The 134,068-nt window shown below is 40.6% G+C and overlaps 6 protein-coding genes across 11 annotated transcripts; 2 read left to right on the top strand and 4 right to left on the bottom strand.

The window, feature by feature from the left end:
• Positions 1–25,568: 25,568 nt before the first annotated feature.
• On the bottom strand, positions 25,569–33,177 carry otomp (otolith matrix protein). Its single transcript, XM_026152387.2, has 9 exons — positions 32,671–33,177; positions 32,045–32,181; positions 31,711–31,813; positions 31,350–31,535; positions 30,280–30,454; positions 29,615–29,682; positions 27,892–28,076; positions 27,393–27,564; positions 25,569–27,218 (listed from the first exon to the last, which is right to left on the bottom strand). The coding sequence occupies exons 1-9, from the start codon at positions 32,759–32,761 to the stop codon at positions 27,208–27,210; spliced, it is 1,128 nt and encodes a 375-aa protein (XP_026008172.2). The 5' UTR covers positions 32,762–33,177; the 3' UTR covers positions 25,569–27,207.
• A 3,344-nt stretch (positions 33,178–36,521) lies between these two features.
• Positions 36,522–46,336, top strand: acvr1l (activin A receptor, type 1 like). Of its 2 annotated transcripts, none has more exons than XM_026151977.2 (10): positions 36,522–36,690; positions 37,358–37,441; positions 38,118–38,372; positions 38,483–38,694; positions 40,721–40,820; positions 41,610–41,756; positions 42,301–42,576; positions 42,798–42,995; positions 43,226–43,356; positions 44,463–46,336. In XM_026151977.2, exons 2-10 carry the CDS (start codon positions 37,369–37,371, stop codon positions 44,592–44,594), a joined length of 1,524 nt encoding a protein of 507 aa, XP_026007762.1. In that variant the 5' UTR covers positions 36,522–36,690; positions 37,358–37,368; the 3' UTR covers positions 44,595–46,336. The 2 variants fall into 2 exon arrangements, with proteins under 2 accessions (XP_026007762.1, XP_026007763.1); XM_026151978.2 differs by having other exon boundaries at positions 36,555–36,694.
• d2hgdh (D-2-hydroxyglutarate dehydrogenase) lies at positions 45,332–49,637 on the bottom strand. 2 transcript variants are annotated; one of them, XM_026151976.2, is made up of 10 exons: positions 49,497–49,637; positions 48,656–49,022; positions 48,511–48,568; positions 48,293–48,432; positions 47,968–48,161; positions 47,724–47,892; positions 47,451–47,594; positions 47,166–47,308; positions 46,850–47,015; positions 45,332–46,761 (listed from the first exon to the last, which is right to left on the bottom strand). In XM_026151976.2, the coding sequence occupies exons 2-10, from the start codon at positions 48,993–48,995 to the stop codon at positions 46,496–46,498; spliced, it is 1,620 nt and encodes a 539-aa protein (XP_026007761.2). In that variant the 5' UTR covers positions 48,996–49,022; positions 49,497–49,637; the 3' UTR covers positions 45,332–46,495. The 2 variants fall into 2 exon arrangements, with proteins under 2 accessions (XP_026007761.2, XP_080150336.1); XM_080294210.1 differs by lacking the exon at positions 49,497–49,637 and adding an exon at positions 49,373–49,390.
• A 524-nt stretch (positions 49,638–50,161) lies between these two features.
• Positions 50,162–60,010, bottom strand: LOC113012340 (RNA polymerase II elongation factor ELL-like). Its single transcript, XM_026152468.2, has 12 exons — positions 59,739–60,010; positions 57,372–57,416; positions 57,134–57,255; positions 56,501–56,661; positions 55,361–55,653; positions 54,995–55,119; positions 53,161–53,635; positions 52,986–53,073; positions 52,832–52,898; positions 52,544–52,715; positions 51,351–51,395; positions 50,162–51,258 (listed from the first exon to the last, which is right to left on the bottom strand). Exons 1-12 carry the CDS (start codon positions 59,871–59,873, stop codon positions 51,130–51,132), a joined length of 1,857 nt encoding a protein of 618 aa, XP_026008253.2. The 5' UTR covers positions 59,874–60,010; the 3' UTR covers positions 50,162–51,129.
• A 4,965-nt stretch (positions 60,011–64,975) lies between these two features.
• Positions 64,976–68,808, top strand: LOC113012276 (ankyrin repeat domain-containing protein 34C). The gene is made up of 4 exons (XM_026152378.2): positions 64,976–65,189; positions 65,658–65,840; positions 66,115–66,331; positions 67,840–68,808. The coding sequence occupies exons 1-4, from the start codon at positions 64,977–64,979 to the stop codon at positions 68,691–68,693; spliced, it is 1,467 nt and encodes a 488-aa protein (XP_026008163.2). The 5' UTR covers position 64,976; the 3' UTR covers positions 68,694–68,808.
• A 5,516-nt stretch (positions 68,809–74,324) lies between these two features.
• Positions 74,325–110,483, bottom strand: LOC113011928 (single-stranded DNA-binding protein 3). 4 transcript variants are annotated; one of them, XM_026151796.2, is made up of 18 exons: positions 110,216–110,483; positions 102,855–102,927; positions 102,041–102,102; positions 96,716–96,800; positions 86,647–86,736; positions 82,176–82,259; positions 80,977–81,036; positions 80,788–80,854; positions 80,308–80,372; positions 79,858–79,919; positions 79,565–79,610; positions 78,959–78,994; positions 78,770–78,824; positions 78,457–78,527; positions 77,972–78,050; positions 77,853–77,881; positions 77,590–77,691; positions 74,325–75,079 (listed from the first exon to the last, which is right to left on the bottom strand). In XM_026151796.2, exons 1-18 carry the CDS (start codon positions 110,269–110,271, stop codon positions 75,050–75,052), a joined length of 1,152 nt encoding a protein of 383 aa, XP_026007581.1. In that variant the 5' UTR covers positions 110,272–110,483; the 3' UTR covers positions 74,325–75,049. The 4 variants fall into 4 exon arrangements, with proteins under 4 accessions (XP_026007581.1, XP_026007579.1, XP_026007580.1 ...); XM_026151794.2 differs by having other exon boundaries at positions 74,472–74,795; XM_026151795.2 differs by having other exon boundaries at positions 74,472–74,795; positions 78,773–78,824.
• Between the last annotated feature and the right edge of the window lie 23,585 nt (positions 110,484–134,068).

Raw genomic sequence — 134,068 nt, 5'->3', positions numbered from 1 at the left:
AGTCCTGTTTTGAAACCTTTATGTTTAGTACTGTGCTATCCTCATGTTGCTTTTTTTGTTTTGTTTTTGAGCCAGTGGTAAGTATATTTGGACAAGAGGGTAGAGGGCTAAGTTAACAGCACGAACATCATCGAGGGATACTTTCTGTCATAGTTTGGCAGATCAAAGACTCAAAAGCAAGAAGAAAAACACCACAAAAAACAGACAAGGTAAAGTGAAAACACCCCTTAAATGGTATTGGGTAAGTAGCCCAAATGGTAAATGGCCTGTATTTGTACAGCGCTTTTACTAGTCCCGCCTAGGGACTAGTAAAAGTCCCTAGGGCGCTTTACACACCCAGTCATCCACCCATTCACTCTCACACACTGGTGGAGGCAAGCTACAGTTGTAGCCACAGCTGGCCTGGGGCAGACTGACAGAAGCGAGGCTGCCATATTGCGCCAACGGCCCTTCTGGCCAACACCAGTAGGCGGTAGGTGAAGTGTCTTGCCCAAGGACACAACGACCGAGACTGTCCAAGCCGGGCTTGAACCGGCAACCTTCCGATTACAAGGCAAACTCCCAACTCTTGAGCCATGGTCGCCTGAATACAAGGTTTGTAAGGTGAAAAGGTAAAATAACTCAAACTATTTCTTAGCAGGCAGTAACAGATGAGGAAGGGTAAACAGTCTAATAGGAAGTAAAGGGCTAAAGAGATTGCACATAGGAGGGAAACTAATCATGACATGGGGGGTACAAGTGAACGCAAGAGCACAGAGACAAAAAGAAGATTCAAAAGGACACAAGTTCATCGATGTTTGCAGGCATACTCTTAAGATCCTGCCACAGCGAGTCTATTGGGTCAAGGTCTGGACTTTGGCGCGGTCACAATAAATACCAAACATGAATGAAATCACAACAGAAAAACAGAGCTAACCTCACGCCAGAACACAGAAACCTCTGAGGTTTAAATAAGCACAGGTGACAACAATTATCCTAACCCTACCCCCATTTATTGTTTGGAGAAAAGCAAAAACAGACTTTTTGGAGAAAAATGCAGAAATGATAGTTAGATAGTAAGAGTAAATATTCTCTGTTCTATAATTGCAAAGACATGGGAGAACGATTTAATAAAAACGAAAATTACATACTGATTGCCTCTAGGGTTAGGATTAGTGTGGTGGCTTAGTCAGATCTCAGAGTCAACCTTCCTCATTTTGCAATAACTTTAGACCAAAACTGTTATTTTTACTGTTTATTTCTGCTTTCAAGTTGGGGATTCAAATATCGGAGTATGTGGAGATTGACTTGTTTATGAAGCCAGGCTCAAATGGCCATTTAAGGAACTACTTTTGTCTGATCCCTTATGCACAAGGAATTGCCACAGCAGATAGTGCCACAGATTTTTACATCAAATGTCCATCCTGGTGCAATTCCCTGGGGTTTCATGTCTCCTGCCAGAATCAAACCAGGGATTTTTGCTTGTTGGGCAATATGTAAACTTCTACAGTATGGAGCCACAAATCTTTCATCCTCAGAGGTTGCTACAACTAAAATGCATAAATGGAAGGTAGCCTCATTCAGGGAAAGTCTAGAGAATAAATTGATAATGGTCGTGACAGGATGACCCAGCTTGCTGTGCTTTTGTCTAAGCTCCTTGGCAGAAAAACTGGAAGTAATAACAACTAGCTTAACTCTATACATACCGAAATCTCATAATCTCACAAAACAACAGTTTGATGGGAGTTGTTTGCTGTGGAAATTTCTTAAGCTTTGTGTCCTTGAGAAAGCCCCTTTACTCCTACAAAACCTTTTTCCAAGTTCCCATTCTTTCCTTCCTCCCTCCTCCTTGGGTTTCTCTGCTTTGCTTTGCTTTTTTTCCTGACATTATCTCTTCCTCTTCTTTCCCTTGTCTCCCTCGACCCTATCTTTACCTGTCCTCAATTTTCCCCCCATCTCCCTGCCTTCCTGTCATCTCTCCTGCTCTCTGCTCATATCTTCATAACTCTGTCTTCCCCTTCCGTCTTCTCCCGCCTCTCCTCCATCTCTTCAAAGTCATCTCAGTCTTTGCTGTCACCGCACTGAGAATTACGCATCGCTCAAAGCTGTAACATCTGACAAAATGCTGTTCACTGACATTGTCGGTAGTAACACATGGAGAGATAGGAAAAGTTCACTCAAGCAGCCATCCTATTATCCCACCAGACACACACACAATTGCTACCCACACTATGACAGTTGTAGATACATCCAATTTACCTTGTAGTGGCCTCCCGAAGGGACGGCGACAACTGAACAGTTCGTAACTCAAAATAACAAACACAAGCAAGTGCGCGATGCATCACATACACACTGGCTTCCTCTTCCTCTCTCCCTCCCGCTCCGCATTAAGTGCATTCAAGTGGCTGGTAACAGTAGCAGCATCAGGCTTTTATCGCAGTAATTTGCAGCCATACATCAGTGTGACACTGGCCGGGGCAGGACGGTGTCATCCCGCTCCCAGACTCTAAACTGCACTCTCTGCTGACACCTGCCAAGGGCAGCCAGATAATGTAGATGTATGAATTAAACAACACAACTTTGATGTTGCAGATCACAATGCATCATTCATTCACATCCACAGTGAGACACAAAAGTGAAGGATACTGTTCATCTACAGCCGTGAGGATGCGATAAGGGATGCAAGGGATAAGCGATGCACTGGTCATGGCTGGACTTCAATCAGTGAAGCTTCAGTGAAAATATACAGAGTGCTATTTATGCAGTAGCTCACATCTGCATTCAAAGGGAAATGGCCAAAGGGAGGCTGCTGGGAGAGGGAGAGAGACGGGGAGAGGTAGAGAGGGAGAAAGGGATGATGATACAGGGAGGATGAGAGGGATAAAATGTCATAGCTGGGGTTGATAGACGGGGAAGGTCCATCCACTCCATCTCTGAGTATATGGAGGGATAGAGATGAAGGGAAAGGGAGGGGATGAAAAAGGAGCAGCGAGATAGCCGTGAGGTAGAAGGGGGACTGTATTAGAGAGAATGTGAGCGAAGGGAGTAACATGAATGGAGGAGAGAAAGGGGGAAAGCCGGGGGATTAGGGAGGCAGGAGAAATGAGGGGAGGAGTATAATGTTCTGTCAGAACAGAGGAGATGTCGAGAAAAATGTGCAGGTTGTTGAAGGTGAAGAGGTACAGGTGGATTTGAATAGTAGTCTGCCTGGACAGGGAATGGGAGGAACGAAGGGAGAGAGTGAGAGAGGGAGGCTGGTAAAGGTTAAGAGGGATTTTGTTAGGTGTTTGTGTGTGTGTGTGTGCGTTTTATTCCATCCTGACTGATTTTAATGGGGATCCTAAAGTTTTACGTGAGGTTACCTAGGTAACTAAAAAAATGATGCTGGGACTGGTTGTAGGACATTGTTATTTGTGCTGGGGAAGAGACAGAAGACCATGCTGTGCAGATCCACGCAGGTCTGATGTTTGTTTGTGTGTCTGCTGCTGAATTTGAGTATTCATCGGTGTGGGAAGTGTGTACAACACCTTAGTAAACCCTTATGTTGTGAAGATATCACTAGTATTGTGTGCGTTCTTTCCTTCTTTGTTCTTTGAGAGATTTTATCGCTCAGAGCTCCGTCTCGCTGCCCTTTACGACATTACGCAGCGAATTCAGTCATGGAAGTGGAACAAGATTTGTGCAGTTACACTTTTCTGAGCTCGGATACACGAATTTACACTGTTGACCAGGCTTCATAGTGCTGAACTTTGAGGCAACTGAGAGGAACAGAGCTGAAAAAAAATTATACATGCATTGCATCACCCACAAGTACATCACCAAGCTTTCTGCACCACCTATCTAACATGGATGTGCAAATACATTTTGCTGTGCCACATTCTGGTGTGACCAGACATGTTAGGATGTTGTATTATTTAAAAAATGGTTTAATTTTCAGCATAAAGAGCATATTTCTCAAAGTGTATTGCAAATTTTATTACTTATATATGGGCTTTTTTCTTCTAGTTTGAGCCACTATTTGCATTATTCATATATAAACCGAGAAGATGAATGAATTTGTGATTGACCTAAACAAACTGTACAGCAAAAATGACCGAGGACTAAAAAAAAATGTTAATATTTATTTTATTGATTAAAACCTCCAGAAAATCTAAAAACGAAGCTCTCATCTTAAAATGACTTTCAAAACTTTGTCCTTTTCCCTTAAAAAATCATAATTTAAAAAGATTAATTTTGTATTTACATGGGTTATCTTTGTCTGCCGGTAAAAACTTGACAAATGTGCAAAAAAGAAAGAGAAAGACATCATAAAGTGGGCTCTGTAATTTGCAGCCAACACTGAAAGGAGTTCAAAATGTGCTTAAAATATGAGCAGAGAATCACAAAGCTAGACAGATTACACAAGCTAGTGTATTTGACTGTGGGCTGTAAAGTGAGGACATAAAAGTTGTCCTTAATGGCTTCTGATTTTGCAGACAACTTGTGTGCGAGAACAGTTAGTAAGTAAGCAGGAAGTGAGTGTGTAAATTACAACTGACAGTCTCTATAATTACTTCTGCCAAGGCTCAGTCTGTCTGCACCTTGCATGATTTTATTTCTTTCTTTTTCCCTACATTAGAAATTATTACATTTTGGAGATTTTATTTCTTCTTCTTCTTCTTCTTCTTTTTTTTCTTTTTTTTTTTTACCATTGATAGATCAAAAATGGACATTCCACATCATGCCTTGACAGATAGATATCATAACAAAAAAGAAATTGGGACATATTGTCATGAAAATATCTCAAACTAAACAAAAGGCAGGTGTTCCTTTAGATGCAGGAACTTAATTCATGCATAGTATGGACGGAATTTTCAGCCTCAGCAGTGATATTCATTCAATTAGCTGAGGTTGGTTTGGTATCCAAAACATCTAAACAAGACCCAGGTTGCAATAAGAGAGCATTAATCCTTCCAGTTTAAGATTAGGAAGTGCAGAGCGGTTTCAAAGAAAGAAAATATGTGTGTTTATCTATTTTTTTAATAATAATAAAAAAAATTTAAAAACTGATAAACACCAATTTTTCTCCAATGTGCCCATGTGCAATATGTGCTTTGAACATATGTTTTATTCCTCAGGTTTGTCTGTATATGTATTGTTTATGGACATGTGTTTCCCAATGTGTGTGTGCAGGAATGTGCCTCGTTTGTCGATGCACCCTTGCCAGTATGTGTGCATAGGTGCACATGTGTGTGCATGCCCATGAATCTGTCTGTCCGTGTAGCTGTGCTTGCACTATATGACAGAGTGTGAATCACCAGAAGCAGCAGAGCCATAAAGCCCAGAGCTGTTAGGCAGGATGGCTCCTGGAATGATCACAGGGTGGCTGTACTTCTATTTCCCAGGCAGCTATCACTGTGGGAGGCTGCTGTCGCTGTGTTTGCAGGGACCCGAGGGTTAGCCGGTATATAGTCACGCCTGACAGGACAGCCAATGGCCATAATGTCAGCAACAATGATTGAACACATGAAATATGTGCTCTTTGTCCATGGGATTGGACAGGGTGGAGGTTAGAGGTAGGGTCAGGGTAAGGGTTAAGGCAAAAGGAAAATTGCCTGTTTGGAAAGAAAGCCTGCCTGCTCTGCCTCCATCCTTTATTAGTCAGTGCTGAAAACTTGCTTCAGTGACAAACAAGATATTTGTCAGTTCTGATTTCTTCTCTAAAGCAGATCTCTGCTGGTTACCCCCGCAAAATGTACTGTAATATGAAGATATTAATAATGCACTATGTTCCCACTGCCAGGGCGGATCTATATAATTGCACCAGACAAAACATTCTTCTGATACTTACTAATGCAGCATAATTTTTGAATAAGTTAAAGATCAAAATATGTGACTATGATGGAAACATGCACAGGTTACTGAAGAGCTGAAGTTGGCTGTTTTTTTACTGAAACCCAGAGGACTGCTGATATTTAAAATTGTGCCCTCTGATTAATGCACAGAAGTGTATTGATAGGCATATGTACATGTATGGCCTGAAAAGGAAAGAAGAAGAAGAAAGACAAATTGCATATTGTGGGCTCTGTTTTGCCCTTCAGCTCTTTTCTGTTTATGCCTCTGCTTCTCATCCAGTCTTCAGTGCAGTTTTTCTCCATATACACAATCAGTCAACAGTGCTTGTATTTACATTGCACCAATGGCACCCACTCCTGCCATTAGAATATGGATGCAACCATTGTTTTGCATGTTTTCCCCATTTGTATTAGTTATATGACATTTTGTGACAAGTGTGGGTTTTTGTCATTTACCTTCTGCTTCAGCTGGAGAGACTAAATGGAAGCTCTGTGGAATAGTGAATGAGAAATAACAACATTATTATTGTTAAGTGTTTCATAAGTAGTTTTGCAGGCATGCTCATCTATCACAGCTCCAGGGGTGGGTGGGTGGAGGCAGCAAGCTGGGGGGATTCTGGAACCTGGTATGAGGGGGCTGCACGGTGGTTTGGTGGTTGTTAATGCTTGCATCTGACTGTTGATGACTTGAGATTACAGGCCAGGATACAGAAGCTCAATAGTGCCATCAACAGATAGAGGGAGGCATTGCCGATCGCTAAACAGCTCTGAAAATTCAACGGGGTGATAGTCAGTGAGCTCTTTTGGGGTGTAAATGGTGAAGATTTATCAGAAATATGATCAGGTCATAAAGTGAAATATGCCATCGTCTCTACGGGGTCTGGTGAAGGATATATGAGGCTCGGGGATTAAGGTGAAGATGAGGCTGGCTGGTGTCCAACCTATTCTCTGCCAAGGTTAGACTATCCTCTGGCCTTTAAAAACCTGTCAGCTATGCAGCCTCTATTGCTCTCTCTCTCTTGGTCTCACTCACACACACACACACACACACACACACACACAAACACGCGCGCGCACACACACACACACACACACACACACACACACACACACACACACACACACACACACACAGAGTTTGGCCTTATACTGCCCAGAAGCAAGGTCAAGGTTAGAGCACACTTCAAAATCACTGGCCCACTTCATCTTGCACACTTTTTTTTTCAACTTGTTTCTTAGTCCAACACACACACTCATACATATCAGACGCACAAAAAAACCCCAAACACACCACACCGCAGAGTTTTCCCCCCATAAATAAGCATGGTCCATCCATCATGGGGCCTCAGTGGATCCTGGTTGCCCTCTAGCTACTCCAGCCCAGCAGCCCCAGCAGCAGCACCACACTGGGGGACGGACACAGAAGGTTATCCCAAACCTCCACAAGGAGAGGAGTAATAATAATCATTATCCCTCTGAGTGTCAGTCTGGATTCCTTGCTGGTTGGTGTGTGCGAAACAAATGGCCCACAGTGCATTTAAAGGCTTTTTAAAAAAAAAAAAAAAAGAAATCTCCCATTTTTTCACTTCTTCATATAGATTTTCCGTCTGACCAAGACTAACTGTCTAACAGAGTGAGTGTAAAAGCTTCAGTGTGTGTTGTAAGTTTTATGTCAGTCAGTGAATGCGAGGGGATGGAGCTCATGTAATGCTGCAGGGAAACGATACAGATTCACCCCTCTGATAGTGCCACAGGGGAGATGAAGGAAACATTGGAGAGTGGAAGCTCAAAGTGTGTGTGTGTATGTGTGTAAGTGTGGTGAATGAAATACAGAGGGAGTTTGTGTGGGTTTTCCCTTTCAGTGTGTGTCTGAGTGCGTGCACATTCATCTTAATAAATGAATTGAGTTTCAAATTAGAACTCAATTAATCTATAACATTTGGTTTCAAAGCAGGTATCTGAATTAAGACGCTGCTCAAAGCAATATCTGGAAAAGTGCCAGGCAGATTACTAAATAGGAAAACAACAGGTAATAAAAAAAGGAAAAGAAAGAAAGTACACAGACATTTCAATGCCGTCTCAGTGGGAACATTATCAGAGATAATCTAATGAATGTCAGAAGACCGTAAAAACTTGCTTTTGTGCTTTAATTTAATTTTCTTGGAAGAGTGTTGCACATTTCTTCCAAACTAAAAGAAAGTCATCAGTAGAGGTTTCTCTAAGCTACACACATTCACCACCACCTAGTTGTTTATTAGTATGCATAACATCAAAGTCCTTCTAGCAAGTCTAGCCAGCGACTGGGTAGTTATTTTCATTTAATAAGACTGAGCATTTATCTAAATGAATGTGAAGAGAGCTATAGCTTTAATTTCTGTGGTCTCATACCATGCGTTCATTCATTTACAGCTCGATCTAGAGTCGAGGCATGATCAACACACCACCAGAGCACCGAACTGGTGCATTACCAATTTTCACGCTGTAAAAAAAAAAGTCTAGAAAGATGTAAACCCATCTATCCAATCACTCATGAGGATCGTGGGATGGCTTGAGCCTATCCTAGCTGAGTGAGAGCAAAAATACACTCTGGACAGGTCACCATTCTGCTGGATGGCTGGAGACTGACAAAAGCTCACATTGAAATTCACACCTTAGGTAAATCACCCCTTCATCTAACCCATGCGTGTCTTTGTACTGTGACACGAAGCTGGACTACTCAGCTAGCATAAGCGAACTCTGCACAAAAAATCCAGCTTGGATTTAAACCCAGGGCTTTCTTGTTGTGAGGCGGCAGTGCTAAACTTTCTAATGCTAAGCTTCCCATAACGTCTTTGATATTCATAGAATATCAGTTCTTTATTAGTTAAATATATAGCACTTATTAATGCCTCTTTCTGTATGACTATATTTTACCTCAACTGCTACTGCTTGGCCATTATTGACTTTTCCCTCTGTAACCTCATAATTACTGTTTTTTTGATAACAAGCCTTGAAGCTGTACATGAATCTGACACTTAATAGCTCACACAGATATAGAATCATCAGAATCATAAATACACAGAGATGTAGTTTAAAGTCTGATCCTTACACAAAAAACAACTCTGTCAACTAAAAATTATACAGCAAGTCTGATCAGTGAATTTGTATTTGGGGTTTGAAGTAACATGCAAAAAATATGTTTGAAAATCTTCTTTTATAGCACGTGTCCTTGAGTGGAAACCTTTCAAAGTAAGAGCTTTTCTGTGTCTGTGTGAGTACTCCAGCTTACTCTCACAGTCCAAAGACATGCAGTTACTGGGGTTAGGTTGAACTGCATGACTGCGAGTGGGAAAGGCTGTCTCTCTCCTGAACTGGATAATCAGAAGAAAATGTATGAATGGATGAATATTCTTTAAAAAAAAAAAAAAGAAAAGAAGAAGAAGAAGAAGCTAATACTTGTTGTGCTAACTTTAACCTTCTTATCCTGAATGGAGAAAGAACCTGTGTGTCTTCAGTGTAAAAATGTAATGCCCAAATAAGTACTTTATCATGACTAATAAACAGCCAATATGCATTCTAATAAGAAACTAGCTAATGGTGAACACATTTACCATTACATAGAGTGTTGAGTTTAAAACATGGGTCTTATTTTGCAGTTTTCAGTCCTGTCCTTTTCTTATGAAAACATTTTAGTCACTACAGTAATTTGCTGAAAGGTGGGCATGCAGCGGAGTCCAGCAGGTCGACAAAAGCACTCAAACGATCACTGAGGCTGGAAATAAAATCGCAGCTGAGTCACACTTTCAAAGCCTCGTAATTGGAGGTGAAACAGAAAGTGAGTGCACCAAAAAGTTGGCTGTATAGAAAAACGCTGGCAATTCAAATTATGTCAAACCACAAAGACATTCTGCAGCTGCAACGGAAATAATGAACACAATAAGACCACACTCAGTGACAAAATCTGGCCCTGAAACCACTCTGTTAAAGTTGGTGAATTTCTCCCACGAATAAAACTAATCATTCAATCTTTATATAAGATTGAAAAATCTTATACAGAGACATAAAAAATAACACCCAGACTCAGGGAGAGTCTGGGTGTTACACACTGAAGAGTCCCACACCCACAAATCAGACTAGAGGACAATGAGATGAATGCTCTAATTTACCCCAGATTAATTCTTCTACAAGCACAAACAGGATCATTTAAAAGATGCCAAAATCACACAAAAAGCCTCTGCAAAGTGCTTTTAATGAATTAAACATTAACATGTTACCTGTTTTGGGATTGCATGCATTAGCACCAAAACAAATGGTTCGCTCTTTGACAAAACTGGGTTGCACCTCACAGCATCACAACGACACTGCTGCGTTATAACTGACAGAAATGGTTCACCCTCATCACACCTCTTTTGTCTCCGCAGACTAATTAGGGAGTAATCGCTGTCAATTTAGGCAGGGAATTTATGCAACATGACACATTCTAACAGCGCTCAAGGGCCTTATGTATCCTCATCTTGATCAGAAACTTAATGTGGTGCCCTGCTTATTTATAGGCGGCTCTTAACCTTTAAGACTGCAGGGAATGAGTCCAGGAACATCCGCAGACCTCAGGGATTTATATCCCCTAGTAAAATAAGATTAGTCTCAACCTAACTCAAGCACTCTCCCCATCCGTTCAAAATGATGCTGTAATTTGTAAAGGTGGCAGAAAAGAATAAGGAGAAACTGTCTAGTACAACAGTTTAAATGGAAATTTATACCAATCGTCCTGCTGTGGACAAAATGCGTTTTTCATTTAATGTGGACTTGAGCCAGCGCACTGGCAGATATATGTAGATACTGAGCAAAGGATCTCCTTTTATTTCATTTCAGTCAGTTAATATAACATTCTTAAAAATACATCCAGCTACTCTTCCTCCTCTGAACACCTGTTTGTTAAATGAGTCCCTAAAGCAACTGCGAACCACTTATTAGCAAGTAGCAGCACTTAGCAGATGTTTGGAAACGCTGCTTATGCGTCTCGCTTTTGCTGACAAATTCTGTGCAGCGTGTCTGTGTGATTTTGTTTTTTCAAAACTGAAACGTATATAAAAACACTTATCACATTATCCTTAGTAATGTCTCTTCCAGTAGGCGCTAATTCTTATCTTGGGCAAACTACTTATCAAAGACAGTCTGTCATTTGTTTTTCTTATCTTATTCTGAAGTACTGGAGCTTTTAGTTTGAAATATTTTTTGCTTTTTGCAAAAAAGATCTAGTTGTCAAAGTAGCTGTGCATCTATTTCCTTGTTTATTTCAAGGTGACAGTCGTTAGTACTCCGAGTAAGACAGAAATATGTACAGGAAAAAATATTGTTTTGTTAAAATAACTCAATATTTGTAGGATACATGTTCCTCAATTGGTCTAATTTTAAGCCTATAATAAATACGAATATATAGATCCATCCATAAATAGTTCTTAAATCCTTTCCTCTGTTCCACAGAGGAAATTTTAATTCTGGCAGTTATGCAAAAGAACAGGTACAAAATGCAAATTATTTTCCTTCTCATGCATGACCAATGAGCCTGACCCAGACCCAGATGCAGAATTTAATGGCGGTAAGGGGTCTCTGAGTATTTTATTTTTTTAATTATAATTTTCTGAAATGAGCCACTTCTCAGCATTTATGTGATGCTTTTAATTCCATGATTTCTTGGGTTCAAGTTAAGAGTTTATAGATGTTTTGTTCATATTTGTGAATGAATCCTTGTGTGCCCTTGGCTCTTTTCTTTACACTTCATTTGTTTTTAACATTCTTTAGTTTTCCTCCCTTGTAGTAAGTAAGTTTCCATCCAGCCTGTGTCTACTTTAGAGTTCTCACTGGACAAAATACATAACATGATCAACTTATTATGTGTTATATGTTGATGTATTATTTTTATCATATTTTTGCAAGAATGTTTGCTTTACAGCACTTTGAGAGCACATGTTGTGATGAAAGCGTTGCTCACTTCATGTTTTTACTAAATCAGATGTGATGAACATCAGTGATCTCAGTGCATTTAGGGAGCTGGAAGAGCATGTCACCAAGGTTCTGTTTGTATAACTGCTAATTCACAGAAGTCACTGAAACACATCATACGCAGTCAACAAGTGTGTTTGCCTGTTTAAAATGTGGTTTTGGAGAATGGTCAGAATGTGGGTTGCAATTTTCTTGAGAACTGCTCACGATGCTCTACCATAAAATTCCCTTTATGCAGTGGGCACAATTGAACTTTAATTATATAGCCCTCCACAATAAAAATGACACATCCTTTTGTTGGTTTACATTGTGCTAAATGGATTTATGTGGTGTAACATGGTATGATTTAACACTGTTGCAGGCATTATTGTGGAGATGGCTTCCTCATGTATAATCTTGTAATGAAATATGATTTTATTAACTCTAAAAAGGCTAATGGAGTTTAAGGATCTACGAAAAGACAAATAAGCTGTCTGTTGAAGGTGGAAAATATTATTCTGACATGTGTTTTTGTGTCTTTTAATTTTGCAATTAGATTTAGCCCCTATTTTATTGTGAGACTCAATTCAACACTAAATTAGATTTTTTTTTCTCTTTTGGTTCCTTTAAAGAGTACCCTTGGGTTAATAAAGAGCCAAAAGTCTTTTATATCCACATTTTCATTCAGTGGCCTAAGTCGTTGGATATACGCACAGGAGGCACTAAAAAGGCACTTTATAATGGTCCAAGGACACTCAGCCTTAAAGAACCTAATGCATGCTTTGCTGCCAGTGCAAAGAGGACGGAGGGTCGAAGCACTCAAGGAGAGCAGAGCACAGTGTGAACATGGAGAGTGTATTTACAGTGGAATAGATGGCAGATGAGATGAGGTCTGATTTTAATAGAGCAGAGACCTGCTCCCACAGCCAGCTGCCTTTAGAGAAGCCTCAGAGGAGAGGTGCCAAGGAGAGGTGAGGAGCAGTGTGTGTGTGTGTGTGGATGAATATTTGGATGAATAGTCACCTGTGAGGACTATGATCAAGACCTCATTAATGAAAAGCTGATGTTAAGGGTAAAATGTTATAACTGGGTAGGACTATATCCAAGGCTGCTGTTGTGTGTGTTTGTATGTGTGTGTACGCCAACCCATAGACCCATAGACTTCCCATAGACCATATAGATAGATAGGTGCTTTATTAGTCGTATTAGCCACATCTCCTGCATGGACTCCTGGCACTCTCTCACCAATTTCTCAGCTTTCAGAATGGCTCATATGCTAATCAGAAGGTTGCTGCTTCCTCTGGTCCATATGTTGAAGTATGCTTGGGCAGATGCTGAACTTTAAAAAAACCTCTGATGCATCTGTGATGCACGGTAGTAAATAATGAATGTTTGTGTGAATGGGTTAATGTGGTTTAAAGAGCTTGCTTGGAGTGCTTGGTGACAGAGAAAAGTGAAGGTAGAACACAGAGAGATGTTAAACTGAGCGATGGAACAACCCACTTATTTGTTATTACAGAAGATTAAGAGACTGGACACCAGTTCAGCTCGGGGTTCAGTGTCAATTTACTTTACAGTGTTAACGTCAGTATAGTTGCTTCTTAGGGGAAAAAAAACAAAAAGACAAAAACCTGTCCCGAGACATACTTATCAGGTTAATTTAGCTTAACTGGTTACTCTTATATTCTAATGCCATGGGTATCAATATGTGTGTTATCCTGTCCAGGATCTAATCTGTCGTTTGCCAAATATATATAGGCTCCCCTGAAATGGATAAGCTGTTTGTGTTGTGTTCATGCTAGGGTAAATGCATTAAATTCATTGAAATTCCAAAGGTGGTTGTATGCAACATAGTGCTACCAAGGTAATAAAAGGATATTCGCTTGAAATGCTGAGAACTGTGGTTGTTTTGGGACCATAGAGGAGTAACCTGTTCCTGCAAGTGGCAAAATAATGTAATGTCTGCTTATAAATTGTATGTATATAAAAAAAAACAGTAAAACCTTGGAAACTGATAGCTAAAAAATTGTCTGTGGTAAAATTTCTGCAGTGAATCCTAAACCAGCTGATCCAAAATGAATATTAATTCATAAAGACTTGGAACAAAGAAAACAGAAAAAGGAAATTTAAACTGATTTATAGGGAGACTTGATGTTTTTCCTTGATGTTTGTCAGAAAGTTTGTGATTCACTCAAAGGATGGATAATGGCATAGGGAGTTTTATGAGTTTGATGTGAAGGACTTCGGGAATTATGGCGTTCAATGTCAAACTGAAGTCCACAAACAGGACCCTGCATATGTCGCTGGGCAGCCAAGGTGTTGAAATGTATATATATTTATACCGATAGCCAAGTAAGCAAGTGTAGGGGGTCTAGTAGTGGGGCTGCGATGTCCTGCAGGTATGTCAACACCACAAATATTAGTGAGACAGATCTGTAGTCATTTAACGTGGTGACAGAGCGTTTCTTGGAGACTGGTATCATTGTGGCATGCTTAAAACAGGAGGAGGCTTCACACACCTCCAGATATCTGTAGAAGATCAGCGTGAAGATGGGGTGCCAGGTGATCAGTGAAGAATTTGAGGTAGGAGGGTGACACACCATCTGGACCAGATGCCTTCCTGGACCTTTTTCTCCTGCAGAGTTGTCTCCTGAAAATGTTATTTTTATACCGAGCCATATTACTGATCTGTTCCCAGTTAACCTCAATAGTTGCAAAATGTTCCTCCAGCTGTTTCTTTTTAATACCACTTAGTTTTCCAGCCTTGTGATCCCAACTTTTTTGAGACAGGCCGCTACCGTCGATTAAAAATAAACTAAGCAGGGTAAATGTGTGTGTGTGAAAGAGAGACAGAGGTTAATAACAGATATGATTCGATGCAGAGATGTCTATTAACACATAGTGAGTGAGAAAGGTGACTGGAAAGGAAAAACTCAATGCATCATGGGAATCCCCCGGCAGCCTACGTCTATTGCAGCATAACTAAGGGAGGATTCAGGGTCACCTGGTCCAGCCCTAACTATATGCTTTAGCAAAAAGGAAAGTTTTAAGCCTAATCTTGAAAGTAGAGATAGTGTCTGTCTCCCAAATCCAAACTGGAAGCTGGTTCCACAGAAGAGGGGCCTGAAAACTGAATCCTCTCCCTCCCATTCTACTTTTAAACACTCTAGGAACAACAAGTAGGCCTGCAGTGCGAGAGCGAAGTGCTCTAATAGGGTGATATGGTACTACAAGGTCATTAAGATAAGATGGGGCCTGATTATTTAAGACCTTGTATGTGAGGAGCAGGGTTTTGAATTCAATATTGGATTTAACAGGAAGCCAATGAAGGGAAGCCAAAACAGGAGAAATATGCTCTCTCTTTCTAGTCCCTGTCAGCACTCTTGCTGCAGCATTTTGGATTACAAGACATAGTGTCCTGATGTTTTTGGAATTGCAGCTGTAACAAAAACTCCCACATGTCTGTATAGCTTGTGCATGCTGTGTCACTTTTGCTTAATTGTACAAAAACTAAATTGTTAAAAAAGACATCTCCCAGTTTTATGGCTTATTATGGGCTTAGCTATGAGTTGGCTAAGAGCCTTTTCTTTCTTCACTGGTTTCCTTACGGCTTGAACATGTTAATGCATTAACTAGTGACCTTAAGAGGTAATGGTGGGTTTAGTTTGCTTTGGAGACAGGCTAGCTTGTTATCCTGCTTCCGGTCGTTGTACTAATCCAGTGAGCTGGCTGCTGGTGGTAGCTTCAGTTTCATTATGACTCTCGGCAAGAAGGCAAAAAAGCATAGCTGCCAAAACCCTGAACTATTCCTGCAGGTGCTTTGCTTTCCATGCCAACCATTCACCCCAACCATCTCCCATGACTTGCTTTCACGCAAAATGTTGCCTGGAAACACAATCAACTCTGAGTTGAAAATTAGTTTCAAAATGCAATTAGGAGAAAACATTTTTGGCGTGTAAACATATTTTTTTCTGGGAGACAGGGCAGAGAAATGCACATCCCCCATTATCACCCAACATACAACTGCAGTCAACTATATGGGACAAAGCAATGACTTAATAATCACACATGTTTTTTTAATGGAAGGTATTTAAGATATTCATAAACATGTTAAGATCCCTTCTGCTTTTCTTTTATACACACACACACACACACACACACACACACACACACACACACACACACACACACACACACACACACACACACACACACACACACACACACACAAACAGTTCCTCACAGCTGTGTGATGTTGACAAAATGCATCCAGAAACCAGCCACTCCATCATGTTGTACAAACACACACACACACATACACACAGGCCTTACGCACTCATTCACGCTTACACTCTGTTCCTCCACACCTTCTCTCTCACTCCCCAACACTGGTTTGACAGCTGTGGAGCAGCTTGCCAGCGATGTCACGCAGACAGAAAGCTTTTAACACAGAGAGGTGTGTAATATTCATAAGGAGTGCTCCACTTACTCTGCGATAGATGTTGGCGAGCTTGAGCGTGAGCAACACTGATCTGGTCTTTTGGTGATGTGGTCTAATATAATATTAATGGCAGTTGTGTGAGATAGGATCTACCCTGTTGTTCATTCTGCTCCATTTCTCGCATACAACCAGTTCCCACGTTGCAACACATAAGTTCGATAGGAGCTCGTTTAGCGTAGAAACCCACCACGGGGTGCTGTAATGCTATAGGGGAGAGCAAACGCTTTTTGGGGGTGTGCTTCTTTTGGGCTCTGTTCCTGCGGAGCTACTTTCTTGTTCTCACAAACACAATTTTCTGCTGATAGATCGGCCTGGCACCAAAAATAAAGCCCACTTTAGCAGCGGTTATCTGAGGGCAAAGGTTCCCTTTTTTAAGGCATAGTCTAAAAAAGTTTGCTTTGTTGCATTCTTTTAATTGGTCCCTTTATGTTCACACTGCCCAATTACAAGTGTAACTGGGCTTGTAAACAGGAGTGACAAAGAGCAGAGCTTTATTGACCTGCTTTGCTAATCTGCCATCCTGCAGGTTTGGACATTTAGGCGATGCAGAAGGGTCAAAATAAAGTTTTAGTGAAATAAAGTTGTTATAATTGACATTTTCAGGTGTTCATACCAGTCAAGTTCACATGAAGAAACAATATGTCACTGATTTTTGTAGTTATGCTACACAAATCAAAGACTGCGCAAGTGCATTTAAATGGTGACTATCTAATGTAGTTGTAATAAATCATAACTTACTTAACTTAACTTACTTAAATCACTTAAGATATGATACATGTTGATAGATTCATACAGGTATGAATTCTTCAGGTTAATTTAATTTAATTTATTTATTTAGGACAGTGCATGTTAATGAACATACATGTAAAAATTACATGAATGTAAACATACCAGATTATAGCCAAGGACTAATTTCCATCTGTTGTCCATCTGTTGTTCTTTTATATTTCAAAGTTTTGACATAATATTTAGATGTATTTGATATTTATATGTAAAGGTGAGTTTAACTGGGATGTTTGGCCTATTACATTTTTTATTGACAGTGTGGGTTTTATGTATTTCTATTTGTGGCTTGTCTTGCCCAGATCTGCACTGCAGATGGAAATTAGCTAGAGCCAAATCAGGAGCAATGCATCTTTTTTTTCTTAGAGCCTAATGTTTGTTGTACATGGTCTCCAACAAATAAGGAAGAAAAAGAAAAGAAAAGAGTTTAGTTTAACGATTTTGCAAATTAGATTTTGCAAATTACAATCACACGCAGTAGCCTTCACAGCCACAAATCCACCTGAATGCCTGTGGGTGATTTCGAAAAACTCTAGAGGTATAGTGTAGCTGTAAGAGCACAGGAGATGTATTGCTTAGGCGTATTCTTAATTGTAAATTCAGTTGGAAACCTCACGTTAAACAACACAAGAAAAAATTCTTAGACAATTGCATTACTACACAAAGCCAAAGAACTTGTAAATCCAGATTCTCTCTACATGCTGTACTGCTCCCTCATAGCTTCATATTTGACTGATGGAGGTGGAAGGAAGGGAAAATACATACAAATACATATCACCAACTCATATATATTTCTATCACAAACGGAAGTAATATGAATAGTGTGCAGTGCAAATTATTACAGTTCCACTACCCCACCGATCATTCTGTTGAATACATTAAAAATTCATGAATTAAGAGGTTTCAACATTATGCAGATTATGTACAAAATAAAAAACCACCAGTTATCTCCAGGTGTCCAGGATTTGTTCCAGCTGAGAACAACCAATTATGAATTAAGAGGAAACCTGAGATACAAACTAATGTTAAAGAAAAAAAAACAGTTTTTCTTTGACTGGAGTGATGTATTGACATTACATGGCACTTCTATCAAAGAAACATAAATGAATAAATATATAGATGTTTGATTTCTTTGAAATTATTGTAATTATGAAATACTGTCTTCTGTTGCAGCCTCGGTTTGTGTTTAGCTAAACGTTGTATTATGAGAGATAGGCGCGTATAAGCTGTTACTTCTGCCTACACACTTGTTTCCTTGTTTTTGAAAAATACTGTTTGTTTTGCTTGGAAATTGAATGAATTAATGAAATTAACAGGAACATGACAGGATTACACTACAGGAGAGTTTGAGGTTTTCTTCGGAAGGAAAACTGTCAAAGAGTATGGAGAGTCCAAGAGCAATGGAGAGTGGGCAGGCAGGTGAGTACAGGTGAGAGGAATTGCTTTTAATAACAGGTGAGGACCAGTGGGTGTTTCAGAAGAGTGCTTGCTACCAGTGAGAGGTCGGTTCTTAAATGGGCCAATTCTGAGCAACAACGACGTATGGAGGTCAGATAGACCCCTGAACCACTGAAGACAATCATTTTCACAACAATTGTTTTTAGTCAGTTGCTATAATGACCTGTGGACTAAAATGGGAGCAAAAATGTCTATATTACTATATAATGTATAACGTACATGTTCATATAGGAGTGCTGGGATTAGTTAGTTCAGTTATGCTGTGTGTGTGGTTTCCAACATTCAAGTGGAGATACGTTTTAAGATTTATAAATATACAATGTACAATCAATTACACAATGTAAAGTAATAGTTTAATGGTGGGAAGTTTAGCTGCCAGTAGTTTTCTGCTATACAAAAGGGAAATTTCTCACAGTGTGGCGCCACTGTCTACAAAAGTAGCACAAGGTCGAGGATTTCTAATGGGTTGTATTAACAAATGTGATGATTTTGTTCTGCTCAAAGTCTAAAGGTTTTAACTTTTAAAGTGCGCACTCAGTCCTGGGCTTTGGGAATCTACTTTATAAAGGTTCCGAGATGAAGAGGAAAAATGACAAAGTAGTAGACCAGCAGAAGACACTGGAGTTCTCATATCAGTCAGAAGTGGAGCTGCACACAAGCACACGGGCACGGTTCAACAGTCAAATTTGATTATTTTTCTCACCCGAAACAAAGATGAGATGCAGGTGTAGGCTTCCTCGTGGACAGCCTACACCTGCATCTCATCTCATTGCAGTTGTTTGGTACCGCCTGAGTTTGGTGCTCAATTTTGGCACCTGAATGAATCACTTTAAAGCAACAAACACTTTACGTGCTGAATCCAAACATGTTTGTGAATGCAGGGAAAATCTGTTTTCTGCCTGCTGTTGTCTTTGTTTCACATTCACCCTCATTTTTTCCCTTCCTTCCTTCCTTGCTCCTTACATCTTCTGTCACATCCTTTTCTACCCCTTTTTCCTTCCTTTCTATTTCCTTCACTCACCCCATCTCTCTGTAATTAATGGTGCTTAAACGCAGCTCCAGCTGTCGTGGCATTGGGACTAAATCACAACAATCATGAGTTATTATCAGCAGCGTGCTGACTGATTGTGCTAATGTCTGCGCTGATCGTATTAATGCTGGGGCTGATTGGAAAACATCCATCATAATATTCCTGGCAATGAAGAGGTAATAACTGGCATTATCCTGATAATGAAAACGACTGTTAGGCTGAAGATTAAAACTTAACAGTGATAACAAGGGACTTCATATTTGGGAGAGCAGGAGGAGAAATTGCTGCTCTGCTGCTCCCTCTCTGCTCCCTCTCTCTCATGATGTCCTTGCCTCTTCTCCTTTACCTTTCATCCCGTTTACTAATCACCAAGTAAATGCTTCATTTTGTTTGCTTCACATCATTTCTTTATCTCTTCTTCTCCATATTTACCATCTTGAGCTTTCTTTGTGAATGCTCCTCCTTTTTCCTCCACATTCTTCTTATCCCAGCCTTTTAGCAGAGATGCCACACAGTTTTTCTCCCTATTTTGTCCTTAATTTATTTATTTATTTATTTTCTTTCCTCGTTAACCCTCCTAATTCCTCCTCTTCAGTCCTTCTATTTCTGTGTCCTTCTTATTTAACATCCCAACAGCTTATCCTCCCTTTTCCGGACTGTTTGTCCTTTCCCCCGTCTGCTCATTCTTCATCCTATTTGTAGAAATCCTCCCTCCTCCTTCCTCATTTTGCCTGCTTATTCTCTGACAATCCACCTGTTTTTCCCCCCTTCTTCTCTTTCCTCATCTTCTCTTGTCTGACAGCCCACCTGCTTTTCCTCCTCATCCTCCCAGACTCTCATTGTATGTGTGTGTGTCTGTGTATTTCTCTTTCTCGCTCTATATCCCCACCTCCATAGCAGTAAAGGAGCCCTGTCCATTTATGAGGGAGAGACTGATGGGGAGGTGTGGGAGGGAGTTTCAAGAGTTTTAATGAGTCGGTGCTCACACTTATGACAGGAGGGGTAAGTGATGGAAAATTAATCTGTTTTAGAGAGACAGGAAGTAAGTGTGTGTGTGCGGATGTGCATATGTGAGTTTTGGGGGGGGATTTTGCGTGTGTGTCTCTGTGTCTGAGTGCTGTTTTCCTATGAGAATTCACTGGCTCACCAAGCAGAGACATTTTTAACTTGTACAATCAATATGAGTGGGTGCGTGTATATGTAGTGTTTTGTGTGTGTTATTCTGATGAATGGCCAAGCTCTTAATGTTCTCAACCACTCTGTGGACTAACTAGACTATTTAATCACTCCTCTCTCTTTTTGCCTCTCTGCCAAAGCTCAGTGTACTGCTGAGGTAAGACAACACCTATTGTACAGTATGTTATTCATGTGCGTGTGTGTGTGTGTGTGTGGTGGGAGAGGTGGTGAGGGGCGGGAGAGAGGAGTTTGTGAGCATTAGTGCTGCATCAGTCAGTGTCCAGCCTGCTGGCTCGTACACCTGTCGGCTCGTTATGGAGAGCAGGAACAGGAACAGGCATGCGGAACATAAATCTAACACACACTCGCACGTACGGCACGCAAACACACCTTCACACATCCTTGTTATACTTGTGTTTGACTCAAACTCACTCTCTAACTTGCTTTAACTTCTCCTGTCACCGCTAATTGCCTGAGTTCCGCCATTACCTTAACTTTCACGCTTAATGGTGACACTTAAAAAACACTTTTCGTAATGCGGTTTGAGAAAGGGCTGGTCACAAATTAGTCTTTCACCTAGAATTTATAATGTAGTGAATATACTGTAGTGTGCATGCACACACACACACCTTGAAGAACAGACCTGTAAATTTACCTGTAATTGGAGGTGGGTGTTGGCTCCCGAGTCGATCAATTGGCATGTGGTTGAGCTTGAAAAGGTGTACGTGCATGCGTGCGACTATGGCAGTAATGAGCACTGAGCCATGGGATGCCCAAAGGCAAGGTTCCTTAACAGGGTCAGACTCAAGGACGTCTGGCACGGTTCCACACGCCCACCTACAGTACGCACACACATAAAACATACTGGACCAGCAGACTGCAAGCTGATCGAGCACCATTAAACAATGTGAGGAAACAACATGCTTTTTGTGCATTACACTCACCCATTGGCTTTTCTCTCGTTGTCTGTCTTCTCTCTCTCTTTTATGCTCACACACACACACGCACACACGGTGAAACACCCTCTATTCGTCCCCAAACGAACGGGAGATTCACGCTCCACTAGCAAAGACTCTCAAAGTGTAGGTTATTAATGAGAGCATGTCCTAACAACATTACAGAGCTACTGCCCCATGGACGAGAGAGGAGAGTGAAAAAGTGTGTGAGTGGAGAAGAAGAGAAAAAAGGGCAGAGAAGAGGAAGTGCCAGAAAAGAAGAATATATGAAAGAAGAGGAGGAGAAGAAGAAAAGGGGGAAAGGAAGGAGGTGAAACAATTAAAGAAAAAGGGTAAATTAGAAACAGAGGGGGGAAGTGAAAAAACATGACAGAAAAGGAAGGGTGAAGGAGAAAAGAGATGAGAGAGAAGAGACTAAGGTGGAGCAGAGGTAAGCGTGGGAAGGAAATTTGGGGGTGCAGGGAAGATTTAGAAGAAGGGGAGAGAGGAAAGATGGCAAGAAATAGAGGACACAAGACACGAAAACAAAAACTGATGAGTAGAACATCAGAGAGGAGAAAAGAGAAAGGGATTGGACACAGGGAAGAAAAAGGGCAAACAGAAAGGTAGACACAAGGACAGAAGAGAGCAAAAAAACAGAAGTGTAAATGCGAAAGAAAGGAGAAAATGAAAATGAAATGAGAAGAGGAAAGTGAGAGGAAAACTGGAAAAGAGAGGATGCTGAAACACCCTGAGGAGCGTCAGTAATGTGTATGCCCTCTGGCATTATAATGGTTTTATTGGAAAAAGCATTAATGAATACACGAACACTGCTGAGTGGACAGTGCCATCTAGTGTTTTAAATTTAAAACCCTGAGCGTGCATCTTCTGTCACGCTCTATACACCTATGCACACTACGCTGCATAAACGTCCTCCTCCCCACCACTTCACATTTAAACAATCTGCTGCTTGTGGTCATTTTTCACCCAGTTTGGGCCGTATTATGGATGCAACATGTGTGTGTGCATGTGTGTGTTCATGCTTGCCATGCTTGGCTGTTATTGGGGAAGTGATCTTGGGAGCATTGTGGAAGCAGAACGATAAGCCTGGTGTCACTGGCGTCTAATCATACTCTGTGTTCCTTATCAGCTCTGGGCTCAGGAGACGGAACAGAGGAGAGAGATAGGCGGAAGAGGAGGAGGAGGCGGGGGGTATGGTGGGAACTATGGAATGGAGACGGAGAAGTGAGGAGCAAGAGGGTTAGGTTGAGGGTGAGGTCGATAAAGAGAGGTGAGGGGAGAAAAACGTGAGCGATGAGAGCTGTGAGAAGGGAATAGAGGACATTAGAGAGGAAGAGGTGGAGATTTAAGGGTCTACTGCACTAAAAGCATATAAAGAACTAGTGCCAAGTTCTGTGTCCCGACTCACCTCACCACCCACACAGCACAAACCCACTGTGTGTAAGAGGATCTGCTAACCCATTGCAGCTTCCAACTGCATGCACACACTTGTAGCCTGTGTGTGTGTTTTAGGGTTATCAAGAGTGCTAAGGATGGGTGGTAATTGAATAATGACAGTAACGCCTCTGATGGATTACCTGTCACTCCTCTCCCCTCTCCCCCTCCATCACTGTCATCCCCTTCATCTTTGGCGCTCTCGCCTGGCAACCTCCGGTCAAACCATTCGCGCCATCACCCGTGTCAGCACAGATGAAGACACCCACAAACACGCAAGATGACACTAAACACAACTTTTGTAGGCATTATTGTATTAAAAACAATAGGAAAATCATCCAGAGGTTTCATTTACATTAAAAGTTTAAACTGCGAGTATTGTTAGCTAAGGCTAGCAAAATAACATTAGCAACTGAAGTGGTTCTTTTATAAATGGCTCCAAAGTGTTCAGGCTGATTTATAGTTGTGTTACAGCTACAGCCTGTGGCCTGACATACACCTTCACAGAAATCTTACCACTTGCAGCGACAGACCACAACTTTGCTGAGGTGTAAACACAGTAGTTTGATGAATGTACAGTAACCGAAATTAAATTTATTAAGCTTTCATTTTATCTAGCTTCTTCACAATGTTAATGCAATAGCCAGGATTTTTCCTATGTTAAATGTGCTCTTTACTCATTTTGCCTCTGCAGCATGTTCATGGATAGGAGCTTGTCAGTGTGCTGCATATCACTTATTTAGCGACTTAGAAATACGCAGTAGTGCACACACATTAAAAACTTTACAGTTTTACTACTGTTTGTGTGCACTTCTGCTATCTTGGATCATGAATTTGGGGTTTGGTGGGTCTTCTCTGACTTTCTGAGTTTGTGCTGCACATTTCCCAGTTTCAGTAATTCTCTGAAGTAGCTTGTGAGTGCTTGTTGACAAGTCTTCACGCTCCATGCAAACTACAGGTGATCACATACAATCTGCTGGCAATCAAATCAAGGAGTTTTTTGCCAGACTGTCAGGGAATACACATTTTCCACTTGTGACTCATGGTTGCCAGTGTGTCACATATTGGTCTCTAGGCCAGTATGACTGGGGCTTTAGCAACTGATTTTCTGGTGACCGCTGTCAACTTCCAGCAATCGCTTGCCAACTGGGGAATACCTCACTTGGTCATTGCCAGATGGTTATGGATTGGCCTGTAAGCACATGTATCTGGTGCCTTGTTTTCTTGATACTTTGTTATCAGGATTAATTATCACAGATTCAAAGTGTTGGACACACAAATGCCACATGGTAAGTGTTAATGTGTCTGCAAACCCTCAATCCAGTCATAATAGACAAACTACATAATACACGTCTTTGTAGTAAAGTGTTAAAAACAATGACATCTGCACACTGGAGCCAATGTTTGTGCTCGCTATGTGTTCTTTTGTGTGTGAACTTTTCGCTTCTTTTCCTGTTCAAGCATCTTTTTATACACATTCATCACTCAGCCCATGCACAACTGCTGTTGACCTTTTTGGGCTACTGCACAAAATAACATCTAAATGCTTAAGATCTCCTGCTATCTGGACCTCTGGTTATACATAAGGCTTCTTGTTAGATAGTCCAATAATCTTATTGGAGGTGTAATGGCCTTTCTAGATGTGCCTCTGTGTAGGTAGAATTCCCATAATCCCTCTCTCTTTGTAATCAAAGACACACACAAAGCCAAAGCAAGACAATAAATCCAGCAAAAGTTTCTCTTATGTTAGCAAAGCAATGCAAACACACCAGTACACAAATATAGATGCAAACAGCTATAGTATGCTTTGGTATACGTGCAAAAAAACTCCATTTCTAAATGACTAATTATCACTTTCCAACACTTGCACTGACACGCTCCCTTCTCTTATATACTCACACTCAAGTTTCAGAGGACTGAATTGAATTAGTTGTTTTTATTTGTGCATTGCAGCAAAATGGGCAGCAAGAGAGCTGAGGATTGAGAATGATTGCAGCACTCTGCTGCAATGCAGTTCAATCTACAGTATCTGCTCACTTCTAAATGATACTGCTCCATCAAAAACATGGGCTTTCTCTAAGCCGCTGGTGTTGTAAATCTGGTAGCTTTGCCAGCAGGAGCATTTAGCCTACCCTGAATGGAGCTCTGTTTGCACATGTAGACCACCTATGAAGATAGTGTGTCTCTGATTCACCTGTCCACCTGGGAGGTGCTTCTCGCTAACCGAGTGAACACCTGAGCCTTTGTGCTTTTCTGCTTCTTTTCATCCTCTTGTGTCCCTCTCCAAATGACTGAGAGGGAGCAAAGTGACTATTTTTGAGTAAATGTGTGTGCAAGAGGCAGCCAGAGAGTGGGTGATGAAGCAAAAGAGCTGATATCAAATCTAATTCATTTCCACACAGATATATAGCTGTTTCGGGATAATTAGAAGCCAGTGTGAAAAGAAGAGAGGATTATTCTCTTTATCATCATTCGTTTAATTGGTTGAAAATAAAGAAGGTTTGCAGCACTACACATTCACGAAGAGACGAGTATTTACATCAAGCCTGGACAAAAGTAGCAACAAACAGCACCAAAACCAGAGTTGAAGAAATACAACAGAAATGCACACACAAAAAAATCTGCCGCCAAATTTCTGCAAATTATCTGTTGTACCAGCTGTGGATTCTTCATGCATGACGAGGTCTAAAGACCACAGTTTGATGAGGAGAACTTCATCCGACTTATCAGTTGATTGCCAAGCTCAGTGATGCGCTATGTGGAATAACATGAGGTGGACATGAGGTGAAAAGCCCACAATTACAGTACACGATTCAGTAGGTCAAGTAAGGTCAAACTGGTTGCGTCTCTTTAATTATAGAGCCTTATAAATGCTTATAGATGCTGTTTTGTTTTTCTTTTTGTCAATTGCAGTTGCAATTTCTTTAGTAATTCCCCAGGACAGTTTTTTAATAAGATTAAATTCAAAACTGACTAATTAAACATCCTGCTGTTAGTAACTCTTACACATTATCATTATCATCATCTCACTACTGGTGGTAATGTTAAATTATAAATGACATATTATAGGAAAACCCCCCACATGTGTATAAAGACAGCAGTGTGGGAGAGGCTGCAAATCTTGAGGAATCTGGGTGACGCAAATGTTGTCACAGATGAGAAAATTATCATTTTTTTAAGACTCCCTCAAGGGTCATTGAAGGCAACTCAACTTTAAGTCCTCCCCCTTTTCTAATCATAAGGTGTTAAAATACACTGTGAGCTGACACAGCCTGGATCACCATACCGGACGTGAGAAAGCAGTGATCCAAAGGAGTAAGCTATACAAGGCATGGGAAAGCAGGAATGCTATCAACACTAACGCACATATGCACTCACACACATGCACAAACAGTATAGTATGCCAGAGCACCAATTAGGGCATTAATGGCTGTGGGAAACAAAAGTGTATACTCTCTTTCTCTCCCTCTCACACACACACACACACACACACACACACACACACACACACACACACACACACACACACACACACACACAGTAACTGAGACTTCTAAGCAAAAAGTTAATAGCACCCAGTTGTTCAGTGCCAGAGACAGACCCTGTGGGAGTGAGGTGGAAGGGTGGTACCGAAGCTTAGTCTAATGAAACAAGCCAAGAAGGCTGCAGTTTCCCAACAAATATACAGGGCAGCAAATGTTAAGAGATTTTTTTTGGTATGTGTTAATCAAACACAAAAGAAAAACCACAACAATCATTAACTTTTTTGTTCTATCCCTTTCTTTTCTACACTTTCCCCCCCAGCGCCCTTTAAAAAACATGTTCAATTTTAGTTATGTTTTAACAGCCAACTAGCCACTCTTTAACCTTGTCATAACCTGTCAGCAAGCATATTAAAAGTCATAAAAGTTTGGAGGAGGGCAAGGATATAATATTAAAGATTGGGTGGTGAAATGCAGGGGGGAAAAAACATTAATAAAGCAAAGCTAAAAGAAGAAAATATGGTGAGACGGGGGACACAGATGGCAGGGAGGGAGGATGGAGAAAGCGGGATGGGGTGGAAGATGATGTGCTGGATGTCTTCCTCCTCTTCCATCAGCAGAAGCCTGGTGGTGGGAGAGTGCAATAATGAGAACAGCTGCAGTGGATGCGCTCACAGATACACACACACACAAAGCAAAAAACACTCCTCCAGCCACTTAGCCACCCACTCTTCATCAGCAATTCCACATAAACACATTTTTACACACAGGCAAATAGGCACACGTCATCACTCTTACCCTCACACTCGAAGGCTTGCAGCACAGTGGTATAAGTGGGGCCCAGCCAAGAGGAGTAGCTACCCAGAACTCTCTGCAGGTGGTGGGTGGCATCACTGAACAGCAGATCGGATTGGCCATAGCCTGCTGAGCTGAACAGGCTGAAGCCCTCCGTGGCATTGCCAAACACATTCTGCAGGAGAGAGGAAGTGTGTGACTGCGCTTAATGCATGAGGGCATGCATGGATGTGCGTTGGCGTTCTGTGTACATAAGTGTCTTTCAGATTGTAAGTGCAGGCTGGGCGGATCAGCACAGGACGTATCAATCATCCTGGAGTCTCCCACACACTGAGTACGGAGGAAGGGTGACAGTTTAGCAGATACCTGCGTACTAAGATGTGCAGATAAATAGCACAGGCTCCAGAGATCCACACACAGCTCTGTGGAAAAATGTGCATACACACACACACACTCTCACACACACAAAAGCAAAGCACATGCAGCTTATGTCCACACCCACCTGTAAGCGTTCCAGGTACTTCCAGACACGGCACTTGTCCTCCATACGCACCACCACAGCGTTGGCAGGGACTGCGGCAATGTGGCATCGTTCATACTCCTCCAGACCGGCATCCGTTCCATCAGGACACAGCAGCTTCAGGTCCTCCACCTCCAGATCCAGGGCCCAGGACTCTTGGTTCTTACCTGGGCAAGAGAGGAGATGTATAAACAGGAGATTGGGATTATGGGAAATGCACATTTGATTTCTTTCACAGCGTTACATAAGACAACTGGAACCAATCTGTCTGTTAAATGTAAAGCTCAGCTACATTAAGACTGCAAACAGTTAGCCTGACTATTAAGGGATTAGGTATCTCTGACTATCACAGAGCAAAGTCCACATGCCAACGCCTCTAAAAGCCAGTAATGAATATGCACTTTCTTTAACATGGTTTTACTGTGGTTTAGAGAAACTAGTGTATTTCTTGGCCAGCTGTAGAGATATCCTGGGTCCTCATCATGATGATAAGATTACAGTAAGTTGTGGGTTGCCAATTTAGCTCAGTGGGTGAGCAGGCGAGCATGTGAAAGAAAGTAGCAGCCTGAGTTCGAGTCTGACCTGCAGCCCTTTGCTGCATGTCTTTCCCTCTCTGTCTGTCTACACTGTCTCTGTCCAATAAAGGCTAAAATGCCACGAAAGTAATATTTTAAAAAAGTTTACAGTAAGTATACCAAGACATAGTTGTCCATATAATTGCACGGTCTCCCTCTGAGTTAAGTCTAAGGAAAGTAACATCATATGCATTGACCTCCTTATCTAAAACCATTTGAAAGCTGTAATGTTTAGTATGTGATTATTCCTCATACTCTGAATAAGCTATTTATATTAACTAAGAACTACTTTAGTTTTTCATTTTCTTTTGTGCATTCATTAATTTGTTTATGATGACACATTTATCAAACAGTGCAATCCTGATTTATGACTAATTTACCAATATTTTATATGCTGTTTTTGTCAGATTTGATCGGTCCCCTGAGAATTTTAAAAAGGGAAACGAAACCCCGTTTAACAAAACAAACAACTGTGTGAAAAAAGGGTAAACCACCTTGAAGCCTACAGCATTCCCAGACAACAGCCCAGACCTTCTGTGTTTTCCTGACCTCTGTTAATCGTTCTGACTCTGGACATTTCTGAACCATATGATAAAACATGCTTCGTTAAGCAGCGACAGCATTTTGTGGAGCTGGCGTCAAACTGCTCCTTCTCGGCTATACCAGCAGAGCCTGTGTAGCGTGACGGCGATAATGATCGCCATTAATTTTGGATGTTGCCCAAAGCAGAGGAGCAGATGCAGCAAACAGAGAATTAGGGCACTTCACTGCTGGACAAAATGTCTGCAACTCTGTGACTATCCTGTGTGTGCGTTTGTGTGTGATATCTGTTTCTTTTTCATTCTCGCTCTTATCTTCTCTTGTTTTCAGATTGCTTACTTTTCTCTCCGCCTCACATTCCCACATATTATCATATGACATCATAATTACAGTGCAATCCAATCACTGTATTCCACTTTCTGTAAAAAGCACAAATGGGTTATGAAACACTGACATCCTATGTCTTGACAGGGAGTTGCACCCTCTGCATATTCCAAGCAATGTAATCACAAATTGAGACATTATAAAAATTATATCACACAACAACGACTATCATAGTCTCTAAAATAAACAATATTTTGCACACTGACCATCCAAATTGTCAAAGACTGTTGCGTGTTTGACAAAAGCCACATCGCCGAGGTTCTCAGCCACGCACCTGAACGAAAACACACAAACAGCAAGACACATTCAGTCTATAAACAGATTGAAATATGAATGAAATCAGCACAGTTGCCAGTGTGCTACTGTTAACACACTCTGGAGACCATAAGTAAACTCCCTCTGCCACTTACTGTGGCACTTTAAGAAATCACCCCCTGTAGTTCTTTTGTTCCCCTCTGAAGTACATTCAGTACTGTGCCAAAGACTGTTCTGCACAGACGGCAGTACTGCACAGCACAAACAGTATTATATATTTATATTTTAATACATACATGATTTTCTAAACAAATTATGCGACACAATCACAGGAACTGTTAGATTTATTATTTTCTGTTCTCTTATTTTAATCTGGTTGTGTGTTCCATCTGTTCACTATATATACACACAGTAATTTGTCACTGTATTGTTATTATCTCTACTGCATACCTTCAGATAAGGCATACACTAGAGTTCCACTATTATTTTCTTTATGGAGGCAGCACGCTGGGATGGATATAAATTGAGGGCAGACACAAAGGCAGCAGTCATAACATCTACTTCACCTCTGGGTGCTGTTGTTGTATTATTTCCCATGTTACTAATGTCAGTGTACCTCAGAGCTCCAGATTCTCCGTAATGCCGCTCTCTGTGGTTGTTGGCACAGATGTGTCTGTCGTTCTCGTCTCCTATACAGGCCTCGCAGAGGTTCTTTGGATTGTTGCCTCTGGGATCGTGCTGGGGATCCTTAATGCCTGGCACGCAGCTATAGCCGAAGAAGTTCCCCACCACTAACAATAAAAAGACACAGACACCAAAGAACACTTGAAAAGTCTTCTGCACTTTCATGCTTAAGGTTTTTGTCCTGTTTATAAACTATTGCATGGTCAGCATATGGACTGTACAAGGCTACAGAACGCTCTAAACTCAGTTAGTATGATGTAATTGAGAGGGGATATCCTTATTGTGGTCATCTTAAGCTCACACTACTGTGATCACAGAAGAAATCTCAGACAGGGTGAACTGTGAGTCATGCCCAACTACTCAATTCCAAGAGTTAAGAGAGTCCAAGAATAAAAATATAGTACTGGAAATGACCATAAAGGTTCCCTGTCAAAGTAAATAACTCAGGTCCACTTGTCTTTCTTTTTCATCTTCCCACTGTTGAATTTTATAGTTTGCTATCAATATCACAAGACTTTAAAAGTCAGATTTATCTTTTTTTTGTGCAGTTTAAATTTACCTACTGATTTAAAATTAAATAAGTATGAGCCTCTTCACTGTTTGGGACCACACGTGCAAGTTATGCTCAGCCAAAAATGTATTTTAAGATTTGGATGCTGGATTTTTATAGAAAAAAAGACCACACTAAATTCTTGATGGTTGGGAACCATGTGTCCAGAGCACCATAATAATAAACTTTAAGAGACAGCATTTTTCCTGTTTATCCTTCCTTCTGATTTTTTATTGTGTTTCCCCTTTTATCCCCTTATCCACCTCACATTTACAGAAAGAAGCACTGTTGTGTGACTGTCTCCTCTCCTTGCATCTCCAGCCTGCCTCATTTCTTCACCTCTTTGTTCCCCTTCACTGCTTTCCCGATTTCCCCTCCTTGCATTGAACATTTCATACACCTTCCACCAAAACACATCTACACTTATATCACCCCTGTCCCCTCTGACTCACCTCTCGGGAAGTTGCACTGCTCTCCTACACTGATTTGGGATGTGTTGACCAAATAGCCAATGGGAACAGTCCACCCCACTGTGGTTCGAATGCCGGGGTGACAAGAGCTGCGCTCATGCATCTCGAGCAGGGACAGGTCTGAGGAGGAGCGGCGCGCCATTGCCACCACATAGTAACTGATACCATCTACAGAAGAGACCAAAAATGAAAAATAAATAAAAGGAATCAATTTTAAAATTGGGATTAAGCAGTGGGTGCAAGAAAGTATTTTGTGTGAACAGTATCTGCATTTTGGCATAAGCTGCAGAGACTTCAGTGCCTTCCTGTGTCACCTGCTGCAGACCTTAAACATGTGACTTACCTACACCATTGTAGGACTCTCCTGCAGCAAGCTCCAGGCCATGGCAGAAACCAGCAGCATAGATGTCATCTCCAAACATGGAGGCTGCATCTGCAGTTCCATTCTGAGCAAAATATATATTCATATTTTTATATTTCCCATTTTATGTCTCACAGATACTTTTTATTTTCTTTTGTAGTCACTTTTTAGATATAACAGTTCCTATTAATGTTAAGAAATTTCAACTGCCATGCATCTGACAGAGCTGATATAAAAATTAATAAAATAAATGAAATGAAATGTACGACAGTTTTTGGTAAGAATCTACTTTCCCCATCAGTTGTTTCTTGTGTACCTTGATTTTTTCCATACAGTCCCTGGTGTTTAAGCCACGGACACACTGCAGTGTTCCTTTTACATTTCGGGCTGTAGCATTTCCGGCCAAATCCAGACACTTCTGCTCCTCAGCATCAGACAGCACACACCAGGAGACTTTTCAAACACAGTAGGGACAAGTTGCAAATTACATATGTGCAAACTTTAAACAGTTAGACCTCAAATTCCACAACTCATGCAGTTCTGCCACTAAAGCCTCCCTTTAAATATACAAACAAGCAGGATTTGATCACTGATGTGTTTAGCATTAACCTCCTAGGACCTGGTGTCCACATATGTTGACTACATATTTTGGGTTGTCTAGACCAAAGTACCAAATTTTGCTCTACAAGGGCCTGATATCCACTTACGAGAACGTTACACTGCCACTGTTCTATCGAAATTTAATGTGAATGTCCTCATATGTGAATCTCATTTTTCTCAGAAACAAAAATAAGGTAAAAAAAAAATCACGTAATTCTTTGTTTTTACATTCATCAGGTCCAAATCAGCCCAAATAGCAAAGAGAAATTAAAAATGCATGCCATGGAAGAGAATCGGGTCTTAGGAGGTTAATCTGACTATCCAACAGTATTAAATTGATACCTGTAGTTTTTTGATTGGAGAGACATCTGACATACAGAAGAGGCAGAAAAAGCAGGAACGCTGAAAGCAGTCTTCTCCCTGGATACTCCATGTCAGCTCTGGATGGAAACCTGCTTGGGACTAACTCGCTAACACAGCTGAGATGAGAAACAGGTGGAATACATTAAGAAAAGTCACTTGTGTGTCCCTTCCCTCGCTTATTATTTGGTCTTAGGAAGAGAGAGGGTGAAAGGTAAGAGAAAGAGATAGGTAGGCTGACTGTAGAAGAAACCATCACATTATTCCTCTTTCCCCGCCTCTTCAGTTGAAAGTCCTAGTAGATAATCCTTCCTCCATCTCATGACAGCAGTATAGCATTTCCCTCTCTAATTATCCACTGAGACTTATCCCTAGTGGAGAGGATAGTGGTAGAAACATGCAGGCTCGGAGCAGTTCAGGTCACCTGGCACAGAGTGTCGACCGGGGGTCTTTAATTAAAGAAAGCTGCGGATAATGTGTCTCTGTGCTGGAACTCTGTTCCTGGAGAATAGATACTGGCTGGGTCTTGCTCTGACTCACTGGAGACCTAAGCCTCAGGTAAGCAGGAACAAACAGCACTGGCCATTGTTCATGGTCAACGGACCCTGTGGAGGGAAAACGTATTGGATACTTGATACAATTCTCCTTTTCGCTCTCTGCTCTGCACACACATAATAACACATCCACACGCGTACACACAAACACACACGCACAGAAACTCACTGCCATTTTTCTTGACATCTACTGTGCCAATCAATAATTGAAGGAGTCTTCAGAGGTGAAAAGTGAAATTAATATATCATTGAGTCCATATTTTAGGTGCAGTATTATGTAATAATAGATCTGCATGAGAGCTCAGGGCACGAAGAGTCCTGTTGGTTTTCCTGAACCTTTTCAGGAAGAGGAAAGTTGGGAGATCTGATCTTCTGCACACTTCAGTGAAGGGACAGGGAGCACAGAAGGACTTTTGAAGTCTAGCACTCACATAATACTGGTGATTAAATGTGGAGCTTTGAGAAATTAGTGAGAGAAAATAGGATTTTCCCAAAAGAACCTGTTTAGATGAACTTCTGAAACATTCAGATCTTTATCTTTAATCATTTGGTTCATATCAATAACTGTGCTATTTTTCCTTTTTTCTATTAATTTATTTACCTTGCAAGCAAGCAATTTATTTGTATAGCACTTTCGGAACAACACAGCTGAACACAAAGTGCTGTACACTTGGCATGCCAAAAATGATACATGACTAAGTAAAAAAAAGAAAAAAAGAAAAAAAAAGATTTACCCAAAATAAATAAATAAAATAAATAAAAACTTAAAATAAAAAAATAAGCACAAATAGCACAAAAAAAAGTCTAAAATGATCATTAGAATTAAAAACAATAAAATGAGCACAATAGATTAAAAACAATAAAACCAATGAAATCAGGGTCATACAGTGTCATATGCCAAGGAGTAAAAATGGGTTTTAAGACGCGTTTTAAAACCACCATTGACCACCATCACTGTAAATGTTTTATTCCTTGGAGGATGAAGACAGCATGAAAACATAGGCAAAAAGACAGATCAATTCAAAATGCTCTCTAAGGCTAATGCTAGCGTAGCAATGGCTCTACTGAGTCAAGTTCAGCCAACAGAAACCTGGCAGATCAGGTGACCTTAACACCTGCTGAAGGCTCAGCCGATGCCTGTGGCAAATCTTATACAGGACATGTTATTTATGTTGCTTCTGCCTGCATAAAGCCTGATAACCTGTTTAGATGGACCTCTGCAATCTGCAAGTCGTTTTGCAACACACCTCCACACCAGCTGCTCCATTCATACTTAATTTAATGTTTGTTGTCTCTGCTGTTCCAAGAGGGAGTCTTGCTGCTCCTCGTCCCGCTTTTGCCTTTCCACATCAAAGCTGCATTGCCAAAATAATTACTAGAGATGGAATGATATTTGCCTTGCAATTGAGAACAATAGCAATTTTGAGGTCAATATCTTGCTCAGCACATTCAGGAGGAATGTGACCTGCTCTGTACTACATGCAGGAGTTGCAGGAGACAGATGTCTTAAAACTGAAATAGAAATGTGACCCACCTGGATGGATCACTACTGAATCTTAATTAAGAAGCATTTCTTCATCAGTTTTAAAGAGGTACAGAAACAAAAACCCTGACATGCATAAAAAGTGTGTCACAGCAAGAAGTTAGACCTGACCTTATTGCAGTGTATCACTCTGAATAATTAGGCAGCAAATCATTTGATAATTGGTTCATAATTAAAGAGAATCAAACTCATCTAAATGTAGTCATTGCCAACTTTTCCCCAGAAAATAACAGTGTCTTTAGTTGTAATGTGAAGTTCACCAACTTTTATCAAATAAAATAATCAGCAGTTTTTACACAAATTTCTTAACTGGGAAACAAAGATTGCATCATGTCTGAATACTGCTCCTAATGGAAGTCACTGGTTATTTTTAGTCTTGTTTCTAAATGTCTGTGTATAATAGCAGCAATAACAGCTGTAATAATAGCAAGAAAGTCTCCCCCACACAGACCAAAGTATAAGCGAACTGTATTTTTTTTTTTGAACTAAAATTAAAGGTGAGTTCATAACTTCTCCTCTGGGTTGTTGCTGTGAGTCATAGTTCGTATTTGGAAAGCCTGTGCTCTGAAACTAGTCCTCTACTAAGTCTAAATTTAGTCTACTCAAGCGAGACAAAAACAGATATTTGCCAGTGTCTTTAACTTGAATATGATGACATGATACATAAATATAGGTTTCGATGGTTTCAGATTTTTTGATTACAATCTGATATAGGAAGATTGAATAGGTGATGTACAGGGTTGGAGGGGTCAGTGATGATGCTTCCAGCCTTCCTGGTGATTCTGGTGCCATAGTGTGAAGCTATGGAAGATAGACCTCAACCAATGACCTTGAAGGCTCTACTTACTACTTTTTCAAGCAATTGTTTGCCCTGATTGATTGTGTTACTATACCAAGTCAGGATGGAGAAATTAATCCATAACAGTTCTATACAAATGAATTATACTTTCCCAACTAACCCTGTATTTCCTTGGTTGGAGGAAATAGAGCCCCAGGTGCGCTTTACTAACAATGTGAAACAGTGTTTAAGTCCCATGATGACGACTTGTATAGGCACATGTAGCCTCTCAACAACTGGCCCGTTGATAGAGAAAGAGATGTTGAAATGCCGTCTTTATAAGGCCAAAAATCAGCTGTCTGGTATCCGGATTTGATCCAGATTTGATATAGATGCATATGTGACCTTTTAAAAATGTATTTATTGAAATTCAGCTTACGTAAATAAGTGATTTAATACAATGCACACTCTTTCAGTGTAAAATTATCACTGCTGGATTTCTTTTTTATCAATGTAAGAGGATTTAAGCAGGTTTAATACTGTAGCTGGTCACCGTGGGACCAACTTTAATAGCTCAATGCATCTTTGTGTCATTTAATCTATAACAATACATATATAATATTTTAAACAATGATATGAGAATTAACAAGGGTATGTTGTGAAGTAAAAAGCGAATCTTTCACTATTAGAAACCAGCATAATGCTAAAAAAAATGCACTTAAATTCAATAAGTGCTTACACAAACGTGTAATGATTGCAGCCTAGGACCCATTGAGCAGCATTTACTGACCACAGAGGTTAACAAACAATAGTCTCTTCTCATTTAATTATCATATAATAATGGCTGACGTTATTAACACTTCAAATACACATTAATATCACTGGCGTTACACTGATTTTAAGTTGGCGGACTTCTCTGCCCCACAATGCAACTTGATGTTAATGTTTTGGTGACGTCAAGTGTAGCTGGAAGCGAAAACAGCCAGTGGGTGGGCTGGGCAGTGGTCAGTGGTCCCTTCTTTTAGTGGTTTTACATCGAAAATCACGCCGATACGATTATTTAATACTCGTGTACGAATGTGCAGGCTTAACAGCATGAGTTAGAAACTGCGCTGCGTGTGCGCCAGGTAGGTGGGTGTTGTTTTAATGCTCTGTTTTGGCTGTCCTCGTTCGGCTGTCAGTCTGCGCTTTGTGCTGTGTGGCTAGCTTAATTTAGCTTAGCTTAGCTTAGTTTACAGGGCAGCAGCACCAGGCATCCTGGCGCCTCCGGGGCGCCTGTGAGCGGCCAATGAGGTCGCCTGTTAATGGCCACAGCAAACAACTAGGTCCCCTATCTTTTTTTTCCTTTTAAAGAAGGATTTGCTGATAGCTTTGGTTGTTTCTGAATGTTAGGTCAAAACCAGAGGCTGACTTTAGTGTATGTTTGTGCATGCTAGCCTGCGGAGGAACAGTTATAGTACATCAAGTCTTACATATAAAGCAATTAGTCTATTAGTCAACCACTTAAGAACAAACCACACGATTATATTATGTTCAGGTGAAGACATTTATACATTTGGAAGTAATTCATGGTGACTGTCTTTTTAAAAAGGCTTCTGTTTAATCCATTGCACTAATGTATACTAAGTAATGGTTTCTAAGACAAACTGAACTCATTCAGCCTTTATAATTTGTTGTTTCATTTCTGTATGGAGCCTTATGAGGCTCGTCAGATAACATAAAGAGGCTAAATGTAATTATGAGTGTACTCCTCTGAACTCTCTGGCTCATCTTGCATCTTCTACCCACTCTTAGTGCACTGAAACATGGGTCGTTGCAGTGTCCATGTCCTGCTGCTGCTCTCGCTGCAGACTCTGTCGATATCAGCTGAGGGTCCAGGTATTGTACTCATGTGCTTTTTCATTTATTGTTTGTGAGACTGCTTCTCGCTGCTTTGTGCTCAAGCCTGAATATTAAATTGCTGGAGATTGTTTATTTGTAGTAGAAAAATAATACCCGGAACAGGTATGGTCTTTAATTTTATGTGTGATATACGACAAAAAAAATAAATAAATAAAATTTTTACAAGTGATGTACTCTGGATTTGGAAAAAAAAAAAGAAATTAAGATGTAAGCTGATGTGTGGGTGGAGCTAACTGTCACAGACTGATAGCAGACTCACTCTCTTAAGGCAACATTTACTTAAGTGGCAATGTTGTACTCATTTTGTAGCGAGAAAATAAGTGACGTCAGATCATTTTTATCTTATTGAATAAAACGGATATGACAAAGTTTAAATTTGATGACATCATTTGCAGTTAAAAACATTTGAGAAGTTGCAATATATATCACTGTAACACTCTGCAACCCAATAATTAAAAACCCAATAATATATTGTGGGTTTAAAGTAATGTGAAAATATTGTATCACGGGGTGTCTGGTGATGCCCACCTACCTTCTATCTCGAACACACTGAGAGTCCATTACCTATCTTTTATTATGTCTTTTGCTTTATTAGAACCTGTTACCTTTAATTCAAAGTTAATATTGTGAACTTGCATCCTGTTATTTACAGATGGACAGCTGCAGTGTGCATGTGAGGGTCCTAAATGCCTCCACCCCACCCGGTGCCAAGGTACCCAGTGCTTCTCTTCAGTCAAAGTTAGTAAGAGTGGAGTTTTTTTTGAGCGTGGCTGTTTGGACGACGCGGACCAAATCCTTCTCCAGTGCTTCACAGCTACGTCCTACCACCAGGCTATTCAATGCTGCTCCCAGGACAGGTGCAACAGCAATACCACCAGGGAATATCTGATGTCTCTGCTACCATCAGGTGCTTTATGTCTACAAGGAAATTGGACTGTCCTGTAGCTCTTTTCCTTACTATAAATGTTTTTCCCCAATTTCAAACTATACATATCTCTTTTTTACATTTACCCACAGCCCCAGAAGGTGAGCCAGTTCGATATCGTGTGGAGACATTAGCTCTCTTCGTACTTGGCCCAGTGGTCGTTCTGGCTCTGCTGTCTGTAGTATCTGTGCTGGCTTGCAGAAGGCTCCATCATGGACGTCTGCAGAGACTGCAGGAGTTTGACGCTGAGCAGGGAGCCATAGACGGTCTCATCACTTCCAATGTCGGAGACAGCACTTTAGCGGTAAGAGTAACAGAGATAACCATGAAAAGGGATTTGGCCAAAGCAAGAAGAAGGCCCATCTCACGCTTTGTGTTCTCTTCCAGCCTCTGAGTATTGGGATATTTTTCACCTTGAATTAACAGTTATTGTCAGAAGTGTACATACCCCTATGGGTATTAACTTTATGGTAATCTTGGCTTTTAATGATTCCTTGGAACTGTTCTTTCTCCAGGGTGGAATAATTGTACAACATAGACATTTAATGACTTTAAAGAACAAGAACTAGGTGCACAAGTCTGAACTTATTTTGGGAGTTTCTCTAAACTACACAGTCAAAAGTAAAAAAGTGTAGTAAAAGTGAGCCTTTCAAACCTAAAAACACTGTGACAACTGCCCAGCGTGGAGCTGTCTTGTTGCCTATAGTATTGGTACATTGCACAAAGTGGATGGAATAATGGAGGACAATGACTACCTGCCAACTGTGCCAGTTCTGCAGAAAAAGTGGTGAGATATATTGCCAGAAACATGTAAATGACTACCAAAAGGTTCTGGTCTAGATGTAACTTGGGGCTTAAATCTGGGGCTCTCCATCATTTGACCCTAGAACTGAAGAAGCTTCTCGGATGAGAGGTGAAACATCTTCAAGCAACTTAAAAAAGTCCAGACCCTTTTCTTTCCAAGCTCCTTAGGCTACTAGGGCTGCCACAAACGATTATTTTGATAGTCGACTAGTCACCGATTATTTTTGCGATTAGTCGACTAATCAGATCATCATCCATTGGACGTAAAACTACAGCTTATTGCACCAGCAGCATCTGCTCTTATATAACTATCATTAGCTTACAGCTTTAAGTGTTTAAGGTCTGTGCTAACTAAAAATAAAGACAAGATGATAGTTTATTAAATTTTAATGAAATTTGCAGATTGTTTCGGTGAAGTTTAATAAACTCCTTGCTATCTAAAATATAACAGGACACTGGAGTATATTCTGGAGCATCTCACACTTCTGATAATCAGTTGTCTGCTTGACGTTTGTTCAGCTGTGTAAAAACTATAACTTCAATCTCAGACAAACTGATTTACTCAGGAACAAATAAAATACAAAAAAAAAAGCCAAACAATAACATTTTAAGTTATCTAAGTGACTCATATATATTTAACCTGAGTAGCGAAAGACAGCGGTGGGTTTGAAAACGATTTGCGGGGAGTCCGGTGTTCTCACGGCGCTAGTGAGCCTAGCCCCCGGCTCGCTAACGAGCTAGTGGGTAACAGATGTCTCCGAAAACGTCGGAGCGCTTTTGAAAATATGTGGTGTCCTGATAAACTGAGCAGATATTTGAGGTTTACACAGCTACATTCTCGCCTGAAAATATGTTAAACGTTTATTTTGTGACCCAGAAAGAATAATAAGAGTAACATTAAAACGAACTAGCTGCCGCCATTGTTGGAAACTGCGCTGGGCCGCGCTATGAATTCTGGGACACAGCTGCTCCTTCTTCTTCTTCTTCGGGGTTTAGCGGTAGCTGACATCCTTGTACATGCAATGCTGCCATCTTCTGTTTCAGTCCGTTATTACACTCTTAAATCCTGCCACTTATTCCTGCGTCTTTTGTGATCTTACAAAGCTTCAAACGACGCGTCGACTATTAAATCAGTCGTCGACGATTTTGATAGTCGACGTAATCGTGACTAGTCGACAAATCGTGGCAGCCCTATAGGCTACGATGACCTGGATGGATGAGAACCTTCACAGATATACTTTTCACCCCATGCAGATTTTAGAAAATCCAATTAAATTGAAACTTGTGAACCCAATTGTTGAAGAAGTCATTAAAAGTCCAAAATTGCCATAAAGTTCATGATTTACATACACTGATGAGTGTATGTAAACTTCTGATCACAACTGTAGCTTTCAGCAAGCATATTAAGCATACACCTGTATATGACTCTACATGCTAGTTACATATGACATGTAAAGATTTATGTTCTTTTTAAAAAAAAAAAAATCTTTGCAAACAAAGCTAAAATCAAATCTGTCTATCTGCAGGACCTGTTGGATCACTCATGTACGTCCGGCAGTGGTTCAGGTCTTCCCTTCCTTGTTCAAAGAACTGTGGCCCGACAGATTAGTCTGATGGAGTGCGTAGGTAGGTATAACACGTAACATTTCAGATTCATATCTGTTTGACTGGCAGATCTGATAGAGTTCTACTGAAAAGCAAATTGTTCAGATGACATGAAAAAAATCCAAAGTCATGACACATAAGTTATTCATCACGAAAATAACAAATTCTTATCATTAATCAGGAGGAAAGGGGTATATTCACACATTAGTTAGTTTCCCAGAAGCGAGCATGCTTATAATTAACGCCACAGGCGATCCTGACTACAGTCATGACTGTACATATCCGTGGAATCTGAGTGATGTCAAAGAGACGGGAGATCAAATCATCTGTGACTTACTTCAAGAAACTGTCAAAACATTTTATCAGTTCCTTTTTTATTTGTGTGAGTTGTTGACCATGTTCAAAACTGTCACCTGTCAGAAGTTAAAGATAAAGATAATGTCACTGTAAAAAGCACTATAAAATCTGACAGATTTTGATGTAGCTTTCAAATAAAAGTATGTAGGTTACTTGTCTTGGGGTCCTTTTTATATACCACATTATCATGAACTACAGCATGTAAGAGTTTGGTTTTCAAGTTTGTGGCTTTGTGCACAGTTGAGCTTTTGATGTGGAAACATCAAATCTGGGCCAAAAGAATCTCACTGCTGTAGCAATGGAATAGAGTGAAAATTCACCCCTCAAATTTTAAAAAGTAGACAGTGATTGTCTTTTTAAAATGCATGCATCTGTATTTTTTTCTTTTCTGACTTGCTGTTTGTTGTCTCCTCTTGTGTTCTCTTTATTATACATATATATTTTTTCCGCCAGGCAAAGGACGATATGGAGAGGTGTGGCGAGGACAGTGGCAGGGCGAGAATGTGGCCGTGAAAATCTTTTCCTCGAGAGATGAGAAGTCTTGGTTCAGAGAGACAGAGATCTACAATACAGTGCTGCTGAGGCATGAAAACATACTGGGTGAGTCTGTTACGCTTAATGTTTTGGTCTTGCTGACTGTCCCCAAATTTGGTTAGGCTAACATGTGTGTTTCCTTGCATAGTAATGGCAGCTCCTAATTTTAACCTCAGCTTTCCTGAACTGGACAATCTCTCAGTTTATTTTAAAGCACTAAGTCACGGAAATCATGATGTCAGCGGGACGGCTCAGGTTAGAGCTACTGGGATAGTGGATATATTAAACAAAGGGATCTTGAATATGGAGCTGCCAGGCTTGAGGAAAAGTGTAAAACCACGAAGATTCATTAATGCAGAAGAAGAGGACATGCAGAGGGTTGGTATGACAGAAAAGGATCCTAGGGACAGAGTGAGATGGAGGTAGAGGAGTCGCTGTGGTGACCCCCTAAAGGGACCAGGAAGTACAAGATGATCTGTGAAAGATAATACAAAAGGATTCAGCAAAATGCAACAGTAATAAGTGTGATGGATGTCAGAGGAACTTGACTTACGTCTGAATCAATAATACACAATTTCATGATATTACCTTTCACCTTTCTGTCCCTCAGGGTTCATGGCATCCGATATGACTTCTCGAAACTCCAGCACTCAACTGTGGCTCATCACCCATTACCATGAAAATGGTTCGCTTTATGACTACTTGCAGCGAGTCGCAGTGGAGACATCAGAAGGTCTGGCAATGGCTGCATCGATAGCGTGCGGCCTGGTGCACCTGCACACGGAGATCTTTGGCACAGAGGGGAAACCGGCCATCGCACACCGGGACCTGAAGAGTAAAAATATATTGGTGACCAAGGAGCTGCGGTGCTGCATCGCAGACCTTGGTCAGTCACTTTTCTGCTTTTTGTCTCCTCCGAACTGTTGGGATTTTCACCTATTTCAGGGATTCAGATAAACTGTAGGCATGTGATTCACCAGTGCTACCTGCTCAAAAGAGTAAACATAAATTAATTAGATACTAAAAGTACTAAAAAATCATACGCTCATTTCAGGAGACATCAATTTCAGGTCCTGTTATAACACTGTGTGTAACTGCATGCTACAGGGCTGGCCGTGACCCACTCCCAGGCAGACAATCTGCTGGATGTGGGCAACAATCCAAAGGTTGGCACCAAGCGCTACATGGCACCTGAAGTGTTGGAAGAAACCATTCAGACAGACTGCTTCGATGCTTACAAGCGAGTGGACATATGGGCCTTTGGACTGGTGCTGTGGGAGATAGCGAGACGCACGTACAGCAATGGTGAGTGTCATGCACATAGTGCACTGCTGTGGACGTTACAGAGAGTGGTACGCTAATGTGATCACGATGCACTCCTTCATACATAAAATTCCTGCTGCTTGTAATACAGTCAAATACTATGATGCAGTGCGGTGATCTGTGCCAGGCCCTCTGGTTGTCTCTTCATTCCTTGTTGTTTAACTTGTCCTTAAATTTTCACTAATTTTTCTCATTCAAATTCCACTTTCCAGGCATTGTTGAGGAGTACAAACCTCCGTTTTACGATCAGGTGCCAAACGATCCCAGCTTTGAGGATATGAGGAAAGTGGTGTGTGTGGAACAGCAGAGGCCTTTCATTCCTAATCGATGGTTCTCTGATCCTGTGAGTAAGAATCTTTTTGTGTGTCTGTCTGCAATATTTTGTCTGTGTGTCAACATATTTGTCAATAGGATGAAGGCGTTCAAAAAGTCAGATTTTGGCCATGTGGTAATTATATAGGCCTTCTGCGATGTTTATGACAAATACTGACATGAGACACTTTATTTGCAGTAACATCTACACTTACTGTCCATTTATATCGAATTAGACCCCTTTGAACAGAATTCCCTGAGATCTTTGAAGCACAGATTAATGGCCCAGAGATTTTGGTCCATGTTGAAATGATAGCGCCACACACCATATGTGCTCAGTTGGATTGAGATCTGGTGTCTGTAGAGGCCATTTGAGTTCAGTGAAACGAGTAGAACTGCAGAAATTGAGACTCGTCAGATGAGGCAACCTTTTTCGAGTCTTGATGGTGCGGTCTTCTGCTGTTGTAGCCCATCTGCTGCAAATGTTGATGTGTTCTGACGTGCTCTTCTATATACCTTGGTTTTAACAGCCGGTTATTTGAGTGACTGTTGATATTTGATCTTTTTATGTCATTTTCTTTAAACCATAGAGATGGCTATGCAAGTTGTTGTTACCAGTGCATTTGGTACCAGTAATCATGTTCAGAGTCTCCTAAGTCACCTTTCTTCTAATGCTGATGCTCAGTTTGACCTTCAACATGAAATCTTGAACATGTCTGGATGCACTCAGCTCCTGCCACATGAGTGGCAGATTAGATTGGCAGGTTGCATTAACAAGCAGTTGTACAAAATATCTGACATTTTGTCTACTCTCAGCTTTACTAGACAGACAATTATACTTTGCTTATACTAAATTTCTTCAGTCTTCATTATGTATTATGGGTCTAATAGTTAACTAGAGGCATACAGCTGTGAAACAGTCCATCAAGTATATTGTTGTTTTTTCTGCAATTGCTTAATAGCACCTGTATATGATGACGAACCAACTACTCTTGCTCTTCTTTTATCCATGACTCATGAGTGCCTACATATGTGATCATTATCTGGTGATGGGCCAACATCTGAAAGTGCTTGCAGTCACATTGATTCTTTTCAGAATGGATTCATCACTGTTTTTATTCATTCTTTCTCCCTCAGACTCTCTCTGCTCTGGTGAAACTAATGAAGGAATGTTGGTACCAGAACCCCTCTGCCAGGCTTACAGCACTGCGCATCAAGAAGACCCTAGACAAGATTCACAGCTCTCTGGAAAAGGGCAAGGAGTCGTGAGGGTGCCATGTTTCAGAGGCAGCTGCCTGGTGTCAGGGATTGGCTTCAACAAGACTCCCAGTGTTTTGTTAAAAAGAGAGAGGGAGATTAGGCAGATGGAAAGAGGACTAGAGGAAAGAGGTGTTCCAAGAGTCATTCAGCCTCATCCTTCTCTCACTTTCTCTGTGGATGCCTTCCACCAACATGTTTGACTTGAAGCCCACACAGACATTTGGACCTGTCGTTTCTGAATAAGCCAGCCTTTGATATGAGGCAAACCAATTGCCAGTGTGTTTCCACCAACTTGAACTATGGACTGTTACTGAGTGTGACTGGCTGGTATATTATAGGAACCCCATCCCAATGCTTTAATGCCCATGTGGGACTACACTGGGTTTTGCCTTCCAGTACAAACACTACAAGACTGAGTGTCTACTCAAATTTCTGATCTCCAGCCTTTTGGCATTCTGCTCAGAGACAATCAGAAATCTATTACCCATTTATTACTATCAGCCATCACCACAGAAACACAATGTTCACTTATAAAAGGAAAAAAGAGCCAATCGAATCAAAATTGTTTTTAAACCTTTTTCTTAAAGAAAAAAAAACACTAGTATGTTATTTATGTATTGAATCACCATTGCTACCACACTACTGAAGATACAGATTAATGTGCGATGGGTGTGTGAAACTGACTGCATACATATATAGGCATTTACTCTACTGGACTTCCTCTACACGTCATCATTATTTGGACAGGAAATGATATTTTGAGAAATAGTGGACAAGGGTAGGGAAGAAGATCAAAACACTACAAACATGTTTATTCTGATGGTTTGTGGACTAGAGAAGCAGCAAGTACCTGCCAATAGGAATTAGTGTGTAACTTGTGATAGGAATAGGAAATGACCTGATCCTCTGTGTGGCATACTTTATAAACTCACTGTGGCTGATTCTGAAAAAGTCTTCTGCTCAGGCAAGGAGGAATCACAAAATGTTTATTTGTGTTCTAATGTGCATTTTATTTTAAGAGACTGGAGGTGAAATCTAGTTGTGTACAAGTTGCCTGAATAATGGAAAAACAAACTGTCTTCATTTGGAAATGTTTATTGAAGACTTTAAATTTAAAGTTGCAGGTGTATGAAGGATTTTGTTTTCAAATGCTGGCTTTGTTTTTTTGGGGGGGAAAAGTTGTTTTGCCTTTTTATATGTAAACATTTACTGCACTCTTGCCTAATGAATGGGCAGTATGTGCTCTGATTTCTACAAACAAAATTGGAAAGCTTTAATCTGCTACTGCATGATTATACATTCAGTACATGTACACAGTCAGCTGCTGACACCTACTATGACTACATCCAAATCCAGAACATCTGGCTGGCCACCAATTACAAGCTGTGGCATTCACTGCATAAATGTATCAAACATCAGTTTATCCAGACAACATTTTACCCACACTGTTATACCCATACTGTTATACCCACCTGCCCTCTAGTGGCACTCAAACACCATATGAAGGACAGTCATTGTTCATTTGTTTCCTCTGAGAAAGTGGAATTTTTTTCTTTTCAAGCTCTAAAACCTGCTGAATATTCTATAGAATATGGAGTGCATCAGACTAAGGCTACTCTATCAGTGCAACTAACAAGGGTAGTTAAAATATTTAAACTGGAACTTCACTTCCGCAGCTTGCTAAAGAAGATATCTGTCTGAAAGTAATGCTTTGTATAAAATGAAACTACTTTGTCTTTTCTTTTTTGCAAGACTGGGTTTTGTGGCTTGTGTGACAAATAGTGTTTCTTGAGTGAACTGTCAGCTCTGCACCAAAAGTGTGAAAAGCACCTTAACTGCACACACACGCCATATAGGGTTGAGGTTGTACCGGTAACTAAAGTTTAACTCGAGCATGACCTCTGCGTACATCACTGCTTCAGGTTGTCTGGTAAAGTCTTGTACGGGTTGAGGATGCCTTTGGGGTCCAGCATAGCCTTGATGTTACCCATCAGTGCCACAGCCTGGCTCTGTTTACTGTAGTAAATGTAGTTCCTCTTTTTCAGGCCCAGTCCATGCTCTGCACTAATGCTCCCACGACAGCTGGCTGTCCATTCATAAACAAATGGCTCAATGGCAGCCAGGAGAGCAGGGTCTTTAGACGGAGAAGTGACGTTCAGGTGGAGGTTACCATCACCTACAGGATAAGTAAGAGAGAATTGGATGATAGCTGACAGTAGTATGTGTATAGAGTATGTGCAGATCATTTTATCAAGTCGTCTTACCTACGTGTCCGTATCCCACCACACTTTTGGCCCGGTTTCCCAGATGCTTCCTCATGTCTGTCACCAGCTGGTAGATCCGTTCCACTGGAAGGGAGATGTCATACTTGTAGGTGAAGCCATCGTGAGTCAGTGCCTCAGTGACACGTTCACGCAGTGACCACAGAGCCTGAGAAAACGGGAGCAGAAAATGTTTTTATCATTTGGCATTATATTTACCTATGCAATTACATAAAATGATCTTGGATCAATCTTGGAATACTTAAGTTTCTTCACTGTATGCAACAGAAGCATATTTTTCCCAATCATGTCCACCGACCTTTATTTTTGCTTCCTCAGTTGCTACCGTTCCATCACTGACCAGCGATGATGTCATTGCCTCCTCAAGAAAGTTGTGGAGTTTCTGCGCATCGTGGGTCGGGTCAGATCCCGAAGTTTCAATGACGATGTAGAATGGACAGTCTGCACAGCAAACGGAAAGGGCAGGTCTGCGTGTGCTCACTCGTTTTATAGGATCGTTACAGGTGTGTGTGTGTGTGTGTGTGTGTGTGTGTGTGTGTGTGTGAGTGTGTGTGAGAGAGAGAGAGAGAAAACGTGCTTATACCAGATATAGGATTGGGTAGTTTGAGATGCGTATTCAGCAGCCTCATACATTCACTGTCCAGGAACTCGAAGGCAGACAGAATTTCTCCCAGCATGCTTTTGCAGAGCTGAAATGTTTTCAGCAGCTGCTCAAAGGTCTCACAACCTAACAGCAGAGATAGACACGTGAGTTTTGTTGCTAATCTCCAAGAAAAGCAACGCATTTAATGGTTTACAAAACTTTCTCTATCATCTTTTACAAAGGTATATCTGAGAAGCAAATAGAAAATCCTACCCAGGAAAACAACATTAACAGATTTGGGTTTCCGTGGACAAAGGATGGACACTGCAGTAATGACTCCTAAAGTGCCTTCTGACCCTATGAAGAGCTGTTTGAGGTCATATCCTGTATTATCTTTCCGCAGGGTGGATAAGCAGTCCAACACCTGCCCATCTGCCAATACCTGCATGTGTTACAGATTTGAAAATAAGCTTTACTTTTTTTTGGGGGGGAAGAGTATCAAAAGTCCAGCACTCACCAATTCCAGACCCAACACAGTCCCGTGTAGGGACCCATACCGCAGCAGCCGGAGACCACCTGCATTGGTTGCTACATTGCCGCCAATTTGGCAACTGCCTTTTGCCCCAAGATCCAGTGGCATTATATAGTCTCTCTCCTCGAGGTAGAAAGACAAGTTCTCCAAGACACAACCTGCCTGACAGGTCAGAACACCTGAGAGGGAAACAAAGTGATCTTTGAGAATTTTCAGCACAAGTAACCATAAATCAAAAACACATTTGTCAGGTATTTGTCAGCCTATGGCGACAAAGTTGAATTCTTTTGAATTAAACTAGTAAACTTACCAGAGATACTGTCAAAGTTAAGGATTTTGTTCATTAGAGAGGTGGAGAGAATTATCTCATCATAAACTGGCACGCTGCCACCAACTAGCCCAGTGTTTCCTCCTTGAGGGTTCACCGCCAGGTTACGACTGTTACAGTAACTATAGGAGAAAAACAAAACATGTGAAAAAGTCTGATGACTAGATAAACACCTTTCTGTTGATTTGGTTACCATCTACCTTAGAATTTGTGATACTTCCTCTGTTGTCTGAGGTCTAAGCAACACTTCACTAGAACCTGCAGGACATATAACAGAAAAATGAGCCATCAACACCAGTAGATTATTATTATGAACTATATTAAGGATTCAATTGTAGCCTTCACCTCTCACAGACTTTAGCCAATCCACATTACTAGGCTCCACCAGATCAGGGTCAACCATGGTTCTGCCTGCTAGGATCTTCCTGAAAAAGGCCAGATCTTCCTCAGTTACTCTGCAGAAAGGCAACCTCTCTGGTGCTGCAGAAGGAGATACTTTAGACCCGTCTGCCCCAGCATGTAGCTTACGAGTGGAGGCCAAAACCTGCTCTGAGCTGCAGGTCAGAAAAGGACTGTGAAAGTCAACAGGTGAAAGAGTGGCTGTAGATCGTGAGAGCATGTTGTAGTCGCACAGACATCTCAGAGCTGTCCTTAGCCTTAGTGCTCTTTTCAAAAGTCCTGCCATGACTGTAGAGACAGGCGGCAACACAAGCTGCAGAAAACAGGTGGGACAACAAGAAGAGTTGGATATTTTTAAAAGCATTTTTATCTTGTAGTGGAGTTGAAAGCTTCTAGTTATTTTGTCTCTAGTCATCTGCAATGTTAGGATTGTTAGCTAGAAGTTAACTGCATTTTCTTTGATTAAACTCTACATTGGTGGCAATTCGTTGCATCTCTTTCTGCATCCATTCATAAACACAAACAGCAATAGGAGATGGAAGATATGAGGTATAAGAGACCTAAGATATGAACAGCTTTAGTAAGTGCACCAACTAAAGCTGTCTTTTTACATGTGTTTTGCAGCAAATACGCTTACTTCCCAGCAGCAATGCATCTTATTACCCTCTTTGCATGTTTTCTTCTTGCAAATATCACCACCTGAAGCAGCTGCAACCTCAGTTAGCTTAGCTACTTTGCTTAGCACGCTCCTTTCCGATATTTCCGAATAACGGCTTCATTTACTCACCAGAAGCGTTCATTTAGCAATGTGTGTCTTTTTTTCGCGTCATGAAAGTCACAAAGTTCAAGGGCAGTTCAGTTACATAAACATGGCACATCCCGTGTTTTTAGCTTGCTAGCAAGTGCATGAAGCTGCTTACTGAGGTTGACAGTAAGAAAAAAAGCAGAGAGGAAAACTGACCAATCAGAAGCATGTTTTCAGATTGACGCAATGGATATTAGCCTATGGGTGGGAGCCTTTCTTTATTATTAAACAGAGTGATGACTGAATAATCAAGCTGTGAATCGAGGTTTAGAGAGAAAATAATTAATTACAGACCTTTTTCATTTGATTAATTTAGAACAGGACCAAATTAATATACTTGTGAATCTAAAACTAATCTATAAAACTCTGGAGCATAACCCCCCCCCAGAAAAAAAAAAAAAAAACCCCCAGACAACTCAAGGGATGAACCACACATCTTTGTTGCAAGCTTATGGCAAAAGCACATTTGTTTCCCCCCTTTTTAGTTGATCTGAAAAGATGTCAAAGACAACATTTTACAGGCATAAAGTAGTATTTCTGCATCAAAACGATGATTACAGTGTCCTTTTCATCTTACATCATTCATTACTCTTTTATTTGGTATTTAGAGTAAAATTACAGTAAATAAGGAGAAGTATCACACAAAATGAGTATAAACAGATTTATTTGAATCTCAGACAAAATCTTGAGTAATGCATCATGCATTCTGTAAAGTACACAGCATGCAACTACGTCTTTTCATATTTCGATTCCTTCCCAGAAACAGTATAATAACGTCCTTCCAGACAATTAAAACCTATTTTAAATTTACACTTTTACTGAAGCTCGTGCGGAACACACATTCCCTGATTACAACTTAAAGTTCACATGACATTCAACATAACAGTCTTCAGTGATCCAGGAAAATCACCTGAAGCACAGTACCAGTGGAATACTATGAATCGAGTCCAGTTGGAGCACAAGGCAAAACTCGGCAGTCACAGCCAACTGGCAAGACTTGTAATCTCACCAAACCCGAAGAACAGGACGGATTCTTCTCAGGACACATCTGCGTCCCAGCTGCCATCAGACATTAACCTTCACCTGCCATTTGTATGAGCTGTCTGGGTGGGTACAGCGTGTAGTTTATTATTTTTTCATGTTTATAGTTTAAACCTCAACACTGATGCGTTTGACAGAACATGTTAGTAAATACTCAAATTGATTAAATTCACACAAAAAACCCAAATCAACGACTAAAAGGTGTAATAGGGATGAGAATCTCCAAATGTTTTTAAGGCTTTTCACCTCATTTCCTCATGTGTTTGCATTTTGAGGAGTAAGACCCTAGCTCTAGGTTTTAGAGCAAAACTAATGTTACTCCCGTGTTGCTGCAGTAGCATCACTTTGACCACTTTCAAAGAAAATCCCTCATCTTGCCGTCCGATCACTCCAGCTCCTCACAAAACTTAGACTTAACCTCGCCAACAATCGCAGTAGATCTAATGATACTATATTTAGCCATTAAGACCACAGACCTAAGCATGATGGCACTGAGCTCAGCAGCATGAATCCCCTTTGGCTGGGGATCTTTGTCGTACTCGTGAAGTTCACTCGTCATCCCGAGTTAGGCTCTTCAGTTCAGAGCGGCATGCTCCACACGGAGCTGCTGCTGGTCGTACTCTGATATGAGCTTCTTGATGTGTGCCAGTTTGTTGTGCAAGTATTCACAGCGAGCCTTGTCCTGATTGTAGTTTGGGTTGGACTGTAGTGAGGAAAGGAAAACTTGATTATTTAAAAGCGGTGGTTTAAAAAAAAAAAAAAAAAAAAAGTGGGGAGTTTTAAGAAAGTCATTACCTTTTTAATTTTCCGATACTCTTGAAGAATTTGATTTCTAACTGTCTGCCAGGGATAAATACAGAAATGAAGATTAATTTAAATCAAGTCTGTGAAAAGTTGCAAAATAATCCTTATGTGACTATAAGATCACAGAAAAACTATAATACATCACTGTTTGTCTTCATGGTTTTGTTTATTAGGCTTCAGGAACCATGACCTAACAATTTCACCCCCCCAAATGCTGGTACAGGGGCCCCATTGTGTGTGAACGTTTGATATAGGAAAAATATGACTGAATTTGCCACATATACACGTCACTGCTCACTTTAATAAGTACACCTGTTCATCTGCTCAGTCTAATGAGCCAAAAATAAATCCTTCACCCATAGTGGCAATTCTGTAGGTGAAAATGTCTTAGTCATTGGGAATCCCCAAAGTACTCTAACATCAGTTAGAGTGCTTTGGGGATTCCCAATGACTTTACAGGCCCAACTGCTTCGGGCCAACAAGTATAAAGAAGAGCATTGCTGAATGCACTTGCAGCCTTGAGGCACATGGATTATAGAAGCAGAAGACCTAACTTGTTGCCACTACAGGAAACTGAGGCTACAATTTGCGTAAGTTTAACAAATTTAGGCGACAGGTCATATTATGGTGTGGGGGATATTTTCTTGATACATTTTGGACGTCCTAGGAACAACTGAGCATCATTTAAACAATACAGCGTATTTGAGTATTGTTACTAACCATGTCCCTCCCTTTATGACCACAGTGTACCATCTTCTGATGGCTGCTTTCTGGAGAATAACACACTGTCACAGAGCTCAAACATTATCAAACTGGTTTCAGTTGTCACTGCACTTAATTCTGCTTCCGGTCACCAGATTTCAATCCAATGAAGCACCTTTGGGATATGGTGGAACGGCAGATTGACATCATGGATGTGCAACCGATAAATCTGCAGTAACCGTGTGATGCAATCCAACACGGACCAAAATCTCTGAAGAATGAAACTATGCCATGAAGAACCAAGGCTGTTCTTAAGACCAAAGGGGGTCCAACCTAGTACAAGTAAGGTGTACCTAATAAAGTGGACGGTATGTGTCTAATGACTAACTACAAACAGCAAAGAAAGATGAGAGGATGTTTATGCAAACTTCCTCCATTTAAAAAAAAAAAAAAAGAAAAATAAAGACTTTCTGTACATCTACCTTATATTTATGTGATTCATGGTGGAGTTGCTTGAGTTGTGTGTCCAAATCCATGAACTGCTGCGTCACGCTGTCAATGCGAGCGTGTAAATCTCGATACTCATTGTACTCCTTGTTAAAGTCCTGTTTGTAACTTTGTCTCTGCTCGTGGCTACAAATCACTGTGTACTTCCTGTGAAGAGGGCGGGAAAAAAGAAGAAAAGGAAATTATTGAATAAAAGTGCATTAAGACAAGTAAACAACCCCTTTTGACCATTGCAAATACTTGTTCAAATGAATGATGCTTACAATAAATAGTCTGGTGTGTCACTGTCCACTCGAAGTGCATTAGAGTCAAAAAAAATGTCAGCCGGCTCTGAAAGAAAAACAGAAACATGTCAGCTAAGTGAAAAACTAAACAAGCAGCACATGTGCTGATGAGTCAGCAGCCATTAGGCCTCACCTGTGCAGTCCAGAGAGGCTTTGCTGTTTGGATGCTCTGAGCTGGGTCTTTTTCTTTTCTCCATCCTGTCTCTCTTCTTATCCTTCTCCTTGACAAATGAATACAAATCCAAATTAGCAATGTGTCACGTCAAATGGAATAACTATTAAAAGACAAATAAGGAGCAGTTTCTCACATGGTCTCTGTGTTTGTGTTTGCGCTTCTTCTTTTTTATTGTATGTTTGGTAAGATCTGGCACCGTTAGAAGGGACGGGGGGCGATCTGAGTTATCCTGAGGGTGATCTTGTGGAATTTCGGGTTCTTTCGGGGGAGCGTGAGGTGGTTCTAACCTTTTAGCCACCTTTTCTTCCTGCTGACAGACTGCTGACAAGGAGTCAATAAGTCTCTGAGGATCAAGCGATACTCTTTGCTTGTCATCTGCTGTGATGTCCTTGTGAGCTTGTTTAGAAGGCCTCGTTTTTGACTTGTCACTGGCTGCTTTGCTGGAAAAATGGGAAATCCTGGGCTTCTTGGAGGCCAAAGGGTCAGTGTATTCCTCTGGCAGGGAATGCTTTGGACGGTGTGCTGGCGAAGAGTTGGGCGTGTCTCGCAGTGGGCTGACCTGGGCCTCAGGGACAGCGAGGAGGTTCTGTTGCGGTTGAAACAGTCGCCTGCACAGAAAACACAGGGCATCAGCTTTAATTAGCATTTCCCTGGAATCCATTCTTCTTTCTTGCATGTGCTGTACAGTGCAATGCAACAGCAGAGCCCTCCAGATAAACACATAATAATATGGTAAAAAAAAATAAATGATGCAAGTGTTAAATGTTTAAAAAGTCTAAATCAAAAGCACCACAATGCTATGCTTTTAGAAGCTGCCTTTATTTCACTCTGTGATCAAACATATCCCATAATTCCCCTGACTCTCCTTCTTGGTTAAATAGGCTTTACAGAGCCTGGAGGTGTCCAGTGGCTCATTGTCCTGTTATTTAAATAAATAAATGTCCCACTAAACAAACCAGATGGGATGACGTGTTGCTGCCAAATATGTTGTTTAAATTTTGCACTGAATCCTGAATAAGTCGCCAACACCATCACACCTCCTCCTCCATGCTACGTAGTGGGACCCACATATGCAAATACCATCCGTTCACCTTCTGCTTCAACCATACAGGCCTAATTCATGCAGTCTCCTCCGAACGGCTGATGGTGACACAGATCAGATAATTAAACTCTAAGATGTGGCCTCTTGCTAACTGAATTTATCCGCAGCACCAGAGCACTCGCTGTGAGAATAAGTTTCATCAGAGCCTTCGATCGCTGTGCAACTGCATTTGAAGAGAATTTCAAACTAAGACTGGTTTATGCAACCTGAGTGCTTCCTTCTGTATTATGAGTAACTACAACAGTTGAATAGGGATGTTTGCTGAATACGAACACCATCTCGGCACAATTCAACCAAGATGATATGAAGCTGGCATCAAGGATGATCATGAATGGCTTGGCACAAAAAAAGGGAACTGATTAATTTTTTTAAATGTCGATCGTTATCATCAGCCAAACTGTTACGGTAAACTTTCATTTTGGTTCAGTATTTCACAATCGCTGCATCTTCTGTCCAAATATGTCATTTCATACTCTCGAATTATCACAGCAGCTTAAAAAAAAAAAAAAGAAAAGAAAAACCTACATATGCAGGTCTGAACTGTTGCTGCCAGTGTAACAGTTGCTTTACATAAACATGCAAAAAGATTTTTTTGAAACTGACTCTATTTACAGAAACACAAATTTGAGAAATTACATCACTGCAGAAAAGCAACCTGTAACCCTCAAAAACACTTAGACATAATCACTGAACTCTGAAAATTTTGCCACTTTAGTGATTTACAAAGTGATGAAAATGAACTAAAATGCCAGTTATTTCCATTCCTTAAGCTTAACAAATTATAATGAAGAAACGTAGGGCCTGAGAGCTTTGCAGTAGTCATAAAGTATGAAAACAGCAGCAGGCACATCCTTATCTAAGTTACCTGACAAGGATGCGCTTGAGGAGCTGCTGGTCTCCAGAGGTGTAGCCGGGCCAGTCCTTCTGCAGCTCCTTATACAGACTGTCCTTCAGAACATATGTGCTGTCTCTACTATTAAGCTGAGCGACCTGAACACAAGCATGCACAAAAACAGGGGAGAAAAGACTTAAGACAATTGTTTTTGAGGAGTTGACTTAAGAGTTTGATTCCCAAACTGATCCATGTGTGTTCATATTCTTTACAGATTTGTCAAAGGTTGCAAAAACATAATCTTGATATTAAGGAAACCAAGAGTCACGTGCATAAAGGCAGTTTTAACACAGTCTAATGCTTGCATGTTATGTTTGTATAAAACTGGAACAGAAATACCTCCATTAGTACAGAGTCCAGCATGTTTTTGTCTCCTGCTGTCAGCCCGTCTTTCTGCAGCCTCAGGATCAACTCGGGCCTCCTGTATGGCCTTAGAGCCAGCAGGTGCATTACTCTCTCCCTGAGGGGCTTCTCTTGCAAATCACAACTGCTTCTCCTGTTTGATGCACAGGCATCTTTCTTCGGCTTGGACGCACCGACTCCCTTCTTAATGTTGCTGAGAAGAGACGAGTGTTTTGGCTTGGTGAGTCTGGCCAGAGCAGGGGCTGGGGCTCGCACTGTTACCTTCTTGCCTTCAAAGAAACAGGACATTTTTTTACATCAATGACATCAGGGGAGCACTTCCTGAGATTTCAATCATCAAAAATAACCTTGTGCTTCATTTCCTAACATGTATTGCTATTTCCAGACAGAGAAGCAAAATCAGATACTGAGGGGGAAAAGGACTTTCTTCCTGAACTTTCTCCAAAAGCAGAGATGTGGATAAACACAAAGACAAGACCTCATTTCACCTTTCAGAAACCCACATTTAGGTTACGAAGCTGCATGCACACGCATCTCAGCGAGCAAAGCCTGCTGTCTAATTTAAGAAGTAACCACATGGTTGCACAAGCCTGTTGTAAGGAAGTTTTTTTCTCTTTTTAAGGCTTCCTCTGAAATGACAGAATCAACAAAACCCATCTACATATATACGCGTATATTTATGTGCCCTTTCGGTGAAAGCAGTTGAGACTCAGGCTATAATATATCAGTTCATACGGAAATGGTTTGGTGGTTTGTTAAAAAAAAAAAGCTAAATCATTGGTTTCATCATGCACATTCATGTTTGAGGAACATGTGCAGAACGCAGTTTCTGTATGTGCATAGAGACCATGTATTCTTTAAAACCACTGTATCACATATAGAAAGTTTACAGATAGCTACACAAAAGGACAAAACATGCAGGAGAAAACAAGACAGGCCGTTACCATGTCACTGGTTACTACACATGTTGCCAAGGCAACCAATGCAATATGGCTGTCTGTGCTTATAAGCACAGAACAAATTTTTCTTCAGGCCAATCTTCTCGCTTAGCTGGAGTTATCTGTTGTATAACAGAGTACGCTCTGTGGACGTGCAAGTGTTTTCTATACTTCATACCCTGGTAGCGGCTTCCGTGTTTGATGACAATGGCCCCTCGGCTGCGCGTCTCCTCCTCGGCTTGGGCCATGCTCTGACGAGCTTTATCGTACGACTCATCTGTGGCTTTGACTGTCATCTTCTTCTGAATCACCCCGAGACATGACAGCTCCTCGGCGGCACTGAGAGGAGGAGAGAAGACAGCGTGTACAGACAGCGACCTGACAGTGCTTTAACGACTCCTTGCAAAGGTTATCCGTGTCAAATAAAAGATTGTTTCTCAGGACGCAGTTGCTTTAGGTAGTGTTCAGTTAGATGCATGCTGGACTACTTGTCTGCCTCGCCAATACATGACATTTAAATCCACTTCAGTGCATTTCTATGCTTATGCAGTCAGGAACCCTGAGTTTTCTCTGGCATTTAAAGGCAGAGAAACGTTAGCAGCAGGGTAACTTTCACACAGCAGCAGGGGGCAGAGACATTTGAAAAGATTAATACTCATTGAGGCAGTCAGTTATTTCTACATCTATAATACTAAGTAAACATATAATCATTTAACCACCTCAGACAAAACAATACAGTTAAAGCCTTACAACTCTATTTTAATCTGAAAACCCTTCCTATATCGAAACTGATGCTTTTTGCTGCCTTTACCTGGTGCTGAGCTGTTTGATGCAGTCAAAGCTTCCGTGGGGATTATCACGGGCAACATTAGTTACACCAAAGGTGAAATTCCTGACTTCATCTCTATTTTCCGAACAAGGGATGGTGATTCTCTGTAATATGAATAGGGAAAGAAGAAAAAGAGCAGATTGAGATTGAAAGATTGAGATTTATCAGCTTTAAAATGTGTTAGGATCGCTTTGTGTCAGCAGTAAGACGTCCTTCTTACCCCTTCATTTCCACTAAAACAGATGGTGGGTTGGGCCGACCAGCCCTGTGGTGGGGGGGGAAAAAAAAGAAAGAAAGAGAGAAAACATTAGATGTGTGCATCTTTAAAACCCCACAAGCATTAACATACTGACTCGTTTTCTCACAACCCTCTTTGTATGAGTGCTTCATTTGCTAACGTTGACAACGTCAAACAAATGCTTAACCTTAAACTTGTGGAGTCCAGTTATAATAGTTTCCACAAGGTTAGCAGATGCCACAAGTATAGTAAAACAAGCCCACACATATACATATAGAGCAGGGCAGTAGAGGATGTTTTGTGGTCTGCACTATTCATCTGAATGCTTCTGGTGGTTTTCTGGCTGCTAGTAGCCCATTTTCATTTTGTTTTGTGTACTGTTATTCTTCGTAATTGTGAACAGCATTTCAGAGAATTTTCCAACATCTTTTTTTCTCACAACCCCACACCAGCTTGCAAGTGAAGGTAGTATCCCTTCTTTTGCAGCGGCCCAGTAAGGGTCTGATTACAGGTCTCAAGTGCTACAGTTGGAAGATTATTTATGTATTCATTTATTTATTTATTTTTGAACAGGGTTATCGATTTAGAAAGATGTGAGCTTTCCTAATTAGCTCTTAACCTGCATAGTGCACACCAACTGTATATAAGATATAAGACAATGCTGTTGTGACATCATCCATTGGTTAGTGAGGCCCATCCCTCTCTTGCTGTCTATAAACAGCGAGGGATATGATGGAAAAACAAGGGAGATATGCCACTTTACTGTCCCTCTGGACACTTATTGAATCGTGCTGTATTGAATAAGCTGTGAAACTAGTAATTGAAACCATAAAGTTATCAGACAACCATATAATAAGGGTACAGATCAAGTGAGCAGCAGGGTCATTTTCCAATAGACTTCTAGAACTGGACTTCTTCCTGAAACTAGAAAAGTCACCTCCTGCTGGCCATTAAAATGAATGCATGTTAAGTCACTGTTAAGCTCTGTACTTGCTTCACTTTCATCACCCAGAAGCTACTTCCCCCTCCTACTTAGGAATCCGAAAGAGAAAAAGAAACCCTACACCCATTGCGTTCATATCAAGAACAAACCCAGTCCTATTAATAAACTCAGGATATTAAACAAGCATGTCAGGTATTATTTGAGTGCTCAGTTCCCATTTAAACAGATGGGTACATGCACCATTGTCTGCTCCAGGTCCTGCTGCTCCTCCATCCCCTTGCACTGGCTAAGGTCAATAAGCAGCTCCACAGATAAAAATATGATGAAACACAGTATCATCTCTCACAGGGAGCGAACTAGCCAAAGTGACACGTTTGCAGCAGGGATGGAAAGTATGTGATGACTCGATTCTGACCTTTGCATAAGTCCACCTGTTGATGAGTGCAGAGAAAGTGAGGTGGCTGCTAGTACAGAGTAAGGTGTGGAGGTGTTTTTTGGGTTTTTCTTTTTTGGTATCTGTGATCCAGCCAAGTAGGATTTGAATAGACATGCTTAAAGCTAAATAAAGAACCTAAATGCATGCTCAGAAACACTGATATATGCATATTACAGCCTGCTCCTCATCAGGTGCTTTCCCCCCTCGATCTCATCACAGCTGTATTACGCTGAAAGCGAGGACATGACATGAGCAGCGTGGTTTCCACCTTTCATCAGAAAAGCTTGTAGCTGTCATTTCTTCACTGAGGAGTTTCCTATCTGTATTAGGAGGAATTAGTGCATTGAGGAAGTGTACATGACTGTTCTCTGCTTTACACTTCCTGCAGCGTCTGATTCATTTATGATTAACTGGGTCAAATGTTTGCCTGAGTTCGTCCATCTGTCTTCTGATCTTTATGATATTCAGCAAATTAAAAAAAGAAAAATAAATCACACAAGTACTCCATGTCTTTAAATCCAATTCAGAATATCCTCCCACAACTAACCTCCCTTCCTCCCCCCTACACACACAGCCTGTCCTCCTTTTTCCTTTCTCCTCTCCTCGACCCCGGCACTGATTAGCATTCCTAGTACTTTGCCAGCAGCTTGTGAGCAGTGGGCCAGCAGCTCGTTACAAACATCAGCACACAGGGAAACGCTTCTGCGTTGTATTATGCAACATGTATTTCCATTTCATAGCTTGAAAAGGGGGGAGCTTGTAGGAGTCAACAACCGGGGAAGGTAGTGGTGAACTTCGGCCGAAATTTAAAGCACACACAAAAAACAAACCCGCGTTTAGTATCACTTCGTCTTTTCCTTTGTTAAAAAACCCAAAAATTGTTCCTTTGACAAAGTGGTACGTTAAATTTAAATGTCAGTGTACTTAACTGTAATTATTTGAAGAGAAAATACTTTAGAAAATGACCCACCTTGCCGTTTTGGAAGGTATTAATGGCTGTTGCCGCGCTGTCAGTGAGTTTTACGTGAAAAACGGAGATGTTACCGCCGCGGCTCAGTTTGCCGCTGGACAGCCCGTAACACTGGTTCTCCTTTAACGCCGACATGCCGCCGCAAATCCCGCCCTGCCAGCCTTATTCCGGACCGCACGAATCCGACATAAATAAACAAACATTGGCCAGACGGTCCGGAGAGAGAAAGAGCTGAACTGCACAGTGTGGCTGCTCCTCCGCCGCGCGCTATTCTGGAGTAGATCGCATTACGTCATGACGGCTGAAGTCAGAGCACATTTTATTGGCCCACCGACATAAATAAACCATTACGTAGGGCTTTACGTAACCACCTCTACTGTTTTTTTCTACTTCCCCTCTCACTATGCTAATTCTCTTTCTTTGGCATGATGAGGGTACTTTGCACAGTGAGTGCGAGGACACAGGTGATTTTGTTTCAGCGATTTATAAACGGCTGGATGGAGATTTATCTGAGCGAAATACTGATACAAGTATTATTAATTTACGCTGATTTTTTGGGTACTTTTTTACATGTCAAGAATAAAAGGGTGTGAGCAAGACAAACCTAATATTTTAAGCAATGATTGCTATCCATATAGAATAAACAATGTGTTTAGAAATGAGGAAGTTAGGATGTCTGGTTAGCACGTTTGTGCACAGCTATAGAGAGGAAGTAGGTTTTCTCTAACCACCTTTTCTTTTAAACTACATTACAATTTGAGTACAATTTGACTAACTGACAACTACTCTGTTGTAAAAGCGGACTACACATTAAAGTTCCAGTATATTAAAACAAATCTAACCACAACTCTCAGCTTAGATTAAACAAAAATGGGATGCAAAATGGTCACAAGCCATTACATGATATTCCTAATATATGACAACATTAAAAATATCATGTGTTTATGGCGACCATTAACAAAACGTGTGCTTTGCCTGTGTTGTGCATGTAAAAGTTAATCTTAAATCTACATCCACCTGTGGAATCAGACAGACTAAGAGATCTGTGATGTATACTCAGGTTAGTGGCGACAGCAGTACAAGTGTTGAGACATCTCTCATTTCTTAATAGTCTGCGTCCAAGGAGCCAGACTTTCTTGTAATTTAAAAAAAAAAATTGGCTTGAGCAATATTTCATCAGGCTCTCTGTAGGTCTTTTAAATGTTTTCATCAGACATTGGCTGCTTTTTCACTGATTTTCAGTCCATTCCTTGCACCTGATCATTTTCTGATGAATGTTTATGTTTGTTCTTGTTTGTTAAGCTGCTTAACACTGACCTTCGAATCATTCAAGTATAAAAAAAGGCACCTAACTCAAGGGACGGACTGCTGTTGTGACGACACGTAACAGACATCTTAGCAAAGAACCAATTTTACATTATATCTTTAGACACTTGTCTCTAGCCGCCTGTTGCAAAACAGAATTTGTGCAATTTTTTTGGGCTGAATCACCGCTACAATGCTCACAATTACAACTCTAAGTGATGCATTTAAATTTTTTGACTAGTAACATCAAGATATAAATGTGGCACCATGTGACAGTTCAACACGTGCTGAAATATAATGCAGAGTGGCTCTGAGGGAATCTACATTCTCAGCTTTTCTTGGTGGATTTTGTCGCTGCTGAGTCACACATATAGAGATAATTTAGTCTTCTGTGTTTGTCTTTTTCCAGCTGTGAGAGACCCAGTGAAACAATTCCAGAAACCAAATGCTTCCCAGCAAATTTTAACAAGATAATGTTGTATTTTTAGGTGTTAATAATTACAATCTTAATGATTTAATTTTGCCTATTTTAGTTAGATGTGGTGGACATGTATCACTGGAATTTCCCTTGAAGGGCTTATTTAGGAGGTGGTTGTCATTTCACATTGGTGTAACCATGACAAAATGATGTTACTAGGTACTCATTCAAAATGTGCCTCTTCAGAATGCTGCAGCATGAGTGAGTGTTGAAGTCATTCCCAGCAGGAGGAATGGGGTGTGTCAGGCGATGCAATGACTCAATAACACTGCATTTTGGACTGCAATCCATATATATGTATCTAAATGGATATTAAATGCTCAAGCTGATATTTCACATTGTTTTGCACACAGCTTGTCACACACACAGATGAAGTTTTCATTTAACATATGCACCTTTGGGAAAGTGAGCCAGCTGACATTTACTATAGATAGCACCCCAAAAAACTTTGACAGATAATACGTTTGCATACAGTTCAAAACCAGCCTGTTGCTCTATTACATCTCTGTAGATAGAAGACAAGATCTTTAAGGATTTTGCATGCTGAGATAACCTTTTCAAAAAGGGAGATGATTGCTGCTTTTTGAGGCTCTACTGTGTAGTAAAGCTTTTAGCCCTCAATACTAAAAATAATGTAAATACCATAAGACACAGTGCTGCTTGTTTCACACTGCCTTATAAACATGTTATACATGCTGCTTTTGCTCCGGGCTAAATCTGTTTGCTTGACCTAATTGTGGTTTGGCCCAAGTACACAACCGGTGTGCAATTTTCTGAAATGTTTATCTACTGTCTCTTCCTCCTTCTTTCTCTCATTCAAATCAAAAGTATGTACACAAAAATGAAAGTACACACACTTTCATTCATAACATTTTATGTGTCGGGACATAAAAATACAATTTTACCTTCGGCAGGTCGGATCAACTACATAACACAACAAGTAATTATATATTTAACAAAAATTCAGCCACTTTGCAGGAGCAGTATACAAAAACTAAATGTAAACACCAGCCAGGTGCTGCTAATCAAATGCACTCGATTATCCAATCATCAGTAAGTGTGAGCACCTCTATTATATCCAGATTCTTTCTGATTTATAGTCTTAGCTCTCACCAGTTTTATTTGACACAGTTTGATTAACTGAATTCATTTGTATTTCAATCAAAAGTTCAGTATTGGAAGCAGTATTACACCCATCTGCATTTTCATACACTCTCCTTCATATTTGAGGTTTTATATATCAACATATCTTAAAATTAGCTAAATACAATCTCGTATGAACAACAAATTACATTTTATTTTACATGTAAAATATAAAAATATAGTACAACTTTACTGCTTCTACAGGAATTAAGAGGGTAGGTTGTGAGCGTCTCTATAAAAAAAAGCAGAAGTCATTGCTTTGAAGAAGCAGTTGTTGCTGCCTGTCAGTCTGGGAAAGGTTACAAAGTTTTCAATTTGAAAGATTATTCACAAAATATTCAAGATAACTGTATCACCCTGAGAGGGAATGTCCCGACCTGACCGAATTGACCTTGAGGACAGATTGTGTAATACTCAAAGAAACTGCAAAAATACAAAGAACTACATCTCAGACTCTACAGGCCTCAGTTAGCATCTTAAATATTGAAGTTCACGACAGCACAGTTAGAAAAAAGACTGAAAAGGTATGATTTGTTTAGAAGAAGCGAAAGCCTCTTTTCTGTAAAAAAGAACATGGCAGCACGGCTTAGGTTTGAAAAACGGTCCTCCACCAGGATGATTCACTTAATTGTTCAAGTAGGTCAATGACCTACTTAATGGTCATTGTAGTAGGTCTGAATAATGTCACATTATATTCTAATGTGTTGTTCTTTTGAGGTCATATTTACCCAATTTATCCTGATAAGAACTGTATAGGTGTACTTCTTTTTACCATGACTGTATATTAACAGCCGCTTAGTGCTCTGAAAGAACAAAAGATTAAAATACAAACAACAGAAGTGCGTCAAAAATGTTCAGATACAAATGAGCTGCCATGAGTTTAATGTGTGAGCCTGCTTAGCCTTAGTTCGGTTTCTCATCTATGTCTCCCTGCCAGTGTTTGAACACAGATGGTCTCAAAGCAGATGAGAACTGTTCAAAGCTGACTCATATCAAAGGCCCTCTGGCTCTTTTGAAGTGTAGTGTTTGCAACAGGTGACATTTTGGGCTTAAAACCATTTATGACTTTGAACAGTAGCCGTGGGCTGAACCTCCCTTTGACCCAGAAGGTAAGGAGAGGACAGATCAGGACGGAGGGAGACAGAGACCGAGGGAGTACATGAAAGTTAGTATCCTATCACTTCATGTTCGGCTGATTGCTGCAGGCCAGCGACACGAGGACGCTTCATGCAGAAAACCAAGCTAGTAAAGAATCAGGATAAAATTCGGAGCAGGGTAGTAGGGTTTTTTTTTTGCATCGTATCTAGATAACTTGAAGATGACTGCTGTCTTTGTGTTTTGTTGAAGAAGACAGACTGAACAGAAAAATTAAGGTAAGAATGATGTTGAATGTAGGTACTTTGTAGATACTCTGCTCATCCATTAAAAATTTCACTGATATTAGAAGAAAATTTTAAAATGACATAAGGAAGAAAATCGAAAATCTTTCCCCAGTCTTCTTTAAATTTACTTTTTATAAGTATCTCTGTTGCTTGCACACCTCTGATGTAGAATTTCTGCACATCTGAATGAGCGACAGGTGCATGAGAGGACGACTGCTGACACAGACACTAAATAGCCAAAAGCATTCACTCATCTGCCTTCATGCACATATGACAGCCCATCCTTATCCAAGGATTTAATATGATGTCGGCCCACTTTGTAGCTAAAGTAGCTTCAACTCTTCTGGGTAGGCTTTCCACAAGGTTTAGGAGTGTTTATGGGAATTTGTGATAATTCTTGCAGAAGCATATTTGTGAGGTCAGACACTGATGTTGGATGAGAAGGCCTGGCTCGCAGTCTCTGCTCTAATTTATCTCAAATGTGTTCTGTCTGGTTGAAGTCAGGACTCTGTGCAGGCCAGTCTAGTTCTTCCACACCAAACTCGCTCATCCGTGTCTTTATGTTACCTGGTTAGTGCACTGGTGCACAGACATGTGGGAACAGGAAGGGGTCATCACTAGAAAAACATTCTCTATGCATGCTTCTTGAACTAATCAGGTGAACATATGAAGTTTGCAGGTCTGTAGAGATTGACTCTGCAGAAAGTTGAGGACTTAATTTTAAACACCTGTGGCCATGGAAGTTATTGGAACACCTGAATTCAATTATTTGGATGTATGAGTGAATACTTTTGGCAATATAGTGCATGTGCATGTCATAGTAATCCAATTAGTGCTCTGATTACAGGATTGAGGCATTTCTGCATCTATATATATGATATGATATTATTAGTATCAGAATGATAAATGACTGAATGCCCTACAGCGGCGATGTTGGACCCTCTGTCAGACTGTAGCCCGCTCATCAGTGCAGCATCCTCTGGGAAGCTCCGTCTGGTCCGTCTGCTGGTAGACGGTGGAGCAGAGGTAAATGGGCGCAACCCTAAAGGAGAGACAGCTCTGCTGGCTGCCTGCAAGGCCCTGAGAGGGGAGCCTGCTGGGTCTGAGACAATTAAGCTCCTCACATACCTCCTCCAGAACAAGGTCAGTCCTCAGTGACAAATAGTCACCATTAAATACAGACACTTGAATGTAAACATGTGCATACAAGTTCAGCAGTTTATTGACTTAGGTGTATTTTTAATGCATAAAAAACTGTACTTGCTCTAAGAGAGGAGAACTTTTAATGCATAGTAAACAGGCTTGTGATCTATCCAGCTCTGCTTGTGTACCCCATCCAACTAAAAGGGTGTTCCTGAACATGCTGGCACCGGAGAACAGAATATAACACACTGTGAGTCACAGTTGAGAGCCACAACACAAAAGCAACAGTGCCAGATCAGTTCTAATTAAGAGAGCATTAGCCAAATTGCACAGAGTTCTGCTAAATTTGGTTTCTATAAAATATACACTTGAGCTTTCCGAGTGACTCCTAACACCGGACCATGTCCCTTCTGGGATAACCATTTATCACTGAATTAATCACTCAATTGGATCTTTTGCACTGATCAGGCAGATCCTAATGCACAAGACCGGGCGGGGCGTACTGCGCTGATGTACGCCTGTATGGAGCATGCGGGAGCTCAGGTCGCAGCCACACTCCTTGCTGCAGGAGCCGACCCAAGCATGGAGGATTACTCTGGAGCCTCAGCTTTGGTCTACGCCATCAACGCGCAGCATCAGCCTACTCTGAAGGTTAGTAAGGAGCAAAGAAAAAATGAAATGAAGTGTGAATCAATACATTTAAAGGATGGAAGAGGATATTATGAGGTTTTGCATTGTTTATAAGTTAGGGTTTTAACCCTATACCATCCTAAGATGGAGTTCATTTCAATTAATTGATATAATTTAGTTCATTTTAAATGATTATCATTAAAACTACCAGGATGTAATAGAACTCCAAAAGAAGGAGATTTCAACACCTCCACAAGACCTGTAAAGTTACTTTACCAGCATTCTTGTACTTCAGGTATTGATGGATGCATGTCAGGTCAGAGGTCGTGACATCATCATCATTGCCACCGAGGTGGGTGTGCATGGAGGCCCTGTGACCAGACGCTATCTGAATGTTCTCCCATCCCCAAACACCTCACCGGTGTCCTGCATGTCCCCATCTGACATAGTCCTGAAGACAGGCTCGCCAAACTCACCCGAGGGCGAAAACATCTTCAACTTCAGAGCAACAAGTGAGTAATGAGCTTTGTTTACAGGAAAATGCCTTGGTTTAATTGAATTATGGTGTATCCCACACCAGCAGGCTGTACACTGAAATGGCTGTACACCTTCAATGTCTTAAATAAAAAGAACTGGGTGCATACATTTGAATTTATTTTGGAATTTCTCTAATCCCCAAGTTATTAAGACATATCTGAATAACTTGTACTTACATACAACCGTTTGAACTGATGATATTGGAATATGCAGTTGTTTAGAAATGGCTCAGAGAGACATTACCAGTTTGTTTGAATCTTCAGTTCTATTTCTTAGATCTTCAGTGAGTTCCTTGTATACTTGAAAAAAACTTGTGCATCCAATTCTTGTTTTTTAAAGTCAATAAAGATGTCTGCTGTATAATCATTCCACCCTGGAAAAAGCAGAATTCAAAGGAAATCATTAAAAGCCGAAAATGATCTTGACAGCCATGCCCGTGATGACTCCATGTAAACTTCTGACCACAACTGTATTTAAAGACACTGACACGACTGTTGGTTTTAGTTAAAGTTCCAACAAAGCTGCACTTCTGACCACACCAAACCAGTCAGAACTGCTACTGCAGCCCTCACGGTATTTTCCATCTGAACAGAAACATTTCATCACAGGACGAGTTCTGATTTTCAGAGACGCTTCTCTTTAAAGGATTAGCGGACCCGATCCATGTCAACAAAACACTCCCCCCACAGCATAACGGATTCCCTAACCGGCTCTGAATAATATTATCAGAGTTGTCTGGCTATACCGCCTTAAAACAGATCAATACTGCAATCTCTATATGCAGACACTTGCCTCTCCTGGATAATAGCAGATCAGCACTGAACAAAAACAAGTCTAGACAGATGAGAATAAATGCCTTGTGGTTGAAATCATTAGCTGCACGCTCATTCCCGAGGAGAGAAAATGAACATGTGTTGCCAGGGTGAGTGAAGCTTGTAATGAAGGAAGCTACAGGTCCCGTCTATGAACTCGATTTGTGCCATAGAAGCAGAGTGAATAAAGACAGATGGTTGTTATGGGAAAGATGTGTCATGTGAGGGTAAGTGATGAACTGGGGAAAACCTGGCTGAATATTTTTAGAATTTATAGCACACGCTATGCACAACATATTTATATGAATGTGTAGCTTTGCCTCGCTTTATTCTGGACTGAAATAGGATGGATTGCCATGGCTTCCTGCGTGGCACTGTGAGAGGTGTTCAAAGTGGGCAGATGTAAATCACAGGGACAGAGATATCACAATGTGACGACTGCTGCAGCTTATATCTTCTAAACAAGACATTATCAGTGACTTTTATCATAGATGTTCACCTTTTTTAAGACACTATATTGGTAGATTAAAAGCCTTGTATGTATCCAACAGGGAGCCAGCTTTATGACAAATATGAAGAAACATTACAGCAACAGAGAAAGGATGCCTCTTCTCAACAGCTTCTACATCTATGATTTTAACCCCTAAAACTGACTTCTTTTCTTCCTCCAGGCCAACGAGGAAGTAGCAGCAGCATTAGCAGCAGACGTCCCTCCTGTGAACCACTGAGCCGGTGCAGCTCTCCCCCTCTCAGACAGAGAATATCATCTGAACCCTGGCTAGCGATTCACAACCTGGCCTGTCTGAACAGAGCTTATGAGGAGGGCAGGAGGGAGAGGAGCCCACAGGAGGAGAGAGACAGAGAGGATTTGAGAGGGGAGAGAGGAAGGAGTAAGGGTGAGGAAAAGGAGGAAGAAGAAAAGGAGTCCCATTTTGATCAGTCCAGAGTGGAAGAGAGGAGAAGAGGCAAGGTTCAAAGGAGAGATAACGGATATGGAGGAGAGGATTACAGCCGCAGCCATGAGGATTTCTCTTTGAAGACTTCTCATTTTGTCGTCCCGCTCACTGAGATGAGCTCGACTCATGCAACGCCCGGCAGCGTGGTCCTCAAACGATGTGTCACTCCTGCAGGGTCACTCTCAGACAAAAAGCTCCCCACCGGCCTGCCCCCTCACTCCCAGCTCCGCAGGAATACCCTCCCCTCAGTCACAGTCGACCCTCCTCTACTTGACCTCCCTCCTTTGGGAAGCCAATCCACATCTCACCTCCAGGTTCCAACCCAGGTTTCACCAGCCAAAAGCAGAACCATGGTGTTTCTGCCTCACCCACCCAGCTCCTCTCCTCCCTCTAGAGCATCAGTGAGGCCAGCTCTACTCCCTCCACTGCCCTCAGCTTCCTCCGTCACCTCACTGGTTCCTCCTTCTGCCTCCTGCTACAACGAGAGAAACAGGAGGTCACTGCGTCGTCACTCGGTGCAGCTTGAACAGCTAAAAGGAGGAACACGGATGAACTATTTAGACATGTGAGACCATATTATATTTGAAGGATAATGGTCCCAGCGTCATTTTTACAAGTTAGGTTCACCAGTACTTGGACTAGTTTTAGCCTCTACTGTATAATCATGGGAAGAGAAAAGTTTGGAGAAGGAACTGTCTCAAACAAGAAGTTTGAGACAGGCCAAAGCAAAAAATGCTATAAATATAATTGAAAGAGCCAAAGGTAATGGTAAAATTATCTGGCAACACTTAAATAAATTACTTGGCCGTCATTCAAACAAAAGTAAAAACACAATTGAACTTTATGTAAATAACTCTATTGTTAGAGAGCCTCTATCTATTGCCAGTAACTTAAACACTTTCTTTATTTCATCTGTTAAGGAGATCAGTCAGAGCTTTGACTCAGTCATATGCTCTGATAATGTGAATGATGTTGGTCAAAATTTGTTCACCATCACTCATATTTCAGACACTGAAGTTGCTAAACTAATTACAGGTTTAAAACAATCAAAAGCACTTGATGTATATGGTATTAACACAAACTTCCTAAAGGAACATATGGATTTTCTTGTACGTCCAACAACTCATGTTTTGAATATGTCTTTCAAACACTCCATTGTCCCAACAGATTGGAAAATTGCTGCAGTTACACCAATTTTCAAAGCAGGTGTGAAGACTGGCATGGCTAATTATCGCCCCATAAGCATACTCCCGGTCGTATCTAAAATAGCTGAGAAGTGGGTGGTTAAACTCCTCACTGCTCACCTAGAAAACACCCAACCCTCATTACATCCATTGCAGTTTGGCTTTCGGGCACACCACTCCACAGATACTGCCCTGTGTATGTTAGTGGAGAACTTGAAGAGCTTGCTGGACAAGAGTCCCTGTGTTGGAGCTGTATTTTTAGATCTGAGGAAGGCTTTCGACTCTGTAAACCATCAGATATTGTTATCCAGATTGACTCGGTTTAATATCTCCAGTCAGGCTCTTCAGTGGTTTGCCTCATATCTCTCACACAGGAAACAGTGTGTGGTGTTGGATGGGGTTAAATCTCCATATTTAGACTGTGATACAGGGGTTCCTCAAGGATCTGTTCTTGGGCCCTTATTGTTCTCTCTTTTTATCAATAACTTACCTGAAGTCTGTCCAAATATATTTACTCAAATGTATGCAGATGATGCAGTTATATATACGCAAGCAAATAGTGTCCAGCAGGTGGAAAAAGATCTTACAGCTGCTTTAGCATTAATACATAGCTGGCTGGAGGACTCATGCCTAATGTTGAACACCTCAAAAACTGTCGGTATGTATTTTTCAAAACGCCCCTTAAACTTGAAGCAGTCAAACATATTCCTGGATGGAGTAGAGCTTGAATTAGCTCCAGAATTTAAATAGCTTGGGGTCATTCTAGACCCAACATTATCCTTCAAGAGTCACATAAATAAAGTGTCCCAGGTACTTAAATTTAATAATCGAAATTTTAATCATATACGTAATAATTTAAATATGAATGTTGTAAAAACTTATTTTTACTCAATGATCATCTCTCATATGGACTATTGTTTGACGTCCTGGTCACTTGCTTGTCCAACAACACTTAAAACTATTGAAAACATTTATAAAAGAAGTTTAAAACTACTTGACAAAAAACCGACTTCCCACCACCACTGTCATGTGTTAAAAAAACATAAATTACTGAACTTCAATAACTTAGTGAAACTTAAAAGAGTGAGTTTAATATATAAAGTCTTACACTCCCTTGCTCCACCACCACTAAAGCAGTTCATTAGGCATAAAGAAAGCTCAGACAGGACCACTCGAGCTACAATCCGAGGAGACTTGTTTATACCCCACAGACGGACAGCATTTGGGCAGAACGTCCTTTCTGTCCAGGGTGGCCATCTGTGGAACAGTCTTCCTCAACCCATTAGAGAATGCTCTACACTCAGTTTGTTTAAGGCAAAGGTTAAAAACTGGTTATGGACAAATCAAGTGTGTGATCATGTATAAGTTGTATAGTTTTAATGTTTTATTTGGGAACAGAATGGTGTGTATGTGTAAGTTTGGTGATGGAGTTTTTATTATGAATGAATGATGAATTTTTATGAATTATTATGTCTATTTTTATGCTTAAGGACAACAGATGGAAATTAGCCCTTGGCTATAATCTGGTATGTTTACATTCATGTAATTTTTTTTTTTACATTTATGTTCATTAACATGCACTGTCCTAAATAAATAAATAAATAAATAAACAGAACAGAGGATTTGAAGCATACTGCATGATGATAAGAAAAGGAAATACTTACGATCTATCTTAAGCACCGCACATCATCCATCAAACATGGTCAAGGCAATGGTATAGACACATATGTCTGCCAGTGGAACAAGGAGTTTTTATTGATGGTGTGACTTTTGATAGAAGTCACAGGATAAATTCTGAAGTGTGCAGGGCTACAACACTTGGATAATGAAAGTAAATGGGATATTCTTCAATCGCCAACTCAGTTACCTGATCGTAACCCAATAAAACATGTTTTAAGTGCTTTAATTTTCTTCAGATACTCCAGCTTCCACCCCACAATCCAGATATGCATGTTGTCTAGTGGTGACTCTAAATGTATGTTGTAGGTGTGAATGTTAGCATGAATAGTGGTTTGGTCTCTGTGTTAAGCCTTTAACAAACTGTCCAGGGTGTATGACAGCTGGGACAGGCTCCACCTCCCCTCAAAACTTTCAGTTAGATACAGACACAGCCTCTGAAAAATCCCTAAACAATTAATGAAACACTTTTGTTAGACCCTTACTGTATACTCAGACTTGTGATTCTGAGATGGAGTACGGTTTATTAACTAATTTAACTTTAGAGGATACCTGCTTAAATTCTCATTCAACATGAGCAAGCAATCAACTCAAAGCTTGCTGTGGAAACCATTCACAAATATCTGGGTTCAAACACTAGTGTTTTGTCAGAGAAGTACAACGTGAACCAGCAGAACATAAAGAAATGCAATGAAAAAGATATAAGAATAGTCAGTCAACAAATAACTCAAACACACTAACAATGGGAAAGTGGATTATTCTTAGAATTAAGTTACTTAAGGTTTCTGCTTTTAATTTCTGCAAAACTGTAAATAATGAATTATAAATTAATCCCTGGCTGCAGCTCTCTTGTTGATTCTGTATTGAACACAATGGAGATATAAATTGTATGAAACAAATATTTAGAAAGAAAAAAACTCACAAACCTTTTGAAAACTGACTACTGTTAATCAACTTTTGCATTTATGTTGGAGGCAAAAATTTATATTCATGGCAAAAGGAGTGAAGTCATTTTATTTATTTTTAATATGTATCTACAACAAGGGGGACACAGGCAAAAAACGACTGACAACTTGATGAAAATTAAACAAAACAAACAAAAAAAAAATACATTATCAATGCAGATTCCCACCTTTTTTCCAATAAGTAATATTTTTTTTCGTCTAAAGAAACTTTACAATATAAAGAAACATACGAAGGAACCTCTTATTTTACTACACAAGACATTTAGGATCTGAAACTACCCTAACATGAGATACAAAGCAACTCCCCAAGGACAGACTGCCTCATATTCAATACTGCTTTGTCATCAAGAGGAAAAATGAGGAACTGAACAGGAAAAAACAAAAACAAAAAACAAACAAACAAAAAAATCTTTACTCCCCACCCCCTCCCCCAAAAGTCCTCTCTTAACCCTCCCCACCCCTGAATGTTACAGTATTATACATCAGCACAATAGAAATACAGAAATGATCAACGTTGTGACGGCTTTACTTACAGGACAGAAAGAAGTCGGACTGCATTTTATACAACAGCATTTCAAAGTACAGGGGAGGAAAACGCCTCTTCCTGCACCGCTTCTTAGCAACAAATCTGTCCCACGTGTTATTGTTTTTCCCCATTTTTACTTTTCTCAAACATTTCTCTTGCCTCATTTTTAAATAGATTAAAAAAATTCCTTCATAGTAAAGCACGAACTCTGGTCCCTGGTGCTTTGGATTGAGAGCCAGTGTCCTTTGTACCCCTCCTTTGCGATTCAGTTGTGTCAAGAGACCACAAGTTTAATTATAAAAATGTCCCAATTTATTGGGGGGGGGGAAACAACCTACCTCTGTTTTTGACCATGAATTTGCAAAAACAGAGGTAGGTTGTTCGCCCCCAATAAATTTCCAATAAAAGAGGCAGAGGAAGAAGACATATCTCATCTGAAGCTGAATTTTTCAGGTACATGTGTGTGACAGTGAATTAGCTCGACTACAAAAGGTTTTTCCTCCCTTGTCCCGCTGGACCGCTTGACACAACAGCGTCGATGCACAGTAAAAGCCCCACGTTTGTCTGTGATGAGGTGAAATAGCATAATAGTCTTTAGCAGCTCCAGTTTCCGTTTCTCTCGTCATTCATATTATTTCTGAGTAAAAGACAGGCCTTCTCTGAACAAATACACAGTTGCCCAAATCAGCTCGTTTCTGATCAACTGTTAAAGTCGTGATTTGAAATATCAAAACATGTCAATGATATCAAAATGCATTTTACAGTATTTACAAAAAAAATTAAAATTAAAACATGGAGTTGTACCAAAAAAAAAAAAAAAAAAAATCAGAGGGGTGGTGTGTGACTGAGTGTCTTGTGTATCAATGCTGGCCTATTAGAGAGGTGAGAATAGGGAAGCAAATGGAAGGGAGGCCACTCGCTACAGTCAACAGAACAATGCCATTGCTGCTTCCTAACCTGCCATTCTCCAAAATAAAGAAAAAACACCGTTGATCCGATCAGCAGATGGCCAGAAGCCATTTCACCACAAGCAACTGTAAAAAAAGAGGAAGGACAGCACATATTCGAACGAAAACACCTGCAAGCTAAAATGAGCGGTGTGTGAAAGCAAGCGCCCGCAAAGTGCAGACGGACATCACAGTGTGTGGGGGACCTCATCGGCAAATGAAAACGATCCAAGTGTTCACTACAGGTCAGCAGACAGACTAACATGTTACGTATGTACATGACAGAGTGAACAGTGGGAAGCATTAGTGGGAGCGGTGTGAGTGTGGTCAAACTGGACTCGTGATAACGTCAGCACCTTTCGGGATGGATGGAGGGGGGGGTCTAATGATGGAGATAAGAAGATGCTGCTGAGTGGATCTGCATATTTACACAGTTGCTACTAGTTCTGCAGTTGAGAAAGAAATAATAATAATAAAAAAAACAGGGATAACACTTAAAAAAAAGGAACAATGATTCATAAGACAAATTAAAAGTACATAAATAAATAGAGCTGTGCATTTTACTGCAGGGAACCTAGGAGACTCTTCTTCGGGTGTGAGTTACTGAGCAACAAGTTAAAATTTTAGATCTTATAAAAGGAAGTTGCCAACCTTCCAAAAAACAAAACAAAAACAAAGAACCAATTAGTACCGTGAGGAATAAAATCTTACCTGCAGGGGGCAGTGTGCTCACACGGAGCCTCATGTTACACAGCAAATAATTACCGATTTGTGTGCACGTATACTGTCTTCATCATAATAAATGTGCCCTTACAAACAACAGAAAATTAGAACCTAATCTTAAAATGATCATACCAATAATCATTAATAACAATAATAAAAATAGCAATGATACAATACATACACAAAAAAGGAAAATCCTGTTCACTGATCATCACAACACCTCTGTTACAAATGTACACACAAGGAGAACAATGTGGGGGGCACGAAGGTCGGTTCTTCCCGACCCACCGATAACCCCATCAGGAACAGCAACAAATCAAAAGACGATGATTAAAAAAACAAAACGAAAAAATCCAAAGTCGTGGTTGAGACGCTTCCAGGCAGCTGCTGAGAGACCTGACACTGTGTCATTAGGGGGAGGGCTGTGTTTCAAGTCTCCTTTCTCCCCCTTTCTCTCCATTTGTCCTCCTTCCCTCGCTCATTGTCTAGACCCTGACAGGAAGCCAGGGAGGCTGGGGCCGGAGTCAGAGAGGAGGCTCTTCCTGTTGCTCTGTGACTGCTTCCTATTCACACCCGCAGCCAGCTTACATGCGCCGGGAGGGCCCGTCTTAATTAGAGTCCCAGCATGCTCAAGGGCTGTCCCAGAAGGCTGTGGCCGTAGAGTTCCCGAGTGAGAAGAGGGGAAAATTAAAAAAACAAAAACGGGGTGGTGGGTTGGGTAGTAGTGGGTCCCCGTTTGAGGAGGGGACAGAGGGTGTGTGTGGGCGGAGGAAGGGAAGTGATCCAGTCCAAGGTGAAGTAAGGATTCAGTTGAAGAAGAAAAAAAAAAAAATCAGGTGTAGGTTACAAAAAATAAAGAGGGGGAAAGAAATAAATGAAAATACAAAAAAAAGGAAAATAAAATCACACACTCATCGTCATGTTGGGTGAATACTGAAAAGAGAGAGAGGGAAGGGGGAGGAGGGCACAGATGAGTGGATATGTCACTGACAACATTTAAACACCAGAGGGCGCTCAAACCCCGCCCTGCAAAGCTAGAGGAAGCTCAGACTATGGTTGAAGCCAAGCTTTAACTCAGGCAATCAGAACTTTCTGCTGTATGTCTAATAAGGGCTGGGAATAGTACATATATGATTTGTATGGACTGAAATGAATCCTAGCTTTCAAACAGATATTTAGGAGTTTTAATGATCATTTATCCAGCAGCTGTTTAACTCAGATGATACCCAGCCCCGCTACTGATTAGCTGAATCGAGTGATTAAGGCTTGGCTCGAGTTCTAGTCTGTGCACCCGGTGGCTCTTCAGGCCAAAGGTAAGAGAGCATTACAGTTGTTTATGCAACACAAGGCTTACAGATACTGCCACTTCTAGTCATATAGTACATTTTTAAAATGAAATAAAATGCAGGTATTTATCATATACTCAAGCGCAGCAAACATTTATGTCAATCAACTGCAATCACATCACTGATACAGAGGGAACTGTATGTGATTAGTAAGCGGCTACAATGCAAGCAGAACACAAGTTATTAATCCACTAAAATATATATATATATATATATATTAGGGGTGCAACGATATTCGTATCGATATTGAACCGTTCGATACAGTGCTTTCGGTTCGGTACGCATATGTATCGAACAATACAACATTTGTAATTTATTTTATCAACTTTCCTTCTGACAATGCTGTCTGTGTTGAGCGCTCAGTGAATCTGCGTTCAACTACTCCGCCTAGGCTGCACTGTCGAGCGCAGATCCACTGAGCGCTCAACACAGACAGCATCGTCAGAAGGAAGAGCGCAGGGCACCTCCCCCACCCTCATTCAGATCTGGCGTTTGGAATTATTTTGGTTTTCATGTGATGTATGACCCTGAAGGTAAGCGAGTCATGGACTAAAGTAAAACAGTATGTTGGATGTGCCATGCAATGCTCAATTACATGGGTGGGAACTAGTGTGTTAGCGCAGTTAGCTCGTTAACGTGTTGGCCGTCTAGCCCCATGCACGGGGCGATCGGCGGTAGCTCGTTAACGGAGATTTGCCATGTTGTGGCGTTAAGGTCATTTCAACGAGATTAACCTGAAAGCACTAGTGGGAACACAACGAATATGACTGCACATTTACGCCGACATCATCCTAGTGCAAAGACAAGTGGAAGCAGAAAAAAAACAAGCAAGCATGCTACTAACTTTAGCCGAGTCATTTAGACAGCTGTTTAATATGCTGCTGAGAATATAGCCCAGAAGAAGCAGATAGTATAGCTTTTATTTTGGAAAGAGACATTTCTCTGTAATAAACTCTCTTTTCCAAAGATGAGTGATTCCTCAATCAGATACAGGGCTCGCAATATCGCTAGCCCGACGTCCCGGAGCTAGCGATTTTTTCAGTCGGGCTACCAAAATCTATCTCTGCCCTGCCCGTCGGGCTTTTGTAGAAAGGAAAAATATATGTCAATGCTTTTGCATTCTTTCAGAAATGTAGCTGGGTAATTATGTCATTGGCATCGGTGAGCCACTGTCAATATGTGACATATTGAAATCGCGTTTGAATTTGCGCTTGTTCTTTGCTTTCACTTTGCAATCGTGCGAACTGTGTATAGAGAGCGACAGCACTGATCTGTGAGTGATGATAATTTGTGCACCAATTCCTCTGACATCGTCTTATTAATTGTTAGCTTACTATGCAAACATGACAAGTGAAATCTCCCGCAGCTTAAACATGTGAGAGGTTGATCGCGCAGAGAATCGCTGAGCTTATGTGAGTGCGTGTGTAAAAGCAGCAGGATTTATATTTGACTACGATGACCTGGATGACTGAGAACCTTCACAGACAGATATATATTTTAGTTCTGCTGAGCCAAATAAGACAGGTCAGGGTGAAGAAGTGACAGCCAAAGAAAAGCTTACCACAAAACGGAGAAGTTATGACAAATCAGACTATAAGGCAAAAAGAAAGTGCAGCTTTATGGTTTCATGGACAAAAGAATTTCTGTGGCTGCAATATGACGAGCTAAATAACCAGGGCTGCACATAAGTGGTCCGCAGGTGCGCATTCGCTGTCAAAATAAAAAACACGCACAAGGGTTAGGGTTAAATTTAAAAACTGTACTTTTGAGTTAAAATATATATTTATAATTTTAATAAATGACAAATTAAAAAGGCATGAACATTTTTTTTGTATCGAAAAAATATCGAACCGTGACACCAAAGTATCGAACCGAACCGTGAATTTTGTGTATCGTTGCACCCCTATCAGCTAAAGTGAATTAATAAACTGAAGTGGGACCAAATTTCATAAATATTACCAAAACATTTTCAACAGTCTGAGATTAATTCTAAAAAACCAGGTGCACCCTCTGCTTGCATTCTTCCACTGGTTCATGTCAAGATGTCAAGGAGAACTGTTAAGGGGTCATGAGATGTCATTCATTCGCTCTACTCACACTTTCGCTTTGGAATGGGTTCAAAAAGTTGCCGCCCATTTCGCCGTCATCTCTCGGCGTCCCTGGAGGGTTGTTCATGCCCCCCATGTTATTGGGAGAACTCTAGAGGCAGAAACGGGGGGTAAAAATCAATGTTAAACTGAAAAATTGTTTCTTATTGGCAACACAGTTGAAGTGCAGAAGGCAGAGATTCTAAAAAAGTGCTTTAGTTCACAAAAATACCCAAATAAGAAGCGTTTATAGAAAATCTCATGTCGACATACCTTTGGCAACCCATCCATATCCCCAGACCCTGAGGAAGTAAAAGGAGATAAACAGGTCAATTGTTTTTGTAAGCAGTTTCTGTTTGTATACATACCAAACCATCAGTGTTCAAACCCACCTAGTGATCCATTCATGTGGTGTGGCTCCATGGCTCCCATAGCTCCCATTGGCCCATCAGGCCCAGGTCCCATAGGGAACTGGTGAAAAGGTGTGGAACAAATCTAATGAGTAACCACTAACACGATTCTCCATCCGTGACCTCTCTGATATAATTGTGATGTTTTCAGCCCGAGGTGAAGTTGAGATTGTTTAATTTATTCTCCCCACTTCATTCCCAGTCAATTCTTATTGAGCTCACTGTGGCAGCATTTGGTTTTTCTAAAGCTGGATTGTACTGGTGCCCAGTGATGTGGTTATAAGCCCTATTAGAACTGGATTATATTTTGAGGTTAAGGCTGTAATTTTAATCATTACAATAGCATCCATTATTTTAGCCAAGAATCAATGTGCAATATCTGAAAAATTAAGCAAGGCTGCAAAGTTAAACTTCTAAGAGAACAGTATAGTATTACTGTTAAAAAAGAAAAGTTATAGGAGACTCACATTGGGTCTGTTGCCTCCAGGTCCAATGGGATTCATCATCGTATAGATGTTTTCACTGGAATTAGTTGAATCTAAGAAAAAAAGAGAACAAAATGTTCAGTTTTGGGATATCAGGAGGTTGATATAAAATCTCTGAATCAAATATGAAAACAGGAAAGCGGACATGAAATAATGAGAGCACTCAGACTGACAGCACTCTGTGAGTGGACACACTCATGCTTTTTTTTTTTTTTTTAGATGAAGGGGAAAATGGGAGACACTTCTATTTCTAATGCACAAGTGTTAGTGCTGGGGACATAGTTAGGTGACGCACCACCTGGGCTTGGCATGATGGGAGTTCCAGGTGGACCTCCTCCGCCTGGAGGACCCTGAGGAAGGAAAAAAGACAACTGTGAAATTATACTCATTGGAGCATAAATGAAGCATTCTTTAATACAAAAAAAAAAAAAAAAAGCCTACACTGCATCCTAGTCAGCAGACATGCTTTTATATAAGAACTCACCACATAGTTTCCTGGAGATGAGGAGGAGTAGGCTATCTGCAAGGGGGAGGAAGAAATAAAGAGTCAGATCTGAAGGTTGAAAGATAGAGATGTTCATCTAGACAAGAAAATTAAAACTAATACAACAATCCTGCAGTAAACGGCAAGTCTGTCAGGGAGATTTTCTTCAGCTGGTGAAAATGCTTTGTCAGAAATTTCCTCGATTTTTGTGCAAGAGCTACCCGTTTATTATCTTTGGGTATTTAACAAAGGAGATGCATGACTTTGGTTTAGCATCACAGAACAACAATGAGAAAGCACATTCTTCTCAGAGGTTTAATTGGTGTTGCTTAAACTTTAGTCATCTCCAAATGTACTTGATGAACCTGGTTTTAGGGGACAAACTTGCCGGCACTGACTGATGCACCACATTAGCCGTGTTCAAAATGATCTCCAACATTGTTTAAACATGTTAAACAATTAAAATCTGTTTAGGAAAACTAGACGAGTTCATTATCAAGTTATTATACAATGCATTGAGTTTGAATATTGCCAAGTTATTGTTATTCTTGTTGCTATAAGTCTGCCTGCCACCTATTGTGTATGTGCAGAGGGCTTCAAACTCACAGAGTTAGCATTAGGACCTGGCCAAGGCCCTCTTCCTCCGGGACCCCTGAGGGGGAAAAAAAAGAAAAGTTTAGAAAGCAAACCAACAATAAAGGGAACTGGGAATATAAAGGAAATATGAGAGTTATATAAGTTTACTAGATCCAAGGATAAACTCTGGACACCTTTTTCCAACAGCTCCTCGGAATTAATGAAGAACATTTAACTGATGTCCTTTTTTTGGATTCTGCTTGCTACTAAAACTACTTGCGAATGAACAGCAGTATGTTGAAGATGAAGCAAATGGGACTTACATGTTCATTCCTGGCATTGGACCACCCATTGAGTTGGGAGGAGGCCTCATACCTCCATAATTCTAAGAGACAAGATGTTTAAAAAAAAAATCCAACACACAGTTAGAGCTTCGAAGCAAAGTTACAAGAACTTTAAAAAGATTTGATTTTGTTGAGTGCACAGGTTTCAGTGTTTTGTTTTATATTCACACATCATACACAAAACATGACTGGACTGTCAAAGGCAGATAACAAAAGACAAAAGTCTTCACCATAAGTGAGTAATGACAATTATAGCAACAAATTCAAGAAAAGTTACATTTCACCCTGTAAGAGGCGCTTCCATACAGTTATATAACCATTAAAAGCAAGCCTAAGTGCACAGCTGTCTCATTCACTATTGCAATTACTAGATGTAGAAACTAACTCCCATCAGAGTTTCGTGCCCTCTGCGCAGCCGATTTGTCATACCTGTGGGCCCATGGCCATTCCTCTGGGAGGGTTCATTCTCATTGGTCCACCCATGTTAGGATGACCTGCAAGAAAAGACCCCCAGAGTCACACACTGAAAGCAACACAGGAATTAAGAAATGCCATAGCCACTTAGAATGGTTCCTTCTAAGCCCTCTGGTAGCAACACTCGGGCCTCTGAAGCTATAATCTGCAGTTAAAATCAGCACAGACCCGTTCCTGAGCCAGACACACCCCCACATATTCAATCTATTCAGGAAGAAATAGTCACACAATCTGAATGTATACAAAATCCCCCAAAGCCCTAGTATGAAGACAATGCAGAGTTTTGTTTGTTTTTTTAACTTCTTGATTACCGACCAAATCTTTTAAGGTATTTTAAAATATCACCACTTTTAAAGTAGATTCAAGAAAATCCAAACTAAAACTTCAGTTACAGACCCATCATCTGCTCTGACCTGTAACTACGACCGGCCTTACCTTGCGGTCTTGTTGGGTCCAAACTGTTTGGCAGGAGAGGCTGAGATCCTGGGATACCACCAGGAGGCTGAGAAAAGAGAAAATTGATCAACACACTGGCATATGTTGGCATCACAGATTCTCAGTGGTGTTTAAAAAATAAAAAAAATAAAAAAATAGATAAACACAATTCAAAATGCTGCTCAGTACCTGATTTGGCATTCGGAGTGAGGGGCGCGGTCCACCTGGATACCGCGGTGACATGAAAGGCTGCAGTAAGGAACAGGGGAAGAAAGAAAAACAGAGGGAAAGGAGGGTGGAAATTATAGGGCAAAGGAGGACACAGAGAAAACACAGTTTCTATTATTGATAGATTCAAACGCACTCAAACAGGGGTGATGGTGAGGACACAGATGAACGCAGTGGTGTTGGAGAATGAGAGATGGCAGTGAAAAAAAGTGCAGATTCATCAACTTAGTAACTTGGAAACCAACAAAATACACTGGCATAAGAGCCTATTTTCTGATTTTTCAAATCTCCCGCTTATACTAACAGCATGCACATTTGTGTGTGCTTAACGGCAGCGCTTACACAGCTCCCTGCACAGCCCGCGTGCTCTCACTGTGGTGTAAGCTGATTCGGCCTGTGGTCTGCCTGGCGTAGTTAGAGACACCTCAGGCCAACAACACCGTTCAAAACCTTAGCGGAAGCGTGTCCACACTCTCTCGCACATAAGACGGAAACCAGAAACCACAAGAATGAAGAGCTGAGCTGCCGCAGTTAATGGGTAAAGGCTAGCTTTACCTCCAGAGTGGCATCTGTAGCTACTGTTCTGGATAACTGCTGAATGACTGAGGATTGAAGTTTTTAAAGACTGGATATGTGTTTGTCAACTGGCAGGCTGTAGCAACCCATGCCTCTGGTTGTTCTACGTGCATCAGCATACCCATGTGTTTTGTACGTATATGTGACGTTTATAATGCCTGTCCCCTGTTTTATTTATAAGGTGTTAAAACAAGTAAGCAGGGGGGAGGGGAGAGGTATGAGCATGTGTGTGTGTGCTAAGAGTGACGGAGAAGATAAGTGTGCAACCCCCCACAAGCTGCTCCAGGGGAGGGGCAAGGAGTGAATTATTCATCCCACACGGGGACAGCTGATTCTGGGCCTTGAAGAGGAGCTTGCGTTGCTGCCTCTGGAAGCTCGGCTTTCATAAAAAGGGGGCCCGACATCTACGGGGAGTTACCCTGAACAAAACTGGAGCTCACAGGGCTCAAGGGTGGGAGAAGAAGAAGAAGGTGTGTGAGCAGTGAATGGGAAGAAAGAGGTAGTGTGTGGGTGAGGGGTAGAGGGGAGATTTAGAGGGAATGGAAAAAAAGAGGGGTGCTTGAGAGAAAGCATTTGCTTCTTACCTGGCCATGGGGTCCCATCATGGGGTTGCTGGGGTTGTGTGGGGGGGGCTGTGCATGGGGGGACTGCTGAGAGCCGGGTGGTCCCTTTAAGAAAGAAGAGCGATATCAGAAAGGGGAGGGGCAAAATGTGGGTTTATACCTGGAGGAATTACCCAATCAAAGTTATGAGAGGAAGATGATGGGGAGGGTTGGGAAGGGGGGGGGGGGGTGTCAGTGGGGAGTCTTTAATTTGAGGTAGAAGGAAGCACAAAAGTGGGAAAAGCTGCATCTTAACGTGGAGTTAAGAGTTACTCCTTAAAAACCCATAAAATGAAAAGTCATAGAGGAATAGTTTCAATGTGAGTTTGAGTTCAAACAAGCTGACAGAAATCTTAAAGCATAACCATCTCTCTGATACTTTGGTCCTTCTTGTTGGAGGATTAAATGTATTCCTTAAATCCACATGGGGGCAGTATTGCCCAAGGCTCACTGCAACAGGACAGGCAGCAGCAGGACAGGCACAAGAGGTAACTTCAAACCAGAAAGATGATACTGGCAAAAACAAGAACAGGTTGGAAGTTTTTCCCTGCTTATCGTCAGCCTACTTCAAAGTAAAACGCGTGATCCTGTGAGGGACCCCTCTGCTGGTCTAAAACACTGCATTGTTATTGCCCACTTCTCACCCAGAGACACGCGGTTAACGGCCTCTAATAAAGAAGTCATTATGCAACAGTCTTGTTTCTGCTCCATCACTGTTAGTGCTTTCAGTGCTTTGGTTTTTTTCCTTTTCCAGTTGTCCGAAGAAAACAAAAGCTGGCTGATTTAATGGTAAATGGAATTTTCCATGTATCCCTCCTAGGCATCCGGACACACACAAAGACAGCACACCGATTACCTCAGTGAGTCTGGTAGTATTTGGACAGTGACAACATTTTTTGTGAATTTATCTCTGCACACACCCAATAATAGATCTAAAACAAAGCAATTCAGTGTAGACTTTTGGCATAATCCTAGGGAGTTCAGCAAAAATACTACGGTCGAAATAAATTGTTGCAATTGTTTAAAAAAAAAAAACCAAAAAAAAAACCCCAAACAGTAGTTAAGCTCAAAAGTAACTACACAAACTCTCAAAAAAAACCAAAAACAAAACAAAACAAAAAAAAATTCATACCAAACGGCACGATTTTAAATACCTGATACACAAAACTCTTGCAGTCAATGACTGCCGAAAGTCTCAAATGCATTGACATGACCAAAGGTTGGGTTTCCACCCATGAAATGCTTTGCCAGCCTTTTACTGCAGCCTCATTAAGTCGCTGCTTGTTTGTGGGTCAGTCTGCCTTCAGTTGTCGTCACTAAATGAGAAACATGCTGGGTTGGGTTGATGTCCGGTGACTGACCCAACCATTTAGCAACATTACATTTCTTTGATTAGGAAGCTCTTGTGTTACTTCCGTTGTACATTTTGGGTCATTTTAGAGTCCCACTGTGAAGAGCCATCTGGCCAGTTTAGCAGCAGGCTGCCTCGGTGCAGGGGCTATAGCCATGTACACTTCACAACTCATCCTGCTACTGCTATCAGCAATCACATCAGCAATAAACACAAGTGACCTCGTTCCACTGGCAGCCATATATGTCCATACCATTGCCTCGACCATGTTTGACGGATGATGTGGCATGCTTAAGATCGTAAGAGTTTCCTTTTCTTCTCCATATGCTTCCCATCATTTTAGCAGAAGTTAGATGTGGTGTGGGCTTACAGGCCTTTTGATGTTGCTAAGCTCTCCAGCGCATTCCTTCTTTTTAAGAATGCACCATATTGTTGATTAGACCACTCCTAAAGTTTCCACCATCTTTGTTATGTTTTTTTGCATCGAAATCTCTTTGGACCTCATGCTGAAAGTCCCAGTGAGCAGCTACCAAATGCACATTCAACTCCAGACCTTACTTAATCAAGCGGGGGGGGGGGGGGGGGGGGGGGGGCGCACCTGCGTGCGTCCTAACTACTTCTAGTGCTTTAAAATGTAACGGTTAAATTTAAAAAATGTCCATAAGTGCTAAACAGTCAGTTCAATATTATAATTTTTCAGATGAAATGAAGAAATCAGCTGACCAACAGAATCTGAGCCAATCGCTTTGTACAACTGACTACCAAAAGTCGCTTCTTTTTTTCTTCAAATGCATAGAGACAGACATCAATTCCATACAACTGCTTGTGTTTGCTGGACAGACAACAGACCAACTGCTTGCTTGAGTAAGAAATAGGTGTACTAATTAACAACAAACAACAACAAGATTAGATGGGGTCTACTTTATTGTACGGACCAATATCTGTCTGGGGCAGCAGATCTGTCAGAAGGGCGGCCTTGATAAAAAGCTCTTAATGAATGCAATTCATGGAGAGAGAAAAAAACCTTGAAACTTTGTAATAAAAAAAGAAAAGAAACCACTTGACCCAATTAATATGAGGTCAGCATCTCAGAAGAAAATTTGAACAACCAACAACTATTATAATCTATTAGCGAATTATTTTTAAACACAAAAATGTCAAACGTCTCAGCTGCGAAGATTTGCTGTCTTTTTGCAGAATGATGGAAAATTGAACTGTTTGCTTTTATTTTGAACTCTTGCTCGTAAACTTAAGTCATATCTTGAAGCTGTCATGTCTTATCTGACATACTGTAGACAAAATAACAACTCAAAAACAAGAAAAACATATCGACTGGTTATGAAAGTCATCAGCAGCCGCTGCTTGGATCTCGTATGTCCTTGACAGATTTCTGCATAGCTGCTTGTGTTGTATGTTAAGAGCATTTAAATTTGTGACTGCTTTAGCTGGAAAAAAAAAAAAAAGATATGGTGAAAGCAAGAGTTTAGCATTTTTTAAAAGTCAAATATCAGAGGAGGTATTGTTTAGGTGTCGAGCCTGACGTTCTTAACAGGATTTCAAACAACACTCTGCCTGCGTGAGCCACATTTGCAGTGAACAACCGAAGCTTTCTGTTACAGTAAGGTCGCTTGAACACAATGTGCACACAAACACAGACACACAAGCCATCGTCCAATCTTACTCCTCCACCAATGTTATAAATAGCACTTCCATGCATGTCTCGTCACCCCCTCTCCCCCCTACCCTTTCCCTTGCTTATTCACAGTCATACTCTCACTAGCCCCCCCCACCACCATCAGCACCACCACCCTCACTCTCAGCCAGCAAACAATAGGGTGGGACGTAGCCACAGAAACAAACAGTGGGCCACAATCCTGGTGGCACTGATCTTTCACATTTCCCTCTCTTCTTACTCCTCCACTCACCCCTCTTCCTCTCCATCCTTCCCTCTCCCTTAATGTGTCACTCGCTTTTTCGCTCCTACTCTTCGCCATCACCTTATCGTGCCTCCTGCCAAATGCCAGTGCTGTCCATCACACCACTGCCTCACAGTGTTTTTGTTTGTGAATGTGTGCTCGCATGCTTGCACGTGTTTGTATACTGTGTGCGCGTTTGCATGTCTCGTTCTCGTCACTCTTCAGACAGCCATCTCCCACACTAAAACCTTTCCCTTCACAGACCCGGGACAGGTCAGAGACAGACGAGATGGAGATGGAGGAGTGGAGAGAGGATGAATACGGGATGGCTGAATCACAAATCGGCTGAACAGCAGCCCAGCGAGCGCAGAGCCACAGATGAATGAACAGTATGAGCTTCAGAGGCTCTGGTGGGTGTAAATATCTAGAGTGGAATAAACAGTATTTGGAAAAATGTGGAGGGAAAAAAAAAAACACCAAAAAAAAAACCCTGCTACCCAAACTGCAACTATGCTGTCATCTGATTAAACTCCATATAGATTTTACTGTGAAAGTCTTAATTAGTAGAACCTGACTGATATCGGAAGTCAAATTAAAGGCTTAAAAAACAAAACAAAAAAACGGGTATCTGATCAGTATCTTAAGAAGTCTAATAACTGAGGAAAACCCTCCTTTTACCGTCTATAAATATAACAGATATTTTCAATTAGCAGCAAAGCCATGCCTTTTTCTTTAGATAAACTTTAGGTTAAGAAAATGTTCCTGTCTTCTTGTGTAAATAAACCACCAACTGGGCTAATCAAATATTGCTCAGTAATTAAGGTGCAAACAAGGCTGCTTTTATTTGCTACTTAAAAAAAGTTTTCATAAAATAAAAGTCAGCTTCTGTACAGAGAAGACTGTAATTACTGTCAGAATAATAACATGAATGAAAATTTAAAAAGAAACCTGAATAATTTCTCAACTGGGAAATGTCCATGTTTAGTGCAACTACTATAAAATGTGCTAACAATAAAATAAGAAATTGCTAGTTTATTGCTCTACAGAAATAAGTGAACATCGGACAAGGAAGTCAAAGAGTAGACTAAATATAGATTATTTGTTTTGGGGAAGTCAGAAATGAATGAATGGCAGATGGGGTAAAATGAGAAGTGGGTTTGGTGATGACACAAGAGTGGGGTCATACCTGGAAGAAGCCTGGGGGCATGGGACCACCTGGCATGGCATCATTGGGTGGCATGTTGCCCATCACTGGGCTCGGCGCTGCCGCTGCGCTCTGGAAAACACAAACAGATGAATTCGATATGGTGTTCAACGTGTACATGCATCCTTCACTGCTCTACCCTAATGTATATGTGCATGATGCCGCATTGGCCAACAAACGACAACAGGGAGCAGTGGCTGCACCTGCATTTGCCCCCCCCCCCAAAAAAAACAACTCCATTTAAAGTTTAAATGTTAGATAGAAGAGAGATGTATTAACCCCCCCCCATCTCTTTCTTTAGGCAAGGCCAGCAATGAAAAGAAAGACTTCAGGGAGAAACATTGCAAAAAATATTCAAACACTTCAGAAGAGGAACAATCATAAAATGTCAGTGACACAAAGCTGTAAAGAGACCTGTGCCTGTACTCTGATCTATTCTATCATACACCCAGGAATAATGTCCTGACCAACACAGCAGTTATTTATTTGCACCGGTGATAATGAGTACATACTTTTATGCTTCTTTCATTAAAAAGCTTTTCTCTGTCACAAACAACAGAAATATAACGGCTAATATTAGCAAACTCCTTCCTTTTCATTTCTTGGAGATAAATGAAAACAACACTGACTCTATAATAACGTGCAGCTGATTTGCAAAGCGATCTAGGAAGACCGCATATGTAGGAGTTTGTAGCTTGAATGTACTCATATGGAACTAATCACCCTGAAACTGCATTTCAACATCCTAACAGATGCTCCATAGGTCAGCTAGTAAAGTTGAAAAATTTTGCCAATTTGTTTTTTGAAGTTCTCAACGACTATTCCACAGGTCCTTTCTCATTACAAAGAAGCCAAGTGTCAGCAATGGCATATTTGGATCCAGTTTAAGAATCTGACACAAACTACACAATTTGTTACATTTAATTTATTTCAAAATTCAACTAATTTTAATGAATTCAGGAAAAATCTTCATATTTCATGTCTTAAGAAACATTTTGATCGATTTGAAGTATAGTGATTACTTCCTGGTCAGATCACAACAGAGACAAGTGTCATCTCATGTTTCATGAGCTACATATAAAAAAAAATGGTTATGAAATACAGTTCAGCACCAAACCAACTTACATTAATTTATTGTAAACAATTAAATTACTCAAAACTTATCTTCATTACAAGCTTTCATAAGTACCTAATGAGTACTGACAGAGGTTAAATATAGTAACAAGTCTTCTGCAAATAGGTTGATCTTACAGAGTTCTTGCTAATTTTTAGAAAATGAAGCAATCAAGATATTTGAGACACTTAAAGACTGTTTTGTTAGAAGGCCACTGAATCTTTTTTTTTCCTCTTCTTCAGTTTTTCTGAATAACATTTAACTCCAAAGCAATTGTCCATTAGATTTTTGGGCTAACATTCCCTATAGGACAAACACAGTGTCTTTAATAGTACTCCATTTACTCTACAAATCTAAGGATGTTTAATTACAAATGCTACATTTCTCGCTTAATAGAAATTTATAAAATCAGTGAGCAATTATGTTATTGTTATCTTAAGGACAAACACAGAAAGCATACCACTCAACTAAAACAAATCAGATGTAACACCAGTACTGTCTCCAGTCCCCTTTACGTCAGTCAAACAATATGGGAGAATAAAATTAGAATCTAGAATAGGAAAAGGGGGGCAGAATGATTCAGCCCGGGAGTTAAATATGATATAACTGTATTCTTGTCAACACACATAGAAGGAGACGCATGTTCAGAGTGCTTACATAAGCAAGCCGGAACAAACACATGTGCACGCAACCACATGAACGCGGAATCGCACAGACACACAAAGGCTTGCATCACAGCCTCATAAAGTGCAGCCCTTCAGTACAGAAAAGCAGACAGGGGAGAACCGCAGGCTACAGGACAGAACAGAGAGGGGGTTTAAGACCCAGGGGAGGGAGTTGCTCTAACAAATACACAGACACACACTTTTGCACATCTACAGATCCTCCAGCACGCACAACTGACAAACACACTATATCCATATGACACACGCTGCATGCATGGACAACACATACCACCAGTTACACAGATGTACACAAACACGCTTGCCGTCCTCCTTCTCCCATCTGAAACCAAAGCACACAAACTGAAATATCACAAACGCACGCACACACACCTCCCCCCATCTTTATGCTAATTCTGCTAGTGAACATGAGCAGGCCACCGAGTCCCTGGGGAAGAAGCAGGGTAGGCTGCCTCTTTCTCTCCTTCTCCATCCTTCCTCTTTTTCTTCCGAACACTTTTCTCGCCATCTTTCCTCCTATTCGTGACCCCCACACTCATTTGTCTTGGCACTGGTGCACACACATGCACAAACACACATACGGCACACACATATCCCTGTGCCCCAACCCTTGTACTATCCCTCCCCATCCACAACCTCTCCTCCCCTCAGTCCCCCCAGTAGGGTGTCAGCAGCTTGCAGAAGCTGTTGCTATGGAGACAGGTCCTATCTGCACTCTGTCCCCCTGGCATCCCCCGCTCCAGGAGCACGGAGACAGAGAGAGAGAGAGAGAGAGAGAGAATAAGAAGATGCAGGAGAGTGAGATTGGAGAGTGAGTTAGAAGATACAAGAGTGAGACAGAAGGAGATAAAATGAAGAAAGAAAAAAAACAAAACACGAAGGGAGAAAAACAAAGAACATGCACCAAAAATGGTTTCTGCTCACAATCAATCACTCAGTCACATTATTTTTATGGACTATTAATGGCCAGTTATCTCCTCACACATTCCCTAATTTGCTGATTGAAAATGAATGCAGACTGAAAGCGTGTAGACTGAGCGCGGTTGCCACGAGCAAAAATGAAGGTAGATTTAATATGCAGTTGGACTTTATTAAAATCAACTGGCCTGGGGAAATACAAAAGAATCCAGCAGTGCCTTTTTTCCTGTGTGTTTGTAGTGGCACGTACAGTAGTGTTTATATCCACCTCTCCATTTCTACCTCTGAAGTGGAAGACAGTCAGAAAATCCTGCCCCCATTGCATTTTATCACAATAACGTGATTTACAACAAATCAGATCTCCAGGAATGGGTTGACATTTGTGAAGGTAAACGTTAAATGCTAATTCACAAAGAACATGTGTGTACAGGGGCGACAAGTGTGTAAACTTATGAAAAGAAGCAAGTTCAAGAAGACATAATAATCCACAGCAGATATTAGTACTGCACTAATTAGCTGATATAATAGCAACGTGGAGTTGAGTTGAATTATTCATTTCCAGGCAGAAGCATGGAAAAGTCTACAAAATAAGGAGTGCATGAAAGAAGCACCTGGTGGCAACACAAACTCTTTAATGTCTGACATGCAGCAGAAAGAAGAATGTGTCTCTTTTATAGAAGCCGGCAGAAAAGTTCAACAAAACCCACGGGACGCATTTTCAAATGCCTGGGAATATTTACACTGTTTAAACTGTAAACTATATTTTAATGGCCTTCCGCGGCAGCGCTGCACAAACACTGTGTCAAAGCATCCTGGTGCAGCATCTGCTCAAAAACAATATCAGGTGAGTTTTTTTATGTTACCTGGCTATCAACAACACGGAATCTGGGCCAGAGACCTGATCTGTACCTGAGCTATATAAAGAAAAAAAACAAAACACAACATTATCTTTTAAAAACTCAAATTCAACTGGGTGCACCTTCATGAATTATGATTTTGTGTGTACGATTTTGGTGACAACAGGTGGACTATGGCTTATGGAGCTCATCCATTCAATTCAATTGGGTTTTATGTTTACAACATACTGAGCTGACAAAGGGTCGCAGCTGAAACAACAGCACAAGTATCAACATTGAAAAATAATGGATTTACACTTTCCTAATGAAAAGTATTCAATTATTAGCGTTAAACTTACATTATGTATTCTTTCCTTCCACCAACATCTTTACCTTTTTAGGGTTTTCATTTCTCAGCCACTCCATACTCGTTCACAACTTGGCAGGAGAGCGTAGCGACCTCTGGACTTACATAGTTACATAGTGTTGATCTTTCTTTAACTATTAAACAAGAAAGGCTTCAGTAACATTTATCACCCTAACCTGTACAGGCTATGATTGCCACACAGGTGTTTCCATTCTATTCATGATATTCTACTCAGAAATTCAAATCTCCATTATTCGCACTAAATATATTTACAGCTAGCAAAATATACTGAAGATAAATTTGAATCATTCAGAGAGTGGGCCCGCCTGTAGCCCACTCTCTGATGAGTACATCCACAGTTTATTAAGACTCTGACAGACACCTCAAACGAAGCATTAATTGGGTACACTGACAGTCAGAGAGCCTTGGTTCATATCATCCGACTGTCTTCCCATGCTTCCTGTTTCTCTCTATTGCACACTTGGACAAAAGGCCAAAAAAAGTCTTCTTAATAGACTGATGTTTGTACTCTTATCACACCTTTTCTGATTTGAGCCTGGATGATGATTTCTGTGACAAGTCACCCTTCATCTTTTCCTGTTATTTCTGGATTATACACTATCCAGTGAGGCAAAAATACCTCCCACTCACATACCAGCAACAATAATAATATTCATTCAATCCTATTGATTCAATTTTCTAACATATGAAGTCATTAGTTACCAAGCAAAGAGTGAAGACGGTCTCTTGGGCTCTGTAAAACCTTTGACGTGCATTTGTTCGTTCCATGAAAATAATTTTACACTTGAGGCAGCTTTCAGTAAGCTGACTGTACCAAACTCTTCAATGACCTCACTTTATTGAAGCAGTTTCCTCCTGGTTGGAGTGAGATGAGTTTAAGTAGTTTAGCCTGTGGAAATCAGGATGAACTCAGACGTATTCCACCCTCTGCCTCGCTACCAGGGTGGCAAAATATTTCAAGCTCTGACACCTTAATCCAGAGTTGAGACTGCTTTTCCTTTTCAGCACAAACTCATAGTGTTGATGAATAATCTATCAAAGAACAAGACACTAATGATTCTGATTGGCTCGTATAGTACAGTATGTAGATAGCCTATACAAAATAGCATTGATCCTTCCCTCTCCATTTCCCTCTCCCCACTCTCACCCATAGGACCTACCGGACAGATCAATAGTGCTCAACACATTATTGACCTCCGCCTGATACCTTTCACAGGGATAAAGACAGAGATATAAACACTGGATGGAAAGAAGGGCGTGAGGTAGGAAGAGACAGCAGATGCACCTGTATGTGTGTGCTTGTGTCTGTATTTATGTGTGTCCCTGCCTGGAGAGGTACTAATCTACATTCTGGTTCACACTGATATGTACCTCATCACTGTCTCCTTGACCTGCTGTCCTTAGCGAACAGAGTAAGGGAGAGAAGGGGGGGGGGGGGGGGGGGGGGGGTAGAAAGGCAAAGGAGTGAGGATGCGAGACAGAGTATATGGAGATGGGAGGGGGGGAAAAAAAATAGCTGACTGTGGTGATCTGGCTAATTTGCCCAGACCAAACAGTATGTTTCACTCTGGAGCAACAGGATATGGCTGCTCCTCTCACCGTCACGTCTGACAAACACGCGTGCACACACACAGTCTCTGAAAACCCAGCTGGTCCTCAAAACTGGCACAACGTGCACGCTAAACACACACGCACTTCCCCAAACGCTGCTGCCAAGGTAGCAGTACTGAACCAGACAGGCGGACTTGTGCGCACACACCGGATGACAGCACTAATACATGCTGCAGACACAACATCCACTTAGCCAACGCTCCAGAGAGATGGCAGAGCGTCCAAAAGACAAGACTATGGGTGGAATGAGAACAGCAGTGAATAACAGTATAGATTCAAATCAAGGAGAAGGAAGAACTGAAATTATTATGGATGTTTTAGTATTATTACTAGTATTCTAAGTAATACAGTAATAAATAACTAATATATATATATAAAAACACACTTCTTTCCCTCTTACATACTTTATTCTGCAATGCAAAAAGCATAAAGTTCTCCATTTAGCTGATCTGGAGTCAGCCAGTGACAAAAATATAGATTGAAATAAAACATGCTTGTGTTTTATGTCTCTTTGCTTTTAATAGAGGAATTTGTACATACATACAAATACTGTTTTAACAGGATTATAGACATTTTTTAAAAAAAAATCACTGTGGTAATGCGACTTATATGAAATTTCAGGAATTTAGAGAGATTTCTGTTTAATGTGGTCAAAAGAGGAAGAAAGCAGCAGTTACACAGCAGGCAGCAATTTGGCAGAATAGTTTGGGTTTTTTATTCAATTGCATCTAAGAGGCTTTCTCCTTAAACTATTCACAGTGAAAACATATTGCAGGTTGTTTAATATGCTGCATAATGTCAGCTGGTTTTAATGGATTTTTTTCAGGAGAAATTGCTGTATAACAAAGAGCTGCTTTCTGTCACTAATGCTTCATTAGGTTTAAACACTTTATGGCATTAAAGGAAATGGTACAAATATTATTACGCTGCTACTGTCCTCCAAGGCATCAGAAAGTGCTGAAAAGCACCAAAACACACACCAGTACAGATATACTATAACTTTAAATACATGCTGTTTTCAAATTTCCTGTAGTTTTTTTTTTAATAGTGTTATTGATTTACACATAGTTGGAAATTACAGTTGCTCTATTTAAAATAATAACAAAAGCAGCTATCTATAATTTCCTTCTCTATCCATTTGGTATGTTCACTGAACTCCATTTTCAAATACCTCAATTGTCTCTTGGTTGTGTCTTTATACTATCAACACTGCCCTCTTCTCTTCAGTGCTAGTAGGCATTGTGGGTAAACAGCTAGATTAGCCAATCAATCTTGTCTTGAGAAAAGGGGTTGTAGGGGTGGGGGTGGTGGGTGCAACAAGAGAAGGAGACTCAGACAGAGCGAGTGATAAGCGAAGTGAGAGGAGAGGGGGTGGGCTGGTTTGTTAGATCTAAGAAAGAGTAAGAGGTAGAGTTAACAAGGAAGAGAGGTTAAAAAAAGTTTTTGGAATGAATGGGGACAGAAGACAGATGCGGATGTGGGGGTGTTACAGAGGTACTCAACGCTGCAAAAATATGACGTGAATAGGACAGAGCTGCAGAGTGTATGAGAAGAAGACGGGGAAGGAGTTTGAGAAGGTAACAGAAAATGGCAGAAGAGCTTCCTGAAGAAGCTTTAAAAGCAGAAAAATTAAATAAATAAAACTCAAGGGCCTCTATAGCCGAGCAATGAGCACTCGTGACCCCTCGTCCCAGATGAATACATCCCCAAGCTCATTCAAAACATAAATTCAAATAAATCCATTAAAAAAATAAAAATTAAAAAATAAAAAACAACACACAATAATTTAGCAGAAATACTCATTTATGAAACACTTTATACTATCACTCATTAACATAAGTGATCAAGCTAGCAGTGCTAAATTACCCAGTAAGCAAATACTTGCAAAAAGATGTTGCTGAAAGCTGAATGACAAAAATTCACTTAATAGAAGATTACCAAGTAATACAACACAGCCCATGACAAGAATCCCTGGTCTTGGTCTTATTGACAAGCCCTGATTAAATTATACATACATATACATGGTGTTTGCCTTGGCTTCTGTTTTTCTCATGTTTACTGCACTTCAGCTAAATATTGCCACATTAAACACATCACTTTAAAGATGTGTTTGAAATTTATAAAGCTATTTAAGCATGAATTAAAAACCTATACAAAGAGATCTATGAATATTACAGGTAATTTTCTATTGAAAAAAAAAATACACAAACAAATCAACTATATTATAACCCCTGTAGTACTTTTATAACCCGCATCCAAAAACTAGCCAGACCTCATTTGTGTCTCTGCACCCAGTGGACAGAACTGTAATAATGTTCCTTAAACGCTGGCGTGCACTCCTGCAATCCTCAAAAGAGTAAGAAACTGTTTTAACGTAAGGTGAAATGCCTTTTTCTTCAGTGCCTCTAACTGGCTCGTTCTTTTGAAACCAGTAGAAAAGGACCTGTGCTCAGAGACCAGCCTCGGGGGACAAGAGCCCAAATTAAACCAGTCCCATCTCCTTTGCTTTATCGCTGCTAGGAGCAGACATGCAGTTCACCCATCTACATTTATACACAGGGTTAACTGGAAGGAGGGTATGAGCCCATCCACCCTCCTATTATGGGCTGGCTGCCAAAGATGCCCCCCACCCATCCAAACACACACATACACACTCACACATACACACACACAAATCCCTGGCTTAGCCTCGGCCCAGTGCTGGGATTACCGGATTAGAACTCTATTCCATTATCTCCTCACACTATACAGCGCATGCACACACACACACACACACACACACACACACACACACACACACACACAAAAACACGCACACACAATGCCACACTGTCTTGGCCAAAGCGGACACGCCGAAGACAGACACAGTGTCAATCAGAGCAGATGACTTTTACAGACATGACAACAGAGTTACAGTTTCTCCTCATGCTGGAATAAAAACAACACTTTGCATTATTGCTGCAGAAATCTGGAGTTGTTGTTTGAGGAATTCCTCAGCAAGATGGAAAATCAGGAATAACAATTAGGAGGCCATCCAAATGAACTGATTTCAAATGAGACACTGAATCCTTACAAACTATGGAAACCACAGCTGACCCCGACCTTTGAAAAGAATTTAAGCCATTCTCACCTATGAAGTTCAGAAAAACAATTAAAAAAAAAAAAAGTGTGTTGCTGAATTGCGATTCTATGTTAAGTAAAGCTAAAGACATGATTAATATAAGTTGGTAACAAGAACACACTTTTAGAAGCAGGGTTTTCATGGCACTGCAAGGATATTACACTGTGTGGTGTCGTTTCAAGTGGTGCATTGTAACAACATTATACATTGTAACAAAGAGAAACACCGACTTGCAATCTACCTACATAATGTCATTTTCAGTTTCATCGTTCAATCAGCAACACCACAGAATGAGACCCTTTGGATTTCCATAATATTCCCTCAGTTTTTTCCTCTTGCTGTTTCTCAAATTGTTTTTATTTTTCTGCTCCTCTGAAGTTTCTTCCTTTTCTGTCAATTATTGATGCACCTTAAGAAATGAGGAACCATAGGTTTGGTATGGAAATGTTCCCTGCTCAATCATACTTGGGTCTAACACATGTCCATGCATGCCATTCAGCATGTGTGACAGCAAAACTCAAGAAGCCTGGTGCACATAAATTGATCTTCTTGACGACTTCTGAGTTGAACACTGCATTTTTTTATTCGTTTAGGTTATGAAACTAGTCAAGAACAATTTTGAAGTTTGAAGAAGTCTCTGAAATACTTTAAATGAGTATCTAGCACTGTAACGGTATACATACACAGACACAAGACAGAACATAGGGGGGGAAAGCATTTTCAATTAAACTTTTTTACAATTTGTGTGAGTGGATCTTTAAGTTGTTCTTGAAGCCAAAGGACAAATATCGAAAAGTTTCAGCCTTTGAAATGATCAGAATGTTTGTGTGTTAGATCAGACAAAAGGAATTTGAGGATTTCCACCTTAAACATAAGGACAGACATTCCCCATGTCCTTGTACTTTATAGGCCAAACATCAACTAATCAAGAAAAGAATGTATCAATGAATTGTTAAACGACCGTTAGTTAGAACTTTACTTCTGGTTAGCAGAAGTGTCTCATATGGACCACGTTTTTTCTCTTCTTTTTAATCCAGTCAGCCAGTATTCGCTGTTGTTCGAGAAACAACAGCGAATATATATATAATATAATATATAATATATAATATTATAATTATACTTAATTATAATATTTTCAGTCCAATCAAAAAAAAAAAAAAAATATATATATATATATATATATATATATATATATATATATATATACACCGTTTTCCACTTTAAGACTCCTCTAGAAACTTGAACTTGTGACTGAAATATAGTGTTTGTCTTGGCAGACATACATAAAAGAACAGGCAAAAAAAAAAAAAAAAAAAAAGGATTAACAGTAATTGTTAATTGTTTCCTTTTAAGTGTTAGAAAAGCCAGTCTGTCACTTACATAGTCGTGGAAGGCCTTTGCCTCGCTGGAGTGTTCACACGTCTCTCTTCGGTCTGGAGCTGCACAATACAAATCCCAGAATACGCTGAAATGAAAGAGGGAGGGGGGGGGGGGGGGGGGGGGTGCAGTTCAAAGGTTAGCAAACACAGCAATACAAGCCAATGTGTAACAGCTATTCATAACCCATTCACACACTCTCACTATCTCCCTGGCGCTCTTAAACCACCTCTTACACACTTGAGCATCATTGGAAGAGGGACACAATGCCAGTGTCGCCTCCTCAATCAACCTCTCACTCACTCAGAATACACACATACGCACACACTTGCATTACCATACTTGTGCAGACCTCTTTACCTCCATCCATTTCCTGTCCCTACACTGTAACTGTTCCACTGACTCGTACCAAGAGTGGACCCAACTATTCATAAAGTTTCTTTGTCAGTGTGTTTGGGCATGATAAGTAGAACAGGGAATGCAAACAGCCTGTGTGCTACCCATCTAAGACTAAACTAAGACTTCCAAGCGGATTTTTTTTGTGCGTTTCATACAGTCTTGCCTTCATATGAGACATTTATGAAGGTTTTGGATAGTTCAATAATGAGCTCCTGTATTTGAGCAAAATGAGTAGAATGGAGTAGATTATGTTGATCCCAAAAGCTGGCTTATCCTAACTTAGTGGCCTATCTTTAGAAGGTCAGAATGATCACATAAGCTACAAAGCAGCACATATGTTTTTTCATTTGCTCTGATTATTTTACTAACAGCTTAAACAATGACAAGATGAACTCAGAGGAGAGAGACATTCTTCTTATATATGTATATATATAAAAAAAAAAAAACAACCCCTGATTTGTTTAAGATATACTCTAATAATCCCAAAAGTGGGGAAATTCCTTCCATTACACTGGAATTCATAACTTTGAATGCCTTAGAAAATATAATTCCACATTATTTTCAATACCAGGGGCGGACAAGTCGCCGCAACACTGAGGGCATAAGATGTCTGATTTGTATTAAAAAATAAAAATAAGCCTGTATTATTCAGCTGCAGTGCATGAGTCTGACTGAGAGGAGGCGGGTTTTTGTGGGCATTGCGATACCTGTATCAGCAAACTCTGGAAGAAGCAAGTGCCGGTAAAAGTTGGGGAAAAAATGCACCTAACAGCACTAATGACCAAAGTTGAAAGCTCAAGTGTGCAATAAAACTTAAAAAAAAAAAAATTTGATCTCAAGAAGATGCACTTCTTGAATGTTTACATAACACAGCATCATGCTTATTTTATTACACCTTTCAGAACCTTCTGAAACAAAGTTTTTAACTAAATAACAAATCTAACTTTTTTTTAGATTCATACTGCCTTGCATGCTTTCAAATTATTATTCTCTACTTTCATTTGCTTTTTATTACAACACGTCCTTGGACTCTTATTGTTGACGGCGCCACAAACGTCTCCTGTAACCTGATGTGCACCTGGAAATGTAACTACATGGCACATAAATGCAGTCTGCAGCTATTGTGATTGGCCTGATCAGTACCAGTTTTTGAATGCATCAGTGAGAGAATAACAATTATCACCTAAATATGGGGAATCATAACCATAGCCTCAATTTGAGGACTCACAGAAGTCAGCAAATTGCGGCAGGGAGCTTGCTGAATCTATCGGAACGAACATGAGGGAATGTACAAAGAAGTGGAAAAATCTGAGGGGCAAATATGTTTGCTTCCGAAAAAACCCAAACAAAACCAACGACAACAAAAACTGACCACACCAAAGCCCGGGTAGGCAGGAGGGGAAAAGCCTCAGGATTTTATTTGTTTGTATCGTGGCTGGCACCGCATAAAATGCTGGGACACAACACAATTAACACTGCGCAAAAGCATGAATGCTGGCAATGGCGTTGGCCACGTAGGTTACATCATAGGCTCTACAAAGATTCACGGAGCAGAGTCGCCTTTGTATGAAAGGTTGGCAAATGCTGTACTTTGACATTTTCAGAATTTTTTTAATATGTTGCTTTGTTCTTTGTGTGGCCCTGCACTGAATATTGTTTTTCTTTTTAAATGTTCGGGATGTTCACAATTGTCAACATTTTCATATGTAAACTACACCCTGGGGGGTATAGGGGGTTTGTCACTTTGAACACATATTCTGATTTATTTTTGTTGTATCTCACAACAACCACTGAGTGTAAACAGTCGTCATGATGTCGGATGACACTGCTAGCTGTTCTGGTGACCGTGATCAATTGTTGAAATTCCTCCTTTGATGAGGATGAACTGTCCACAGCTATGAATTAGAGATGGCACGATACCACTTTTTTATGTCCGATACCGATATCATAAATTTGGATATCTGCCGATACCGATATGAATCCGATATAGTGATTTTTAATCAACAAAACTGTTTTTTTTAAATATCTTGCTGCATTTTGTATAAGTTCATACTCAAGTTTAAAACAACAACTACACTAAAGCTATTCTGTTATACCTGTATGCAAAAAAAAATATTTCATAGTTCAGCAATACTGATCAATCTAATAGACTTAAACCTACACCATCCTCCCTATTCTGGTATTTTAAAGAGTACTTAGCGTAAATATTAAGCAACCTAACTAATAGGGTTCCAACTCCCAGCAACAACAAAAATAAATAAATAAAAAATAGGGAACCACCCCTCACGCTCCACCTCATGATGCTTAATCGACGTAATCAACCTTAATTTGATGCAGTGTGAAAAAAATGCACAGAAATCAATTATTTTTCAAGAAATATTAAATAGATTCAACATCTTTCTTCAACAAAATTGCAGACTGCACAGATGGTACCTTCCCAAAGGAAAAAGTACTATAGCTTACTAGGGTATATTAGACTTAATAGTCACTATATACAGTAATTGACTTCTATTCATTTTACATCAAATTAAAACTTTCGGTGTCAGATAATTATTTATTAAAAGCTCGACATTTTAAATGAGAATAAGAAAGAAAAGTATGTCTTTGTGCCCCCTTTTCCCTGTTAATGCCCTATCGGCCCCCCTGGCTAAACTTTGCTAGATCCGCCCCTGCACAGTTACCAGCGTCAGCTACGTAGAAAAAGATCCTCGAGTAGAAAGTAATATTAAATACATTCGAACAACAGCTGATCAAGCTTAAACGTGCTGCTGTTGTTCAGCCGCTGGTTTCCTCTTTCTGGTGCAAAGTGGGCCAAAAGCAAACAAGAGACACGGACTGGCGACAGAAAAGCCGATCAGCTGATCATTAAGCAGTTTCATGATTGAAGTAGCAGCAAGAAGAGGCAGTCGCTCCATATATCGTTTGTTAAGCTTAACGCAGGAATGCTTTACAAACATTCAGAGATGGACTTACACACTTGCTTTACTTCTCTCGGGATAACTTTGTCGGAGATGAAATGCCGGGTTGCTAGCGAAGCTCCAAATGCTATCCAGACCACAGGTCCCGCATGCCACAGCCGCTCTATCACGTGATGCATACTGCTCCGACGTGCTAACGTTCTGAGGTGAGTTACGGCGTGTTGCAAGTTTTGTGAGGTGCTTTCGTGATATTTAATGGATCGGATTACATTTTTTATTTTTCTCCGATATCCGATCCAGTAATTTAGGTCAGTATCGGACCGATACCGATACGTAATATCGGATCGGTCCATCTCTACTATGAATTCTCCTTGTTAAACACAAGGAGACGATAAAACTTCCCATTCATCCAAATAAACTTTTGGCCACCTGTGAACTCAATACAAGAGCTTCCTCAGTGGTGACATCACCAGGTACTGCTCATCATTTTTATCAACTTCTTGGTGTGGTTCTGTCCAAACCAAGCATCAGCTACTCAGCTGTGTGTGTGCTGTTTTTACAGCTGGTTCAATAGCATCAGTGCTCAATAACTCACTCTTATAACACTGTTGTTCACTCTCTATGCTAAACTTTTATTAAGAGGAGGTAAGAAAATAACATCTTCCCGTTAAAAGACGTAATTCAGGTACTAGTCAGTACTCCTCCAAACACCTGCCAACTCCTCTCATAATTTAAATCCCCATTAAAACGCATGATTTTAACTATTCTCCAGTCATTTCCAGGAATCATTTAAAAGCTTATACTGAACAGATTTCAAAGTCTTAAGTGAAAGCTAAATGGTTTCATATGCCAAGAATGTGAAGAAGTATGAAAAAAATGAAAATAAATTGTATTCTTCTGTGGTTTTGGTCATTAGGTGTGCTGACTTTTAGAAAAATAAAATACTCCTTGTCTGCTACTGTTTCAGTGTATTAAGACAATTCAGCAGCTTAATTTTTAGTTTAGATTTTCAACGATTTAGCTTTTGCTCAGTTTCTTTTTAGCTACATAAGCTTAAGATCTGTTTAAGTGTAGCCTCAATTCTCAGTAGTCTTAACTACAAACGGACACAATGGAGGGGACTCTGCATCCACAGGAAACCCACATACCAATAACAGGCTTAAATATTTCCATCCAAGTTTAAATATGTGGTAGAAAGAAAGAAAAAAAAATGCTGTTAAATGTGGGTTTTACAGTAAAACAAACATGGTTCTACCCGTAAATGTGAACCACAGGATGAGGGCAATCCCTCAAAACAAGTGAAACTGCTGATCAGTTCGTAAGGTATTGACCCTAAAGGTTAAATCTTAGCCCTGGGGAGAAATGATTGGGGGGTGGAGGTAGGGGTTGGGGGAGGCTGTACACAAAGGAAGCTGGAATGCAAAGGGTTAATCTACCAAGAATCCCTCTCCCATGTGAACAAAGGGGAAAAAAGTGGGAGGTGGGGGGGCTACAAAGGTTGACGAGAGGGTGAGGAGGGGGAAGGGAGGGGGGGGAGGGGGGGTCCATTCCCTAACCATCTGGATCTATTGTTTCAGAATCGGGGGTGAAGGTTGGAGAGCTGGAGGAGGGGAGAGGCGAGAAGACAGGAAGGGAGGGGGTCACGCCCTCGGTGAGTCTGGTCAACCCCAAGGGTGAGACTCTGTCAGACCTCCCACCTCTGAGAGTCACTTTAAATCATGAATATGGGCAAGTACCCTTAATTAAATTAAAAAGTGGCATTTCCCAAGCACCTTAACTTTTGAATGGTTGCATGTACTGATTTATGTGTTGAGTTTATTATTCTCAAACCTGGATTACAGCTGTTTGTTCACATAACAGTAGTGATTTATTGGAGGGGGGATACACAGTTTAAGATGCACACTGTAAAATGTGTTTACGCAAGTAAAAATCCACATACTCACTCGAAATAAACAAGAATAAAAAGCAAAAAGGCTCTGCTAATAATAGAACAACTGAATAGATCGCTTACCACCACCATGAATGGAGGAATCCGGGGGGCTCGCCTAATGTAATATTCTTCTCCCATCGAATCTGAGAGAAGGAAAAGAAAAAGGGAAAGGAAAAGGAAGCCAGAAGAAAAGAGGTCACTTATGGCCACTAGAGAGGGAGGATTATGTCTGCAGGTCCGAGGTTAAGAACACATAATCAGTTAGTCTCAAACTGTCACTGGTATCGAATGTGAAGATCGGCATCCTTCTGGCTCTGTGCATCACCCTCTTCCCGACTATCTTTCTTCTATTAGCCCTCTACTGTTCCTCTTTTTAATGTAAAGTACAATCATCATCTAGAGTATAGCTTATTAATTTACTTCCTTACACCCAAATGGGCTGTCAGCAGACTTGAGACAATGCAGTTTACAATACACTGCCTATAAACGGCTAGAAATAACATTACTTCACCGGTTCACTAAGATCCCCTGGTTGGACAGTGAGCATGATCCGGTGTAACGTTATAGGATTTCCTTATGAAAAATTTATGCAACACCTTGCACCCTGTAATCATGTTTAGCATGTTTGCACTGACGATGTATGCCTGAGAGGGTACAAGCTGCTATAACACGAGCTACAGGAGGGATCTATCGTGTAAAGCTTGGTAATGCAGGAAGCCGTTTTCCATTCATTAGTAACCAAGGCCAATGTTTCTGGTAACATGTACTTGAACAGGAGTTGGTAAGGTTAAACTATAAGGGTGATTTTCAGGAAAGATGCAAAGAACGAAGGCATTTATAAACCGACCGGGCTCGGTACAGCATAAAAAAGTCGATGTCATGGCTGCCGTCTTACCTCAGACAGGAAGGTCTGTGCTGATTTCTGTGCTCCCACATGTAGCAGGTATTCGTACACATATAACGCCAACCTGAAATGTAAAAGAAAAAGAAAAATTAGTGATATTTTTCAACATTAATGTCAAACTCCTCTGTCTTTGTCTTGCATTTTTAACAAATTAGACAAAAAGAATGAAGATTATGTATCAACAGATCAACGACTGTTCAACTGTGAAGAAGGAACAAACTATTATCAGGAAGTGGCAAGAGTGGGAAAAATAAAAAAAGTCAGGGAGGGTGAAGTCATTTAGAAGTTTCCTCAATCAACAGAGAAGTTGGGTTAACTAAATGTCAGTCAGATATTGTTAGGGTTAAACAGGAAGTACTTTCTGAAAGTTCAGACAAAGGTTCAAACGTTCAGCCATCAGGCTAACCTATAACATCATGCAGCAACAGAAGACTGGACTTACAATGACCAACCTAAGATTTTGCTTGTGTTATTATAGTTCTTTTCATTACAGTGAATAGTTCTATTAATACAAGTAAATATCCCAGTATTACACTCCATACTATGCATACATGCATACTCATAACACTGCTGTACATTTACAATTTAACTTAGGTGGATTTGACTCTTCTATTTGGATTTTTTTTTAATTATTAAATAAATAATAAAAACTTACAGTAGTGATTTTTTTAAAGTAATGCATATGGCCTTGCTAAAGCATCTGGACATTTTGTCATAACCTCATCACCTCCTCACTTGGTGATTAATTTGATTCGTCTTTATGGGTCTTTACACTACAGTAAAAACAAAAGGGGCAAAATGAACCTTCAGTTCCTTAAACACTTCCTGGACATTAGTTCCTTGAGCTCAAAGTTCCGGAGACTTGGAGCTCCTCCGTATTGTTATCTTCACTTTATTTCGGGATGGCTGTAAAGTCACTGAAGAAAAACAAAAGCTCCTGTGACTGAAGCTCTACAGCGCCTCTGTTCTCCTAGACCATAAATCTCACTTAAACATTCTGGGACTCCAGGTGGTCTGTATAGTTTGCTATACTTTACTGCTTCTGTGCATTTTATTAAGCCTAATTATCCAAACTCCTTTAATCACAACAAAACCTAAAGACAGTCAGACTCTTTGAAGAATACGCTTCTATTCAAAGCACCACATACCAGCAGAAATAGCTGCACATGACAGGCATTCCCAATCGTTCCAACCATATTTTAAAAGCTCTTGTCAAACTTTTCAAAATCGCTGCTATTATAACAGGCCAGCAACATTTGAAAATGGCAATCCACCAGGGTCTATTAACAGACAGACATCCATGCTGTGGAGTGGGAAACCCCCATTGGCCCAACATTGTACTCCTAACTCCTTCACTTAGTCATGTTTAATAGGCTGTTAATGGACCATCAATCGACCAGCAGTGTGGATATGACAGTGCCCCGTATGCCCAGAGCAGACAGTCCTCTGACAGCCCAATAAGGTCCTAATGAGAAGGACAGTAGCTTAGTGTCATAGTCCCTATCATTAGTCGATGAACTGATCAATGACACATGATTTTGAGATAATTAGGATGTTGTTCAGTTTGTTTTCAACCACTGACAGCTTTTTTTCCCCCCCAATTCTGTCTTCGTTTCCAAAGTTACTTCTTCATAAGATGAAATATCTATTAAAACATATTTAATGCATTTAAGTCTCTTAAGAAGATGCTAAAGAGGAAGTTCTATCAGCATTCAATGAAAATAAAATGGATAAAGACAGTTTAATAACCGCCGAGGTTGCAAATACTCAAATTACCCTTAGGTTTGTGCATAGCTGTGGTCCTGAAGTGCATATGGACTAAGATTAAACCTTGGGGTGTGTCTATAAAAAGAAAATTAATCCACCACTATTATTAGGACCATCGACTGGAGGCTCAGAAATCATTTGTCAAATGTTCTCAAATGTTTAGGCTTGACGCGTCATCTCTTGGTCACAATCTGGTAAATGTAAAATTTATTCTGACTAATCAGGACGCCTGATGGCGCGACCCTGTGATTTGGGGATAGTTATGGTGGGTTTATATCACAGTTTTCTGATTTTCTATTAACCAATCAATAAAGCTGATGAGTGCATGCTGTACATTAGTCAAGTGCTGGCTTGTTTTAAACTTCACTCCATCAACATAATATTATTTTTATGAAATTTGTTTGTTTTTTTAATTGAAGTCAATCTGAAATCTTTAGATTAACAGTCAAAACAAGTATAACAATTAACTCCAAATTTCTGTCATTGGGATAAAGGTCAATTTTATGTGACAGCTCACCTGTTTTAAGTGAAGTAACAAATATTTGCTAACTGATCCTGTCCAACTATTTACTATACATTTACATGTAGCACAGCTGCCTGTACTTCATGTCTAAATGTGTGCAAGTGTCTCACCTGCTTTCTGACGCTGCAGACAGACATGCAAAAAAGGTTTAAGCAAGGACTTCTAGAAATAGCTTGAAGCAACTAGCTTGAGCTCCAGTACATGTTTTGTCAAACCCCCAGATTACTGTTCTTACTTAAAAGTAAAAGAATTACTTGCTGTAACAAGACTTCCTTAGGTGAACCTGTGGAAGGATCACTAGCAGTTGCCTCCAGCTGCTTGTGTCTGGAGATGACAGAGGGCCTCACCCCAGTCCCGTTCCAGGACATGCGACTGCCCTCGTGGACATCCCTCGGAAAACTGTAGGTTTTTACAACCCTGTTTACATTTAGTTTTTCCATTCTAAATATCAAAATCATCCAACTTGATTTCAAAAAAATGTTTAGAAGCTCAATAAAAGTATGAAGTTGGTTCAACTGCCATTGTGCTAGTATTCAGAATTATCCAGTGTTAGCTATGGGGATGTTAAACTGCACTTGTTTCCTTATTCTTGTCTCTTTTAGGAGTATGTTTTGCAAATCATCCCAGGCTATAAACACAATCATGTAGAGCATTGTTCTTTAAACTAATAACCTGTACTGAAGGAAAAAAAATTAAATAAATGCGCTTAAAATAAACATCCAGATAGTAAAGCAATGAACAAATTCTCTGTGAGGTTCAAGGCTTAATAACAGAAATGGAAAAAAAAACTGCCATGGGTTACGTTAAGAGATATGATCTGTGACTGACCTGTACTTACTACAAATGGTATGCAAATGTTTAAAATATGCATTGTTAGTATGCAAATGTAGTCTGTGAAAGATATGAATAGGCAAATAGACAGTAACAGCAGTGATGTTAGTCCCTACATGTTCAAACCTTGTCCTTCACGAGAGAAAACAGGCAGAAGACATTTACGGGGCTAGTGAGCGGATTTTAATGCATGTTTCTTAAAAGTTAAGCAGAACACATTATGTGTATGATTTAACACAAGATATCAAACTGAAGGTGGCAAATTCATCATCATCCATGACCAGCTCTGAGTGTCATTCATATATTTCATACATATATACACATGTATATAACCATCAATACACCCGTTCACCAACATTGTTGGACTCAAAACCTGCAAACTTCCAAGACTGCTCACACAATGTATGTATAAGCCTATAGAGACTGTAAGCCACCTTAGAGTCCTGCATGCCGCTATGCGTCGTTGGCATTCAAGTGGGTCGACATGAGGTGCACAACCTTCTGTCCTCTTGACCTGAGCTTAATAATATAATATGCACTGTATACTAGCGCTGCAACAAGTTGGAAATTCTGGGCCAGAACTAATGATTGAAATAATTTAGACAGTAGTGGAAACCGATTTGTTTTTGTAATTTTCCACTGTACCCTTTGTGTCAGGTAAGCAAAGATCTGCGTATTAATCATAAAGTTGTCAACCGATTTTGAATGAGCTCAAATTGTGTTTGTAACTAATAAACCTGGATCCCAGATACAGAAAACTATAAATGGAGTCTAACCAATGGCAGTAACATTAGCCGACAATAAACTGGTACATTCCTATTGGTTGCTACTTTGAATAGATTTAAGTGATCTGTCTAGGCGGGAATTTCAATAAAAGAAACATTTTGCAACTACCCAACTTGTCTTAAAAGTTAAGAGTGCGAGACCAAGAGAGAACAGAAACTGAAAGTTTCTTTGTAAACACACATCCCAGCTGCAGACACTGTTTTCAGTCAACAATAATGACACATGTGTTACATAAGGCTAAACTATCAATGGGTCAGTCCAGGTTGAACATGTATCATTAGTAGTCCTGCACTTCATGCGGAAAGAGATAACAGTTTCAAAGTGCTGCTTTCTCTGCGTATGTACAGTGGGCTGACCTGCTTGGAAGGTAATAAATAACCGAGGGTGTTTCCCTGTTGCAGATAGTCACAGAGATAAGAGCACATAAATGAACAGGCAGACATATCGATGAACAAACAAACAAAGCACAACTGGCCTTGACTTCTTCGCAGAAGAATTCATATTTTTTATTATATTCCATGATAAATAAATCTCTCATAGTGCACTGATATTTCAAAAGGAAGAAACCATCCCGAGTGCAACCACTTAATTCAAAACAGACAGCGTGGCAGATTAGTTGTTGTACAAATAACCAATGCTCTTATGAGGCTAAAGGCTGCACTTCTGCTGAAACAAACACACGCGAACACTTGACCACTTTAGCCAGGGGAATCTGACCACTTTCTGAGGCTCCTAGCAATTTGTAGGTCACAGAGCTCTCTGTGACCGCTGGTGTAGAGTGTAAGTCACTGCCACTTGCAGGTCAGTCTAGCATTGAGCCACACACAAGCACCTACAACGCACACACACATGCTATGCATCATAGAGCTTTCTACCTCTGCACCTCAACACCCGCAGATTCCTTGGATTTAAAACCAGTTTTAAATATTTTTGAAATGCCTGGCAAAAGCTCACAGGAAGCTTTAGGATACAGCAAGTGCTTCAAATATTGATACTGTCTGCATGTCCCTGCACACTGCAGGCTTACAGGCTTCCTCAATACATGTGCATCCTTACACAGGAGTTTTGACTGGAAGGAAACGGGTAAGGACTTGGTGTTACATCTGGGGATGGGAGGTTCACGATGCAGATGCCCCCCAAGAGGCCTTCAATGAATTTTTTATGTGTGGTGTGTATGTGTGTGGGGTTTTTTGTATGTGGGCTGCAAGAAGGGGCAGCTTGTGTGTGCACCTGGCCTACTGCATTATTAAAGCTCAGAAGCTTGGACATAGAAAAAGAAAGAGAAGTTTAAGGTGAGGAGCCACTAGCGGTTGGTGGAGTGAAGGGAGAGACGAAAAAATGGCTTTGACTGGAACAAAAACGGGAACATGCCCAGTATTACAGTGGAGGGAACAGCAGGTGGTACAGGAGATTAGAGAAGCAGTCAAGTAGCAGTGTGTGATATTATATTCATCAGGGGAGGTTAAAAAACTGAAGCAACCCTTTTTCTGCCAATTGTTAAGGTTGTGTGGCCTCCACATAGCTTGACTCGTACGCTACTTGGTTGGTATTCTCTCTCCTGCTTTAAGAAAATTTTTCTTCCTTCTTCCACTTCATGTGAGGTGCCCTTTGACCTCCCTGCCCACTACGCTCTTATACATTTAAAGATGGGACATCTGCGCGTGCATAAACTCACTTCCACAGAGAGAGAAATCTCCCTGATGTACACGGTCGGCACACCTGACATCCTGCCTGAGGCTCCCGACAAAACCCCCTCTTTAAACATGGATGAGCCTGCCCACCATATCTCCCTCTCTTCTGTCTCCTTCTTTCTCTTCTGTCTCTCTCAACTCTGACGCAAAGCTGAGAGCAGCTGCTTCAGTCTGTCTCAATAATTCAACACTGAAGTGAGGGATGAAGAGACTGAGGAGCAGCAGTGGATGGGGAAGTGAGAGTTGGGAGGCAGATGGAGAAAAGAGGTGTAAAAGCCACGCACAGAGGAAAAGAATAAAGCAGATGGCTTCACAAATGACAGAATAGAAGGTGTGGGGTAACGTGGCGCCTGCTGATCTTCATGCAAACATGCACACGAGTCTCACAATTTGGTCCCACTTCAGCTCAGACCGGTCCGGCAAGTCAGAGCTGATGTGTCCAACTCATCCGCTCTGAGGACGAATCGATAAGCATTGACCTGTGTGAAAGCTCTTCCCTCTTCCTTTTTCTTCAGCAGGATATTTAACCGTAGAGAATCCGACCCCACTGTGGACCATTTGCAAAGCACAACACTCCCAAACTGTTAAATCTAACCAAAGTTTAACGAATCTTAATAAATGTCCCAATGCGCTTTGCTAGCTGTGACTTTTAGGAAAGGAAGTTCACTGCAGAGAAGCGTGTCTTCTATTTCGGAACCAGTGCACATGGGGTTTTTACAAATCTTTTTGAGACTAACGTGAAAGCTCCGAAACTCACAGGAGTGTTGCTAAACGTGCGGCACGTATCTTCAGAGCGAACAACAAGGCACCGAGACAGAGGCACACAGACAAAGGGATTGGAGGGCTACAGCTAACGCCATCTAAGTTTCCCAACAAAACAAAAACCAACCACTATAAAAGGCCCATGTGGAACTCCTACGGTTTAAAAAAAAAAAAAGCGGCGGCATTTTTGTGAGCACTTTGTCCCCGCCGGCGCTTCGCACAACTCGGGATGACTGCAGAAAATCTCCACGGGCCACAAAAGTTAAAGAGGAGGCGCAGCTCCCCTTTACGCGGAGACCGCAAGCGGCTGTTCGCTGGCCGAACACGGGCATCGCTACAATGTAACCAGTCTGGGTTTCTGGAACAATTCTCGAGCACGTTCCGCTGCTAGTTTTTAACAAAGCCCCAAACAGCTGTATTCTATTTATACCTGCTGCTTCAGCGAGGCGACACAAAGCATGCTAGCTACAATGCACGGCGTCGCTCCAAATGCATTGTTCCTCACACTGTGGGGCGAGGGGCAAAGAGATGGACGTGGGATCCCCATCAATGCTCCCGAGTGCACGTTCAGACATTATCGCTGGAAGCACGCGCAGAAAACACTCCCTGCAGGTAAAAGTGGAGCAACTTTAGTTGCTCAAACTGCCGCTTCTCTCTCTTTTTCCTTTTTTTGTACTTGAGAGAAAACAAGAAAGACAAGAGTGAAATTGGCAGTGCAGCTAGCCACTTGGGCTAACTTAGCAGCCATGCCTGTAGTTGGGAGGATGCATAAGAAGAAAGGTAGAGGCACGAGTACAAACAAAGTGGCAAACACGAAGAATAAAGTAGCACAGCTTTCACTTGAAGTAGCCGGTAAATTTTAGAAAAGAGCTCCAGTAACATGCGTGACTCCGCTGGAGTGACTGAACTGCTCCACATCAGTTAGCAAGTTGAGCCACCTTAGCACACTTCTTTGCTGGATTTCAGTTGTGACAGTGCAATATTGTACTTACTTTTCTCTTGCTTGGCTATCGGAGGGGACAACAGCTCCTTTTCCTTTGCCGTACATCTTGGAGGCTGTTCTGATACTTTATTTTATCCCACTCGACACCTGTCAAAGAAAGCTACCAGGAAAACCTACTATCTCCATAGCTACCTAGTTAGTGTTGTCTCCCTATCTCTCCCTTGCGCTCTCTTTGCTCCGGTTTCCTTTTTTTCTACATCCCCAACATTGCCCACAAATCAGGCAGGGTTTCAGCCGGGGGGAACTTGAAACAGTCCGCTGGTGGAGCGTTTTTTTTTTTTTTCAATCGCTGTTCCTGGATTCAGCTCACGCCCCCCCTGTTGCGAGACGGTGGGGGCTTCTTAAAGGCGCAGTGACTCAGTTTTTGTCGACTTCGCTGAAGTTCAAGTTCTTTTTGATGGCCTTCAAATTCAGGCCTTACATTACATGTGAGTTCATATACAGCACAAGATTATTCAGATTGAATGCTTTTGGTGTTTTTAAACATTTTCTAAGCAATTATATGTCAATATGTATCCTGCTAAAGATTCAGGGCTTCATTTTGCCACAGCAGATGGGGGCTTGATAGTCCCAAATACCCACCCTTGTTGACCTGTGTACCTCTAAATTACCCCTGTGGCCAGTCATAGCACCAGTCATGCAGTGACACCGTATAGGGCAACCAGACACCCCAGTCCTGTGCGCACAGAAAAAGATGTCTGTTATTACCTTTGACTGCTGAGCCTTCGGACAGTCGGCGTACACCACTCATAGATGCTATCATGCTGACATATAAGTGCAAATCAGAAGCCTTTAGTGTTTTTATTTTATTGTATTTTATTTTCCATGCAATACTTCTCTATTGCCTCCCAAACTAGTGTTCTCTGACCTCAACGGCCCTTAAAGGAGGAGGAGTAGGAACACAAGTAATTGAAGAAAACTCTTATTCTGCTATAATTTAATCTTTTTAATTTTGTTTTGTTGTGCAATCAGTACGGTCAGCTGCTTAAAGCACATAATTCACTCATTGTGTGTCTAAAGTGTCCCGAGGTATAAAATATTATCAATTTTATGCGTTCTGGAAGATAAAGAAGTAGTTTTAGCGTCACTAGCAGACAAATACACCCACTGTATATACAGATGATAAAATTATCCTAATCTGTTTAGTCTTTTTCCAGTTTTATCTCTCTTTATTCACAAACCTTATCATAAGGCCAAAAAAAGTTTCTTATATATTCAAAGAATATTTGGGACAACACGTGTTGTCTCAATTTCAAAGGACTCTTACTATTTCACTAATGCAACATTTTTTACACACTGTAAAATGTGATCATCTCTGTGATCTTGTATCAACATGCTTATAGTTTATACAGTAAAAATAAAATAATTAAAAAGTGACCATCTTATGAAGACACAGGGATGAGAGCATTAAGGAATTATCACTGTTCACTAGCTCCAAGTTATATTTGTTTTATGCTTGTAGACACACAAGCTTCGTTTCAATTTAATATAATATTAATACTAATAAAAAATAATTGATTATCCAGGTACGGGGCTGGCGCTTGATATATAATGCGTTAGTTTGTGTCATGTCCCTTTAAGAGTGTGTAGAGGGCTGTTTCAGAGTTTGTGTGTGCACATGGGTCTGTGTGTGTATATGTGTGTAAGGCAGGGACAGGCAGTGTGTTCTGTTTTCGTGCTACTAGCTGTGGGAAGGACACAGCTGACTGTCTGCGGGCGTGCACGCCTGCGCGCACGGCGCAGTGTGTATGCGCGGAGGCAGGCGCACGAATTTCTGTGTGCGTGAGAGTTAGAGAGAGAGAGAGAGAGAAGGGTGGGAGAGAGAGAGAAATATTTCTGTATGTGTGGTAAGCCTTTTTTTTCTACATGAGCATGTACCTCATGATGAGCAGACATTATATGAAAGAACAGAGGAACAACAGATAAAAAACACTAGCGAGGAGCATCATTTTTATGGATGACCAAAACATTTTTCCTCGGTGAACTAGTGAATGTAACATAGCAACAAAGAAACACTGAGTGATGCAACAGACATAAGAGTGTTGGGATTTTTCCAAGGGACATACAGTATACCCTGACAATAAGAATACATTTATTTGCAGCCTATTTAAACTCACTCAAATATGACTGGGCACTTAAGCTGTGGACTGCTATTTGTCTTAAGCTTAATGGTTTCATATTTGCATGCAGTGTAATGTTTGCAATAAAGCAGCTAAAGACTGCTTTCATGTGCAAACACGGGAAGGTCTTCAAAAAGTTTCCTTCTCCTAGAGTTGGGCAGATCATTCCAAATATCGACACTACTGATACCAACGCTGGTATTGGTATCAGATACTAGTATGATAGCATCGATACTACGTTCAGCGTGTAGCCCACTGAATTGTGTTAAATAATTGTCGCATCCAAATATGATTTATGACCTATTGCACCGTTAAACAACAGAACAACATTTACATTCCAGGTCTCCAAAAAAGAAACAGTTTCAAAATACAAGAAAAACTAAAAGGTGTTTTTTGTTGTTTTAACTAATTATTGTAGAACACGTAAATCACGGTGGTCATTAAAATGTGTCCCGAATTAAGTAAATTGATGACGATTCATTTCGTGAATCGCAGCACATTGCTTTGCCCTACATAAGCTACCTTAACAGGTTAAAAATATCGGTACCGGTATCAGTATTGGTATTGGCAGTACTCGGATCAATACCGAAGTTTGTATTGCTCAGCACTACTACTTTGAAATGAGATGTTGTTTTCAGATTCTTCTACTCTGGTAATGACTTTATAAAAGAAGGGTGTCAAAGTGTGGACAGAGAGCCGAAAGAGGAAGAAGAATATGCATTTTCAAATTTAGCCAGCTGAACTCTGAGAGAGAAGGGGAAAGTGAGAAAGTGATGGTGTAGGTATCTTTTAAGCTCTAGACCACAAACTCTATCACTGTCTCATCATAGCACCAATATTGATCCAAGAACCCAATGATCCCCGGGAACACTGGCTCTTCCTCTTTTGCAGAGAATAAACACAAGCAGCGTCACTGCGTATTGTGTGTCTGTCTCTCCGTTTCAAATGCAGATAAGGCTGTTGGGCTTTTGTCGTCGTGCTTTCCCTCTATATATGATAATTTTATTCAATATTGGATGAAATGAAATCAGGGTGATTTGGAACCAAGCTGATGTTACATCTTGCATCAACAATGGTGTGCAATGTTTTACAGAAAATGGTAAATATAAATCGTCCGATCACATCGCAGCTGAAATGTCATAAAAACAGTTACTGTTACGGATCAGCTGTATTTAACAACTTTTTTTCTGGTTTGACAAGTTTTCTTCTGTTTGGCAGAGATTATGGGTTCATTTATGTGTTTTTTGCATTTAGTCCACGCACCATACAACATATGTCAATCTTTATTTGGTGCATTATTGGGTTTGCTGTCATCTGAACTACCATTATCCTCCCTTTCTTTCCACTCCATCCTTTCTCCATCACTTTCTTGCTTCTCCCAACATGCTCTCTTTCTCTCTTTATCTTCCTCTCTGTCTTTCCTTCTCTTCCACATCATCCTGCTCTCCTCTGACCCACTTTAATGCCTTCTTGCCACTATCTCCCTCTGTTCTTCCCCATGCACCCACATCCTTCATCTCTATCTCTGTCTCTCTCGCATTCTCCTCCCCCCTTCCTGTTCTTCCTCCATTTCACTTCTTCCTGTTCATGCTTCTCCACCCTCCTTCCATTCCATCTCCTATTTCTGTTCCTTCTTCTGCTTCTTCTTCCTTCCGCGTCTTCCTCGCCCCTCACCTTCTTCTGCCACTTCCTCTACTCCCCCCCTTCCGATGCATCTGCATCTCTACATTCTTGTGCAGTCTCACTGAGCATTTTCACTTTCTTTTCCCTCTCTGTCTTTGTGTTTTTTGCCTTTTTGTTCTTCATCGCTCCCACTCTTTCCTCGTCTTTGTCTTCCTCCCCTTTTTCCTCCCCCTCTGCCCTTCTCCCTCATCTTTCCACCTTGTCCCCCCCCCCCCCCCTCCCCACCACCACCAGCCCTCACCTCCCTCCTTTCTCCTTCCACCATGAGTCATGTTGTGCTCTCTCTTTCTGCTCCCCTCACTACGCCACAGAGCCATTCAGGACAGACATTCATCAGCGGCCTGAGATGATAGATGCTGCTCACCACAGCTCCAGCAGCCAGTTAGCCTGGGGTGATGCCTTATGCATACAGATATCACCTGGCTAGCTGTAGTCTACTGCTTCGCCCAGGATCGAATACACACAAATGCTCTCAAGTTTACGCACGCACATACTGCGTTGCCTGGTGTCTAGGACTGGCTCTGTGTGAAATGGAAAAGTTTGGAGCACGGAAGACTTCGCCGATAACTATATTCGCCCTTAACATAAGTGTAGACAAGTGTGCACGCAGTAGTGTTGGAATGGATTTTATCTGTGTGTATACGCGTGTGTGTTCTGGAGAGCGCTAGGTATGTAAACTCCAGGGGAGTTAGGTTAATTGGGTCTGAAAAAGAGGTGGGTGTGTCTTTCTCCTCTATGACAGGCTTATTTACATAGCAAAGCTGTAATTACCCTAACGAAGCCCCTATCCTATCAGGGAGATTGCACACACACACATACACACACGTGCAAGCCCCAAACAGGTTTGAGCTCAATCATGCCAAACCTGTATTTTTCATCACTCCAGATCCCTCTCAGAAGCATTCCATTCACATGTTCATTTCTAATTGAATGGCATCCTTTGCGGTGCCAATCAGTCGGTTTGTTGGAATTTCTCTATCAGAGCTCATTGGCTTCTAAGAGAGATATGGGACTCCTTCCAACACTTAGCAATCACTTCCTTCCTCCCCCCTCCCCACCGTTTTCTTTTGTCAGAACAGGCTTTTTCTTTGTGAGTTAATGCAGGAAAAAAAAAGATTTTCTTGTGCGATATCAATTTAAGTCACGAATCCAACCCATTGTTGCAAATAACGAGAAGACGTAAGAACACCGTCGACATTTCAGGGACTCTATTAACTATTAAACTAGATGAAGGTAAGTTAAACCCTATGTTACCCATGTAGTGGTGCTTATTTAAGCAGTTTGTTAAACCTTTCAACAGATTTCTGTCATCAGTGTGTTATTTATGAATGAAATAGATGTACGTAGCACAAGACTGAGGTTTCAGATGATTTACAGAACAGAAAGTGTGTTTTTATCTCCTTTTTTTTTTTACTTTAGTAAATAACTAGATAAGACTTGCAGGCCTCTGAAATTGGTCAAAGGATTCCAAAAAAAAAAAACACTTTCTACTCGATTTCCGCAACATGTCGACATAAATGACCCGTGACAAGCTAAAAAAGAGCGCCAGTAATCAAATAAGACCAAAAAAGAGAGAGAAAGTTGTGTTATTGAATTATGCTATCGCAGCTTTTCATCTACAATTGACTTCTCCCTTCACAGACATACAAAGATGTTGTCCTTTTTTAAAATGTGTCTCTCATTTAGATACTGTCACATAAATATAGGAAAAGGCAGTAAATAAATGAATGAATAAATAATGGAGAACGTGACAGACAGCCCTCCTCCTGCAGCTCCCCCCTCTCCTCTCGGAGACCCTTCACAGACAAACATGCACATGCTTCCTCTGCGCTAAAAACAAGTCACTGCTGAGGTTTTGCTTTTAATACGGTAATTTTTTGTACTGCTCACCTGCTGCAGGTTTGAAAACAAAGAAAGAAAGAGAACTTGAAATCCCAGAGGAGACAGGCAAGGCTAGTTGCTTCTTAGACCACTTGAATTATTGAATTAGAATATACAGATAAACAAATAAACATGACACAGGTTTAAATGTGGTATGCTTAGTTAACAAAAAAAATGGAAAAGTTTGTGGTCTTGTTTTCTTCGGTGACGTATGAATTGAATTTTTATGTGACAAGCTCCAAAATTAACTGCCACTGCCGCAACATGAGCGGGCATGAATAAATGCAAATTCATTCACTGTGAAATTTGAGCGTTTTAAGTTGCGTAATAATGTTTTACCCCACCCAGAGTCGTATCACTTCACAATAAATAAAAGAGTTCAAGCTGAGGCTGAAAGGCCTCTCCTCTATACGCTCAGGGTAGACATATATAAGCTCTGTTCATTAGCTGTTTGGGGAAAGTAAACACTAAAAGACTTTAAATTGTGTAAAAATTGCATGGAAAAAAAAATCACTGGAATTTCAGTCCGAATAAGGGTTTCTAAGCCGTGCTCGCAAAGGACTAAGTGCAATTACATTTTGTAACATGCATCCAGCATGCTAGATGGGGCTGTGCGAGTATTTTATAGTGGAATTTTCCTTTAAAAATATCTGCACTAAAGCCAAAACCAGTACCTTTACCCAGCAGCCCCACTGCCTGCCTCAGTATCTGCCCTTCCCTCTCTCTGCACTTCCTATTCCAACAGGAATTTAATCTTTCAAACCATCGTTGTTTTTCCTCTCCCCTATTTTTACTGCTGCTGCTGCTGCTTGGAAGACCACAGACTGCCTCTGTATGCTGATGCCCCCCCACTCCCCACCCCCACCCGTCCTGCTCCGAGCCTGTCTCTCTCTCTCTCTCTCTCTCTCTCTGTATCTCTATTTGTCTTACTCTCTCATGCTCACATCTTTCCCCTGTCTCTCTTTCTCCTCTGCTCCTTGTCCTCATCTCTCATCCTTCTCCTCCTCACTTGTTCCCTACTTCTTGTCTCCTTCACCCCCCCCCCCCCCCCGAAAAAAAGAAACACACACACACACATACACACATACACATAAGTACACTTTTCCCTTTCTCTTTTCCGCCTGTCTGTCTCTCTGCTGTTTCGTAGCTCTCCTGCTATACGTGCCACAGATTCAGATGGCAGTCAAATGGTAGATGGAGACAAACACGGAGACACATGCATGCAATTACATGCTCACACAGTCATACACACACACACACACACACACACACACACACACACACACACACACACACACACACACACACACATGCAAATGGATATCCAGACTGGCAACTGCACGCATGGATAGAGACTCTCGCAGACATCTGTGTAAAGACACACAGACGCACACGCACCTTCGCACACCAACGTGCAGACTTTTACAAGAACATACTGTAGTGTCATATAAATTCAAGTATTTCAGTCACCTCCCTCAGTCAGTTTAGTAGGAAGACTATTATTCGTGGAGTACAAAGCTATCAGAAAACAGAATGCAGGAAATATTAATGAGAATGGAGACTTTTGTGAGAGATTAAAAATGAAGAAAGAGAGGAAGAACTTTGAATATGCAGCAGTGAAATGAAATCGCTATGAAAAGTAGGTTTTTTTAGATGTTGGGGTGCATATGGTGAAAGTATACGATACTATTTTTGCATTGACTGTTTTAATGTTTAGGTGAGAAGAAGATAGAGAAACTGGGAGGGCTGTGAGGAGTGGCAGAGAGGGAGAAACAGAGAAGAAGGAGGTCAGTCTAAGCTTATGAAACATTTTCTAACCCAACCCGGCCTATTTCTGACAGAGCAGGACTGTGGACTTACAGTTAGATACACAAGTTCCCATGGTTGACAGCAACATGCCTTCAGGGAGTGACATGTGAAAATATGCACACAGAGAAAAAGTCCCACTGGAACCGGTAACATGCAAGCTGATAACCTTACACTTTATTCAGATGCAGGGGGCTTTTGTCAAACTGTTCTCAGCGTTCTCAGAAAAACGGTGTTAGCTTTTATCTCTGAGACTGCACAACGCCTGCTATGCAACAGCAAAGGTTTAAGGGCAACATTTTGGGAAGTATGTTGCACTAGAAGACCAGTGCCATTTTATAGTCCCTTATTTCTTTGGTCTAGAGGTAGAGCTAATGTCTGGAAGTATTTAGCTTAGCTTAGTATGGGAAAGCAGAAGGAAATACCAAGTCTAGGCTCTGCCCAAAGTTCAACAATCGACCCATTACCCTCAAATTATTTTGCACTGTTTGTGAATCATTTATGCAACCAGGCTTGAATGTGAGAATTTGAGTTTTTTTTCACTGAATGCACCTTAAACTACACAAGACTCAGATAAGCAGCAAAAGTTAGGTCAACGTGCCTGTAAACATTTACTTTTACCACATTATTATGTACATGTTGCAAGCACTGGTTGGAGCCCCTTTTTCCTTAAAAACCGATTAAATTTTTCTTGGTATATATTCAAAAAGGTAACTTTCATCTCAGATTTTGATCCATATTGACATGATGGCATCACACATCCCAAAGGTGCTCTTTTGGGTTGAGATCTGGTGATTGTAAGTACAGTGAACTCATTGTCATGTTCAAGAAACCAGTTTGAGGCGATTTTGAGTTTTGTGCATTTTTCTGCTGTAAGGAATCATCAGAAGACGGGCACAATGTGGTCATAAAGAGATGGACATGGTAGAGTAGGGTGCAGTGTTTAAATAATATTCCTTTGTAATAAGGGGCTAAGTGTGCCAAGAAAATATCCCCCACACCAGTACACCACCACTGGTAGCCTGAACCTTCAACAGAAGGCAGGTTGGATCCATGATTTCATGTTGTGTATGCTAAATTTTGACCCTGCCATCAGCACGTTGAATCACAACAGGCAACATTTTTCCATTTAGCTTCCAATGTTGGTGAGTCTGTGCAAACGCCACCCTGTTTTCAGTTCTTAGCTTACAGTAGTAGTACCGAGTGTAGTCGTCCGCTGGTGTAGCCCATCTGCTTCAGGGTTTGATGGGCATTCAGAGATTCTCTTTTGAATATTTGGCCATAATAAGTGGGTTTCCAAGTAACTTTCGCCTTCCTATCAGCTCAAAGCACTTTGGCCACTTGCTTCATACTTATGGCATCAAAAAGATATTTTCAACTGGAGAACTGACGCTCACTGGATTTTTTTTTATTTTTTTTTTGGGGGGGGGGGGGTCTGTAAACCATTGAGATGGCTGTGTGGGAAAAAATTCAGCAGATCAGCAGTTTCTGAAATCCTCAGACCAGCCCATCTGGCACCAATAACCATACCACATTCAAAGTCACTTAAATCACCTTTCTTCCCCATTCTGATGCTTGGCTTGACAAACAATTAAAACTACATTGAAATAAGCAAATCCACTCAAAACAGTTTTGAGTGGGTTTACAGATTTCTATAACTGGTCAAGTACGACAAGTATCACAAATGCCAGCACAACCTTTGGTCCAACAATAAAACCATTTTCTGAAGTTCAAGCACAGCTTGCAGCATGATCAGTGTTTTGTAATTACCACAATGGAGTCCACTGTTACTGCTCCTCTAAAAGAAAAAAAATGCTAGGTTCAGTTATGCTTACAGCTATTAAAATCAGTTCTTATAACCTTTTGGAAAGGAAAGTATTTGGTCATTTTTGAGTGTTTCATAATATCCAGTGTAGTAAAACTGAAAGGATAGAGCTGGTTAAAGATTCTGTGGTATCTATAAAGAAATTCAAAGATACGTCGAACCTATTTGTTGACAGCGGATAGTCAAAGCTGGCTTACTAAACTGACACAGCGGCCCAAAAGGTCAGGGGACCTAAAAAGAAAAAAAAAAACCGTCTAGGTTTTATCCATCTGCTCTGTACTTAAGCACAGAAATCCCCCAACACTGATTGAAGGAAAGCCACCACGTAACAGGAAGATCAGAGCAGTTTAAACAACAACAAATATTTACATATGTCAAATGCATATTGTTTTGTATGTTTCTTTCCCGATTTATTTTAAGTGGTGTGAAAAACTGTTCCTTCCTGTGCTGTCAGCAGTTATTCTAGAGTCAAATGTTCCAAAAATACAGCGCCTATTGTCCTCAGAGAGTTTGGTGTGTTTTTTCTGATAATCAGATATTGTGGTGACGAACCAGCTGGTATTGTGGATGATGTCAGCGGAACATTTTAATTACCTTTACATAACTTGTGAAGATTTCAGCTGTAAATGTATCTTTTCTCTGATAGTACATGAGCATATTGTAAATTTGGTAAAGCACTTGGAGCTATATGTTAAGTTCCCTTAACATAGAACATTTAACTTTTTCACCTACGGTTGAGGACATCGCTTCATTCCGTATTCCACAAAAGCATAAGTCATGCATTTGGTATGGATTTGGCTATTTTCGTTTTGCTTTTGCCGTTGTGTGAAGAATTCACAACATGAAGTGCTCACAGTCTTCTATTTACATTTGACCTGAAAGCTTGCGACAGAAACATATGTTGCCCTCGATGTCAAATTGGATCCAGATTGTGTGTCCTCTCAAAAACGTTTGAACAGTTACAAGACCTTTTTTCTTCTTCTTTTTTTTTTATCAGAGACAAACATGAGTGTGCGGTGGTATAATTGGCTGCACAGACAGTCTACAGATGTTATTTTCCTTCAGCTAGTAGAGTAACTAAAGACTGTTTCTCTGTCACCTTCTAAGATTGAGGATGGGTGTTCTCCATTCATTTCAAAATTGACCATTGTGATGTCGCTAGACTTTAAAAGCTGTTAACATATTAACAACTGTAACTGTAAAAGTATGATGTTGTTTTCATGATGACGATGATGATGCTCAGCACTTTTTATGAATTGCTTGTGTTTTCACAGCCAAGCTGGAACCTCCACAGCTAAAAATGAAGACAAAGACGAAAAGTCAAAAGCAGGTCATCAAATCGACACTAAAAGAACTCCACAGATCCCGATGTTAAAACTTTACATTCACAACTCGTGTTACCTGCATTCTGGGCAGATTGCTAAAAATCAAACAAACATACCCTTTTCTTTTTGCGCACTCATGCTAGTTTGCTTGAGGAAGTAAATGCATTTGAGGAATGGGAATATGGACATGACTTTTATTTTTGAAGTGAAGTGAAGTGCAAACTGCATTCAGGACAGAAACAGCTACATAACAATGTTATACTACTTGCTGAGTTACGTTTGCATTACTAGCTTTTGACCAGCTATGTGTTAACAATACTTTGGCTAGCTTTGCGTTAGCTTAGTGTTAGCATGCTAACACAAATATTAGAGTAGATTAGATTAGACAAAACTATAGCAAAATATAGCGAAAAACCCAGAGTGTTGTTGAAGCTGAGTGTATGCCGATCCCAACCCACACAACATCAGCAGTAACAAAGTCAGTGGTAAGCCTCATTGTACTCTCGATTTATACCTTTACCTTGTTTTTAGTAGAATCGCTGTGACAATCGCTTTGATGTCTCTCTGAGCTGGTTTTCAACTTTGGTTTGTGTCGTTGTATTTGTGTAAACACTAAAATAATTTTGTGATTTGTGGATTTCTGCTTGCATGTGGAACTGTAGCCCAGTTTTTATGGCGTTAACTTGTAATTATGTGACAGTGCAATTCAGTTCATTTTGTGAAGTAACACAACTGTAACTCAGCAAGTAGTATAACAAATTACTTTCTCCAGCGAGAAATTAACATACTACATTACTTGTAGGAACAGCAACAAGTAATATATAATGCATTACTTTTATGAACAATGACCCCAAATCAAAATACGGATATAGATACTGATAATTTAGAGTAAGATAAACACTGATACAGTGAATAGTTCATTATAATTCACAGGAGAAAATTGTGTCGGATAAATGGCTGATCAAAACAAGTTATGGCATATGAATGGTCTCGATTTTCTGATATAGTCGTTTTTTAACACTTTTGAATGTAGTAAGATTGGTGTTCACATGTTTTATACTGTAACAGTTTGGACATCTCTCACTGACTGAACAACCTGTCGGTGCTGTAGTCCTTGCAGTTTGACCACGCAGAAGGCCCTGGATCACAACAGGTCTCTGGATCAATCGACTGTCTTTACAATTTGTTGTTTCATTGATGTCCAGCTTTTCTTTTTTTGCCATAAGATAGGATATCCCGTTTACTAACTTTATTAAGCATCCTTGTGACACTTCAAGTACAGTACAGTGTCCTCATCTGCTGGCTTACAGTCAGAGTATCCATTGATCCTGAGATGCTCTCTGATTCAGGCCTTTTTTTAAAAAATGCTATCCCACAAGTCAATAGGTGCTGTCATTGTTGTATCTTGTGTATACAGTCTATGGTCAATGACTACAAATATTTGTTCATTTTATAAACAAATTGAGTCATAAGCTAGGCGGGTCTACTGCTGCTATTTTGTCTTCTTTCATCTTCTTTCTGCAATACAAACAGAGGAGAATTTTAAATTAAAAGTCATGTTTATTCCACCGGATTGGTGCTCTAAAGACTGATGACCATGAACCACAGCTGCTGTTACACTAGAGATGAAGCAAAGCCAAGTCATAAAATTACGTATAGATTTTTGTTGACTGACACAGGACATATTTGCAGAATTTATTTAAAGTGGACACAGAGTTAAAACATGAACAAATCTGAACATCTAAATATTTTACCAGCTTTCCACCAACAACATTCTTTCACTCTATTTGTTCTAAGTGGTGAACACAGACATATTACCGCTAGGCTTGAGCAGTGATGGTTTCTGGGTGGTTCCTGCACATCCTAACCAATTTTCTCTCCTCGGACGGTGACAGTTTGGGTCTTCTTTCAGACCCTGGCAAAGTGATGATGCATTTGAATAACTTGTACTTATGTACAGTTGTTTGAACTGATGATACTGGAATCTGCAGTATTTTAGAACGTGTAAATCTACAATTCTCCTGCTTAGACCTTCAGTTACTTGGGCTTTCCTATTGTTATGCATATTATTCTATCCAATGAGTGCTGTCAAACTGATTGTTTTTATGAAAACAGAAACTATCAGTTGTAGTTAATGGTGATCACTAACGAGAAGTTAACAGGTCTTGATCTTGCTAAAAGACATCGTAGAACCTTCAGCAGCACATATTAAAAGATTTAAGGGAAATGTCTAATCACAGCTATTATGTGTTTAATATATAGTCAGTGTTTGCAGTTACATTTACATTTATGATTTTTTTTTTTTTTGGGGGGGGGGGGGGGTTGTATGGGTGTGGTTCACATCTTAGTGGTGGAAGATTGAGGTTTTCGGCAAAAGAGCTCTAATAAGCAAAATATACACTTTGTGTTCAGCACTGGAGACAAAATGAGAGCAATTACCTTGTGAACACAGTTGAGCATTTACCAGCTAGAGTACGTTTTATTCCTGAATTGGACTACACTGCCATAAAATGAGTTAGCACTGAACAATGAACATTAGTTGCATCACAACAAAGAATATTCTCTCATCATATGTCTGATGTGCTCACCTTTAACTCAGAACTCAGTGTCAGTAAATAGGATAGCGACTACAAGAAATATGTGTTGCCCAATCTTTATGTCTACTGAAGTCCTGAACACTACAACAGCAGTTATAAAGTAGTGTGTCTGAAACTTCATCTGACTGTTTTGGGGCTTTAAACAAACAAACAAAAAAGAAAACACCACAAACCGTGAGGGTGGATGAATGTATGGGTGGGTTCTTAATTGTGCATTTTGAGCTTTTTTGAATAAGAGATCTTTAAAAAATCAATACTAAAATATATACAATAATACTCAGAAAAAGGTGTAAAAATATTAAAAGCAAACAAGTGAAAGGGTGTTTTTTCTTTTTATTGCCCAAACCTGTGCTTGCAGTCAAAATCGAAGTAAGCTTGATCATGACTTTAAAAAATAATTTTTCTTACATTTTTGGGGGGATCGACATTCTTACTCCAAGAGGCGTGCAATACATTAAAAAATAAATCTTGTCATTCAAGGTGTATTCATGTTCCCATTGGTTGCATCTACAGCACCAAAGCTGCTAAGGGTCAACAGTCAGCATTAGCGCTCTCACAAATGAACACAAATAAGCATTGGGGGAAGCTGTAGTTGTTCCACACATGCAGAGCGGGTTTATGAGATTCATAGCTCTTGTTCTGTGCTATTGTCCTCGATGAAGAGGTTTGTCTGGAGGTTTGGATGCATATGTTGTTGACTGTCTTGCCCCTTGGCCAAAACTACAGGCCCTCCTCTCCCCCCTGCAACGGGCCCCTCAACCTCTCGCCTTTTCTCTTTTTCAAATATTCTCAGCCATTCGCTCTATCCTCCCTGTCCATCTTCAGCTTTCTTTCCCTCTCTACACCCTTTCCTTCTTTTTTGCTGCTTGCTCACACAGACACACACACACATGCGCGCAGACACACACGCACACACATAAACACACACCCATTCCATCCTTTTGCCTTTGCTCGCTGCCCATATCTTTCTCCTTTCTCTCTGCACGACTCGCCCCCCCCCCCCCCCATTCTCTCCCCTCCCCCTTAGCCTTCCACCCCCCCACCATCCCCCATCCTTCTGAAACAGAGTGTGTGTTCTGCCACTCTCACACACACCCACAGACGCACACACACAAAAACTGGTGCTTTACCTCCCCTAGGAGTTGTTCTTAACTCGCTGACTGAGGCACGCTCTGTGTGCATTTTTGTGTGTCTGCGTGTCTGCGTGTGTGCACGGGTGTTAATGCGGACCGTGCATGGGGGGTGGGGGTTAGCATGTTTTTGTACGTCTGTGCTGCTGACTCCACACATGATCCCCATTAAAGGCTGGCGGGAATAGACACAAATACACACATATACACTCCACACACGCACTTTCATCTGCACTGCACACACAATTCCATTCAAACACACATACACACATGCTCGCGTGCACATACAGGTACATGTGCATCCGAACGCACACACGCACTGTGGGGTTCTATGGGGCCCGATCCCATTTCACCCCTGAGGCTTTTCCACCAACAAGGGGCCAATGTTGGAATCGGTTCCTGAATTTTTTGTGAGCATTTTCATTGCAATAAAAGCAGGTTCTCAAACATGAAAACTGTCCTTGTTCCGGGGGTGATGTCATCACTATGTAAAACCTAACATCATTCCTAGGCAACCACAAGTGTCCTAGGAAACCAGATGTGTTGTGCGCATAAAGGAGAGTTTTGAGGCTTGGGTTTAGTAAATATGATAGAATGAATAGTAAAAGTGCCATTCACCAGCTTGCTAACGAGGCTGATGCTTCAGTGGCAACATAACAAAGTTTACAAAAAAGCCACAAAATGACGAAGAACAAACCCAGACTCTCCAGAACAATAGAAATACAATAGAATACATCACAAGGGGCCACATAGAAATCAACAGGTGACCGCAGATATAACAGTGGAGTGAGTATTTATTCACTAGTTTCTGTGGTGAGACAGACAAGCAGATAAAATGACAGTGGAACTGAACCACTGCATTTGAAACAATCTTTCTATTGACTACCTGAGCTCATTCTTACGTACTGTTGCCAAAAATTTCAACACAACTGTGCACTGTGTTTTCTTGGTTGATGTGTTACAATAGCTCCTAAAGAAATTTGGAGTCGGGTTAGGGTCAGGTTATTTGCACTTTATCAAGTTCAGAGTGGGAAAATTCCTTTTGCTGCTGCAGTTATGATTAGATTAGCCTGTGTTTTAAAACGATTGCAACACTAAGCTTGCTCCTGGGAGATTTATCTATCTCAAATAACAACAATGATTGGAGACCCACCAAGAGTCAACAGATGAAACTAACGTTGCATCCCGAAGAGAACACGTATGCTACATAACATGTTCAACTTGACATAATTGATATTGAAAGCATTTTCCTCTGGTACAAGTTGGCTCTACAAGATTTATTACTCACATATAATAAAACACACACAAGTTGACACACTAGGCATTGGTATTTATGTGAACACAATATGGTTCTACTTACAAATGAAATTGCTTCAACAAGAATCCCACCATGAACTGGAATAAATCCTGTCTTTATATATCAAAGAAAGTATTCTGATTTGACTCCACGCCACCTTTTACTGCCACTACGCTGTCTTCATCTTGTTGTTAAAAGATAAGAAAACCTTCTAATCTAATTATTATCAGAAAACGTGGCAAATGATAATTAATAATGGTGATATTATGTCAGTGACTGGTGACTGAATGTGCAGCAGTTGACACAGACAAACTTTGGTTATTTGTAAAATCAGGTCTAGGAAATGTCCAAAGTCACTCTTTTTCACATGTATCTCGCAACAGGAGATAATCAGGTTCAGACTTGTACTCACAACAGGAAATGTATTACGGGTGGTTTAAAGAGAGCTGAAGGAGGCAGTCCACATGATGCCCACTCACTACTTTTGAATGCAGCAAGGTATTTATTCCATGTGCTATTTGCACATGGGCTGCAATGCAATATCACATGGACTAAAGACTACCTAATGTCCAATCTAACTGCACTGGACATTTGCATTCTTACATGGGTCTCTGAGAAATGCCCGAAAGACAAATTCAGAGCTTCAGACATTTGTTGGATAAAGACAGTTTTTGTAGATTTCCCTCTCTACACCAACACAGTGATGATTTTAGCTTTAAATCAAAAGGATTTACAAAACATTTTTATTAGCTGTTTAGGAATTGCAGCAATTTTTATACACAGCTCCCTTTTTCAGAGGCTGAAAATTTATTGGACAATTGACTGGCAAGCAATTTAATGGCTAAGTGAGGCCTGTTCTCTTGTTGCTTCATGACAAAAAAAGTAGACAATACCTGAAGTTGATTTAAAGTGTTGCATTTGTATTTTAGAGTTTTTTTCTGTAGTTTTAAATATGAAGCCCAAACAGATGTCAGAGCAAGTGAGGAAAGGCCATCATTGGGCTGAAAAAGAAAAAGAGTAAATAAACCTCTCGGAGAGAGAAAAAACTTAAAAGGCCAAATCTGCAATGTTGAACATTCTTAAAATGAAAGACGCAAGGCTTGAAAGACCACATAAGATGACTGAAGTGTGTAATGACAGAATTATGTCTATGGGAAAAACAACTTCATAACATCAAGCCAAGTCAAGAATACTCTTGACGAGATAGGCGTATCTTGTCAAAGTCAACAATCAGGAGACGCCTTCATGAATGAAAATACAAAACTAAATGCAAAGACACCTACAAACATGCACCTGAAGGTGAACTGGAGAGCAGCTGAAAAAGGGGGATGGTAACCTAGGAGTAAACAGGATCAGGGTAGTGGTTAAGAAAATTTAATTTCTTTCCAATCTCTAAAATTCCTGTACTCTAAAACCAACAATAAAAGACTATGAAAACAAACCAGGGCATTAACAGTAAAATCTGCAGAAGTCAAACTAGCAGTCCAACAGTACATGGCATCCATGGCTACAAGAGTTTTAAAACAAATGCTTTAAAAAATTATTGCAGCCATATTGTAGGTGTAGACTCTTTCGTGTATCTTTTGTCAGCTGTAACTCACTGTAAGTCTCCTGTTGCTGGATGTGGTTTCTCCTTCATGTCTGATGTTGGTTCCAAGAAACAACTCCATGATCTGCCCTCCATGGCCTCCCAGGTTTCCTTAATGTCTGTTTGTGAACTCCATTTTGTTGCTTTCCCCTTGCTTTTCTATGCCTATCCTGCTATGCTGAACCCTCGTGCTGGCCTCTTGTCTCTATTTTTTAAAGTAGTTTCAGGGCAGTGTTGCCTCATTGCCTTAATTGGAATTGTGAGTAGGAAGTATCACTTACAACAAGCTAAAATTACTTCCACCATTTGACATGAGCACATCAAGGGAGGAAACACAGCGTTTGGTGATGTCCATCACTTCTACTACTTTTCTTAAACCCCTTGAATTAAAGCAGGAATTTTGCACTTCAGTCACATCTTGAATATTTGATATAAAATCCACTGTTAGGGTATACAGAGGCAAAACTAAAAAACTGAGTCTTTGTCCAATAAATTACGGAACTAACTGTAAGAGACTGGTTTAAGTTTTCATAACTGAGAAGTGCTACCGGTGCCAGAAGAATCACTGTCTTAATAACAGCATGCACTTGTGTCGGCTTTAACCCCCCTTAAACCCCCTATAGGCAATAGCAGTTGCCTCTGAATGTACTTAAAATCTGTAATTATGTATCCACTGTTGAACTATTCAATATTGGGTTTGTTTTCTAGGATATATGGAATTATTTAAGGAAATCTTACAGTTTATATTATTATATTATATTATAAATCTATATTAATACTGTAGATTTTTTAAAAAAAAAAGGTGACTCCAAAGTATATAGGATGTGTCAATAATGTGATATCACAGGTATGGTGAAAGTTTGCACCATGTTTCAGCAGAATGCTGCTAATATTTTATTACTTCATTACATTTTGCATATGCTCCATAATATTTTAGCAGGGGAAGTTGTATATATTTTATATTTATTCAAGTTTGCATCCAAAATTCCTCTGAATGACTTAGCAGTCATCAGGAAATACAAGCAGATCTACCCTTTGTTAGGAATACAGGTCTAGATTTTGGTATTTCACATTTGTGCCATGCTGTATCATATCCTTACATGAGTGTTACAAGTTTTATTTCTGCTTGAATCTAAGTAAGATCGTTTTTTACATTTTTTTATTTCTTGACTTCGTGTCAAATTACCATACACTGCACCACAATGCACTGTAGACCTTTCTGTTTGGACTCAGAAATCTTTTGGACAAAATATCCAGCTGTGGTATTCTCATGTGGTCGTCAAAAAGTCATTCTTACAGAAAGGAAACAGGAAGAAAAGGCTGAGGTATGCCAAATTACACAAGAAGTGGACCGAAAATCAGTGGCAACAGGTCTTAGTGAGGAATCCAAATGTGAAATTTCTGGTTCAAATGATTGTCAATACATACCAAGAAGGTCAGGATAGAGGTACAACAGTGAGTGTCTACAGCCCTCTGCAAAAATACAGTGGAGGCTCTGTCATGTTTGATGCTGCATTTCAGCCAGTGGTGTTGGAATTCGTAACTGATAGAATTACGAATGCTGAAAAGTATATTTTGACTCTGCAATACCATCTGGAAAGCATCTGATTGGCAATGGCTTTATTTTTCAGGACAACGGTGATTCCAAAACACACTGCCCATGCCGTGAAAACACACCTGGATAGAAATACACACAATGGAACACCATCAGTCATGGATTGGCCTCCCTAGACACCTTCGGTAACATTACTGAAGCTTAATAAGAGGAAGCCACGATCCAAAGAAGAGATTTAGATGTTGGCTTTGGTATCACAGTAACTGTGACCATTGGTGGCGCAGTTTAAAACTCCTGCTCAGGACTGAAATTCTTCTCCACACATATACCGCATTTACAGCAGCTGATACAGCATGCTACACACTTACTGTTTCCAATTTTATTGCTTTGATATCAGCCTCATTATTTACTCTTTCTTGTAATACCTTATCAGTGCTGCAATAAGATAGTGAGCACTTGACATTTCGTACTGCTACTGCTTTGCATTAAAAACATTCATTTAGTGAAATATAGAAACAGGAAATCCAATGTACTTTTACAGTGATTGTAAACACCATCTTTTCATTCTTTACAGCTTATGTTGTAATTCTGTTTGCTATAGGATACTGAACTTTGTGCTGCCAGTACACACTGGTATCAGACAACTACAAATCCATTTATCCATCCATTTTTTACTTTTCTGGTCTGTGTGTAACTAGGCGGATAAATAAAAGCTTAAATCAAACACAAAACTATCCAGACTTACAGCTGTCAGTACTATACAGTATTATACACTCGCTGGAGACTTTATTGGATATACCTTGCTAGTATATCCTGGTACTGTTGGAACTCTGTGGCAGTGATTCAGCAAGGACAAGGTGTTGGAAACATTCCTCAGAGGTTTTGGTCCATGGATTTGTCAACTGCACATCTAGCTGCAAATCTCCCGTTCTACCACATCCCAAATGTACTCTACTAGATTGATATCTGGTGACTGTGGAGGCCATTTGAGTATAATGATCCCACTGTCATGTTCAAGAAACCAGTTGGACATTATTTGAGCTTTGTGGCATGGTGCATTATCCTGGAAACAGCCATCAGAAGATGGGTGCACCGCGGTTATAAAGGGTCAGTAACAATACTTAGGTAGGGTGTGGCATTAAAGCAATGTTTAGTTGGTACTAAGTGTGCCAGGATGATGAAACTCACACCATTACCCCACCAGCAGCAGCCCGAACCATCGATAGAAAACAAGATGGATCCATGCTTGCATGTTCTTTATGATAAAGCAGAAATCGATTCTTCAGACCAGGAAATGTGTTTCCAATTTTGTTGACCCTGCGCAAACTGCAAACTAGCCTGAATTTCCTGTTCATACGTGGCATTTGGCGTGGTCTTCTGCTGCTTTGGGGATTGCGATGTTGTATGTTTGAGGATTCTCTTCTGCATACCTCGGTTATAGCAAGTTATTTGAGTTACTGTTGTCTACCTATCAGTTTGAGGCTGTTCTCCACTGCCCTACGTCATAAACAAGACATTTTCTCCCAGAGAACTGCTGCTCTGGGTATTTCATCTTGATCAGACCATTCTCTGTAAACTGTAAATAAGAGCAGATGAACGGGTGTACCCAACAAAGTGTTCGGTGAGTGTATATTTTGTAATTTTATTGTGAGAAAAAAAACCTTGAACTCAGTTGTAACACTCTCATAAAAGTACACGGCTTAAACTTTATCCTACACGGTACAGACAATGGGTGCAGCTTCAGGGCTATTTAGGCTGCTACAAAGGGAGAATAAAGTTCACAGAGTTGGCAGGTAACTGTAGCACAACACCTACTGCGTGTTATCTTTTTGGCTGCGAGAACCACTGTTTAAGAGTCATTACTGTGTCATTACTTCATAAACATTAGTTTTATACCATCTCTGCTTGACTGCATATATGTGGACATCAAAAGGGGAGGAGGGGGGACATTTGTGATTTTACAAGCCCGATCCACAAACCAGATTCCTACTAACTTCCTTTTTACACTTTCGGTGTCATTAATTTTCGCCCACTTAATAAAATAAAACCTGGATGATTTTGTATTTTTCAATAGTTTCAAGCACTAATACAATCTAAGAGGATTATAAAGGTTATGAAGCTCATGTTAGGTCATTATAAGGAAAGCAGCCAGTGAATTCTTAAGAATGCCTAAGTGTTCTTTATGTTGTACTAAACATTTAGAAAAAGGGACCTCTAACAATCAAAATTAAATAACATAGGGTTACTACTGCAGTATGTAGGCTCACAAACATATTTCAACCTTATTATTTCCCTTTTTAAATGAGAAAGGGAGTCCATAAAACTTCTTATTTATAGAATGCACTCAGCTCCAGAGAAACATGCTGGTTCACAAACATTTCACTCTTAACTGGACTCAGGATCGGAATCAGTGTTGCAACAACTGGAGCACAGAAATATTGACCTGGTTAATTGGTGCTGACACACTGCAAGAAGCATGGGACTGACACACTGGATCCAGAGGAAACCATAACAGCAGCTCTCATATTAAAGCGTAGATAAGACAGGCTGCATGGCAGCAGACTAAACATAAACAATCTGCAGGTATACTTTCAGAACTGAGGAATCTTTCCACTGCGGCAGCACAGCAAACTTGGTAACAGCTCATGTTCAGCTGGACTGATTTTCAGCAAAAGATTCAACACAGATGGAGAGAATACAACCACAACGATGTGCACACTGCTATAGCTAATACCTGTTTCACCACTAGTATGTACGAGCACACAGATTCTCATGTACTGTACAGTGTTGCCCATATACGCAATAGTAGCAGCAAAAACAAAAGCTGCACCATAGATAATCAGTCTTAAGTCCTCATCTAAACTACACCCGTTCTGTCCAATGCCTGCTGGCCCTGGGGATTGTGCTGGACTTTTAATCCACTTAAAAGCAGAGGACCTCTGCTGCTGTTTCCAAGGGGCTTGACCCACGATGAATACGCACGCACACATGCACAAAAACAATCAGCAGCACAAGAATGCAGCCACTCCTCATAAACACACGCATGCATGTATAGTGTTAGGCACTGAGGTGATTTCACAAATGGAAACACGCAGTCTACACGTTAACCTATACTCAGATTCAAGGGTCCTGCTGAGATGTTTTAATCAAGAAATTCACAAAAACTACAGCCAAGTTGGGTCAAATCTCTGAATACTCTGCCTCTATAAGAGGGGCCAGAAGGAAAACTCTAATTTAAACCTACAGTCTATATAGAAGGCTCAACTTGAGTAGATTTATTGAAGAGGGGTCAACAGTCATTCCAGCACCGTTCAACTCCACTTTGTTAGAGACTTCTCAACCTTTAATATTACAAGAATTTTTAATGGAATTTGCTTTCTTTTGTTCTTCTACACTAACACAAATGTAAAATAAACAATATGTACACATGCACACACATACATACAACACTGTTCATATTAATGTGGTGAAAACCAACTGTTTTTAAAATAATAATAATAATGATAGCAATAATTTCTTTAGAAATAAAAAATATTCGTGTTTTTGCTCGGGTTTAAATGGTTTCTTCTGTGCAGCCGACACATTGTCATACTTTTTTCTCTTCTTGCACCAACGTTTGTCGTTATCTAATTTGAAATGTACTAATTCCTTATTCTTGCGGAGGGAGGCTGAGCCACTGACTTGAACAGCTGCTTCATGACCCAAAAAACTGTCAGTCTTTCCCTGGAATAAATTGTGGAATATACCATCTTTGGGTACAGGGGGGAACTGGAAAGGTCCGTTTTCAGGATAGCAGATGTCGCGAGCACGTTCGTACGTTTTGACCTGGGTAAAAATGACTACCTCTACATTATAAAGTCTAAATCTTTCAAACTGAACCGTTTAAAGTGTCATAAAAGGTAAACGCAAAGACTTGCTCGGAGCCAAGCTCCCCTGTGTTTCGGCGCTGAGTTTATAGAGGACCCATAGTAGAATCAATTCAGCGAGAGGGGAGCTTGAAACCGTCCACTCATGCTTTCCTCCGAGTCTGAGAGAAACATAGTTGAAGGGAACACACAGACCAGTCGGCCGCACTACATGCTCACAACAGGCAGGCTCCCATCACTAACGAAAAACAACAGCAGCAGTCCCCCTGCATATAATTATTATAACACTTTACTGAACACTATGCATATATATCCAGAGAAACTATATACCACCCGTTGATGAGATTTTTTTAAGTTATTCTAGATGTCTTTTGAAATGCATATGGGCTCAACTTTGGTTTGGAAACCACCTAATTCATCCTGTTAAAATAAATCTTAAAATAAATTCATGTGATTATCAGAAAATACTCATACACAATGGTGTTTCCCCACTTTTAATGGTTTGATCATGAGGTATTTTACCAGCAGATGTCACGAATGCAGTGGATTCTTTCATCTTCATCAGGTGATACTCAATATCCAGGTGGTGAAGCTATAGTAGCTGTGGGGTCATGTGCACCCATATCAAGCCAGTGCAAAATAACACACAGCGTGGTAAATGTGGAAGAATAATCTCAGCTGGTGCTACTCAAAGACCTGTTTGCTTTGTGGTCTTAAAACAAGAGTGTGCAACTGCTCAAAAAGCAGTGTGTTATTGGCTCAGCACATATGTATATATGCTCAGCTTCCCACTCATTTTGTTCACAAGCGGTCCGAACATCTTTGCCAGTCAGTCTGTTGTTGTTCTTCACTGATCAGCCCCACTGCATCAGCAGGACGTGCCTTGCTTAAGGGCATCTGCTTCGCGGAGAAGAAGGCAAGGCTGTTCATGCAGACAATGCAGAGGATGTCTGGTGGTCTCATTGTTAAATTTACACTTAATCCAGGTCTGCAGCAGCTCAGGTTGGGGGAAAAAAGCCCAACAGCAACAACAACAGAACACCTCCTGGAGGTGGGGTTGGGTGCGGTGCCCCCCCCCCCAAAAATAAGGAAAACTACAACACATCCATAAAAAAGTCCTCTCATGAAGACAGAAAAGGTAAAAAAAAAATGTAGTGAACTAGATGATT

This window comes from Astatotilapia calliptera, chromosome 19 (assembly GCF_964374335.1).
Source record: "Astatotilapia calliptera chromosome 19, fAstCal68.1, whole genome shotgun sequence".
NCBI lineage: Eukaryota > Metazoa > Chordata > Actinopteri > Cichliformes > Cichlidae > Astatotilapia > Astatotilapia calliptera.
This window is presented reverse-complemented; position numbering and strand designations above follow the sequence as displayed.

Bases quoted from the DNA above. Each gene is read 5' to 3' on its own strand.
- LOC113012276 (XM_026152378.2), top strand. From the start codon at position 64,977: ATGTTGGACCCTCTGTCAGACTGTAGCCCGCTCATCAGTGCAGCATCC. The intron at 65,841-66,114 runs GTTAGTAAGGAG...CTTGTACTTCAG, and splicing joins AGCATCAGCCTACTCTGAAG to GTATTGATGGATGCATGTCA. The intron at 66,332-67,839 runs GTGAGTAATGAG...TTCTTCCTCCAG, and splicing joins CTTCAACTTCAGAGCAACAA to GCCAACGAGGAAGTAGCAGC.
- LOC113011928 (XM_026151794.2), bottom strand. From the start codon at position 110,271: ATGTACGGCAAAGGAAAAGGAGCTGTTGTCCCCTCCGATAGCCAAGCA. The intron at 80,373-80,787 runs GTAAGGCCGGTC...CTTTTCTTGCAG, and splicing joins GGACCCAACAAGACCGCAAG to GTCATCCTAACATGGGTGGA. The intron at 77,692-77,852 runs GTATGTCGACAT...TTCTGCCTCTAG, and splicing joins ATATGGATGGGTTGCCAAAG to AGTTCTCCCAATAACATGGG.
- d2hgdh (XM_026151976.2), bottom strand. From the start codon at position 48,995: ATGGCAGGACTTTTGAAAAGAGCACTAAGGCTAAGGACAGCTCTGAGA. The intron at 48,162-48,292 runs GTAAGTTTACTA...TTTCCCTCTCAG, and splicing joins TAACTTTGACAGTATCTCTG to GTGTTCTGACCTGTCAGGCA. The intron at 46,762-46,849 runs GTAAGACGACTT...CTTATCCTGTAG, and splicing joins GGTGGGATACGGACACGTAG to GTGATGGTAACCTCCACCTG.
- acvr1l (XM_026151977.2), top strand. From the start codon at position 37,369: ATGGGTCGTTGCAGTGTCCATGTCCTGCTGCTGCTCTCGCTGCAGACT. The intron at 38,695-40,720 runs GTAAGAGTAACA...GTCTATCTGCAG, and splicing joins TCGGAGACAGCACTTTAGCG to GACCTGTTGGATCACTCATG. The intron at 42,577-42,797 runs GTCAGTCACTTT...TGCATGCTACAG, and splicing joins GTGCTGCATCGCAGACCTTG to GGCTGGCCGTGACCCACTCC.
- LOC113012340 (XM_026152468.2), bottom strand. From the start codon at position 59,873: ATGTCGGCGTTAAAGGAGAACCAGTGTTACGGGCTGTCCAGCGGCAAA. The intron at 57,417-59,738 runs GTGGGTCATTTT...CCCCCACCACAG, and splicing joins ATACCTTCCAAAACGGCAAG to GGCTGGTCGGCCCAACCCAC. The intron at 52,899-52,985 runs GTGAGGCCTAAT...TTTTTCTTTCAG, and splicing joins AGCCTCTCTGGACTGCACAG to AGCCGGCTGACATTTTTTTT.
- otomp (XM_026152387.2), bottom strand. From the start codon at position 32,761: ATGGAGTATCCAGGGAGAAGACTGCTTTCAGCGTTCCTGCTTTTTCTG. The intron at 30,455-31,349 runs GTGAGTCAGAGG...TTTTATTGTTAG, and splicing joins GCAGTGCAACTTCCCGAGAG to TGGTGGGGAACTTCTTCGGC. The intron at 27,565-27,891 runs GTGGGTGTGGAC...TCTCTCCTGCAG, and splicing joins AGTACCTGGAACGCTTACAG to AATGTGTTTGGCAATGCCAC.